At 44.2% G+C, this 105,755-nt stretch overlaps 2 protein-coding genes across 2 annotated transcripts in view; both read left to right on the top strand.

The window, feature by feature from the left end:
- The window catches only part of C1H18orf54 (chromosome 1 C18orf54 homolog), a 37,749-nt gene extending 11,482 nt beyond the window's left edge, over window positions 1-26,267 (top strand). Inside the window, exons 3-8 of the mRNA XM_040337193.1 lie at window positions 2,425-3,156; window positions 3,245-3,392; window positions 5,810-5,924; window positions 9,417-9,548; window positions 16,145-16,218; window positions 25,731-26,267. Of these exons, the coding sequence (XP_040193127.1) occupies window positions 2,425-3,156; window positions 3,245-3,392; window positions 5,810-5,924; window positions 9,417-9,548; window positions 16,145-16,218; window positions 25,731-25,794 (1,265 nt within the window). The 3' untranslated portion in view covers window positions 25,795-26,267. The remainder of the gene's footprint in view (window positions 1-2,424; window positions 3,157-3,244; window positions 3,393-5,809; window positions 5,925-9,416; window positions 9,549-16,144; window positions 16,219-25,730) is intronic.
- Window positions 26,268-52,664: 26,397 nt separating this feature from the next.
- LOC120926902 lies at window positions 52,665-103,374 on the top strand. Its single transcript, XM_040337204.1, has 9 exons — window positions 52,665-52,801; window positions 61,936-62,196; window positions 76,450-76,656; window positions 78,557-78,787; window positions 82,451-82,604; window positions 94,812-94,921; window positions 97,434-97,547; window positions 98,487-98,633; window positions 102,937-103,374. Exons 1-9 carry the CDS (start codon window positions 52,706-52,708, stop codon window positions 103,069-103,071), a joined length of 1,455 nt encoding a protein of 484 aa, XP_040193138.1. The 5' UTR covers window positions 52,665-52,705; the 3' UTR covers window positions 103,072-103,374.
- Window positions 103,375-105,755: the final 2,381 nt, after the last annotated feature.

A 105,755-nucleotide genomic window follows, 5' to 3' on the forward strand; every position in this document is an offset into this window, starting at 1 on the left:
TCAAGGGATTAAATGTGTTCCCTCAGCATGTTCTAACTGTAGGGGGGGATGGGCTGCCAGGGACATCGGAGATCACTGCTCCTGATCACTGCGAACAGTAGATCTGACATGTCATCTGGCAGAACGGGGAATTGCCTCTATTCCAACCAGCTGTCAGAGCTCTCCTCTTTCCTCCTCCTGTCCCCTTTTTTCTGAACTCTCAGGCAAACTTTATAAATTGGCACTTTAGAACAGATGTACAGAAGAGATGCAGATAAACGGGTACAACTCATGTAGGAGGATTTGCTTTATCTCTGTGTATAACCTGAGAATAGTCACTTCACTGGGTTTACAATCCCACTCTCATCCTTTCTAAACTACTGCCATAGTGCTGATCTATAAGGATATACACGTCTCCTGCATGTATCCTTACCTGTCAAATGTCTCCCCTCTGTCTGTTATAATAACTGAAAAACTGCAGATTCTGTGGGTGGATCTGTTGTCTGGAGCTCGGTGGGTGGAGTTGTGATGTCAGTAGACTCCCCGCCCACCTCTACACTCCCCTTGTCAACATGCATTTTTTCCTGTGTATTCCTTACACTAAATTCTGCTATGATCACTAACATCCATCAAAATCCAGAAAAGTAACCACATGACTTCAGAAAAGGAGTGGGGGTGGGAGTTAAAAAATAATGCCTGTCTCCAGGGTAGTGCATGAGATATGGAAATAACCTGTCACTCACAGCAAGGGGGCGGGACGGACTAAGGTTTTTTTTTATTTCACTGAACAAGAAGGCCCCATACACACGGGAGGATTTACCCGCGGATACGGTCCAGCGGACCGTTTCCACGGATAAATCCTCTTGAGGATTTGCGCGGATTTCTATGCGATGGCGTGTACACAACATCGCATTGAAATCCGCGCCGAAATCCTCTGGCGATGACGTGTCGTGCCGTCGCCACGATTATGACGCGGCGACGTGCGCGACGCTGTCATATAAGGAATTCCACGCATGCGTCGAATCATTACTAAGCATGCGGGGGATTCCTTCGGACGGATGGATCCGGTGAGTCTATACAGACCAGCGGATCCATCCGTTGGGATGGATTCCAGCGGATAGATTTGTTTAGCATGTCAGCGAATATTCGATCTGCTGGAATCCATCCCAGGGGATAAATATCCGCGGAAACAGATCCGCTGGAGTGTACACACCATAGGATCTATCCGCTGAAACCCATTTGCTGGGATTTTTCAGCGGATGGATTCTATCGTGTGTATGGGGCCTAAGAGGATTGCTCAGAGCTGGATTAACTCTTTGTGGGAAGACTGGGCACAGATGATAGGAAATCTTATACTCTACATTGTGACAAAAAAAATACAAACATTTCGGGTTTACATCCACTTTAACCACTTCCGGACCGCCGCATGTACATTTACGTCGGCAGAATGGCACGGATAGGCACATTGGCGTACCTGTACGTCCCTGCCTAGACGTGGGTCCCCTTACATGCGGCGGTTCCTGTGGCTTCAGGAGCGATCCGGGACCAGGGCGCGGCTATTCGTTTATAGCCGCCCCCTCGCGATCGCTCCCTGGAGCTGAAGAACGGGGGGAGCCGTATGTAAACACGGCTTCCCCGCGCTTCACTGTGGCGGCTGCATCGATCGTGTGATCCCTTTTATAGAGAGACTCGATCGATGATGTCAGACCTACAGCCACACCCCCCTACAGTTGTAAACACACACTAGGTGCACCCTAACTCCTACAGCGCCCCCTGTGGTTAACTCCCAAACTGCAACTGTCATTTTCACAATAAACAAAGCAATTTAAATGCATTTTTTGCTGTGAAAATGACAATGGTCCCAAAAATGTGTCAAAATTGTCCGAAGTGTCCGCCATAATGTCGCAGTCATGAAAAAAATCGCTGATCGACGCCATTAGTAGTAAAAAAATTAATAATAAAACTATCCCCTATTTTGTAAACGCTATCAATTTTGCGCAAACCAATCGATAAACGCTTATTGCGATTTTTTTTTTATACCAAAAATAGGTAGAAGAATACGTATCGGCCTAAACTGAGGAAAAAAAATGTTAGATATATTTTTGGGGGATATTTATTATAGCAAAAAGTAAAAAAAAATTGGATTTTTTTTTCAAAATTGTCGCTCTATTTTTGTTTATAGCGCAAAAAATAAAAACCGCAGAGGTGATCAAATACCACCAAAAGAAAGCTCTATTTGTGGGGAAAAAAGGACGCCAATTTTGTTTGGGAGCCACGTCGCACGACCGCGCAATTGTCTGTTAAAGCGACGCAGTGCCGAATTGTAAAAAACCCTTGGGTCATTTAGCAGCATATTGGTCCGGTCCTTAAGTGGTTAATAAATGAGCGCCACACCTGTTTTATGGGCGGAGATTAGAATTGTCCTTTTTTTCTCCTTTTCTTTAGGTGCAGCTGATAGAAATTTCCGCCCTAAGCATTTATCTAGAAGACGATCTGTTGCCCGTGATCCAGATCTATTGAGCCTCACCACTGATGATCTCTTGGGCTTCCCCTCCGATGGGTCTCTACCATTTTCTCAAGTCTCACATTGGAAACAATGTGAAAAAAGCCGGAATAATTACTACGGACCTTCCCTCCCGAGCCGCACTTCTCCTCTAAGGTCCTCGTTAAACACGCGGCCTCACCGTTACTCTTTACGTCACGATTCCCAGACTTTGGATCTTCAGAGGCTTGGAGAGGACGTCAAAGAAAACAAAACCAACGTTCTCCGTGAAATGGAGAGAGAAAACCGCCCTGCTTATTACAACAACCTGAACTCTCCATATTTGTCCAGAGGATCTGAAGTACTGAAAAGTTATCCAAGATGGCTGACTAGTCAGAAATCGGAACTAAGCGTGTCGGGAATCACCAGTATTCCAGATGTGAAGTATCCCCTCTGGATAAAAGACTACGGTCTTCTTCTAGGAGATTCCCAGAGCGCCGTCGCCAAGAACACGTATTCAAAGGCTTCCGCTAATGAGACCTTTGTACACGGCTCCTCGCCTTTAGGTTCCTTACGATCTTTGTTTCATGATCGACATGGCAAAGAAGCGGTTAATGTCACCAGCGCCAGTAGGAAATTCTATTCGGGACTTTCTGATTTGGATGTTCGAAAAAATTTGCATTCGCCTCCTAAAAGTGAGTGTCCTTCCGTCCTCCTTCCTGAGAAAGATTTGCCTTGCCGTGACATTTTCTTATGTAAACTGTCTGATTGCTTTGTTCTTAGATCACCCCGCTGATTCACCTTTGTGGAAATCACAAGCCTTTGAGTCCCCACTGAAGGGATTTCCTGACCCCCCAGAGAATAATGGAAGCCCCCGAACCGAAGATGTGCTGGAGGCGGAGAGATCCTGGGAGAAAATCCCATATTCATTGTAAGATTTTTTTTTTTTTTTCTTTTCTATTCACTAAAAAATTATATTTATATTTCTGATATGACATGATATATGACTTTATTTTTTGATTCGTTTAACCGCTTCAATACTGGCCACTTTTACCCCCTTTTTGCCCAGGCCAATTTTCAGCTTTCAGCGCTGTCATACTTTTAAAGCGGTAGTAAAGCCGCTGGTGTTTTTTTTTTTTTTTTCATACCTGTAAAGCAAAAGCCATGAAATACTTACCTTGAAACGAGGTTAGGGGAACTTACCTGGTCCACGCTGAGGGAGATGTCATCTTTCCTCAGGGTGTCTTCCGGGTTTCGCCGCTCCAGCGATGTGATTGGCTGGAGCGGCGATGACACGGCATGCGTGCGGGAGACTTCTGTCCGGCGGCTGCAGGGCCTTTAGCCGAAGATCCCCGCTGCGCATGCGCCACTGCAATCAGCGGCGCATTGCGAGGGGAATATCTCATACAGAGTATACTACCACTTCAAATCACAATATCATGCAACTGTACCCAAATTAAATTTTTATAATTTACTTTTTCACACAAATAGAGCTTCCCTTTGGTGGTATTTAATCACTGCTGGGTTTTTTATTTTTTGCTAAAAAAAAAGACAGACACTTACAAAACTTTTTTTTTTTTTTTTCTCTTGCACTGACGTGTGCCTATGAGGCGGCACTGATGTGTGCCAGGAGAGCCAACCTGCTGCAGTACAACTGTGGTGGCTGGTCCTTAAGTGGTTAAAGTGATTCTAAGGTAAAGAATAAAAAAATAAAACATTTTTTTATGCTTGCCTGCTCTCTGTAATAGTTTTGCACAGAGCAGCCCCGATCCTCCTCTCCTCGGGTCCCCCGCTGGTGGTCCTGGCTACTCCCCCCTGCCAAGTGCCCTCATAGCAAGCCTCCTTGCTATGGGGACAAAGAAGAAGGCTCACTCCCCAAGCTGCCCTATGTGTGTACATTCACACACAGAGCTCGGCTCCAACCCCCTCCTCGAAACTTACAAAACATTTTTACCTCCTGCACTGACGTGCGCTTATGAGGTGGCACTGACGGGCATCACTGCTGAGCACTGTTGGGGCTGCACTGATGACTGGGGCACTAATCAGTGTCCTGATTATCTGTACAGGTCTCCCCTCTGAGGAAATACCGCTGATTGGCTCTCCTCGCCTTGCAAACTGTCAGTGTGAGGCGAGGAGAGCCCATAACCGACATTTCCTTGTTTATATTGTGATCCCCTCTGATTGGACACAGCTGATCACATGGGTAAAGAGCCACGTCATCGGCTCTTTCCTGAGAGCAAGGGCGCGTAAGCACAGTGAGATTGGGGCGACGTCGTTCCGGAAGGAGAGGGGAATCCCGCGCACTGTCATTTGTCTATATGACGGGCGGGAGTATTTTAAAGAGATCCCAGAAGATCACAGAAGTTTAAAGTGATTCTAACATAATAATTAAAAAAAAAACATGTTATACTTGCCTACTCTGTGTAATGGTTTTGCACAGAGCAGCCCCAATCCTTCTCTTCTCGGGTCCCCTGCCGAGTGCCTCCAATAGCAAGCCTCTTGCTACAGGTGCACATGAGCAGGCTCACTCCCAAATCACCCTCTGTGTGTCCATTCACATGCAGAGCTTGGCTCCAACCCCCCCCCCCCCGCTCTTCTCATTGGCTGTGCTTTACAGTAGCAGGAGGCAATGGCTCCTGCTACTGTGTGAGCCAATGAGGAGAGAGAGAGAGACCTGGGAGTTGCTGCTGTCGTGCACATTGCTGTATCAAGCTGGGGCTCGGGTAAGTATAGCGGGGGAGCTGCACCCAGTTGTCGCCCCCACCATAAGAAAACAACTATAAAACATATTATTTTGCAGGAGTTTTATTTATTTTCGATGATGACATGGTCACTATAGGGACTTGTGCTTATAGGCCTCCTATGTTTAACACCAAAGAAATTAATCTGGTAAATATAAAGGCCCCTTTCACACGGGGTGGATCAGTAATGATCCACCCCGTGAACCTCTGCTTGCTCAGCGGGGATCGCTCCGTTGATCCCCGCTGAGCCGGCGGATGACAGGGCGGTCCCCGCACACTGTGCAGGGACCGCCCTGTCTTTTGTGTGTTTTATTATTTTTTGTACAATTGAGCCTGCAGAGCATTGCACCCACAATTGGCGGGTGAGGGAAGTGTGGGAAGGGTTAACAACACTGCAACACACGAGAGACAAAACCTAGGAAGATGCTTTTGAGAAATGTACTTCATATGTTTCTTTTATTTTGCTTTGACATGCACTTTAAGTTGTGTACATCAGTGTATAGCGACACAATAAAATAAAATGGGGCAATTCTTCTACAGCTTCTCATCTTTTGAGTTTAAACCGTGTTTGCCAGTCTAGGATAAACTGTTGTTGTTCTGATTACAGCAAATCTCCAGTCACTATACCGTGCAAGGATGAGATCAATGAGGAGTTTGCGGCTCCTCTAACATCACGTCTTGTGGAAGATTTCCTTCAGGACAAAGTGAAGGAAGAAAGTAAAGTATGTTTGAGATTTCTTTATATTGGTGAATTTTGTTTATGAAGACTGAACTCCTGATGGTTCTGCTGTGTTTTCCTTTATCAGCAATTGAACATTTTTATCATTATTATTTTTTTCTGTTTTTTTTTTTAATTTCGTTTTTCTGTGTGGAAGTCCTTGGGATATTTGTTTCAAATGGAGTAGAGTGGGGATAACATATGCCTCGTACACACAATTGGAATTTACGACAACAAAACCGTGGATTTTTTTCAGACGAATGTTGGCTCAAACTTGCCTTGCATACACACGGTCACACAAATGTTGCTCGGAAATGCCGAACGGCAAGAACGTGGCGACGTACAACACTGCGACGACCCGAGAAAAACTAAGTACAGTGATTCCGAGCATGCGTCGGAATTGGATACACGCAATCGGAATTACCGACAAGAACTTTTCCCATCGGAAAATTCGAGAACCGGCTCTCAAACATTTGTTGTCGGAAATTCGGACAGCAAGTGTCTCCGATGGAGCCTACACACGGTCGGACTATCCGACCAAAAGCTCACATCGAACATTTGTTGTCGGAAATTCGGACAGCAAGTGTCTCCGATGGAGCCTACACACGGTCGGACTATCCGACCAAAAGCTCACATCGAACATTTGTTGTCGGAAATTCGGACAGCAAGTGTCTCCGATGGAGCCTACACACGGTCGGACTATCCGACCAAAAGCTCACATCGAACATTTGTTGTCGGAAATTCCGATCGTGTGTACACGGCATAAGGCTGAATTCACACCTGTGCATTTTTAGTGCATTTTGCAGATTTGCACTACAGAACGTGTTCCATAGAAAACCATGTTAATTGGACTGTAGTGCAAATCTGCAAAGTGCAAAAAGCACTGAAAATGCATAAGTGTTCAACCAGCCTTAAAGCGGGAGTTCACCCATTTAAAAAAAAAAAAAAAAATCTCCCCTTAGCTTCCTGCTCGTTCGGTCTAGGGGAATCGGCTATTTATATTAAAATATGTGCAGTACTTACCCGTTTTCGAGCTGCATCTTCTTCCGTCGCTTCCGGGTATGGGTCTTCGGGAGCGGGCGTTCCTTCTTGATTGACATTCTTCCGAGAGGCTTCCGACGGTCGCATCCATCGCGTCACTCGTAGCCGAAAGAAGCCGAACGTCGGTGCGGCTCTATACTGCGCCTGCGCACCGACGTTCGGCTTCTTTCGGAAAATCGTGACGCGATGGATGCGACCGTCGGAAGCCTCTCGGAAACCTGTCAATCAAGAAGGAACGCCCATTCCCGAAGCCCATACCCGGAAGCGACGGAGAGGATGCGTCTCGTAAACGGGTAAGTACTGCACATATTTTAAAATAAATAGCCGATTCCCCTAGTAATAACGAGCAGGAATCTAAGGGGGAAAAGTGCCCTCTAAGGGTGAACCCCCGCTTTAAACTCTATCGGGTTTATATTCCTGTTTGGGAGCCCTTCCACTCTTTGTGGTCATCAGGATGGGAATAAGGAGATGTATGTAGTAGGGATACAGACAGTAATAAAAACTCTGAGGTTCTAATCTCTAATTTGAGTTCTAACAAAAAGTATATAAATAAACCACCCGTGCATGTAGTGGATATCAATATACACATGTGATCCAAGGTTTCTTCCCCGCATACAGTACATACTCGCCAAGAGTACTGTGCTGTCATACAGCTAATCAAGCTTAGTAAGGTAATTCTAGTAGTGAATGGGAGTCGCATATCAATCGTGATCACGGAATCTTCCCCCTCATGCAGTGCGCTCTCACCAAACATAATGTGCCGCCATTAGGAATGCAGCTACCACACTAAAGCCTCGTACACACGATCGGATTTTCCGACGGGAATTGCGTGATGACAGGCTGTTTTCGGAACCGACCACTTTTATGCTCCATTGGACAATTGTCGGATTTTCCGTGGACAAATGTTGGATATCGTCCCCTTAAGGAACGCCGCGCAACTATTTACGTCGGCAGAATGGCACGGCTGGGCATATGGACTTACAGGTACGTCCCCTTTAAGATGCCCAGCCTATCCTCAGTGACCGCGCCCATGGCACCCGCGGACCCGATCGACGCCGGTGTCCCGTGATCGGGTTACGGAGAGGTAAGTGTAAGCAAACCTCTCACCGTGCTTCTTAGTGTGGCTGTCACTGTGTTAGGGAACGACGATCAGTGATGTCACACGCACAGCCACACTCCCCCCGAAGTAAGAACACTACCTTAGGGCACACTTAACACCTACAGCGCCCCCTTCTGGTTAACCCCTTCACTGCCAGTGCTATTTTTACAGTAATCCGTGCATTTTTATAGCACTTTTCACTGTGAAAATGACAATGGTCCCAAAAATGTGTCAGATATGTCTGCCATAATGTCGCAGTCATGAAAAAAAGCATGTCGGAGAATACGTATCGGCCTAACGCAACATTGGCAGAAGTTGCCCAAAGGGTGTCACTAAAGAGCTGAAAAACCATGTAGTTTCGTGTATGTTGGCCGACAATTTATTGCCGTTTGTATGCAAGACAAGTTCATAGCCAAAAGTCCTACAATTTGTCCGCGGAAAATCCGATCATGTGTATGAGGCTTCAGGGGATCACAATTTCTGGTAAGCGCAGCATGAGGCTTGATTGGTTACACCTACGCTATCCTGCTTTCCATTACTATTCTGGCATGTGGGACTCCTCATCCTGATTATTATCTTAAATTATTTTGGAACTATATGTATAAAACAAGCTCCCTGGAATATCAACTGTATTACATGTTAGAGGTCGACCGATATGGGTTTTTTTTATCTCTGGCCGATGCTGATATTTAGAAATTGGGGCAGCCGATGGCCAATATATGATGCCGATTTTTTTTTTTTTTTTTTTTTGGCAGGTGGCAGTAATTGGCACTGGCAGGTAGCGCTAATTGGCACTGGGAGGATGTACTGGTTGGCACTGGTGGGTGGCACTGATTGGCAGATGCCAATGGTTGGCATTGGCAGGTGGCACTGGATGGCAATGACAGGTTTCACAGCCGATAGCTTTCTGCAGCACCGCGGTGTGTGAAACTGTATGGAGAGAGGAGCTGACAAATTCAGAGGTGGGCGGGTTATCCAGCCAATGATTGTGCGGTTTAAGAAAGGGGCGGGCTACATACACTTAGCGGCCCGCCCAGATACCATCCCATTGGCTGGTGTTGGATAGCTGGGTCCCACCCCTGACATCCAACCTCAATTATGACAGCTCGTCTCTCTCCATACAGTTTCACACGCCGCGGTGCTGCTCTGCTAACAGAGTGTCACGTATATTTTTTACAGTTACGGGTTGGTGTGGGGGGAAGGGGGGGTACCTGTTATTTAAAGTCGGCTGCTTAGATCCATCTAGGCAATAGAAGTTCTCTTAGCGCCCCCTACAGATTTTGTAGCTGCTGCCTTTAAATTTTTTCAAAGGTGACTGGAGAACCACCTTAAAATTGCGCATCTTTGTCTTTTTAGGCCAGCTCATTCTCGGGTGGAAATCATCATGGTCCAGTAGAGGCTTTGAAGCACATGTTGTTCAATCTTCAGACCTTCCAGCAGAACTTTACCGAGGCTCAAACCTCTAAGCAAGTGGAGGAGTTTCAGAAAGTAAGTATTCTATTTCATATTTACCAATTAAAGTGGAACTCCACCTAAAAGTTCTGCTTTAAGTCCTCCTCCCCTGCCACGTTTGGCATGTATTTTTTTGGGATGGGGCAGGTACCTAGTTTTGACAGGTACCTGTTCCCACTTCCGCTCGGTTAGCCTAGGCACCAAACCCAGACTTGTCCATCGGATTGCCAGACAGATAAGCGCAATTTGTCACTCCAGAAAACTCGTCTCCACTGCTCGAGAGTCCAGCGGCAGAGTGCTTTACACCACTGCATCCAACGCTTTGCATTGCACTTGGTGATGTAAGGCTTGGATGCTGCTGCATGGCCATAGAAACCCATTCCATGAAGCTCTCCACACACTGTTGTTGTGCTAATCTGAAGGCCAGAAGAGGTTTGAAGGTCTGTAGCTATTGACTCTGCAGGCAGTTGGGGACTACTGTGTGCTTCAGCATGCGCTGACCCCACTCTGTCATTTTATGTGGCGTTCCACTTTATGGCTGAGTTGCTGTTGTTCCTAGTTTCCACTTTGTTATAATACCGCTGACTGGAATATTTAGAGCCCTTTCCCACTGGGGCCTTGTGAGCATCAGCGGTAAAGCACTGCTATTTTTAGCAGCGTTTTGCTGTCGTTTTTAGGCCCCATGCACACGAGACGCTGGTAAACGCTGGTAAACACGTGTTCAGAGGCAGTTGGGCAGATTTTTCAACTGCCCCTGAACACATTCAATGTTATCCTATGTCTCGTTTATTGCTGTTTTTAGGCAGTTACGTTTAACCTTGTTTTTCCAGAAGCAAAAAAAATGGGTTCAGGCGCAAAAGTTCTTGAGTTTCAGACGCAAAACGCGGTACCAGCGTTTTGCCGCGATTTCGTTTTATAGGCGTTTTTAAAGGTGACCTATTTTTTTTTTTGCATTGGAAATCTTAAAAATGATGGCAAATGATGAAACATCATTAAAACATAAAAAAAAACTGTAATTGCTTGCATTGCATTGTGGACAATCCACAACTTGTGGCAGGTGACATGGCAAGTGGACAATCCGCAGCTTGTGGCAGGTGATGTGGCCAGGTGACGTGGCAAGTGGACTTTCCACAACTTGTGGCAGGTGACGCGGCAAGTGGACAATCCGCAGCTTGTGGCAGGTGATGTGGCCAGGTGACGTGGCAAGTGGACTTTCCACAACTTGTGGCAGGTGACGTGGCAAGTGGACAATCCGCAGCTTGTGGCAGGTGATGTGGCAAGTGGACTTTCCACAACTTGTGGCAGGTGATGTGGCCAGGTGACGTGGCAAGTGGACTTTCCACAGCTTGTGGCAGGTGATGTGGCAAGTGACACGCTAAATACAAGTACACTGCTGCTCTCTCAGCTGCTACTCACTCTGGTCTCACAAAATGGCTGAAATGGTTAAATAATACAGTTTTTTGAGCTTAGGGAGGGTCTTATGATGTTTCTTAAATAAACGCTTATAAGCGTAAACGCGGTAAAACGCTGCGAAACTCGCGGCAAAACGGGCGTTTTTTAACGCTGGTTTTAGCCTTTTAAAACGTGTGTTTAGCAGAGTTTGCACCGGCGTCCCGTGTGCATGGGGCCTTAGCGGCGCTTTTGCAGGTGCTATTTTTAGCACTATAGCACCTGTGAAGCGCCTCAGTGTGAAAGGGGTCTTGATATTAAGGAAATTTCACAGATGGACTTATTGCACAGGTGGCAACCTATCGCAGTACCACGCTTGAATTCACCAAGCTCCTAAAAGAGCGACCCCTTCTTTCACAAATGTTTGTAGAAGCCGTCTGCATGACTAGGTGCTTGGGGTTGTTCACCTGTGTCCATGGAGGTGATTGGCACACCTGAATCCAATGATTTGGAGAGGCGTCTCAATACTTTTGGCAATATAGCGGATCTCTAAGGTGCTGTAGGTTGCAGTACGAGATAACTGTCACTAGATGGCAACAACTTTCTATATTCTCATGCATTTGCTTACTTTGTTCACAAAGTATCTGTAAAACGATACTGCTTGAAGGATTCAAAAAAGTATCCTTTAAATTGAAATCCTATTGCTAAAAGAATTTCTGCAATGATAGTGTCACAATATTGCTTAATAGAAACATAGATAGCCAAGGGGAGAGGGGACATGGGGTGGCAATGCATGGGTTGTTTTTGTCACATTTAACCACTTAAGGACCGCCTCCTGCACATATACGTCGGCAGATAGGCACGGATGGGCAAAAGCACGTACAGGTACGTCCTCTCTAAGTGCCCAGCTGTGGGTCGTGGCCACGCGGTCCGAAGTTCCGTGACCGCGGCTGCGGGACCCGTGGACCCGATCGCTGCTGGAGTCCCGTGATCGGTCCCCGGAGCTGAAGAACGGGAAGAGCTGTGTGTAAACAGCTTCCCCGTTCTTCACTGTGGCGCCGTCATTGATCGTGTGTTCCCTTTTATAGGGAAACACAATTAATGACGTCACACCTACAGACACACCCCCCTACAGTTAAAAACACAAATGAGGTCACACTTAACCCCTTCAGCGCCCCCTTGTGGTTAACTCCCAAACTGCAATTGTCATTTTCACAGTAAACAATGCATTTTTAATGCATTTTTTGCTGTGAAAATGACAATGGTCCCAAAAATGTGTCAAAATTGTCCGAAGTGTCCGCCATAATGTCGCGGTCACGAAAAAAATCGCTGATCACCGCCATTAGTAGTAAAAAAAAAATATTAATAAAAATGCAATAAAACTATCCCCTATTTTGTAAACGCTATAAATTTTGCGCAAACCAATCGATAAACGCTTATTGCGATTTTTTTTTTTTTTTTTTTTTTTTTTTTTTTACCAAAAATAGGTAGAAGAATACGTATCGGCCTAAACTGAGGAGGAAACATTTTTTTATATATATTTTTATTTTTGGGGGATATTTATTATAGCAAAAAGGAAAAAATATTGAATTTTTTTCAAAATTGTTGCTCTATTTTTGTTTATAGCGCAAAAAATAAAAGCCGCAGAGGTGATCAAATACCACCAAAAGAAAGCTCTATTTGTGGGGAAAAAAGGACATCAATTTTGTTTGGGAGCCACGTCGCTCAATTGTCAGTTAAAGCGACGCAGTGCCGAATCGCAAAAACTGGCCAGGTACTTTAGCTGCCTAAAGGGCCCGGTCTTAGGTGGTTAAAGAGTTCAGTCCTAAATTTTGTAACTTCAATACGTTTCCTGTTTGCAATGTGCTTCTGATAGAAAAAAAAAATGACACCTTCACAGCTTTTATTGTGTATAGTGGAAAACTGACATGGCACTCTGTGGTCATCCGATCTTTTTTCTGTGTTCCGGTAATGTTTGCCAAACCTGGTACCATGGAACATAATTGTTCTCCTCACACAATAGAGGCCAAAAAGTTAAACTATATGTAATGCAGTCAGTAGAACAATGACTAGAGACCCTATTACATTGGCTTATCGTGGAAATGGTTTGTACCTTGTTTGAGACATTTGCAGGTACAGCATTTCCTTTTCTTCATTGCTATATTCTTCCGGGTGCATGTGCACATTCCCTGCCAATGTTGTGATTGGACACCACATGAGATTGGTAGCGGATTTTGGCTGAAACCTGCTGATCCGCTATGTCCAATCCCACACAGTTCTGTGTTTACAAACGCACAGAACTCTGTACAAAGAGCAGCAATCTGGCTGTTTTTTCCCCTGAAAAGCAGGGAGAAAACACAGCCAGATCTGTTAGTAAAAGTAGCACACCTTACATATTGTTGGGCACACAGTTAACCCTTTGATTGTCCCTAGATGTTAACCCGTTGCCAGCCTGTGTCATTAGTACAGTGTTCAGTATTATCACTGTATTACTGTCACTAGGGATATCAGTCAGTTAGTGACCCTCCCAATAAATACAAAAGTGCGCATCAACACAAAACAAACAAAAGTCCACAATAAAATATAAGTGGGAAAATAAATATTCAAACTCCAATAATTTGATCAGCGACTTGTTTTAGTAATGACGGGTATTTTTAAGCCACATAAGTAGCGTTGTACTGATACAATACTAGTATTGGTATAGGGACCGATACCGAGCATTTGCGCAAGTAATTGTAATCGCACAAATGCTCCCGATGCCTTAGCCGAAACCTGGAATGGGTCAGCGGAGGGCGGAGCATCGGGCAAGTCCTGAAGGAAGTGAGCTGACAGGGAGCCATCGCATTCGGTCGCGGAAGTGACGCTCTGTGCTGCCGTCAGGCACCCATCTTGGTACACCCTGCCCTCTGCCACAGTATGCCAGCAGCAGACCTCTTGTTACACCCAGCCCATATCGTTTAGGCTGGGTGTAACAAGATGGCCGCTGCTGCTTTTATGCGTCCAAATGCAAGGAGTACCAGGATGGGCGTTGCAGGCAGCCTTCCCTAATGACATTTTAGTGCCTGCCCATTAGTGCCCATAAATGTCACCTATCAGTGCCTGCCAGCTGTCAGTGCCAGCCATCTATCAGTGCTGCAGATCAGTGCCATCTAATCCTATCGGTGCTCAACAGTGCCACCTAATCTGTATTGTGCTTTGAGAAACTGTCACATGACATTTAAAAAAAAGTATCGGTATCAGCGAGTACTGGGGGGGGATGCGGAAGTATCGGTACCTGTACTCGGTCTTAAAAAAAAGTGGTATCGGGACACCCCTACACATAAGGAGAGCTGAAAAACTTGTGATGTATTAAAGCGGTTGTAGACTGCTGCAGTTAAAAAAAACTTGCGTATTGTTGGTTTTGTTTTTTTATTGTATTTGTTTGCGTATGGTTTTTTGTTTGTTTAACATTTTTTGAAAATGTAATGAAAATATATTGGAATAATAAAACACTTGCGTTAGAACAAAGCCCTCCGATGGTAGGGCATCCATCTTCCCCCTGGTCTTCCTTCCAGTTTTACGGACTCCAGCCGTGTGAGTGCCCAGGGCAACGATGACGTCCCTCCCAGGGCCGGCATGGTGTTCTGAAGGTCCAGTACGATATGCCGGACCTTCAGAGCGAATGTGCCCGTGATGTTACCTGCTGCTTTCCATGTAAATATCTCCTAAACTGTGCACTTTTAGAACAGGGTTGACAAATTTGCTTGGAATCTAGGAGCCAGCTAAAAAAGTTAGGAGCCAGAAAATGCGCCCCGTCCCGACGAGCTTGCGCGCAGAAGCAAACACATACGTGAGCAGCGACCGCATATGTAAACGGTGTTCAAACCACACATGTGAGGTATCGCCGCAATTGGTAGAGCGAGAGCAATAATTCTAGCCCTAGACCTCCTCTGTAACTCAAAACATGCAAACTGTAGAGTTTTTTAAACGTCGCCTATGGAGATTTTAAAGGGTAAAAGTTTGTCGCCATTCCACGAGCGGACGTAATTTTGAAGTGTGACATGTTGGGTATCAATTTACTCGGCGTAACATTATCTTTCATGATATTAAAAAAAAATGGGGATAACTTTACTGTTGTCTTATTTTTTAATTAAAAACAGTGTAATTTTTTCCCCAAAAAAGTTCGCTTGTAAGACCTCTGCGCAAATACGGCGTGACAGAAAGTATTTCAACGATCGCCATTTTATTCTCTAGGGTGTTAGGATAAAAATATATATAATGTTTGGGGGTTCTAATTAGAGGGAAGAAGATGGCAGTGAAAATAGTGAACAATGACATTAGAATTGCTGTTTAACTTGTAATGCTTAACTTGTAATACCAACGGCCACCACCAGATGGCGCCAGCTCACAAAAAAAAAACCTGTTTTAGAAGATATTCATTTTATCTACAGATAAGCCTTATAAGCTTGTCTGTAGGTAAAAATCACAAAGCAGACTTTACTAACACTGCTTCAAAGTGATTATAAAGTCTTGTTTAAAAAAAAAAAAACATGTTATACTTGCCTCCTCTGTTGCAGTGGATTTGCACAGAGCAACCCGGATCCTCCTCTTCTCGGGTCCCTTTTTGCGGCTCCTGGCCCCTCCCTCCAGTCGAGTTCTCCCCACAGCATGCAGCTTGCTTTGGGGACACCCAAGCCAAGTCACTGCTCCGTGTGTTAATTCAGACATGGGGCCCTGCCCCCCTCTCTTTCTCTCTCCTGATTGGTTAACTGACTTTGACAGCCGTGGGAGCCAATGGCACCACTGCTGTGGCTCAGCCAATCAAGAGGAGAGTCTCGGACGGCTAAGGCACTCATGGACATCGCTGGAGAGAGGGGGCTCAGGTAAGTAATTAGGGGGGTGCTGGGGAGGCTGCTGTACATAGAATACATGAAGATATAAAACCCTCTGCCTTTACAACTCCTTCTATTCTTTGGACTTCTTGCTGCCAGTTTGATTGTTCGTTAATAACCGAAGCTGGAATTTAATATTTTGTATTGTTCTTTTTCTAGTGGATAGCAGGTACATTTTAAAGTGCAGTCACTGCACATCTTTCTGCCAGATCACACACAGACGCAAACTAAACTCACAATCCTTCCCTCAGGGAATCCATTCAGGTCTCTTCTGTGATTCTTGCCTTTCAGACACATTTATTCTGCTGGGTACTAAATGTATTAAATTACACTTTTTTTAAAAAAAAATAAAAAACATTTTCTCTCTTGTAGGTTTATACAGAAGCAGAATCGGAAATCCAGCGTGTGGACCAAGAGGCGTTTCCTGTAAATAAGTCTCTTCAGAAGTAGGTTGTGGGTCCATAATTCTACAAAACGCAACACCATGCATAATTGTTACCCATTTTAAACATTCCAGAAAAGATTTGACTATTAGAGGATAAAGTTCACCTTTTTGAAAAAACGAAATTTGCAGGTACAATTATTATTTTTTTTTTTCTTCTGAGGAGCCTGCAGAGCATTGCACCCGCAATCTGGTCAAACTCCTGCAGACTGTCAGGATAGCTCTCTGCCTGTACCTACGACACAGGCAGGCAGTTACTTGAGAGCAGTAAGATCAGTGAACTATGAGGATGCTCACTAGCACCCTTGTAGTTCATAGAGTATTACAAGGCGTTGGACACAAAGGATGACAGTACTTGTAGTCTATTCATTCATGAGAAACTGTGAATGAATGATGCTGCACTGTTTTCAAATTGTGACCGTGCAGGGAGTGGGAGCTGTCTGCTGTCACAGGGAGGGGGGGTCGGGGGTGGGGAGAAGATGCTGTTTCATCCTAAAAACAGGTGGAACATGTAACATATTCCAAAGATCGTGTGATTAAAGTGAGGGGCGCTAAATTAAATAATGAATAATGTGTCACAATGAACTTTGGGTGATACACAGTCTGACCATATGCCCAAATCTATGTGAATACAAGACAGGTAATGGCCTTAACTCTATAAATTCAATTGTACCAAAAGATGTGAAATAATAAAAAGTCCAACAAATAGTTAAGTGCAAAAAAATCCAAAGCTGGATCGCTTCCTGATGACGGTTTAACTGAAACGTGACGTCGAGGCGGTATCCGGGCACGCACGCACAGCCACGCACTTCCAGTCCCACTGGTTGATGGACAGCTAGCGGTGGAACGCACACTAGCAGACCAGGACGCAGCCATCTCTAATCTCGTCTTACTATCCCTACAAACCCACAGCCTCAGTGCCGGGATACGGGCACCAGCAATAGTAAGAGGCCATTTGGCATTGTATTTTTATTTTTACGTTTATTAAATGGTTTTACACTATGGTGGCATCTCTTCTCCTTTTTTGGCACATCATTTGCTGCAACTGCTGACATTGGAACCTAACGAGATCCTGCTGATTCATATTACTAACAAGCCTTATTGACCATATTTTAAGTAATCTGGTCAACACCGTGTGGTAAGGAGCCATCCATTATTATTCTGGTGACCTAGAGGTGAAGGCGGATCACTCCTATCTCGCACTTTGGTTGTTTGAAGATTCACAAGCACTTCGCATTTGCACTTTATCCCTGCGATTTGGGATTGTTTTATTTGCAATCTGCACTTGGACTTGATCCAGCTTTGGATTTTTTTGCACTTAACTATTTGTTGGACTTTTTATTATTTCACATCTTTTGGTACAATTGTATTTATAGAGTTAAGGCCATTATCTGTCTTGTATTCACATAGATTTGGGCATATGGTCAGACTGTGTATCACCCAAAGTTCATTGTGACACATTATCCATTATTTAATTTAGCGCCCCTCACTTTAATCACACAACATATGTAAGTCAGTCACCTGATTTTTTTTGGGAGCAGCTTCACTCAGTTAGTCACTTGATTCAGCAAGTATATAATTAGTGTAATTTGGCGCAAGATTTTCTTTCATATTCCAAAGATCAACGTATGCTTAAAGTGTACGTTTCTTTACACCTCCAAAAAGGGAAAAATCAGTTGTATAATTGGGGGCTGATAATTGCATGTATGTTTAAATGCTAAGTTCACCCTCAAGGAAACTATAATAAATGCACATATTCTTGCAGAAAACAAATGTATTTATTTTCTCCTACAAGAGCCTGCAAAGCATTGCATCGGTTATCAGTTGATCGTGGGTGCAATGTTAGGCTCCTGTACTCCCCCCTCCCCCCCTGCTTTCTGCCTGTTCTGCCATATGGTCTTTCAGGTGGAGAAAACTGGAGGAAGACAAAATGGATTCTGAGTGCTGATCAGCGTTGGCCTGGTCCATTGAGATCTACAAATCGGTCTGCAGCAGGGGCAGACAGAAGTCATTCACCGATCCCTAAAAATGAATGATAAAGTGGTGCAGATGAAACCTTGCATGGCCATGCTGATTTTGAATGTGAAAAATGTAGAAGAACCCCTGCCCACTGTCAAAGTGGGTAGGCTCAGGGGGTGGTGGTGCTGGAACATGTTACATGATGCACCCTTAATACGAATGGAACATGAAGGTGAACTTAGACTTTAACGGCTAAGTGTAACTAAAATGAAAAGCAGAAAAATCAGTACAAGGGACATTTTTCAGTTACAAGTCGGTAGGATGTGGCCCTTGTGCTGATTTCTCTTCTGTTAGTAGAAATCCCCCTTAGTCTATGCCCTCCACTGCCATAATCTTCCGGGACGGCCGGGGCTACTACAATGAACAGGCTGTCATCAAGAGAGCCTGAATATGCCCACCCTTTCCTCCCAGCTCCTCCATTCATAGATGCCGTACTACAGATTCTATGAATGGAAAGCAATCTCTGATTAGAAGACGGGCAGATGATTAAAAGTCCCCCTCCATTCATAGATTGTTTGTTTTATTTAAGCTGTAATATGGCTTCTATGACTAGAGCAGTTGGGGGGACAGGGCGGACATTGGGGCTCTCATAGTGAGAGCCTGGACAGGCCCTTGGTTGTATTATCAACCACCACACCAGGAATGCATAGACTAAGGAGGATATCTACTGGCACAAAAGAAATTGGCACAAGAGATCTATTATATTACTGACTGTAAGTAACGTCCCTTGTGATTTTTCTGTTTATTGTAGCTACACTTAATCTTTAAAGTATATGTAAACATTTCGCGACCGATACCTGTGGTGACGTGACCAATACCTCCTGATGGATGCCGAAAGAACTCTGAAGTACTGCAGACTCCATACTTATATTTTAAAGGAAAAACGCACCTATTTTTGATTTAAGACCTACTGGTTTGCACTCCGTGCTCTGTCTGCTATACCTAAACACTGTCACACGACAGAGGGGGCGACATTACAGCTCTCTAAATGGTTGGGGAGTGCTGGTGAGGTATTTATCACATGGCATGCCAACGTATTTCATCTCTACAAAAGGCTTCATTGAGGTGTTGCAATCAAATGCCCCGGTGGTTGATGTTGGCATGCCATGTGAAGGTCTATGATGGATTGATGACCGATACCTGTGGTCGCACGACCGCTACCTGCCACGCCATATTTGTGGATGTTTTGAATGAATAGTGTTGGGTTATTACCAATCGTCTACATGTTGATACAATTTTGCATGATTGGATCAGTCCTGAACAATGAGGCAGAAATAGCTGGGAATCTGGTGATCTCTATAAGATTTTTAAAGTATATGATATGAACTGTAACAGTTAATGCATTCCTATCTAATGAGGATGATGGGTGGAGTGACCCTATGGAAGATTATTCAGTGACTGTTTTATCTAAAATGCTGTGTAGATAATACCTGCAATCATGTCATAAAATTACCTGCGTTTTTAAATGGATAAGAACTTCCTCAGAGAATGTATTTCTTGTTTATTATGGGTGAAATAATTCAGCGGACGTTTCTCCTGTGATTGAACTATGAAACCATCTGAATAAGAACAATCGATAAATTATGGGGTGAGGCCAATGCCTCCTAGTAGTATGTCGATCCACAGATGGAGAAACTTTTTGAATACAGATTCTTGGATGAGACTGTTAGAATGAAAGCACTTATTCAAATGGTACACCAACTATTCTAGGATAAGTGGGAAGACATTGAGTTTGGGAGAGAGGGGACTTTTAAGGTGCCAAAACAAATGTTATAGTTTCAAGTGTAATAAAAAGGTTTTATTATACAAAGGTTAAAAAGGTATAACAATCCTAGTGAATAAACATTAAGCTCAAACCAAATTATTCAAGGATATAATGTATTACTGTACAAAAAATGTTCTTCTCGACATGTTTCGCTAGAGTATATAACTTCTTCAGGAGATTTGTAATTGTGTACAGAGTAATCACTGCAATACATAAACAAAACAGGTCCTGCATAGAACCTAAGAGCCGGTTCACACTGGGGCGACTCGTCAGGCGACTCGGCCGCCTGACAAGTCGCGCTCCGTTCTATTCAATAGAACCGTTCTAATAAAAGCGACGCAAGTCGCTCCGACTTAGAAAAAGGTTCCTGTACGACTTTGGGGGCGACTTGCATTGACTTCTATACAGAAGTCATTTTGCAAGTCGCCTCTGAAGTTGTCTTCAGGTCGCCTTGCCGAGTCGCCCCCAAAGTCGTGCCGCCCCAGTGTGCATATAGGATAAATAGGAGTTAATTTTTCTGCGGATAACGTTGGACATAAAGATTGGAGTCCAGTTTGCTGTATAACTGATGGAAGACGGAATATAAATGCAGTTGATTGCTAAATCTTCTAAATCCAATTTTTGCAGGAGCACTGTCATGTATATGAAAGGACCCTGCATGCATAGATCCATATAATATTACAAAATGTATTGTTTACTTATTTAAATAACCTCAGATAAATCCAGTCATGTAGAGATATTGGGGCTGTTTGTCTTTGTGTGGTTCCATCTTCGGTCTGCATAATGGAGTTGGCCTCCTTGGTTTGTATGTATAATTGGGGGAGGGGGGGGGGGTGTAGATCCTTGGTCTGTGTAATTGGGGGGGGCCTTTGGTGCCTTTTTTGGTCGGTGTAATTGAGGGGGGGGGGTTAGTTCCTTGGTCTGTATAGTATTAAACACCCACTTTTTTTTTTTTTTTTTTAAATATAGGTATATTAATCATGCCGTCCAAGTGGTTTTTAGCTACTTTTATTTTCTTTGGTATAAAGGTGACGCGTATTGACACCGTTAAGGAAGGATAGAAATTGTGTAACCTTCACTTATTTGTTGAGAATTCTAGTCTTTTAAATAAACTATAATTAAAGGGGTTGTAAAGGTACAAGTTTTTTTCTCCCTAAATAGCTTCCTTTACCTTAGTGCAGTCCTCCTTCACTTACCTCATCCTTCCATTTTGCTTTTAAATGTCCTTATTTCTTCTGAGAAATCCTCACTTCCTGTTTTTCTGTCTGTAACTCCACACAGTAATGCGAGGATTTCTCCCTGGTGTGGAGTGTCGTGCTCGCCCCCTCCCTTGGACTACGGGAGAGTCGGGACACTCTCTACATTGCAGATAGAGAAAGGAGCTTTGTGTTAGTGGGCGTCCTGACTCTCCTGTAGTCCAAGGGAGGGGGTGAGCACAACATTCCACACCAGGGAGAAAGCCTTGCATTACTGTGTGGAGTTACAGACAGAAGAACAGGAAGTGAGGATTTCTCAGAAGAAATAAGGACATTTAAAAGCAATGGAAGGATGAGGTAAGTGAAGGAGGACTGCACTAAGGTAAAGGAAGCTATTTAGGGGAAAAATGTTTTGTCTTTACAACCCCTTTAAAGGGAACATTTTTATAAATGATACAGCAGTTGATAGTGGAGTCTGTATCAGATAGATCAACTTTTTAAAAAAAATTCTGATCTGACATAACACAGTACACCCTCCCCACCCCCTCCTCCTGCTGTACATCCATGGTTAAAGTGGTTAAGCCACTATAGTATATTGATGCCACCCCCTCTGTTAAAAAATATGTCTCAAGTGTCTATGCTATATAAAAAAAAATGCAGATTTTTACCTTTTTTTATCGGAGCATCTCCCAGTGCTCCCAGTCCTCGCCTCTCTCCTCTCCCAGGCTGACAGCTACAGTGGGAGGGGCCGAGAACTCCCGCTGATGTTAGCTGGGAAGGAGAGAGAGGTGAGTGCCGGGAGATGCTCTAAGGTAGAAATCTGCTTTGAAAACTTATCGGAACGGGCAAAAATCTCATGCTGGATATCTGGCACATCATTTGATGGAAATTTAAAATTATCCACCTACAGAGGGCTGAATTCAAAGACACCCAGGAAATCAAAGTGAGCAAGCTAGTCCATTTTACTGAAATTTTATTGCAACAACTCAAAATGGTCCTCAGTAGTTTGTATGGCCCATAAGTGCTTGTATGCATGCCTGACAACATCAGGGCATGCTCCAAATGAGACGACGGATGGTGTCCTGGGGTATTTTCTCCCAGATCTGAACCAGAGCATCACTAAGCTCCTAAACATACTGAGGTGCAACCTGGCGGCACCGGATGGTGTTCTTTTGGATTTAGGTCAGGTGAGCGTGGGGGCAATTCAATGGTATCAATTTCTTCATCCTCCAGGAACTGACTGCATGCTCTTGCCACATGAGGCCGGGCATTGTCGTTCACCAGGAGGAACCCAGGAGCCACTGCACCAGTGTAGGGTCTGGCAATGGGTCCAAGGATTTCATCCCGATACCTAATGGCAGTCAGGGTGCCATTGTGTAGCCTGTAGAGGTCTGTGCGTCCCGCCATGGATATGCCTCCCCAGACCATCACTGACCCACCACCAAACTGGTCATGCTAAATGATGTTACAGGCAGCATAAAGTTCTCTGCGGCTTCTCTAGACCCTTTCACGTCTGTCACATATGCTCAGGGTAAACCTGCTCTCATCTGTGAAAAGCATGGGGCCCAGTGGAGGACCTGCCAATTCTGGTGTTCAATGGAAAATGCCAATCAAGCTCCACGATGTCCGGTAGTGAACACAGAGCACACTAGAGGATGCCGGGCCCTCAGGCCACCCCCATGAAGTCTGTTTCTGATTGTTTGGTCAGAGACATTTACACCAGTGGCCTGCTGGAGGTCATTTTGTAGGGCTCTGGCAGTGCTCATCCTGTTCCTCCTTGCACAAAGGAGCAGATACCAGTCCTGCTGATGGGTTAAGGACCTTCTACGGCTCTGTCCAGCTTTCCTAGAGTAACTGCCTGTCTCCTGGAATCTCCTCCATGCTCTTGAGACTGTGCTGGGAGACACGGCAAACCTTCTGCCATCCTGGAGGAGTTTGACTGCCTGTACCTTTTATAGGTTCCAAGTATCGCCTCGTGCTACCAGTAGTGACACTGACCCTAGCCAAATGCAAAACTAGTGAAAAACAGTCAGAAAAGATAAGTAGGGAAAAAAATGTCAGACACCTCCACCTGAAAAAACATTCCTGTTTTGGAGGTCGTCTCATTGTTGCCCATCTAGTGCACCTGGTGTTAATTTCAATTAACAGCAATGCAGCTTAAACTGATTAACAACCCCCTCTGTGTACACCCCTCCCCCTCTGCTACTTAACTGACCAGATCAATATCCCAGGAGTTCTGATTCAAAAGTGTTCCTTTAATTTTTTTGAGCTGTGTGTGTATGTGTATATATGTGTATATGTGTGTGTGTGTGTGTGTGTGTATGTGTGTGTATGTGTATATATATATATATATATATATATATATATATATATATATATATATATATATATATAAAAAATTATAGCCCAGACCCAGGGACCCATCGTTATTTAACAGAGGAGATGGCATAAATATACTATAGTTATTTCAGCAGCAGGGGGGGAGCAGCACTGTCATGAGCAGACAGGCAACCAGGGAGGGGAGGACGAAGGAGAGCTGCGGAGGACTGAAGCACATAAACTGACCATGGTGTCAGGGCTCAACAGCTTTAATAAACTGTGGTCGGTTTACAAGGGGGAAGGCAGAACCAGGCAAGATCAGCCAGGTATTTTGGGTGCTAGAAGGGGCCAAATTACACAGCACAAGCAATGTGCTGTATAACATGCTTAACCACTTAAGACCCGGACCATTATGCAGGTTAAGGACCTTGCCCCTTTTTGCGATTCTGCACTGCGTTGCTTTAACTGACAATTGCCGGGTCGTGTGACGTGGCTCCCAAACAAAATTGGCATCCTTTTTTTCCCACAAATATAGCTTTCTTTTGGTGGTATTTGATCACCTCTGAATATTTTTTACTTTTTGCTATAATAAATATCCCCAAAAAAGATATAAAAAAAATCGAAATAAGCGTTTATCGATTGGTTTGCGCAAAAGTTATAGCGTTTACAAAATAGGGAATAGTTTTATGGCATTTTTATTAATATTTTTTTACTACTAATGGCGGCGATCAGCGTTTTTTCTTTTCTTTTTTGTGACTGCGACATTATGGCGGACACATTGGACACCTTTGACACATTTTTGGGGCCATTGTCATTTTCACAGCGAAAAGTGCTATAAAAATGCACGGATTACTGTGATGATTGATGTCCTTAAGAAAAAATTCCCCCCTGCGCCCGCCTATTGTGTAGGAGCGTCACAAGAGTCACCGAGTTTCCGAAAGTAGCCGATCTGCGAATCGGCTCTACACGGCGCCTGTGCACAGACTCGGAGCCGTGTAGAGCTGACTGCGCAGGCACCGTATAGAGCTGACTCGCAGTTCGGCTACTTTCGGAAACTCCGTGATTTTCGTGACGTGCCTACGCAATAGGCGGGCGAGGGGGGGGACTTTTTTCAAGGACGTCAATCATCTGGGCGAAGTCCCAGGTGACATTGCGCCTCTGCATAGAAACACCTACTCCCGCGGGAGTCAGTACCCGGAAGCTGGGTGGAAAATAGCCATAATAAGATATGTAGAGCCAAAAAAAGGGCATACTGTACATGGTGGAAGTATAAAGAATATGATCTTGTATACATGTTATTTGGGTGAACCTCCGCTTTAAGGTAAATTATTGGTATAGGGCAGGGGTCTCCAAACTTTTCAAACAAAGGGCCAGTTTATTGTCTTTCAGACTTTAGGCGGGCTGGATTGTGGGCAGCAAGGGCAATAATGTCATGGGCCCAGCATCCGTGAATATAAATATGGCCCTAGGGTTGTTGGTCAATAGGAGTAGTATCCCATCATTGGTAACGGTGGCAGATATGGTGCCCCATTGTTGGTGTCAGTGGGAGGAATATTGCCTCATCGGTGGGAGGATTAGTGCCTCAAGGGCCAGATAAAAGCTAGCAACGTGCCACATCTGGCCCTCCGGCCGGAGTTTGGAGACCCCTGGTATAGGGCATGGGTGCTCAACTTGTGGCCCTCCAGATGTTGCAGAACTGTAAGTCCAATGACGAGGCTGACAGTTGCATGCATGACTCCCAAATGCAGAGGCATGATGGGACTTGTAGTTCTGCAACAGCTGGCATGCCACAGGTTGAGCACCCATGGTATAGGGTCACATTTCAGTGCAAACTCCTGTTGCATTTGCTTACTGCTAAGTTTACTTTGCTTACTGAAGTTCAGCTTTAGTTTTGTAAAGAGGTCTTAAAAAGTAGATCCAGCAGCAGCAGCAGCAGCTACAAATACTGCAGCCGCTGACTTTTAATATATGGACACTTGCCTGTCCAGGGAGGCCGCAATGTCGGCACCCCAGCCGATCTCCAGATAAGCTGACGGCTGCAGCTGCTGCCATTTCTGGATAAGGGAGCCTGGCTGTGGGGGGGGGGGGGGGGGGGGACCGATAAGCGAAAGTTCCACTTTTGAGTGGAGCTCTGCTTTAATTTGTTGTTCATAATGACCTTTACTTGCTACTACTATTTATTTTGCATAACTTTTGTATATGTTGTTTTTATTGCAGAGCTTTGCAACATTTGTCAAGACTGAAGGAGCTGGTAGGAGACGGCACTACAAAACAGGACTAAGAAGACTGCAGAAATATAAACACAGAATTGGCTGACAGGCTAAGCGATTGCTATGAATGAATAGGGAGTGTACAGAAACCCTGACAGACATCTAATGTTGCGTATTCAGCTTTGCCCTCACAGCATGTAACTGTGTTGCTGAAGTGAACCGACTAGATTGTAAACTCAGAATAAATGGGCTTCATGTTATCTGACCCTAGATCTACTCGCTGCTGTCCCCAGTGCAATGCAGATCTGTACCCTGGCTACAGTGCATCTGTTCAGTCCTCCACTCCCATTATAGAATGTGAGCCTAATAACTGGCAGGGCACTAATGTGTGAAGCACGCATCTCTGATCATATTAATCTCTCCAATGTGTTTATTTTTTTTTATTTTTTATATATATTTATTGCAACTTAATGTTTCTTATCAGATGTTGAACATTGGTATATATTTTGTATGTATAAATCTACATATTTTAACACTTAATGCAAAGTGTGTATACAGTATTTTAAAATATTGCATGTGCCATATTAAAGTTTATTTATTTTGTTCAGTTTATGGATCCTCTGATTTATAAATCTAGATTTTCCTAGCTTGTGACGGAAAATATAAGTTATATGAGGACAGGAGGCGAGTATCTTATGCATTAATCTTTCTTTATTAATGCCCATAGCAGTACATTTTATAACTTTCTTTAATAACTTTTAATGTAAACAATTTTCTTAATAAACTACGACTCCCAGCAGTCCCTGTAACCTATAGCCACACCCAGGTCAGTGACCTCTATATAACGGACTGCCTGCCAACGATCCTCCTCTTTCTTGATGCGAAAACCCTTGCCACTGGAGCACCACAATCGTGGAGGATGTAGCGTCGTCTTGGACTTCAGGCCGGCCGGCCGACATCCGAGAAATTCAGGTCCGGAACTGGACCGCCAACTGTGTCCCAACGGGGGATTCGGGGGAACTTCATCCCAACGAGGAATCTGCAGGAGACTTCATCCCAACAGGGGACAGGAACCCAACGGGCCTTCAAACCGTTTCGATCAGGATCCAGTAATAGCACTCAGTAACCTGTGAAAGATCAGAAATATACGTAATAGGGTGGGTCGGGAGGGAAGATACTCGCCTCCTGTCCTCATATAACTTTTATTTTCCGTCACAAGCTAGGAAAATCTAGATTTATATATCAGACAGGAGGCTCATATCTTATGCAAGTTCAAAGCTAGCATTTCAGTAATACAGACAAAAACACTACTACCATCACATAGCATAATACAACCGTAGAATTAAGATAGGACCGACATGGATACATGATCTTGAGGTCTGAAATAGAAATGACGGAAGGTGGTCTCTGAAGACCAATCTGCCGCCACCAAGAGATCGGAGAGAGAGCCTCCTGACGTGACTACCTTAGTAGCCATAGCCTCTCTGGCGGAGTGGGCTCCGAAGAGGGTTACATCGATCCCCGCCATTTCCATGGCGACTCGCACCCAGCGCGCCAGAGTGGCAGACGATACAGGATGATGTGGCTTGACGTACCACACCAGGAGTTGTGAAGAGTCCGGGGAACGCAAGTCAGCGGTCCGTGATTCGTATGCCTGCAGGCAACGGACAACACAGAGGAGTGGATGTGCCGGAAAAAACGGGTAAAAGACCGATTGGATACCGGTCTTAGTCCTGCGTACCACTGAAAACTTGACTCCCTGCGGCGAAAATTGACGCCTAGAGATGTCTAGGGCCTTAACGTCTGATACTCTCTTGACAGAAACTAGGCATAGAAGGACTGTCATTTTTATGGAAAGTAATCTTAAAGGAAGATCTGGGTTGTCCTCCCATCTGGCGAACATATCAAGCACCCTGGATACATCCCAGGTTGTCTGGTATCTAGGCCGTGGGGGACGTTGAAACTTCACTCCTCTCATTAGTCTGCATACTAGAGGATGCTTGCCGACTGGCAAAGAATCCACGGGGCAATGATATGCCGAGATAGCCGACCGGTACACATTGATGGTACTGAACGATTTGCCGGATTCGAATGAATCCGCCAAGTAGTTCACCACTAGAGAGACAGGGGCCTGTACGGGATCAACCTGTCGTTGATCACACCAACGCACCCAGAGTCCCCAGGCTGATCGATATGCCGATCTAGTCCCGGGGGCCCAGGCCAGGGCGAGGAGATCCTGAGCCGACTTTGAAAGGACGCTATCCTCGTCTGTGATCCCAAAACCAACCACGCCATGAGTGGCAGGTTGTTCTCTAGGACCAGGGGGTGAAGACCCCTGCTCGGGTTGGTGAGGAGGTGGGGAAGGAGTCTGGGGAGATCCACGGTCATCCCCAGCAGTAGGGGAAACCACGGCTGGGTCGGCCACCATGGTGTGATCAGCACCACGGTCGCCTTCAGGGTGGCTATCCGAAGAAGGAGTCTGGGGATTAGCTTGAAAGGAGGGAACGCATAATGCGTGCCCTCCGGCCAGGGTTGGTGGAGAGCGTCCACCGCATATGCCTCCGGATCCGGCCTCCAGCTGAAGAAGCGGGGCAGTTGGTGGTTGAGGCGTGAGGCGAAGAGATCTATGGATAGTGGCCCCCAGAGCCGCTGCAGCTGAAGAAACACTGAACGGTTCAGCCTCCAGTCGCTGGAGTCGCGAAGATAGCGAGAGTTCCAGTCGGCTACCGAGTTGGAGACTCCCGGAATGTACTCCGCGATAGGGGTTATATTGTGGGCTAGACAGAAATGCCCAAATTCCTTCGCGATATTCGCTAGTATTTTGGACTTGGTGCCACCCAGGCGGTTGACCTATTGAACCGCCGCTACGTTGTCCATGCGGAACAGTATACAGCATGTAGAAGTACGTGGCATAAAGCTCCTGACAGCGAATAAGGCTGCCAAGAGTTCCAGCGCATTGATATGGAGCCTGGCTTCCTCGGCTGACCACGTCCCTCCAGTGGAGGACGTGCCGCACCGGGCACCCCAGCCCCGGAGACTGGCGTCTGATTCTATGACTACGTCCGGGTTGGGGTTGAAGATGGCTCTGCCGTTCCATTCGACGGCGTGACGGAGCCACCACTTCAGCTCCTCGGTGGTTTCCTGGCAGAGGGGGACCTCGTCTGCATACCTGAGTCCCTGCCTCAGGTGCATGATCTTGAGCCTCTGGAGGGCTCTGTAGTGCAGCGGAGCCGGGAAGATGGCTTGAATGGAAGCTGCTAGGAGGCCCACAAAGCGTGCTAGTGTGCGGAGGGATAGCAGACCTTTTCGTAGCGCTGCCCGGATCTCCTTGCGGATCAAGGCAAGTTTGGATTTGGGGAGGCTGAGGGTGGACTGAATGGTATCCACCGTGAAGCCCAAGAACTCCATCTGTTGAGAAGGAACCAGAACTGACTTTTCTTGATTGATAATGAAGCCCAATCCTTGTAATAGAGAGATCGTCCACAACATGTGGAGATGGGCCTGAGTTTTGGAATAAGCCATGATGAGGATGTCGTCTAGGTAAATGACCAGACGCACTCCCCGGTTTCTCAGTGCCGCCACCACAGGTTTCATGAGTTTGGTGAAACACCACGGGGCGGACGATAGGCCGAATGGGAGGCAGGTGAATTGCCACATCCTGCTCTTCCATAGGAATCGTAGGAGATGTTGCGATTCCGGTTGTATAGAGACCGTGAGGTAGGCGTCCTTTAGATCCACCTTCACGAGCCAGTCCCCTGGGTGAAGAAGGTCTCGGAGGAAGTGGATACCCTCCATTTTGAAATGTCGGTATTCTACATACTGGTTCAGGTCTCTGAGGTTTATCACTGGGCGATAACCTCCGTCTTTTTTGCGGACCAGGAACAGGTTGCTTATGAAACCCGGGGAAGAAGGGTCCACCTCTATAACTGCCTGTTTGGTCAGTAGATCTTGTAATTCGTTGTCTATGAGAACAACGTTCTGGTTTGCGAACCGAATGGGGGGGGGAACTACATTGAGTGTTGGTAAGGATTGAATTTCTACAGCAAACCCCCCAACCGTGTGTAGGATCCACGCGTCTGCCGTAATCGCAGACCAGGCGTGGGTAAAATACCTGAGGCGTCCCCCCACAGGGATGTGAATGAGTGGAGTGCAAGGCATACTCACCAGTAGGAGGTCGGGATCGTGGGTAACCGCGTCCACCGCGGCCTCGCCATGGTCTGCCTCGGGGAGAGAAGAAGGGCGCAGGTTGTGCCACTGGGGCGGCATAGGATTGAGCCTGAGGATATTGGTATTGTGCAGAGGGTCTGCTTTGTGGCCTGTAGAAAGGGGCACGGCCGGCAGAACGGCCTTTATTTCTGCCGGCCCTGTTAAAAACCTTAGGAGCACCGGTTTTTCTCAGGGAGTTTTGTGCTTTGTCCAGGCTAGTGAAAAGACCCACAAACTTGTTGATGTCCTTTATCAACGAGTCCCCAAACAACATGCCGTCAGCCGACGGTCCGGGTTCGGACTCCGCTAGGTGAGATAATTGGGGGTCTAGGCGCATAAGTATGGAGCGGCGCCTCTCCACCGAACATGCCGTGTTGGCGGTGCCTGCTAGGCATATCGCCCTCTGTGCCCAACCTCTTAGTTGTTGGAGGTCTACTGGTTGCTCGGATGCCGCAGCTTGCTCCAAGAGGTTCAGTATTTTCGTCAGGGGACCCATTAGGTCGAGGACGCGGTCCTGGATGGACCGGAACGAGCGTTCAATGCCCTTCTTTTGGAATTTGCCCGATTTCAATAGATATTTAGTCAAAACGGGATCTACCTCAGGGGTAGTTACGACCTTTTTGGGGATGAAGGGTCTGGGGCATTCTGCCCTGAGCTTATTGCGGCTAGTCCTATCCAAGGATTTTTTAGCCCATAGTTCCACATATTGGGAAACATGCGGTAATGGGGTCCATTCCCCGGAACGCGGGTGGCTGATCGCGTCGGGGTGGAAGAAGGGTTCTCCTAGGGCGTCTAGGAGGGTCTCGCCCTGCGTGGCAGGGGTGGCGGCTGTAGTAAGCGCCGTATCCCCAGCATCATCGGCATACGAATCAGACTCTGAGGCGTCCGACCCATCCGAGGGGTCGGCTGAGTCCTCCTCTGAGGAGTCCACATAAGAGTCCGGTTTGGCCCTTCTATTGGCCTTATGCCCCTTAAATTGTGTCTCCCTGGGGTCCAGGGGTCGAGATGTGTTTGCCAGATGCTGGGGTTGGTAGCCTGTGGTAGGAGCTACCTGCAGCAAATTGTTTTCTTCCCCTGCCGGGAAGTCATGTTCCCGCCAGGGCATGTTTCCTCTTGTGTGAGGCTTTCCCCTTCTTTACAGGTGGTTCGTCGCTTTGCAGCGGCGGTAACGGTGGGGCCATGGGTTGCTGAACCCTGGAAGAGGCGGCAGAGTTTAGGGCAGCCAGGATGGACTTATTAATTAACTCCTGAATCTGGGAGGCATTCAGGGTAAGAGCTGCGTCCAAAGTGGAGCTCTCCTCACTGGGGGTCACTGGGGTGGATTGTTCGGACATTGCACCCCTCAGTGTAAGGTGACACTGATATAATCAATGAGTAGGTACTAAGGGGATTCTGATACCTAAGACCCTGATGGTCAGTGTGCCTGAATAATTAGTTTTAGGAAGGAAAGCAGAATAAATTCCGTTTCCTATATCTTTAAGAAGTAACGTACAGGCTCTCTCCTTACCGCCGTCAGCGCTGGAACTGGCGCTGCGGTGGGAGGAGAGAGAAACACAAGCCTCTGCTCAGAGGGAGAAGTCACATGGGACTGAGCTCCTCGCTCTGATAGGCTGCCCCTCCCGCGTCCAAACAATGACATAAAAAGGAGAACACAGAATGATCACTTATCTTGCAGCCATGAGCAGAAAGAAAGAGGAGGATCGTCGGCAGGCAGTCCGTTATATAGAGGTCACTGACCTGGGTGTGGCTATAGGTTACAGGGACTGCTGGGAGTCGTAGTTTATTAAGAAAATTTTTTACATTAAAAGTTATTAAAGAAAGTTATAAAATGTACTGCTATGGGCATTAATAAAGAAAGATTAATGCATAAGATATGAGCCTCCTGTCTGATATATAACCACTTTACAGTCTGTGCAATTTCTTTCCACTGGTTAAAATCTGCAATTTTTTGCTGGAAAATTATAATCAACTAAACCTTTTAATAATATATATATATTTTTTTCTTGCTGGTAAGATAGCGCAGGGGGCTAATGCTCCTTTGCAGCAGTCTGTGATTGCCTGTGTCCCAAGGGTTGCAGGTTCTATTCCGGCGGGGTCCACTCAGCCTTTCATCCTTCCGAGGTCGGTAAAATGAGTACCATTGAGTTGGGTAATAATGACACCCATTATCAGCGCTTAGACACATTGGCAACGGTGTAATTGGCGCTATATAAGTGTTATTATTATATTATTTAACGGCAGAGGCCCTGTAGAATTTAAAAGCAATTTTTGTATATTGCACAATATTTATCAAAGCCATATTTTCAGGAAAAACTACACTAAATTGAATCCAGGGCTGTGGAGTCGGTAGATAAATGTTCCGACTCCGACTCCTCAGTTTTATGTACTTCCGACTCCCCGACTCCGACTCCTCTGTATTAATATGCAAATGTATTTTATACATTCCTTGAGGGAAAGAAACGCAACCTACCACAGGACTACTGGCTGGGAAGCCAACAGTCTACTGTATTGCACAGTTTAAGCAAAAGACAAACACAATGAAAACAATCAAGTGGCTGGATAGTAGCAGCAGGCATAAACATCAGGAACAGGATCTTTACCAGTTCAAAAATACAAACCACATTATTTGGTTGTTTTAGAACAAAAACAAAGCTTATCTATAATGAACCAAAAACAAAATCTGTAAAACCTAGAAATGGTTTATATTAATCTTGAAATGTAGTTATAGGCTTAGCAAATGCAAATCAATTCAATGTAGAGTTCTAAGGAAGAGAATTGCCTCTGCCAGATCCTCTTTCATAGAGGCTCTTAAGTCAGACTTTATTATTTTTAGGGCTGAAAATAATCTTTCGACACTGACTTGGGTGGGTGGCGTTGCAGTAACTATTCTGGCCACATCACTAACGATCTCTGGATAAACAAGGATGGCTTCTTCAACAGTAAGTTTTGATAAGCGATCATACTTTTCAACTTCTTTTAGTGCTTTATAAAACTCCTGTTGGAATTTTTTTATTTGGACACTTACTGGTTCTCTAACATGCGTTCCCTGTAAAAGCAGAACACAACACTATGGAAAGTATAAGTATTGCAGCTCCTAATTGTGCGTTGCGTGCCATATAGTGAAGCACATGAAAAGCATGCTTCTTCACGGTCACTTAACGTGTTCGTTTTGCGGTTACATGAGGCACTGCATGCATTGGTCTTTATTCTTACAGTAGAGAAGTCGTTTATTATAACTTTTTGTGAATTGGGACATTTAAACTTGCTTTTTTTTTTTTTATTCCAATCTAAATTTAGTCGGAGTTGGTGCATTGTTTGCCGACTCCAACTCCAGGTACCCAAAATTTCCCCCGACTCCGACTCCTCGACTCCGACTCCACAGCCCTGATTGAATCTATATTCTACACCACAAGGACACAGGAGGTAATATTCATGACTATGTGGGTCTGCCATGTTACGGGGGAATGGATACTGGTAAAAAATGCAGGAATCCTCACCCAGGCATAACCCCTCCCAGTCCAAGTTAAATGATGGATGCTCTTCCCTGGGTCTTGAGATCTTCTTCTTTTTTTTTTTTTGCTGGGCCCTGTGCCCGTTTCTCCTGGACTGTATCCAGCCGTACCCAAGTCCAAGAACAGAAACAAGATACCTGTGCTCAAATCCCAATAGCTTGTACATGTATTTAAATTGGGTGCTAAAGGGCTGTGACTACATGTTGACACTACAAATTCTGGATGAACCCTCTGCATGGGGCTATACACCCTTTTCGTCAAACTATGCAATGAAAAACAGGGTTTTAGTTCACACATTGCAATACATGTTTAAGCTGGCCAACTGTATCAAAGTAATCCCTCTTACAGCAAGTCCAGGACCAAGAACAGCCTGTGACATCTACCGGTCAGTGCTGGATCCTATGACTCAAGTGTTGGTGGAACTTCTCTGCAAGAAGCAGATAGAAATACTTTGAGGACGTGTGTTAATTTAGACCATCCTTGCATGCCTTCATCCAGAAGGTGATGGAGGGTAAAAACACACTTGCTCCTAAAGCGAAAAGGCGGAGATGACGGGTCAGAAAGTAGTGGTGCCTTCTAAATCAGGAGCTCTTTTTTTTCGAAGCAACCAACCTCCGGCTTCAAGCAGAAGCCTGTGTCTTAGTTCCATAAGAGGAGCTGAACCCCAAAGTCCTCCTTCTTCCTCACCGTGAAAGGGTTCCCGCACTCACATGGGTGGTGAAAACTTCTAGTGTTTTTTTGTGGTGACCTGGGCTAAAATCTTAGACAACTGGGTCTGCAGTATGGTGTCCAGAGGCTACAAACTGAAGTTTCACTGCTTTTCCCCTTCCACACTTTGTGCTCATGAGTATCTACTGTCTACGGATCAACAAAAAAGTCGTTTTCTTTGTGGCCCTTAAAAAAGACTGTCCTAAGGGGCATTGTACCTATACTGAGATCTCAGAGATATCTGGCCTATTCTAGACCTCAAAAGTCTCAACAAATTCCGTAAAATACAAAAATTCAGGATGTAGTCCTGAAGCGGATCGCACCATCTTCTACGGCTCCTACGAAGAGTGGTTCCCCTCATCCCTAAAGAAGACACAGCGGTAGTGGTAGGGTCAATCATTAACTTCAGATTGGATTATGCAAATGCCCTTCACCTTGGACTCCCAAAGTACCAGCTCGCCCGGCTCCAAATCATCCAAAACATGGCAGCTCGACTGGTAACAGGGAAAAAACCCTGGGAACCAATCACCCCGTCCCTGAGATCCCTCCATTGGCTGCCCATAATGGACCAAGTTGCTTTCAAGGCCTTATGCCTAATGCACAAATGTGTACACGGAAGCGCGCCCTTATATTTAAGTGAGAAAATAAAACAACAAAACCCAAATCGAGTTCTTAGATCAACTAACCAAAAATTATTACAAATTCCCAAAGCCCGATATAAAACCAAAGGAGAACGTCGTTTTTCAGTTCAAGGACCTCGACTATGAAACGCTTTACCAACTAATATCCAAATGGAAACTGATCACCTGGCCTTCAGAAAAAAACTAAAGACCCATCTATTCTGAGGGTCAAACTGAAGGAAAATGGATGCCAAGCGCCTTGAGGCGATTCAGTTCGCATTTGTAGCGCTATATAAGTAATTCACTCACTCACCTGGTCGGCGATTGCTTTGCTCGATCAAGGTGTCCCAAGAGTGTTTAATATGTTGGCTCTTGTTTCAGGGATTGTTGCGGATGCTGGTTATCTCAATTGTGGGCCATCTAAGCTTTCTGCCGTTCAGGAACTGGCATCACATGTCCAGCAGATGGTACAAATCTTGCTGGAGCTTCAGAAGGCGGCCTTGTTACCGGCCCAGCGTTTTGGAGTAGTTGGGCAAGTACTTGACACAGCACAGGTGAAGTTGCTGCTTCCATAGGAAAATGCCTGTCCAAGCCCCGGTAGAGTCCCAGAGGTTCTTGGCTTAAACTGTGGCTGATTTTCATTCAGTTCTCTAGGCCTAGTTTCACTCTGGCTCTCCTTAGGGGGCTTGTGAATGGAGCCTTAGGTGCTGATTTACTAAAGGCAAATAGACTTTGAAAAGTGCAGTTGCTCCAGAGCTTAGTAAATGAGGTAAGGCTTCACTTTGCAAAGAGTACCCAATCACATGCAAGGAAAAAAAAAACAGCATTTTTGCTTGGATGTTTTAAAGTCAGCAGAGCTTATGCTCATTTACTAAGATCTATAGCAACTGTACTTTGCAAAGTGCACAGTCTTCTTGGCTTTAGTAAATGGACCCCTTAGAACAGGGGGCTCCAAACTTTTCACTTCAATAGCCACATTGTAAATTTTACACAAATTTGCGGGGCTCCATCTGTCTCCCTGCAAATTTGTGTCCCCATCAGAGTTCAGAGTTCATCACTTATTTGTGTTTTCCCTTCATAGACCCCCCTTAACCTCCCTGGCGGTATGATTCTGTCTGGAATTACGTACCAAAAGCGGTACCATTATTTGCAAGGAAATTTGGCGTTTTATACTGTAGGCCTGCAATTCTTAGGAATAACTCATTTAAATCTGACCAAACAAGAGTCTAGTAGGCATCCCGGGTATGATTTTTTAAAAAAAACAAAATGATAAATTATAAGATAATTAATAATTATAACAAATAATTTAATTATAATAAAAATTATTCAATAATGTAATCAACTCAAAATCACTGAAATTTGCTCAGTTGCAGAATTGTCGCTGTCATTACTTTTATTTTTTTATGACGAATTTCCCCACAAATCGCTATCGCTCAATTCTGCAAGTGAATATAATTTATTATCGCTGTTTTCTAGCTGCTCTAAAACCATTTTTGACATAAAGGGACACTTTTGGTAGCTATGGACAGTCTACAGTTTGCAGGCAGAACAGTTTTTATTATATAAAAGTACATGTAAGGCACTGGGCAGACCACTAGGGACAAGGGGGGTGTGTATTTTTTACATACAGTATACTGTATGTAATGTGTTTGTTTACTTTTTTGAATTTGGCGCCATTCTCCGCCCCCGTGCGGCGTAACGTCGCAGGGAACGGAGATCGGCGGCACACGGGGACACTGTGTATCGAGCGAGGACCCGCTCGCTCGCACAGCGGGGATGCATCGCTGGATTCAGGGACAAGGTAAGTAAACCAAGCCTGTGGATTTAGCGAGAAGGTAAGCCGCGCCGCTGCACGCTCTGCACATCTACCCCGAGCGTGATTCGGGGATACCGATAGCAGCATGGAAAAACCACCCCGAGTCACGCTCGGGGATACCGCTAAGCAGGTTAAACACATTTGTCCCCATCACATGCACATTTATGCCCCCCCTTTTTTTTTTTTTATTGTCGCTCTTCTTTTGTTTATAGTGAAAAAAATAAAAAATAAAAATCGCAGAGGTGATCAAATACCATCAATAGAAAGCTCTATTTGTGGGGGAAAAAATGATTACAATTTTATTTGGGTAAAGTGAAGCATGACCGCGCAATTGTCATTCAAATTGTGACAGCCCTGAAAGCTGAAAAATGGCCTGGGCAGGAAGGGGGTGAAAGGTGCTCGGTATTGAGGTGCTTAAAGGAACCTATTTAGAAAATAAAAATTTAACCTTTACAACCCCTTTAACCTGCCTGGCGGTATTCCTGAGACTGACTCGGGGTTAGATTTTCCTGCTGCGAGCTGTAACCCCGAGTCAGACTCGGGCTTGCCTCGCTAGATCCACAGGCACTGTTTACTTACCTTGTCCCTGGATCCAGCGATGCCACCGCGCTGTGTGAGCGAGCGGGACCTCGCTCGATTCACACAGCGTCCTCCTGTGCCGCCGATCTCCGTTCCCTGCGACGTTACGACGCACGGGGACGGAGAACGGCGCCAAATTCAAAAAAGTAAACAAACACTTTACATACAGTATACAGTAATCTTATAGATTACAGTACTGTATGTAAAAAAAACACACACCCCTTGTCCCTAGTGGTCTGCCCGGTGTCCTACATGTACTTTTATATAATAAAAACGTTTCTTTCTCCCTGCAAACTGTAGATTGTCCATAGCAACCAAAAGTGTCCATTTATGTCAAAAATAGTTTTAGATCAGCTAAAAAACAGCGATAATAAATTATAATCACTTGCAGAATTGTGCGATAGCGATTTGTGGGGAAATTCGTCATAGAAAAAAAAAAATAATGACAGCGACAATTCTGCAACTGAGCAAATTTCAGTGATTTTGATTTGATTACATTATTATATAATTTTTATTATAATTATATTATTATTTGTTATAATTATTTATTATATTATAATTTATAATTTTGTTTTTAAAAAAATGTCATACCCGGGATGCCTACTAGACTCTTGTTTGGTCAGATTTAAGTGAGTTATTCCTAAAAATTACAGGCCTACAGTTTAAAACGCCAAATTTCCTTGCAAATAATGGTACCGCTTTCAGCATGTTTTTTCTGAAAGAATCATACCGCCAGGGAGGTTAAGTCTCTGTGAAGTGTAGGAAATTGAATTCTCAATACTTCAACATGAATTTTACAATGTCTTCTGTAACACATTCGTGACTTTACAACGTTAGAAGAAGAAATGTTTAGGTTGGGTATTTAGTCATTGCTATAAACCTGCCACAATTCTTTTCCTTATTATAATACTTATTGTAAAAGGTCATTACACCATATAATAGATCATTGGGACAATGAGGAAATGTTATCGACATCCAGTCACCAAATTGCCCCAGCAGGGCAGGAACATTGAACATCCACTCATCAGACATCAAGAATGTTCTTCAGATAATATTAAATGTTAAGTTGTTTCCTTGTTTTCATTAATGGCCTTTATCAAAGATATGTCACCATTGATTTTTATGTTATATTGCTATTGCAAACTTTATTTTTTTTTAAATCAATATTTAAGATATTTAAAAGACTTTACTGTAGTTTAAAAAAATATATAACATTTGTAACAGTAGGGTAAAAAGAAAGCAGTCATATCGGTATAACACAGTTTTTCCTGCAGTTTTAATCTCGTTCCATAAGTATTTGGTAACAAATGGAAAAAGAAAATATGGACAGCCGCACAACCTTGATGGTTGTCTTTATTTAAAAAAATGCACTACAAGTCACAGCACACAACACGGGAGTAAAACAGCTGACGCGTTTCGCACTATAAATTAGTGCTTAATCATAGCTGACAATTATAAAACATCACATCTAATATATAGCAAACTTTCAAAGACATGTGATCAATGCTAACCCCTGATAGGTCAAAACTAATTGACCAATGGGGTTGCCAGATCTGAATCCCTAACCACAATCATCTGTGTGTGTGTGTGAATAGGTCTCAGAGATCACTGAGATTTAACCCCGAAATGTCTAGATTATTGGAAAATATATAATGAAAGTATTTGGTAGGTGTCATTTAACCACTTCAACCCCGGAAGAATTGGCTGCCCAATGACCGGGCCATATTTTGTGATAAAGCACTGCGTTGCTTTAACTGACAATTGCGCGGTTGTGCGACGTGGTACCCAAACAAAATTTACGTCCTTTTTTTCCCACAAATAGAGCTTTCTTTTGGTGGTATTTGATCACCTCTGCGGTTTTTATTTTTTACGCTATAAACAAAAAAAGCGACAATTTTGAAAAAAAAGCAATATATTTTACTCTTTGTTATAATAAATATCCCCAAAAAATATATAAAAAAACTAATTCCTTTCTCAGTTTATCTATTGATACGCCGCGTAAGTTAAAAGATGCGCCGTTGTATCTATGCCCTGTATTCAGGAACCTAGATACGCCTGAAATATGGCTTCAGCCGACCGACGTAAGTTGCCATACGTCGTCGTATTTTAGTTGCATATTTACGCTGGCCGCTAGGGGCCCTTCCGTAGATTTACGCATAGAATATGCAAATGAGCTAGATACGCAGATTTACGAACGTACTTGCACCCGGCACATTGATATACGTCGTTTACATAAGGCGTATGACTGGTGTAAAGTTACCCCTGCTATATGAGGCGCAGGCAATGTTAAGTATGGACGTCGGAACAGCGTCAAATTTTCCGTCGTTTGCGTAAGTCGTACGCGAAAAGGGCTGTGCGTAAGTTACGTTCACGTCAAAAGCATTGAGTATTTGCGACGTGATTCTGAGCATGCGCACTGGGATACGTCCACGGACGGCGCATGCGCCGTTTGTTCGGCCCCTCATTTGCATGGGGTCATGGTTCATTATAATAAAACACGCCCACTGACAACCTACTTTGAATCACGCGGGCTTACGCCGGCCCATATAAGCTACGCCGCCGTAACTTAGGGCGCAAGTTCTTTCTGAATACGGTACTCGCCACTCTAAATTACGGCGGCGTAACCTATATGAGATGCGCTATGCCCGCATAAAGTTACGCCATTCTTTCTGAATCCGGGCCATAGTGTCTACAAAATAGGGGATAGATTTATGGTGTTTTTTTATTAATAATGGCGTCGATCAGCGATTTTTATCATGACTGCAACATTATGGCGGACAGATCGGACACTTTTGATGCTATTTTGGGACCATTGTCATTTATACAGTGATCAGTGCTATAAAAATGCACTGATTACTGCGTAAATGACACTGGCAGGGAAGGAGTTAAAAACCAGGGGGAGATGAAGGGGTTAAGTGTGTCCTAGGGAGTGATTCTAACTGTGGGGGGATGGGCTACCAGTGACATGACAGCGATCACTGCTCCCGATCACAGGAAACAGCAGATCACTGTCCTGTCACTAGGCAGAACAGGCAAATGCCTTGTTTACACAGGCATCTCCCTGTTCTGCCTCTCCGTGAGATGATCGTGGGCACCCGGCGGACGCCCGCAAGGCGGAAATTTCAAAGCAACGTATAGGTACGTTGCTTTGCGCAGCCGTGCCATTCTGCCGACGTATATGTACATGCGGAAGTCTGCACGTGGTTAAGAATTTCTGGGGTTAATTTACTAAAACTGGGGAGTACAAAATCTGGTGCAGCTGTGCACGGTAGTCAGTAAGCTTCTAACTTCAGCTTGTTCAATAAAGCTTTGACAAAACAAGCTGGAAGCTGATTGGTTTCTATGCAGAGCTGCGCCAGATTGTGCACTCTCTAGTTTTAGTAAATCAACCCCCTCTGTGTGTAGCAGTGAAGATAGTCTTTTAACCAATTCTGACATTCCTCTCCTATATGTAAAAAACAGCATTTTTGTTTGCTAGACAATTACTTAGAACCTCCAAACTTTATATACGGTAGTTTTAAGCAGAGGCCCTAGAGAATAAAATGGTGGGTGTTGCAATTTTTATTTTGTCGCACGGTATTTGCGCAGCGGTTTTTCACACACAATTTTTTTTGGGGGAGGGGAAAATCCACTCTCATGAATTTTAATGCACAAAAGCACGATATCATACCCAATTGTTGGTAAAATATAAAAGATGATGATGTTACTCAAAGTGAATAGATACCTTACACTTTAAAATTGTGTACGACCATGGAATGGCAACAAATTACGGTACTTCTATAGGCGATGCTTTAAAGCCTTTACAGATTACCAGTTTAGAGTTCCACAGGAGGTCTCGTTATAATGTTTGCGGCAATACCTCACGTGTGGTGCAATACCTTTACATATGCGTAGGCAACCTACGTAGGCATTTGCCTTTTCACTGGAGGGCGGGGTGCTTTTTATTAAATATTTTTATATAATTTTTTTATTTTATCCATTTTTTTACACTGTGGCCTGGATTCAGATACATTATCGTATCTATCGACGGGCGTAGCGTATCTCATATACACTACGCCGCCGTAACTTAGGGCGCAAGTTCCATATTCAGAAAGAACTTGCGCCCTAAGTTACGGCGGCGTAGTGTAAATGTGTCAGCGTAAGCCCGCCTAATTTAAATTTGGCTGGTAGTGGGCGTGTTAAACTATCATGACCCCACGTAATTGACGCTGTTTTCGAGCGGCGCATGCGCCGTCCGTGAAAGAATCCCAGTGCGCATGCTCCAAATTACGCCGCAAATCGTCAATGCTTTAGACGTGAACGTAACTTACGCAAAGCCCTATTCGCGAACGACTTACGCAAATGACGTAATCAACGGAAAATTTGACGCTGGCCCAACGTCCATACTTAACATTGGATACGCCTCATATAGCAGGGGTAACTTTATGCCGGAAAAAGCCGAACGTAAACGACGTAAAAAAATGCGGATGTACGCTTCTGAATCGGCGTATCTACCTAATTTGCATATTCAACGCGTAAATATACGGAAGCGCCACCTAGCGTCCAGCATAAATATGCAACTAAGATACGACAGTGTAAGAGCCTTACGCCGGCCGTATCTTAGTAAAATTCTGGCGTATCTTGCTTTCTGAATACAGAAAGAAGATACGCCGGCGCTTCCTAGAACTTACGCGGCGTATCAATCGACGTAAATTCTATCTGAATCCGGACCCTTGTCTTTATCCCTTGTGATAGCATGAATATTGAGTGATAGGTTCTCTTTACTGAGACATTTGGGTTCTATTAGACCACATACAGTATCTCTCCTCTGCCCTTGAAGCACGGAGTGGCTCACAGGAAGGTGTCCGGTGCTCCTCCATTCACTGTTTCAGGTCCGATTTCAGAGCATATTTTTGGCTGAATTAGGATCTGAAATGGGTCGGAAGATTTACAGGACTCCTGTGCAATTCGCAGCGGAGCCGCCAAGGAGATGTGTGAACCGGCTCTATAGAGAGCCAATCACAATCTCCTGAAATGCGAATTGGATGCGGAGAAACCTCTGCCATTCACAATAGTGTGAACCCAGGCTTAAAGCATCTGATCAAACCAAGGCTGGTTCTATCAGATGCTTTCACAGGTCAGTAACGGCCTGTTTACATTAGACCGCAAATCTGGAAGTGACAAAATACTCGTCGCTTCCGGTTTCATAGACCATAGAGATGATCAGGGAAGTTCTGATTCTCGGTCATCTCTATTGTAAGCTTGCAGAACCGCTGGTTTCAGTCACCGGCTCCCCAGTGGAACAGAAGAGTCCAGGAAGGTGGGAGGGAAGACCCCCTTCTGCATCTATGGTAAGCCGGCAAAACCGCTGTTTTAGCGGCGCTATTCGGCTGAGGAAAGGGTTAAATGTGCCCAAAAAGCGCCACTGTCAAAGTGCTTTGCAGGTGCTTCAGCAGTGATGCCTATTAATTTCAGTGGGCAAGGGACGGTGGAGGAGCGGTGCAGGAGTTTTTTTTATGTCCTGCCAGTGCAGCGCCCCAGTGTGAAAGCACGCAGGCTTTCACACTGGGGCTGCAGGGGAGACTTTTTACAGGCACTATTTTTAGCACTTTAGCGCCTGAAAAACGCCCCAGTGTGAAAGGGGTCTAAGAGTTCCCTTTACTGGAACTAAGGGGCCAAGTCCAACCCTTGAAAGAAACCCCACACCATAATCCCCCCTCCACCAAAATGGTTTGGACCAGTGGACAATGCAAGGTACATAAAGACATGGATGAGGGAGTTTGGGGTGGAGGAACTTGACTGTCCTGACCTCAAGCAGATAGAACACCTTTGGGATGAATTAGAGACTGCGGCCCGGATTCAGATAGGAGATACGACGGCGTATCTCCTGATACGCCATCGTATCTCTGAGTGCGGGCCGTCGTATCTCTGCGCCTGATTCATAGAATCAGTTACGCATAGATATCCCTAAGATCCGACTGGTGTAAGTGTCTTACACCGTCGTATCCTAGGCTGCATAATCACGATGGCCGCTAGGTGGCGCTTCCGTATAGTTATGCAAGGAATATGCAAATTAGGTATTTACGCCGATTCAGAAACGTACGTCCCGCCCGCACATTTTTTTACGTCGTTTACGTTCGGCTTTTTTCGGCGTATAGTTACCCCTGCTTTATGAGGCGTAGCTAATGTTAAGTATGGCCGTTGTTCCCGCGCCGAGTTTTGAAATTTTTACGTCGTTTGCGTAAGTCGTTTGCGAATACGGCTGTACGTCATTTACGTTCACGTCGAATCCAATACGTCCTTGCGACGTAATTTGGAGCAATGCACACTGTAACTAAGGGCGCAAGTTCTTTCTGGATACAGAACTTGCGCCCAAAGTTACAGCGGCGTAACGGATCGGAGATACGTTACGCCAGCAGAAAGATCCGCTGATCTTTCTGAATCTGCCCCTGTGAGCCCATCCTTCTCATCCAATATCAGTGCCTGACCTCACAAATGCGCTTCTGGAAGATGGCCAAACATTCCTATAGACACACTCCTAAACCTTGTAGACAGCTTTCCCAGAAGAGTTGAAGCTGTTATAGCTGCAAAGGGTGGGCCAACTCAAAATTGAACCCTACGGACTAAGACTGGGATTCCATTAAAGTTCATGTACATGTAAAGGCAGGCGTCCCAATACTTTTGTCAATATAGTGAATACGTGGGGAAACAAACTGTTGCTTATTAGTTCATCTCTGTTTCTGCTGCAGGAAATATGTGTAAGAAAAAATGAGGCTTTAGACGTTTCCCAATAATACACGACTTTCTCTAATTCTGGTAGTTTCCTGCAATAAATTTACACAACTGGGATTCTTCTACTGTTGAAAGAACCTTTGAACTTTATTGCATTAATGTAACTTTTTGTTTCCTCACTGTTATTGGAGTACTTATCTATTTTTTTATTGACTAGTTATATTTGTTCAGTATCTTGAGAAGAATGATAAGAAGGTGCCACTGCTCACAGATAAGAGATGGAGGACAGAAGACCCTACTGAAGAATGGATCTTCTTTAACCCCTTAACGCTGGCGTCTCGTGGATCTTTAGGGGTTTCTGATGCCGGGAGTCAGGAGGGGTTTATGATTATGTGACCGCCGTGATTGGCTGTCACAGTGGTCACATGATCAGAAAACTTCCAATCGCAAGGAGCGGTGGGGAGCTTTCCATTAGGCGCAGGTAACTGGTTTGTTTACAATTTTGTACGCAAATATGTGGCCTCTCGGTGCCAAGGCCCACCTCTTGAAAGGCGGCATATTTGCATACTCTTGGCACCAAGAGGTTTAAATAGTCATTGGATGCAGGGCTGGTGCAAGAATTTTTGACACCCTAGGCGAAACCCAATTTTTACTGGCATTTCACAAAAGTTACTAAACTACATTTTTAGGTGCAAATTTCAATATTTAGGCTACAAACAAGTACGCTAGGCATATAGCAATGTGATTTAAGGTAAATATTAAGGTAAAAAAACATATTTGTTATTTTCAATATAATAAGGGCACATTTTTTAGTCACCCCCTGCCTCCATCCCCCTCTGCCACCAACACCCCCTGCCTCCACCCCCCTCTGCAGTGCCACAATCTCCCCCTGCCTCCAATCTTTCTCTGCCTCCAATCCAATCCAATCCAATCCATCCCCTCTGGGGTGCCACCAACAACCCCTGTCTCCATCCCCACCCTCTGCGATGCCACCATCCCCCATTGCTGTCCCACCCTCTCCCCCTGCCCCCAATCACCCCCTGCCACTAACACCCCCGCCTCCAATCTCCCCCTGCCTCCATCCCCCTCTGCGGTGCCACCACAGCCATCATCACCCCCTGCCTCCAATCACCCCCTGCCGCCGATCTCCATGCGCACTTCCAAGCAGAACCGATCTCGGCTATTTTTACTGGCACATTTCCACAACCACGGACATTTACGATAGGGGGAAAAAAGTGCCAGTTTTTACGGTTGGCAACACTGTACAGTAGTAAATTTATCTTATCCCCTGAGAAATCCTTGAGTGCCTCTCACTGCAAGGATGACAGCGTGCAGCGCCGCAGCCAATCAGCACTGCCAATCACAGCACTGATGCACTGAGAGCTCTGCAGCTGTGGACTGGGAAATTACTCAGTGACTGTTATTGGCGCAGCACGCTGTCAGCTTCCCAACCGCCTTTGGAACACGCCCAGCTTATCAGTGAAAGATGCTCGGGGATTAGAGAATATATATATATATTTTTTTTAAAACCAAGCTCATCCTTACCCTGTGCGGAGCTTTGGGGACCACAAAAGTGATAAAAGCAAATTGCATGTAGGAGCCATATAAAACCGGGCCGCGGCCCGCAACTGGCCCGCGGGCCGGACTTTGGACATGCCTGATCTACTGAGACTGCATCAGGATGGGCTGTTAGAGGTAACAGTAGAGCCAATAGCCCTTTGTATAATGGATATGTATACGGTGCCATATGCAGAGCAAATTCTAAAGAAAACATCAGATCTGCGTCATCTGGGAAAGGTTGTTCAATTAATAAAGCCATGGCAATGAGAAAGGCACAAATAATAATAATGATGATATTTATGTAGCACTTTCTAAATGGGAGATCTTTCCAAATGTATCAAGACTTTCTTGGAGATGCGACTGAGAATCAGGGGCCATGCTTAATATGTGGTGGGACTGTTCCCCAATATAGGACTTTTAGTCCAAAGTCTTTCAGACTTACAATGCTGTCTTGGACATGCTTATCCAGGCATCTCGTGCCATAGCTCCACCTTCCATAATCCCAGGACCTGTCTCAGAGGCCAAAAAAGGTTTCCCGATCTTTCTTCTGGCTCAATTAATAGATTGACTAGACTAGAAGTCCACCTTTGTCCCAACCATGGCAGAGTGGTGTGCTGAACTGGCTCATTTATAACTCCTGGAAGAACTAACCGCACAACATCATGATAGGTAGCCTTGCATACAACAACCGCAAACTATTTGGATTGTCTTTTTGGGTTCATTGTGCTTCAGTCATACGTTGTATTATTTTGCGAGTGCACACATCAGAACTAAGGGAAAGGGGGCTCTTTACTTTCCTTACCTCTATTCTTTTTTATTGTTGTTGCCCCCTGTCTAGTCGATACTCTCTACTTCTGCTTCTTTTCCACAATGAGTAGCCTGACTTCTGCATTCTGTACAAGCTGCAAACAATGTAGTTCTTCCTTTGGAGACCATAATAGAGGGATTTGCAGTAACCTAATCTGGATGAAACAAACACTTGGAATAATTTTGGCATATCCTCTGCTGGGATGAGATGTGTGACGGATCTCAGATACCCCAGGTGGGCACATCCGCCAGACCTGTGCCTCCTGTCCTCCAAACGCACCCGCAGCCTGCAGATTTGCCATTACCAGCCCTTAACCCCTCAATCACGAGACAATCCACACAGGTGTTGAGGGTTAAACATGCAGAGCACAAACTGTTTATTAAATTCCAAGACATACAGTTTTACACACAGTTAGGGACACTCCCCTTAGCCTTGTCTAAGAGGGGAGAGGGACAAGGAACAACCAATGGGAACTGAACATTTGTACATTGAAACAGGCTACAGATAAACATAATGAGATTATGGTAAGCAGGCAGCCTCTCAATACACACCCCCTGCGGAGAGATGTCACCAGTCCAGACCATTGTCTATGTGACATGAATCAACACAATTAGTAGACATGTGCACAGCAAAAAATTTCGTTTATTTCTGTTTCGTTTCTGTTCGTTTATCGTGATTCGTAACGAGTCGTAATTTCGTAAGACGTTAGTTATCGTATTCGTACTCTTTAGTATTTCGTAACACTCTTTTTTCCGTTTCCGTTTATTTTTCGTTGAATCGAGATTCGTATTTTCGTTATATTTTGTATTCTGCCGCGTTCGTATTTTTAAAATGATTTTATTCGTTCCTTCGTTTTTACGTTAGTTTAATTTTCGTTGTTTTGCTATTCGTATTTACAATCTATTTTCCATCATGCCGCATTTGTATTTTCGTAAGAAATATATTTTCGTTGCTTTATGATCATTCGTATTTTCGTGTCTAATTTCCTTTGATTGTAAAAACGTACTTTTGTAGATTTTATTGCATTCGTAATTCTGTTAGAATACATTTTACGTTTATTCGACACACTACTCGTCGTAATTTTGTAATTCGTACTTTACTGTGATTGACTTGACTGTCTTAGTTAGCACACACACCATGTCTAGAATGAAGTCTGACGTAGAAAAAAACTAAAATATGTCAGATATTACAAATACAAATCTAGAAATTAGATGCACTGCAGTCTAACACAGAAAAAGACACAAGGAGCCAGGAGGTAATAATGAGAAAGAAGCTCATTGGGGGAAGGAACAAACCTCTTCAGAGGAAAGGGACAGCGCTCAGTGGCTATTGGTCAACGTCCAGAAATATTTCAGTACTAACGAAAGCTAATTTACATTATTTTGTATTTTCGTTGTTTTCATTTCCGTTTTCCGAAGATTCGTAATTTATTTTTCGTTAGTTTTGATTTTCGTTTTTTATTCTTTGTTCGGCATTTCGGTTGTTTTCTTTTCGGTCTTCGAATATTAATAAGTTTGCATTTTCGTTCATTTTGTTTTTCGTAATTATTATTTTTTTTGGCTTCGGTATTTTCGTTGTTTCTATGTTTTCGTTTCATTCATCTTTCGTATCATCTTTTTTTTTTTCATATTCGTTATTTTGAAAATATCGTTATTCGTTATTAATTGCGCTAAACCGTTCGTTCATTCGTATGTTAACGAATCAACTAAAATAACGAAAATTGACGGAAAACGTATTCATAACTTAAAAAATTGCACATGCCTAACAATTAGACACAGCATCAAGGGGGGGGGGGGGGGGAGAAGAGATGTAGCATTACATTACATTATCTCAATGCCAGCTTGTCCCGGGTCTCCAGCCTCGTCTGGGCCATAGTCTGTGGGTAAGAGGCACGCGCACAGTCCCTTCCAAAACACACAGTGACAGTGGGTTCTGTCACAAGATGTTTGATTATTTTCCTGAGATGAGATCATGCCAAGGTTGCACATATAGTCTGGGAACATGAGAGTTCTATTCCCAGGGTTTAAACCAAGAGCGAGAGATGTTTTAGGAAATGCAGTCAGCGTGGGGATGTCCTGCATATCTGTACCCACAACTGATAGGCTTTTGGTCCAGGGTTTTTGGCCTGCTACAGACATTGTTTTATGTGATGGTATGCAAGGACGCCAGGTTGGCTCTCCTACATTGACCTATACCGGGACTTTTTGGCACTTCAACAGAAGTTGGCTTCCTATTTTCCTATGGGGTCCAATAAGAGTGAGTTCTTGCTTCCTCCATTGAGGGGGTGAATTAGAGCAAGGCCTGGAAGATGGTGGTGAAATGTTCCTTCAATGCCACTACCTTTGAGGCCACTTGTAAAGTTCTCCTGCGGTGGTACTGGGTCCCAGCTTGGATTGCTCATGCCTATCCTGGCAACAGCAATAGATGTTTTAGGAATTGCGGTCACCGTGGGGACATCCTGCATATCTGCTGGTCATGCCCAGGACTGATAGGCTTTTGGTCCAGGGTTTTTGGCTTGCTGCAGACATTGTTTCATGTGATAGTACCTAAGGATGCCAGGTTGGTTCTCCTACATTGCCCTATTCCAGGCCTTTTCACACCTCAACAGAAATCGGCTTTCTATCTTTTTATCTCTGCTAAACGTACAATAGCTCAAACCTGGAAGACTTCTTTGGTTGCCTTCCAGGGTTTGAAAAACTGGATGACTGCCTGAGATGTTTGATTCTTGTAATGTTCCTGAGATTAGATCTTGCCAAGGCTGCACACATGGTCTGGGAACATAAGAGTTCTATTTCCAAGTTTTAAACCAGCTGAATGTGCTTGTTGCCACTTTGATGCTAGTCTTTGCCCTCCAATTAGAAGTTTGGCTTGTCTGGGTTCAGTTTCAGCCACTTACAGATAATCCACTCGTGTATGTCAGTAGGACACCTGTTGATCCTGGTCACAAGGTATGCAGTGTCTGGTTCGAAAGACAGCTAGAGTTGGGTGTCATCTGCATAGCAATGGTAGCCAAGGCCATGGCGTTGGATAATCTTGCCATGTGGGATCATGCATATTGCAAATAACATTGGTGACAGAATGGAGCCCTGGGGCAATCTGTGATGTAATTGAAGTGAGGAGGATGACAAAGGTCCATGTTGCTGCTCCAGCCGTGCCATTTTGGACTGACACTTCTGCAGCGTGACTTGAGTTGCAGCCTGTGCACTGCAATGCTGTTCATTGCTCAGCTCCCGAGGAACGGCACATGGTAGAAGGCCCTCTTTACCTAGCAGTAGTTTGCTGTGGCTGTCCTTGTTCTCGCTGATCCAAAACTGTCCTGCCACTAACCAATTTCTGTTTAGCTCTCATTTAGGCTGGATTCACACTTGTGCATTGCATTTTTGAGCTCCGTTTTCTTTGCCAAGTTCTCAAACAGTTGTTCAGTGGTTCCTTTGTGTTTTAGCTGCGGATTTAATGACCTGTGAGAGGGGATAGAAGTCTCGCCGCTGTTATCATAAGGGGGGAACTCCATGCCAAATTTTAAATAAAAAAATGGCATGGGTTGCACTCCATGAGCATACCAGGCCCTTAGGTCTGGTATGGATTTTAACGGGAACCCCTACAACCCTTAGCTCCTGGCGTCAGATGTGTTTCCTGAAAACATAAAATAGCCGGGTAAAATTTGACGGAAGGTCAGTTTTTGCATGAAAAAATGTCTCTGGGACTCAAGGACTCTAGCTGGAAGACAAACTGATGAAAAAAAACTGATGTAAACGGCATCTAAAGAGCTGAAAAACCACGTAGTTTCATGTTTGTTGGCCGACAATTCTTTGCCATTTGTATGCAACACAAGTTCATGGCCAACACCCTTCGGACAAAAGTCCTATGCTTTGTCCCTGGAAAAACTGATTGCGTGTATGAGGCTTTCAACTGATCGTTTTGTTATATTTATTTAATAAGTTTTATAAAAACAGTTGATCTTGGAAGAAATTGAGACCTATTCTGTGTTAGTGTGGGGGAATGGGGAAGAGGGACAACCAGAAGAGTTGGAGCTGTTATAGATGCAAAGGGAGGGCCAACTCAATATTGAACCCTACGGACTAAGATTGGAAAGCCATTAAAGTTCATGTGCCTGTGAATGCAGGCGTCCCAATACTTTTGGTAATATAGTGTATCTTTGTGTGCTAAACAAATAAAAACAACCTTCACTGGAAACATGTTAACCAAATCATTTAGAAGGTTGCCAAAATATTCTGTCCATATGGTGTACAGTGGTGATCGAACGTTTGGGCACCCCAGGTAAAAATTTGTATTAATGTGCATAACGAAGCCAAGGAAAGATGGAAAAATCTCCAAAAGGCATCAAATTACAGATTAGACATTCTTACATGTCAAAAAAAGTTAGATTTTATTTTCATCATTTACACTTTCAAAATTACAGAAAACAAAAAAATGGCGTCTGAAAAAGTTTGGGCACCCTGCAGAGTTAATATCTTGTACTGCCCCCTTTGGCAAGTATGACAGCTTGTAAACGCTTTTTGTAGCCAGCCAAGAGTCTTTCAATTTTTGCTTGAGGTATCTTTGCCCATTCTTCCTTACAAAAGTCTTCCAGTTCTTTGAGATTTCTGGGCTGTCTGTCACGCACTGCTCTTTTAAGGTCTATTCATAGATTTTCAATTATGTTGAGGTCAGGAGATTGTGAAGGCCATGGCAAAACCTTCAGATTACGCTTCTTGATGTAATCCCCTGTGAATTTTGAGGTGTGTTTAGGATCATTATCCATTTGTAGAAGCCATCCTCTCTTAAACTTCAGCTTTTTCACAGATGGCATCAAGTTACCATCCAAAATTTGCTGAAATTTTATTGAATGCATTTTTCCTTCTACTCGTGAAATGTTCCCTGTGCCACTGGCTGCAATACAACCCCAAAGCATGATTCATCCACCCCCATGCTTAACAGTTGGACCAAGGTTCTTTTCATTAAATTCTGTGCCCTTTCTTTTCCAAACGTACTTTTGCTCATTCCGGCCAAAAAGTTCTATTTTAACCTCATCGGTCCACAGAACTTGTTTCCAAAATGCATCAGACTATATGTTCATTTGCAAAGTTCAAACGCTGATTTTTGTGGTGAGGACGTAGAAGAGGTTTTCTTCTGATGACTCTTCCATGAAGACCATATTTGTACAAGTATCTCTTTATAGTGGAATAGTGTACCACAACTCCAGTGTCTGCCAGATCTTTCTGGAGGGATTGTGCAGTCAAACGTGGGTTTTTGATTGCTTTTCTCACAATCCTGCGAGCTGTTCTGTCTGATATTTTTTTTGGTCTTCCAGATCTTGCTTTAACTTCCACTGTTCCTGATGACTGCCATTTCTTAATTACATTCCGAACAGAGGATATTGACATCTGAAAACGCTTTGCTATCTTCTTATAGCCTTCTCCAGCTTTGTGAGCGTCAACTATTTTCAGTTTCAGTTTTCTAGACAACTGCTTAGAAGAAGCCATGGTGCCGATTGTTGGGGCAAGGTCAGATGAGTCTGGGCATTTAAAACCTTTGAGACTGACATCACCTGGTCTTCCCAGATGATGATTGAGAACAATCCATGACACTGGCAGGTCTCAGCTTTGCAAAGGGGGCAGTGCATGCTATAAATTCTGCAGGGTGCCCAAACTTTTGCTGACGCCATTTTTTTGTTTTCTGTCATTTTGAAAGTGTAAATAATGGAAATAAAATCTAACTTTTTTTTACATATTATAAGAATGTCTGATCTGTAATTTGATGCCTTTTGGATATTTTTCCATCTTTCCTTGGCTTTGTTATGCACATTAATACAAATTTTTATCTGGGATGCCCAAACTTTCGATCCCCACTGTAGATAGATACATTTAAATATTCGCAGGGGATGCTGTGATGCAAATTCTATAGCATTGTGTTCTCCTATCCTACTTTGCATGATAAATACTCATACTTCTGCCACATATCCTTAATATATATGCACAAACAGTGCACGTCCTTCTCTCTTCCATTTAATAATGATTCCCTCATCAATTGTGGACATTGCTGTCTTGTTGTCACACTTCGAGCATCCTCTCAATTGTCGGCCACCAGAAACATTTTTATCCGTTTTTTTTTTCTTCTTGACTCAAATTTTTCTTTTTCAGGAAAGTCAGTGAGGAGATCACCTTTCACAGTACTTAAGAAAGTTATTTTTTCTATTTTTTTTTCCCTGTTGCTCTGCTGATGTAGTGCCAGATCAGCATGAATCACAGTGCTGTTTATTGAGGAACTGCAATAATGGGCAAGTATTTCCCCACATCAGACAACTTTGATGCCATTGGCTGTTGCTCACATCTCTGTACCATGTGTGATGAACAGTTGCTTCTGGATTCCTTGTGAAAGAGGTATAAAAAGGTGCAGCAGGCTGCAGGTGGTACTAGAGTACAGCCATAGCATCCTCCAGCAGGTTTCCTGAATCCCTCTACAATGGATAACGGTGCCTTTGAGATGCAAGAAGACGGAGTTGCTAATATTTCTTCCAACAAACGTCAACCTTATGAAAACCACATCGAAAGTAGACAGGTATGTACCTTATTGGTCTATATAGAAAATATACTTATTATTACGTTCACTATTGAGTTTTTTTCCCATTTGTATAACACCAACATATTCCGAGGTGGTGTCCAGAAGAGGAGATTTACTAAAACTGGAGAGTGAAAAATCTGATGGTAGCCAATCAGCTTACATAGTTACATTGGGGGTTATTTACTAAAGGCAAATCCACTTTGCACTACAAGTGAAAACTACTAGCCAGATTCAGAGACGTTTACGCCGGCGTATCAGTAGATACGCCGTCGTAATTCTGAATCTGCGCCGTCGTACATTTAAGTGTATTCTCAAATTGAGTTACACTTAAATGTAGCTAAGATACGACTGCCTGCGCCGTCGTATCTTAGCTGTCTAGTTCCGCCGGCCGCTAGGGGCGTGAACGCTGATTTACGCCTAGAATGCATAAATCAGCGAGATACGCTGATTCAAGAACGTACGCTTCCCCGTCGCAGTAAAGATACGTAAGGCGTTTTCCGGCGTAAAGTTAGTGGAACAAATAGCTGGCCTAGCCAATGTTAAGTATGGACGTCGTTCCCGCGTCGAAATTTCAATTTTTTACGTTGTTTGCGTAAGTCGTCTGTGAATGGGGCTGGACGTAATTTACGTTCACGCCGAAACCAATACGTCCTTGCGGCGTACTTTGGAGCAATGCACACTGGGATATGTCCACGGACGGCGCATGCGCCGTTCGTTAAAAACGTCAATCACGTCGGGTCACGAGTCATTAACATAAAACACGCCCCCCCCTGTTCCTCATTTGAATTAGGCGACCTTACGCCGGCCCATTTACGCTACGCCGCCGTAACTTAGGAGGCAAGTGCTTTGTGAATACAGCACTTGCCTCTCTGACTTACGGCGGCGTAGCGTATATGCGATACGCTACATCGCCTCAAAGTTAAGCCAGTCTTTCTGAATCTGGCTACACAAGTGCAAAGTGCACTTGAAATTGCACTGAGAGTGCACTTGGAAGTGCAGTCGCTGTAGATCCGAGGGGGACATGCAAGGAAGAAAAAACTGCATTTTAGCTTGCGCATGATTGGATGATAAAATCAGCAGAGCTTCCCTTCATTTCAGATCTACCCCTCAGATCTACAGCGACTGCACTTCCAAGTGCACTTTGCGTTTGAAGTTTGCACTTGTAGTGCACAGTGGATTTGCCTTTCGTAAATAACCCCCATAGTTACATAGTAGGTGAGGCTGAAAAAGACACAAGTCTATCAAGTCCGACCTATGTGTGTGATTATATGCATGGGCGTAGCATAAGGGGTTGCAGGGGTCACAATTACAACCCCACCCCTAACTCCAGGGGGCCCCTGCAGCCTCTCTGTCATATTATCATATGCTTCACAAAGTCCAGCTCCGATCTGCCTAAGGGCCCCACAGCCACGCTCCTTTACTGGGCTTCCACATTGCCTTCCACGGTTTGGCTGGGGACAAGCTGTGAGACATTTTCTGAATGGAAAGGAGCGCAAGGTGAGAACAGCCCAACTTTTGCATCGGGGCCCACAAGCTTCAAGCTGCGCCTCTGTTTATATATCAGTATTACCTTGTATATCCCTGTATGTTGCGGTCGTTTAGGTGCTCATCTAATAGTTTCTTGAAACCATCGATGCTCCCCGCTGAGACCACCGCCTGTGGAAGGGAATTCCACATCCTTGCCGCTCTTACAGTAAAGAACCCTCTACGCAGTTTAAGGTTAAACCTCTTTTCATCTAATTTTAATGAGTGGCCATGTGTCTTGTTAAATTCCCTTCCGTAAAAAAGGTTTATCCCTATTGCGGGGTCACCAGTACGGTATTTGTAAATAGAAATCATATCCCCTCTCAAGCGTCTCTTCTCCAGAGAGAATAAGTTCAGAGCTCGCAACCTTTCCTCATAACTAATATCCTCCAGACCCTTTATTAGCTTTGTTGCCCTTCTCTGTATTCACTCTGGGCCAGATTCACAAAAGAGATACGACGGCGTATCTCCTGATACGCCGTCGTATCTCTGTTTCTATCTATGCGACTGATTCATAGAATCAGTTACGCATAGATATCCATAAGATCCGGATCTTAGGATGCAGTACCGCGGCCGCCGCTGGGGGGAGTTTGCGTCGTAAACCAGCGTCGGGTACGCAAATTAGGAGTTACGGCGATTTACGACGGATTTTCGCGTTCGCTACGTCGCCGCTAGTCTAGTTTCCCGTCGCAAAGTTAGTCGTTATTTGACCTGCCTTAACTTTACACAGCAATCGTATTGCTGTATAAAGTATGGCCGTCGTTCCCGCGTCGAAATTTAAAAAATAAGCATAAGCCATCCGGGAATAGGGAATTACGCTACGCGCGTCGCCGTTCGAAAAAATGACGTCACGGCACGCAAAGCACGGCGGGAATTTCCAAACGAAGCATGCGCAGTAGGTCCGGCGCGGGAGCGCGCCTAATTTAAATGGCACACGCCCATTTAAATTACGCGGGCTTACGCCGGAGGCCGCCGGCGTAGGTTTTCATTGCAAGTGCTCTGTGAGTCAGGCACTTGCGATGAAAACTTGCGGCGGTGTAACGTACCTACGATACGTATCTACGATACGTTACGCCGCCGCTAGTCTACGTGAATCTGGCCCTCTATTTCCAGCACATCCTTCCTGAGGACTGGTGGCAAGAACTAGACAGTATACTCCAGGTGTGGCCGGACCAGAGTCTTGTAGAGTGGGAGAATTATTGTTTTATCCCTGGAGTAAATCCCCCTTTTAATGCCAATATTCTGTTTGCTTTGTTAGCAGCAGCTTGGCTTTGCTGAGCATCTACTAGGACCCCCAGGTCCTTTTCCATCCTAGATTCCCCCAGAGGTTCTCCCCCCCAGTGTATAAATTGCATTCATATTTTTGCCACCCAAATGCATTAATTTACATTTTTCTACATTAAACCTCATTTGCCATGTAGTTGCCCACCCCATTCATTTGTTCAGATCTTTTTGCAAGGTTTCTACATTCTGCAGAGGGAGAAGTTGTTGCCCTGCTTAGCTTAGTATTGTCTGCAAATACAGAGATTGCACTGCTTACCCCATCCTCCAGGTCATTTATGAATGAATTAAATCGGATTGGTCCAAGCACAGAACCATGGGGGACCCCACTACCCACCCCTGACCATTCCGAGTACTCACCGCCCCTGTAGGCAGTTTTCAATCCATGTACTCACCCTATGGTCCATTCCAATGGACCTTATTTTGTACAGTTAACATTTATGCGGAACTGTGTCAAATGCTTTTGCAAAATCCAGATACACCACCACGTCTACGGGTCTAAGGTAATCTTTGTCAATTAACCACTTCCATACCGGGCACTTACGCACCTTCCTGCTCAAGCCAATTTTCAGCTTTCAGTGCTGTTGCACTTTGAATGACAATTGCACGGTCATGCTACACTGTACCTAAATGACATTTTTTATCATTTTGTTCCCACAAATAGAGCTTTCTTTTGGTGGTATTTGATCACCTCTGCGATTTTTATTTTTTGCGCAACAACTAAAAAAAAGACTGAAATTTTGGAAAAAAAATACGTTTTTATTTTTTTCTGTAATTTTTTTGTAAATAAGTACGTTTTAATTTTCAATTACGGGCACTGATATGGCAGCACTGATATGCACCGATGAGGTGGCACTGATGAGGTAGCACTGATGGGCACCGATGAGGCGGCACTAATAGGCGGCACTGATGGGCACTGATAAGCGGCGCTGGCATGCGGCACTGATGGGCACTCATAGGCGGCACTGATGGGCACTCATAGGCGGCACTGATGGGCACTGATAGGCAGCACTGGGCACTCAAAGGCAGCACTGATGGGCACTCATAGGCAGCACTGATGGGCACTCATGGGCGGCACTTATGGGTGGCACTGATGGGTACTTATGGGTGGCACAGATGGGCACTGATAGGTGGGCACTGGGCATAGATGGGCACTGAGAGGTGCACTGATGGACACTGAGGGGTGGCAATGATGAACACTGAGGGGTGTCACTGATGGCATTGCTGGGCATCACTCCACTAAGTGCCCATGTTGCCAGTCAGTGACCATTTGTGGGCACTGATTGGCATTTACTGTGCTCTTTTTTTTATTTTTTTATTGTTTTATTTTTATTTTTTCATTGTTTATATGGTGCCATGGTGGCTTCCCTGGTGGTCCAGTGTGGGGATCCGAGGGGGGGCTGCGCTGATAAACAATCAGCGCGAACCCCCCCTGGTCAGGAGAGCCGCCGATCATCTGTCAGACGCGAGTGAGGAAGAGCCGATCAACGGCTCTTCCTGTTTACATCGTGATCAGCTGTGATTGGACACGGCTGATCACGTGGTAAAGAGCCTCCGCCGGAGGCTCCTTACCGAGATCAGAGATGCAGGGTGTCAGACTGACACCCTGCATCACCGATCGCCGCGTTGCACGCCCCCACGGGTGCGTGGCGGCTGTTATCCTGCAGGACGTCAATAGACATTGAGTCAGGATTTCAGAACCACTTCCCGGATGTCAATATACTATTGACCGGGCGGGAAGTGGTTAAAGGGATTGTAAAGCTTATTTTTTTTCACCTTAACGCATCCTACAACCTCCCACAGTTAGAATCACTCCCTAGGACACACTTAACCCCTTCCTCGCCCCCTAGTGCTTAACCCCTTCCCTGCCAGTCACATTTATACAGTAATCAGTGCATTTTTATAGCACTGATCGCTATATAAATGTGAATGGTCCCAAAATAGCATCAAAAGTGTCCAATGTATCCGCCATAATGTCGCTGATCACCGCCATTTCTAATAAAAAAAATATATAACAATAAAAATGCCATAAAACTATCCCCTATTTTGTAATAGTAATACAATTTGTAATATGCCCTAACTCTCTGCGAAAACCAATCCATAAATGCCTATTACAATTTTTTTTTACCAAAAATATGTAGAAGAATATGCATCGGCCTAAACTGAGAAAAAAACGTTTTTTTTTATAGATTTTTTGGGGATATTTATTATAGCAAAAATTAAAAAACTATTGCATTTTTTTCAAAATTGTTGCTCTATTTTTGTTTATAGCGCAAAAAAAAAAAAAAACACAGAGGTGATCAAATACCACCAAAAGAAAGCTCTATCTATGGGAAAAAAAGGACGTCAATCTTGTTTGGGCGCCACGTCGCTCGACCGAGCAAATGTCAGTTAAAGCGACGCAGTTGCCGAATGGCAAAAAGTTTCCTGGTCTTTGACCAGCAAAATGGTCCGGGGCTTAAGTGGTTAATTCTGATTTTTAATAGTCATCCTAAAACTTATAACAGAAACTGTTTTAACTGTTGTAAAACTTATTGCAGAGCAAATCATGCTCAGAAAGAAATTGTTTATGACAGCTTAAGTTCTTTTGGATTAAAAAAATAATAATAATTAAAGTAATAATCTAAAGGAGGAAAAGACTATTTAATTGCTATTTTAATAATCAGTTTAATTACATTTCTAGATCATCTTTTCTATTGTTTATTAACTTTAGAGTGACTCTTCATAGCAGACTGGAAATTTCTGACGCCTTGTAATTGATTTAAAGGGCAGCTATTCCAAGGAGACGCTCCTGTAACAAACCTGTTATTGTATAGTCATCAATACAACGAAAATAAGACAGACCTGCATTTGGGTTCAATGCCAACAAGAAGCTGTGCCAGGCCCTCAAGTTACTTACGAGGCTAGGGTTACTGATTTTGTGAGGTGACCCTCTGCTGGATGTCCATTTGGTCCTAATGGTAATATTTCTTGATAAAAGGGGACGTCCAGAAGAGAACAGAGGCCCAGATTCAAGTAGAATTGCGCGATATTTGCGGGGGAGCAGGGCAACGATTTTGCCCTGCGCCCCCGCAAATATTTTGCGCTGCCCTCGATTCACGGAGCAGTAGCTCCGTGAATTGCAAGGGCGCGCCGGCAAATTTGCCCGGCGTAAGCGCGCGCAAGTTAAATGATCCCGCCGGGGGCGAGAATCATTTAAATTAGGCGCGATCCCGCGTCGAGCGTACAGCGCATGCTCCGTCGGGAAACTTTCCCGACGTGCATTGCGGCAAAAGTCATTTGCTTCTAAGTGAACGTGAATGGCGGATTTTAGCCTGCAGTTGGTGTAACGAGGTTCCTGAATCAGGAACACTCGTTACACCGGAGCAAGTAAGCACTTGCGCTGCGTAACCTATGGTTGCGCGGGCGCAAGTGCTTCTTGAATCTGGGCCACAGATAGCAACTGTGCACTCTGATGCCACGTACATACGACTGTCATTGAAAAAAACTAAGTTTTTCCCGATGTGATTCCTCTCAAGGAATTTGGAAATTGGAAATTGTTGCTCTTTTTTCGTTTATAGCGCAAAAATGTAAAACCGCAGAGGTGATCAAATACCACCAAAAGAAAGCTCTATTTGTGGGAACAAAAGGACGGATATTTTGTTTGGGTACCACATCGCACGCAGTTAATGCGACGCAGTGCCGAATGGCAAAAAGTGCTTTGGTCAGGAAGGGGGTAAATTCTTCCGTGGCTGAAATGGTTAAGAAGCCACTCATATCTTTCTAAGCATTAAAAGTTTTTCATGTATAGCTGGTTTGGTATATGTGGATGACTGGTACCATTTGGGATGTACATAATGGGCCAGATTCTTAAAGACTTACGACGGGCGTATCAGTAGATACGCCGTCGTAAGTCAGAATCCGCGCCGTCTCAACTTTAAGCGTATGCTCAAACTGAGATACGCTTACCGTATTTATCGGCGTATACCGCGCACTTTTTTGCCCTGGAAATCAGGGCAAAATCGTGGGTGCGCGATATACGCCGATACCTGCTTTCCCGCGTCCAATTTTGAATACTGCGCCGGCATATACCGAGCGCAGTACACTCGTGTATAGTCGGGCAGTCTCGGCTCCTCTCGCGCTCAGGTCCTGGACGTACAGGACGTGAGTGTACTGTGCTCGGTATATGCCGGCGCAGTATTCAAACTCGGCGCGGGAAAGCGGGAAACGAGCGGGGAGGACGCCGCAGAAGGACGCCGAACCCGACGAAGAGGACACCCGAAGCCGCAGACGAACGCCGGACCCAATGAGGCCGCCGATGGACGCCGCGCAAGACACCAAAACTGTAAGTACAAAAAATCTTTTTTCCACAGGAATGCGGGTCCACTTTAGGGGTGCGCGCTATACGCCGGCGCACGCAATACCCCGATAAATACGGTAAATGTTGCTAAGATACGGCCGGCGTAAGTCTCCTACGCCGTCGTATCTTAACTGCATATTTACGCTGGCCGCTAGGGGCGTGTACGCTGATTTACGCCTAGAATATGTAAATCAGCTAGATTCGCCTATTCACGAACGTACGCCCTGCCGTCGCAGTAAAGATACGCCGTTTACGTAAGGGGTTTTCAGGCGTAAAGATAAACCACCAAAAAGATGGCGCAGCCAATGTTAAGTATGGACGTCGGAACCGCGTAAAATTTTTCAAATTTTACGTCGTTTGCGTAACTCTTCCGTGAATGGGGCTGGCCGTAATTTACGTTCACGTCGAAAGCATGACGATTTGCCGACGTCATTTGGAGCATGCGCACTGGGATACGTCCACGGACGGCACATGCGCCGTTCGATTGAAACGTCATTTACGTGGGGTCACAGTTAACCGGTTAACGCCCGCCCACTGTATATATACGTCCTGTTTTTAAAGATGGATATCTCGGTAACGGCAGCAGCTGCTGCCACAACCGAGATATCCATCTCTTCAGTGGGCGGTCCTGTAAACGATAACGGCGGTCTCCGCAGCGGATTCGCTGTGAGATCACTGTTATCGGTGGCGGGAGAGGGGCCTCCCGCCGCTTACCGGAGCCGTCGGTAGCGGCGGAGGCGATCGGGTGCTGCTGCCTGTTGTGTGAGGATGCGAGTGAGGGCAAGATGGCCCCCACCCGTCCTCATAGCATTGCTGGGCGGAAGTGACGTCAAAACGTCAGTCTCGCCCAGCGTCTTAAAGACACATTTTTTTGTTGTCATTTTTTTAAATGACAAAATTTCCATTTTTTGTTATTTTTTTTTGCATTTAAGTCTAAATATGAGATCTGAGGTCTTTTTGACCCCAGATCTCATATTTAAGAGGACCTGTCATGCTTTTTTCTATTACAAGGGATGTTTACATTCCTTGTAATAGGAATAAAAGTGATACATTTTTTATTTATTTTTTATTTCAGTGTAAAAAAATATAAAATCAATAAAAATAAATAAGAAAACAAAAACATTTTTTTTTTAAAGCGCCCCATCCCGACGAGCCTGCGCGCAGAAGCGAACGCATATGCGAGTAGTGCCCGCATATGAAAACGGTGATCAAACCACACAAGTGAGGTATCTCTGCGATTGTTAGAGCGAGAGCAATAATTCTAGCCCTAGACCTACTCTGTAGCTCAAAAAATGCAACCTATAGAATGTTTTAAACGTCGCCTATCGAGATTTTTAAGGGTAAAAGTTTGACGCCATGCCACGAGCGGGCGCAATTTTTAAGCGTGACATGTTGGGTATCATTTTACTCGACGTAACATTATCTTTCAAAATATATAAAAAAAATTGGGCCAAATTTATTGTTGTCTTATTTTTTTATTCAAAAAAGTGAATTTTTTCAAAAAAAAGTGCGCTTGTAAGACCGCTGCGCAAATACGGTGTGACAAAAAGTATTGCAATGACCGTCATTTTATTCTCTAGGGTGTTAGAAAAAATATATATATAATGTTTGGGGGTTTTAAGCAATTTTCTAGCAAAAAAAATGTTTTAGTCTTGTAAACGCCGAATCTGAAAAAACAGGCTGGGGGCTTAAGTGGTTAATATACATAAAACACGCCCACAGCTTCAACTTTTGAATTAGGCGGGCTTACGCCGGCCCTAATACGCTACGCCGCCGTAACTTTGGCGGCAAAATCTTTGAAAATACCATACTCGCCTTTCAAAGTTACGGCGGCGTAGGAGATACGCTACGCCCGCCTAAAGGTATGTGAATCTACCCCAATGTCTTTGCGTCATTTTAACCATGAGATGCATGCCAAATGTTGAATTAAGTGCCTTTGTTGTTGTACTCAGTAGAGGCTAACTGCAGTGTCCTTTATGTCCTCTAGGAGAAGAAACGGCCCATGTCTTTGATGAAAATCTTTCTCGTCTGCTTCCTGGCATGCCTAATAACCACGGCAATCGGGGTTCTGATATTATCTCTGGTCTACCTGGTTCATTTTAACCCAAAAACCTCCCAACAGATGAGTAATCCAGCCCCTGAAACCGACAAAAGTCCCTCACAGTCTGGTGGAAGTGGTAGTAACATCACCATCGTCAGCCAAGTAGAGCCTCGCTACAGCTTCCTGAGCCAGCTTAGTAAATCTAAGGTAAGGTGCACCAGAAAGTAAAACTATGGTGGAAGTATCTGGGAACTCATGTAAATATGTATAGCAAACACTACTGGGTTGCTGTAAAAAATATTGCAGTCATTAGATCACATATGTCAAACACTGGCTGAATCCGGCCCGCCAGGCCTTGTCATGTGGCCCTCCATTCCACTACCTCCAGCTCTCACCCTCTGCTCCTGTTCCCCGCTGTCACTTGTAAACACAGAAGTCTTCTGCATATGGGGCACGGCAGGGACAGATCTCCCGAATCTAGAAAGAGAACGATCTTCCTGCAAGGTGAGGCAGAGCCGCCTACACAGGGAGGTACTAGAGCTAGGCTAGGCCATGTAGAAGAGAGTGATTGCAAGGAAGCCTTGGGGGGGGGGTTGGAGTGGCACACTGTCCATAGCGCACCCCCTAAACCCTGCACACTGTACACAGACCAGTGAACTCTGTATGTATGAAATACACTCCTGAACCCTAAACTCTGTACATAGTGCAGCCCTGAACGCTGCACTATGTACATAACACACCCCTGAACTCTGCACTCTGTACGTAACACACCCCTGAACTCTGCACTCTGTACGTAACACACCCCTGAACTCTGCACTCTGTACGTAACACACCCCTGAACTCTGCACTCTGTACGTAACACAGCCCTGTACTCTGCATTCTGTACGTAACACACCCCTGAACTCTGCACTCTGTACGTAACACACCCCTGAACTCTGCATTCTGTACATAAAACACCCCTGAACTCTGCACTCTGTAAATAACACACCCCTGAACTCTGCAATCTGTACGTAACACAGCCCTTAACTCTGCATTCTGTACGTAACACACCCCTGAACTCTGCACTCTGTACGTAACACACCCCTGAACTCTGCATTATGTACATAACACACCCCTGAACTCTGCACTCTGTACGTAACACACTCCCGAATACTGCCCTCTGTACATAGCGCACCCCTAAACCCTGCAACTCAGTTATAATTACTCCCAGAGGCATGGTGGGACTTGTAGTTCTGCAACAGCTGGAGGGCCCCAGGTTGCCTACCCCTGGTCTAAACAGTATGGTCACCTGCTGACTTGACACCTTCCACAGGCAGCTTAAAGGGGTTGTAAAGGTTCCATTTTTATTCTTTTAAAATAACAAAAATGTCATACTTACAGTGAGGAAAATAAGTATTTGAACACCCTGCTATTTTGCAAGTTCTCCCACTTGGAAATCATGGAGGGGTCTGAAATTGTCATCGTAGGTGCATGTCCACTGTGAGAGACATAATCAAAAAAAAAAAAATTCCAGAAATCACAATTTATGATTTTTTAACTATTTATTTGTATGATACAGCTGCAAATACGTATTTGAACACCTGTCTATCAGCTAGAATTCTGACCCTCAAAGACCTGTTAGTCTGCCTTTAAAATGTCCACCTCCACTCCATTTATTATCCTAAATTAGATGCACCTGTTTGAGGTCATTAGCTGCATAAAGACACCTGTCCACCCCATACAATCAGTAAGAATCCAACTACTAACATGGCCAAGACCAAAGAGCTGTCCAAAGACACTAGAGACAAAATTGTACACCTCCACACAGCTGGAAAGGGCTACGGGGAAATTGCCAAGCAGCTTGGTGAAAAAAGGTCCACTGTTGGAGCAATCATTAGAAAATGGAAGAAGCTAAACATGACTGTCAATCTCCCTCGGACTGGGGCTCCATGCAAAATCTCACCTCGTGGGGTCTCAATGATCCTAATAAAGGTGAGAAATCAGCCCAGGACTACACGGGAGGAGCTGGTCAATGACCTGAAAAGAGCTGGGACCACCGTTTCCAAGGTTACTGTTGGTAATACACTAAGACGTCATGGTTTGACATCATGCATGGCACGGAAGGTTCCCCTACTTAAACCAGCACATGTCAAGGCCCGTCTTAAGTTTGCCAATGACCATTTGGATGATCCAGAGGAGTCATGGGAGAAAGTCATGTGGTCAGATGAGACCAAAATAGAACTTTTTGGTCATAATTCCACTAACCGTGTTTGGAGGAAGAAGAATGATGAGTACCATCCCAAGAACACCATCCCTACTGTGAAGCATGGGGGTGGTAGCATCATGCTTTGGGGGTGTTTTTCTGCACATGGGACAGGGCGACTGCACTGTATTAAGGAGAGGATGACCGGGGCCATGTATTGCGAGATTTTGGGCAACAACCTCCTTCCCTCAGTTAGAGCTTTGAAGATTGGTCGAGACTGGGTCTTCCAACATGACAATGACCCGAAGCACACAGCCAGGATAACCAAGGAGTGGCTCTGTAAGAAGCATATCAAGGTTCTGGCGTGGCCTAGCCAGTCTCCAGACCTAAACCCAATAGAGAATCTTTGGAGGGAGCTCAAACTCCGTGTTTCTCAGCGACAGCCCAGAAACCTGACTGATCTAGAGAAGATCTGTGTGGAGGAGTGGGCCAAAATCCCTCCTCCAGTGTGTGCAAACCTGGTGAAAAACTACAAGAAACGTTTGACCTCTGTAATTGCAAACAAAGGCTACTGTACAAAATATTAACATTGATTTTCTCAGGTGTTCAAATACTTATTTGCAGCTGTATCATACAAATAAATAGTTAAAAAAATCATACATTGTGATTTCTGGATTATTTTTTTTTGATTATGTCTCTCACAGTGGACATGCACCTACGATAACAATTTCAGACCCCTCCATGATTTCCAAGTGGGAGAACTTGCAAAATAGCAGGGTGTTCAAATACTTATTTTCATCACTGTACCTCCACTGTGCAGTTCGTTTTGCACAGAGTGGCCCCGATCCACGTCTTCTGGGGTCCCTCGGCGGCTGTCTCGGCTCCTCCCCACAAGAGCTAACCCCCTTCTGGGAAGCTCTCTCCAAAGGGGGTTAGCTTGCTGGTGCGCTCCCGCGATACAGTCGGCGGCCGTAACTGCCGACTGTATCACTCGGCCCCGCCCCCCAGCGCGTCACGATTTGATTTACAGCAGCGGGAGCCAATGGCTGCGCTTCTATCAATCATCCAATGAAGAGCCGCGAAGAGCCCAGAAGCCCGGGACGAGAAGCCAGCGCGTTCACGACTCGGGACTTTCGAGGGCTCAGGTAAGTAAATTGGGGGCTGGGGGGGGGCCTGTATACATCGGATGTTTTTCCACCTTAAGGCATAAGATGCATTAAGGTGAAAAAATGCGAAGCTTTACAACCCCTTTAACTCTTCAATAAGACACCAAAGTTGAATCCAATGCAATTTGACTATAGTTAATTGCAGTTCAGATGATATTTTAACAGGCTTATGAAATGTAAGACAATGGGGTTGATTTACGAAAACTAGACAGTACAGAATCTGGTGCAGTTATACATGGTAGCCAATCAGCTTCTAACTTCAGATTTGTTCAATTAGCCTTTGACAAAAATCCTGAAAGCCTATTGGTTTCTATACAGAGCTACGTCAGATTTTGCACGCTCCAGTTTTAGTAAATTAACCACAATGACTTTCCTAAGCTCTGTCTTTGCAAAATACTAATACTGACTGAGGGAGGAAGAATGCATTAAAGCGGTAGTTCACCCCCCCCCCGACACATTTTACCATCGAGACAGGCATTGTAGCGCGAGCTACAGTATGCCTGTCCCGATTTTTTTAACCCCGTACTCACCTTGTAGTCGTCCATCGTAGATTTCGGCTCCCGCGGGGAATGGGCGTGCCTATGGAGAGGGAGGATGATTGACGGCCGGCCCTGGCACGTCACTCTCCCCGAAGACAGCCGGAGTAGGTCTCGGCTCTTCACGGCGCCTGCGCACAGGCTATGCGCACGCGTCGTGAAGACCAAGCCTATTTCGGCTATTTCCGGAGAAGCGTGACGCGCCAGAGCCGGCCGTCAATCATCCTCCGTCTCCAGAGGCACGCCCATTCCCCGGTATCTTCGATGGACGACTACAAGGTGAGTACGGGGGTAAAAAATTCGGGACAGGCATACTGTAGCTTGCGCTACAATGCCTGATTTTAGGGTGAACCCCCGCTTTAAGGTGAAAAACCTCAAGGGTTTACAAACCCGTTTAAAGTGGTACTAAACTCACAACAGTAAAATCTGTGGCCCAGATTCAGGTAGGGGCGGCGCATCGTTTTTACGCTACGCCTCCTAAAAATAATTGGAGCTACGATTCATTCACGAAGCATTTGCAGCGTAAGCGCGCGTAATTTAAATGATCCCGTAGGGGGCATTTAAATTAGGCTCGTTCCCGCGCCGAACGTACTACGCATTTTCCGTCGGGAAAATTTCCCGACGTGCATTGCGGTAAATGACGTCGCAAGGACGTCATTGGCTTTGACGGGAACGTAAATGGCGTCCAGCGCCATTCACGAACGAGTTACGCAAACGACGCAAAATTTGAAAATCGTGACGCGGGAACGACGTCCATACTTACCATTGGCTGCGCCTCCTAATAGCAGGAGCAGCCTTACGGCGAAAACGACGTACGCAAACGGCGTAAAAAACGAGCGCCGGCCGCGCGTACGTTTGTGAATCGGCGTGAGTATGCAATTTGCATACTCTACGCTGACAACTACGGTTGCGCCACCTAGCGGCCAGCGTCAGAATGCACCCTAAGATACGACGGCATAAGAGCCTTATGCCAGTGGTATCTTAGGCTACAGTCGGCGTATCGAGTTTTCTGAATACAGAAAATAGATACGCCGGCGCTACTTAGCAATTACGCTGCGTATCTATGGATACGCAGGCATAATTGCTTTCTGAATCTACCCCTGTGTGTATATGCAGTAAAGCATGTTAGTTATACTCACTGTGGAACCTAAGGGTTTAATCCTCTGCAGTATGTAAAAAAAGGCTGTTTGATCCAGTCTTCTCTGACCCCCCCTTCTTCCGCTGTCCCCAATCCATCTCCTGATAGAATAGAGCATGGGGTCGCTCTGCACATGCTCAGTTTGATGTGTATTGCTAGAGAGTTTATTTTTTTCCCTTGGGAGAGTGCATGTGATCAGCACAGGGCCAATCAGCACTGTCTGGGCTCAGGGGTCATACAGCCTCATAGAACAGTCAGAGAAGAATGAAAACTCCTCCTACAAGCTTTAACAAAACACTGACAGAAGTCACAAGACTGCTATATACTGCTGATGAGAAAGGATATTTAGCCATTTATATTTTCCTAAAATAATTGCATTTCCATGTTCTGTGTACTGTGGAAGACCAGATATAGTGAATGCAGGCTCCTGGGTTTAAAAAAAGGGTGCAGGTTACAAAACAGTGCGTCTTATTACATGCCGATGTCCATTGGCAGGCGTTGTAATGCTTTTCTATGGGGAATGCGGAAAAGATGATCCGCACTCTTTAAAAAAATCTAAATTTTTATTGACAAGCCGCAGTGAACAAACGCAAATGAGAACAGTTGACGGGTTTCAGCCTATAAGGCCTTAGTCATAACCACTGGGGACTGCATCAAAAACGCAAGTGAGAATAGGCCCTTAGTACATAGGGTGACAACATGCCGCGTTCCCTATTATCTTTCCCAGTTTATATTCTGATATGGAAAAATATACAATTTCAGTGTACAAAGTATTGCTGGTGGATAAAAACAGTTAAAAGAATTGTGAAATCCAAAAACAAGGTCAACATTTTCAGTAAAGTTTCTTCTTCTGATTCTCTCTGCTCAAACTAACATATTGGGTTTGATGTACTAAGGACAAATAGACTGTGCACTTTGCAATTTGCATCAGGGGCTTAGTAAATGAGGTAAAGCTTCACTTTGCAAAGAACACCCAATCACGTGCAAGGAAAAAATAAATAAATCATTTTTGCTTACACATGATTGGATGATAGACAGGGCCGGATTTGCTCTCCCTGCTGCCCCAAGGCCAGGTTCCGCAATGTACCCCCTCCCCGCCAACCGAACCACCCCCCCCCCAATCAACGGAGAATGCACCCGGATGGCAGGGGCGGCACGGTTAGTTTAACCAGTTCCGGACCGCCTCATGTACATATACGTCAGCAGAATGGCACGGACAGGCACATCAACGTACCTGTACGTGCCCTGCTTGACGTGGGTCGGGGGTCCAATCGGGACCCCCCCCGGTACTTGCGGCGGTCCGGTAATCTTCAGGAGCGATCCGGGATGAGGGGGCGGCGGTTCGTTTTTTTTCCGCCCCCTCCGGATCGCTCCCCAGCCAATCCGCTTCCTCCCCCGCCCTCCTCCGCCTGCATTGTAAACACAGGCAGAGGAGGAAGTGATGTCACCGCTCCTCCCGCCGGTATATTCGTCCGGAGGAGGAGCGGAGACATCACACAGTGAGTACACAAGCACTACACTGACACCTGTACACATAGGCATACAATCCCCCCCCCGATCACCCCCCCCAGCCCCACCCCTGTCACACTGTCACTAAATAGCAGTGATCATTTACTGATCACTGCATTTAGTGTCAGTGTGACAGGCAGTTAGTGTCAGGCAGTTAGTGTTAGGTCCAGGATAGCCCCCTACCCCCCCCCAATAAAGGTTTTAACCCCTTGATCACCCCCTAGTTAACCCTTTCACCCCCCTTTTGCCAGCGTCACTAAGCGATCGTTTTTCTGATCGCTGTATTAGTGTCGCTCGTGCCACTAGGTAGCTAGTTTTTTTTTGAGGTTCGCCGCCATGTTTTAATAGCGTTAGAAAATTTATGGGGGTACCCAACGCTATAAAAACATGGCGGCGAACCTAAAAAAAAAACTAGCTACCTAGTGGCACGAGCGACACTAATACAGCGATCAGAAAAATGATCACTTAGTGACGCTGGCAATAGGGGGTGAAAGGGTTAACTAGGGGGTGATCAATGGGTTAAAACCTTTATTGGGGGGGGGGGGTAGGGGGCTACCCTGGACCTAACACTTTTAACCCCTTGATCACCCCCTAGTTAACCCTTTCACCCCCCTTTTGCCAGCGTCACTAAGCGATCGTTTTTCTGATCGCTGTATTAGTGTCGCACGTGCCACTAGGTAGCTAGTTTTTTTTTTGAGGTTCGCCGCCATGTTTTAATAGCGTTAGAAAATTTATGGGGGTACCCAACGCTATAAAAACATGGCGGCGAACCTAAAAAAAAACTAGCTACCTAGTGGCACGAGCGACACTAATACAGCGATCAGAAAAATGATCACTTAGTGACGCTGGCAATAGGGGGTGAAAGGGTTAACTAGGGGGTGATCAATGGGTTAAAACCTTTATTGGGGGGGGGGGTAGGGGGCTACCCTGGACCTAACACTTTTAACCCCTTGATCACCCCCTAGTTAACCCTTTCACCCCCCTTTTGCCAGCGTCACTAAGCGATCGTTTTTCTGATCGCTGTATTAGTGTCGCTCGTGCCACTAGGTAGCTAGTTTTTTTTTGCGGGTTCGCCGCCATGTTTTTATAGCGTTAGAAAATTTATGGGGGTACCTAACGCTATAAAAACATGGCGGCGAACCTCAAAAAAAAACTAGAATGAGGGACAAATGAGCATACCCCCCAAACAAAGTTGTTGAGCGGGGGGGGGGGGTTTCGCGGATCCAAGTTGTTAAGCGGGGGGGGGTTCCGCGGATCGAAGTTGATGAGGGGGGGGGCGCGGATCAAAGTCGTTGAGTGGGGGGGGGAATCGGTGGTTCAGAGTTGTTGAGTGGGGGGGGGGTCCACGGATCAAAGGGTCACTATTTCTTCTACTATTTATTCTACTAATAACAATGATGGGATTCTATTTCTCCCACTGATAGGGGTCCTACTCCTCCTCTAAAGGACAATAAAGTGGCCCTTTGTTTGAAAAGTTTGCAGACCCCTGCAAGAAAAGCCAACAGTGCGGACGTGTCACAGGTCACTGCTGTCTGTGTGTGTGTCAGATTTGAAATATTACATCATATCAGAGGTCACACACAATATTCTCTGTATGCCGTGACCCAGCACGGTCCTGGCTTCTGTCACATAGTAGGTAACATGATTTCACACTTCTAGACCTCCCGAAATATCTGAAGGGCTTCACATTGCACAAGCTGGTTCTTGTTCTCCATCCAGGACATCTAATCCTCTCCGATCCCTGAGTTTCTTCACATTATTACTGTTCATTGGTTGTGCAAACATAGCGCAACATAACAACTGCAACCAGGTTACAAAATGAAGCCATGAATATACTGTATATATATATATATATATTTGGGAGGGTTGTAGGTAAAAAAAAAAAAAAATGGTTGGGCCTTGTGGCAGGTAATTATGAGCTCTACCCCCCCCCCCCCCTCCCATACTGTAGCTGCTGACTTATACACCTTCCCGCCCAGACCAATTTTCAGCTTTTAGCGCTGTTGCACTTTGAATGACAATTGCTACACTGTACCCAAACTACATTTTTATCATTTTGTTCCCACAAATATAGCTTTCTTTTGGTGGTATTTGATCACCTCTGGGATTTTTATTTTCTGCAAAAAAAATAAAAAAATGACTGAAAATGTAGAAAAAAATAAGTTATTTTTTTGTTTCAGTTATAAAACATTGTAAATAAGTGCGTTTTCTCCTTCACGGATGGGCACTGATGGTACTGCACTGACGGGCACTGATGGGCACCGATGAGATGGCACTGATGTGGTGGCATTGATGGGCACTGATGATGGGCACTAATATGCGGCATGGATGGGCACGGATATGCGGCATGGATGGGCACTGATAGGCGGCATGGATTGGCACTGATAGGCGGCATGGATTGGCACTGATAGGTGGAACGGATGGGCATAGATGGGTACTGATAGGTGGCACTAACGTTCTAATGTATATGTTGTACTAATGGATGCCAATCAGTGCCAAACTATAATGCCTGCCAATCAGTAATGCCCATTGTGGGCACTGATTGGCATCCAGTGTGGGCACTGATTGGCATCCATTATTTGTGATTGTCATCCCTGGTGGTCTAGGGTGGCATACCTGTGGTGGGCATCCCTGGTGGTCTAGTGGCATCCCTGGTGGTCCAGTGTGGGCATCCTCGGGGGGGCTGTGCTGATAATCGATCAGCACAAACCCCCCCTGTCAGAGGAGCAGCTGATCGGCTCTCCTCTACTCGCGTCTGACAGCCGTCGGAGACTCTTTACCTAGATCGGTGTTGCGGACACCCTCAACAACGATCGCTGCGATGCGCGCCCCCGGGGGCGCAAATCGGCTCAATATCCTGAGGACGTCATATGACGTCCACTTAGGGTGTTGAAACCACTTTGCCGACGTCTTTTTGCATAAGGCGGGCGGCAAGTGGTTAATTTAACAGCTACAAATACTGCAGCTGTTGACTTTTTAAATAAGGACACTTACCTGTCCAGGGTCACCTGAACCTGACCCGTCCCTCGGCTCCCGGGTGGAGGTGTCGGCATCTTCAGTAAGGGAATCAGGAAGTAAAGCTTTGCTTCTTCACAGCCTGGTTCCCTACTGCGCATGTGTGATTCGCACTGCGTGTTCTGAGTGGTCCCTGCTGTCTTCTGGGACCTGTGTGTCTTCCACAAGACAGCAAGGGGAATGGAGGAGGGGCCAGACATGGCGTAGATCGGCGTGGATACTGCGGCGATCTTTCGCCAAAAATGGGAGCAAATACCTAAATTAGTCATGCATCTGCTCCCCCCTCCCCCCGAAAGGTGCAAAATGTGACACCGGAGGTGGGGAGGAACCGGATCAGCGGAAGTTCCATTTCTGATTGGAACTCCACTTAAATATTAGACATTTACCTGTCCTGTATTCCAGCATTGTCAGCACCCCAGCTAATGTTTCCATCGGCTCTCGGGTGCTGCAACCACCATTCATGGTAAGGGAACCGGACAGCTGGTTCCCTACTGTGCATGTGCGAAGTGCGCTGCGCTTTCTGAATAACCCGGCAGCAGGGGGAGGGGGCCAAACTTCAGAGTGATCGTGCAACCGTACAGGTACCTGCTCCCCCCTCCCCCGAAAGGTGCCAAATGTAGCACCGGAGGGGTGGAGAAGTCAGATAAGCAGAGCTTCTACTTTTTAGTTGAAACTCCACTTTAGAGAGTTTGTAACCCTAAAAAAAAATGATCCTATTCCCTTAAAGCATTTTATACAGCACAGTGCTTGTCCTGTTTCATTTGGCCCCCCGTTTTACCTGAAATATCTGGCTGATCCTGCCTGGTTCTGCCCTCCCCCCTGTAAACTGATCACGTTTATCATGGCTGCTGAGCCCTGATGCTGTGGTCAGTTTATGTGCTTCCGTCATCAGCAGCTCTCCTCTGTCCTCTCCCCCCTCCCCTCCATGCCTGTGAGCTTCATACACTCCTCAGACCTCCCCTCCTGCCTACACAATGACAGGCGATTCAGTTCGCATGTGTTGCGCTATATAAGTTTCTCACTCACATTGCTACAATCCACTTTGCTATATTAAATACTGTCTCCAGTGTTTTTTAAAACATATGCTGCTGTGTAACTCATTTCATAGCACGATTGCCGCTCATGTGACCGGTCGCCTCTCTCCTCTCCCTCCTCTCTTCCCCCTGGCTGATGTCAGCCGCCCAGTGTAGCTGTCGGATCTGTAGAGGGAGCAGCGGCCAGTCACGTGAGTGCTAGGGTACCCATGTGTCCTGGTTTGCCCAGGACTGTCCTGCAATTGACATGTCTGTCCTGGGTCCCGGCACCTTCATTCTGGGACAATACAATGTCCTGAAATGAAATAGAGCACACAGCCACCCCTACTAACTGATAACTACATTTCTGGAACTGGTTGCTAGGACCAGCGCTGCCTGGCGTCTTGCAACCAGTTGAAATTTACTCTCAGACAGTGAGACCGGGAGTGAGGCCTGCACCTAGTGCAGCACTGCTGTCCCCGCCCACCTCGGCACCTCCTCCTTATCTGGCACCCAGCGGCAAGCAGCAGGGACTGGTGTGATCTTCACTCTCCAGATAGTGACGCCACTCCTTTCCTTCAACGCACTTGGCTCATGCAGTGGGAGTGACACATTCACCTGGCAAATAACCCGCCGCCAAATTACCCATCAACCCTGAGACTACATTACCCCCCTGCCCACCTCATCTTTTTTTGGGACCCCAGCCGGCGGAACCGTTACTTCTGGTTGGACTCCAAGCCCGCAGTCCGAACCCGGCACTACTTCTGGTTAGGCTCTCAGATAGCCTAGCAGCCAGATGTCCCCGGGATAGTCCTTAGGTTTCTGGCCTAGCAGCCTGGGGCAATACGACACACATCCACCCAGACAGCCATCCGGGTGGCACAGAACCCCGATCACCTGTCTCCACCCAAATAAATAGGTTCTCCCAGCAGGCCAAGGGTCCCAAGAAAATCGGTGCCCATTGGCTGAGACACCCCATTCATTCCTAATTGTTATTATTTAGGGCACTTATATAGCACTGTCAATTTATTAAGCACTTTACATTGTTCATTCACATCAGTCCCTACCCTCAAAGAGCTTACAATCTAAGGTCCCTAGCTCACATTCATATACTAGGGCCAATTTAGACAGAAGCCAACTAACCTACCAGCATGTCTTTGGAGTGTGGGAAGAAAACCTACACAGGCACAGGGAGAACATACAAACTCCAGGCAGGTAGTGTTATGGTTGGGATTTGAACCAGTAACCCTTTTTCCTGCTAGGTGAGAGTGTTACCCACTACACCACTGTGCCGTCCACTAATCTGTCCTTGCAGTGCCCTTGTTTTATCTAATTTCACCAGATACCCAGCCATCTAGTGACAGAAGAGAGAAGTGCAGCAATTCCAGAATTAGGGTGAAATCAATTGACGTCCTAACAATTAGCCAAGTCAACTAATACTTGGCAAATAAACTTAAAAGGGGTTGTAAAGGTACAATTTTTTTCCCTAAATAGCTTCCTTTCCCTCAGTGCAATCCTCCTTCTCTTACCTCATCGTTCCATTTTGCTTTTAAATGTCCTTATTTCTTCTGAGAATTCCTCACTTCCTGTTCTTCTGTCTGTAACTCCACACAGTAATGCGAGGCCTTCTCCCTGGTGTGGAGTGTCAAGCTCGCCCTCTCCCTTGGACTACAGGAGATTCAGGATGCCCACTAACACACAGCTCCTTTTTCTATCTGCAAAGTAGAGAGAGTCCTGACTCTCCTGTAGTCCAAAGGAGGGGGCGAGCACAACACTCCACACCAGGGAGAAAGCCTCGCATTACTGTGTGGAGTTACAGACAGAAGAACAGGAAGTGAGGATTTCTCAGAAAAAATAAGGACATTTAAAAGAAAAATGGAAGGATGAGGTAAGTGAAGGAGGACTGCACTAAGGTAAAAGGAAGCTATTTAGGAAAAATAAATTGTACCTTTACAACCACTTTAACCACTTCCAGACCTTAGGTGTTTTTCAGATTTGGTGTTTGCAAGACTAAAACAATTTTTTCTGCTAGAAAATTACTTAAAACCCCCAAACATTATATATATATTTTTTCTAACACCCTAGAGAATAAAATGGTGGTCATTCCAATACTTTTTGTCACACCGTATTTGCGCAGCGGTCTTACAAGCGCACTTTTTTGGGAAAAAATTCACTTTTTTGAATTAAAAAATAAGACCACAATAAATTTGGCCCAATTTTTTTATATATTGTGAAAGATAATGTTACGCCGAGTAAAATGATACCCAACATGTCACGCTTAAAAATTGCGCCCGCTCGTGGCATGGCGTCAAACTTTTACCCTTAAAAATCTCGATAGGCGATGTTTAAAAAATTCTAGAGGTTGCATTTTTTGAGCTACAGAGTAGGCCTAGGGCTAGAATTATTGCTCTCGCTCTAACGATCACGGCGATACCTCACTTGTGTGATTTGAACACCGTTTTCATATGCGGGCGCTACTCGCATATGCGTTCGCTTCTGCGCGCGAGCTCGTCGGGACGGGGCGCTTTAAAACATTTTTTTTTTGTTTTCTTATTTATTTTTATTTATTTTATTACTTTTTACACTGAAAAAAAAAATATCACTTTTATTCCTATTATAAGGAATGTAAACATCCCTTGTAATAGAAAAAAGCATGACAGGTCCTCTTAAATATGAGATCTGGGGTCAAAAAGACCTCACATCTCATATTTAGACTAAAATGCAAAAAAAAGAAAAAATATTTGAAACTGTCATTTTTTCAAATGACAAAAAAAAAAATCTTTAAGAGGCTGGGCGGGACTGACGTTTTGACGTCACTTCCGCCCAGCAGAGCTATGGGGACGGGTGAAGGAGATTTTTCCTTCAGTCTCGTCCCCGCTCAGCTGTCGAACAGTCCCGATCTCCTCCGCCGCTACCGACGGCTCCGGTAAGCGGCGGAGGGCGCGGGAGAGCGGCGGGAGGGGGGGCCCCTCTACCGCCACCGATAACGGCGATCTCACGCCGAATCCGCCGCGGAGACCGCCGTTATCGTGTACCAGACCGCGCACACTAAAGATCGATACCTCGGTTGTGGCAGCAGCTGCTGCCGTTACCGAGATATCAATCTTTAAAAAAAGGACGTACATCGTCGTGCGCAGGTCTGGAAGTGGTTAATAGCAAACCTGCCTAAACCTCAGGGTGCTACATAAGGACTACATGTCCCATGGTACTTTGCTTTCTGTAAGCCCTTATTCTCATACTGACTCCTCCTCTCAGCACCTTTGTTTGTCAGAAGGCAGGCTCTGTCAAATGAGTGACACAACAGTGCCAACTCATAGACATAGTGACTACATGTCACAGGATTCAAGGAGGTAAATATGTGGGAATCGTATAGGATTTTAAATTTTAATCATAGATACACCACTTTACATATACTGCTTAGAGCAGGGTTTCTCAACTCCAGTCCTCAAGGCGCCCTAACAGGTCATGTTTTCAGGATTTCCCTTAGAAGAAATGGCTGTGGTAATTACTAGGGCAGTGAAACTGATCAAATCACCTGTGCAAAATAATGGAAAGCCTGAAAACATGACCTGTTGGGGCGCCTTGAGGACTGGAGTTGAGAAACACTGGCTTAGAGTACTGATACAGGTGACCAAAAAAGTTGAAATATAGGAAAAATGTGAGCACAATGTATTGTAGTTGCCGACCCACTTTTCCATCTACACAAGGCACTATCACAAATTTACATTCAGTAATTGCCACCTTGTCTATATATTTATACAGTATATGGGGAAGTTATTGGCTATTATCATTCAGTGGGGAATCTTGTATTTTATATTTAGTCACCCATTATTGCTAAGGAACATCAAATGCAATTTTCAATGTGACGTAAATATACAAAATCCTTTTTTGCCATTTTTAGGAATTCAAATTTGAAGGTGGCGCTATACAGTGGGCCCGCTATAGAAACAACCCAAAAGAATATACAAACGATAACGAGAAGGAGTTTGGCATCAGTATTAACAGTCATGAGTCCAAAACGACTGTCGGCACACTGAGGATTGTCAGCCAAGGATTGAGAGCACCACACTGGCACTTTAATGCCAACGAGCATGGATTCCTGATACAGGTACATGACATTTACCCTAGACGCCCTAACCACTGTCCTGGAGACCCAACAGAAAGGGGGGAGAAGTTTAATGATTGACAGCTGTCACCAGAAGAGTTGTCCTAATGCTGGCCATAAATGGTTCGAATCACGGCCGGTTCAGCCAAGATTCAAACCGTGTATGGGCAGGCTGAATATACCAGGTTGATCGATCGATCAACTTGGGCACAACCAGGCTGTCGGATTTTACTTACAATTATTGTTATTGGCCCGTATAGCTGCTAGCAATAATCACTGTATTCTACTGTTATGGACAGTGGTGGCTCATCCATTAGGGGCGCCTGAGCGCCGCCCTTTCTATCCATGGCCGCCACCCCCTCCACATTCTAGCGATGTGGCGATACAATGCTTTATCCATTATCGCTACCACCCCCTATTCATGCGTCCAGCCCCTTTCATGACACCGGACGCTTGAATTACAGTTGTCCTCAAAACAGCAGATGATTGGGAAATTTCTAATGAGGATACCAGTTTTAAAAGCAACTGTCTTAACCTCCTTAGCGGTAATCCCGAGTCTGGCTCGGGGGGGGGGGAATTTTTAAACCAAAGCCAGATTTGGGGCTGCCTCGCAGCATCCACAGGCACAAGTTACTTACCTTTTCCCTGGATCCTGCGATGCATCCCCGCTTTGTGAGCGAGCGGCGTCCTCGCTCGCTTCACACAGTGCCTGTGTGCCGCTGATCTCCGTTCCCTGCGACGTTACGACGCACGGCGGCGGAGAACGGCGCCAAATTCAAAAAAGTAAAAAAACACATTACATACAGTATACTGTAATCTTATAGATTACAGTACTGTATGTAAAAAATACACACCCCCCTTGTCCCTAGTGGTCTGCCCAGTGTCCTACATGTAGTATAAAAACTGTTCTTTCTGCCTGCAAACTGTAGATTGTCCATAGCAACCAAAAGTGTCCCTTTATGTCAAAAATGGTTTTAGAGCAGCTAGAAAACAGCGATAATAAATTATTATCACTTGCAGAATTGAGCGATTTGTGGGGAAATTCATCATAAAAAATTAAAGTAATGACAGCGACAATTCTGCAACTGAGCAAATTTCAGTGATTTTGATTTGATTACATTATTGAATATTTTTTATTATAATTACATTATTATTTGTTATAATTATTTATAGTTATTTATTATATTATAATTTATAATTTTGTGTTTCAAACTTTATCATACCCGGGATGTCTACTAGACTCTTGTTTGGACAGATTTAAGTGAGTTATTCCTAAGAATTACAGCACTACAGTATAAAACGCCAAATTTCCATGCAAAATAATTGTACCGCTTTTGGTACAAAATTTCAGACATAATCATACCGCCAGGGAGGTTAAGGTGATTATATACTAGTAGATTTTCAAATGAACATTCATATGAAAATTATCATTATGTTCGATGACTTCATGAATGTTGTTTGAAAGTACTTCAAAATTGCATTGTCTTTTAACATTACATTTTGCAATAAATGTAATTCTCGGAGCGAAAATCATTCGAGAATTTTTTTTCTGCTCCTTCAAATCTTCTCGTCACTCAAATAATAATTTGACACTACTAACAATTAGAAAATCAAACAAACATTGTGAAAACAAAAACATTTCAACAAAATTCTTCTTGTTGATGACCAGCCGCAACATGGATTCCCCCTCATTTTGGAGAGATTTCCTCTCACTTCCTGTTGTGTCTCCAGGATGTGAAAGAAAATCTCCTAAACAGAACAGAGACTGAAAAAGAAAAATCTGACAACAGATCTAATCTAACCCTTCCATGTTCTAAAATTTACTTGGCATTTTGGCTTTAGATACACTTTAAATTTGCAGATAACTAAAGAATTTGAGTTTAACAAAAATGTGTTCTCCCAGGGCAAGGCATGGATTGGGGTTGTCGATGATGGGAACACAGTCACCACCTTCAATGTCACAGCTGGCCAGGTCATCTTCTTCCCAAAGAACACCTTACATTGGGTGAAAAACGTTGGAGATGAAGATTGCCTCTTCCTTCTCTTCTTTAGCACCCATGATGAGCTGAAAACCCTTGATGTGGACGATGCTTTCTTTCTGACACCAGAGGACATTGCTTCCCGATCTCTAAAGGTACACTTTAGTCAAAAATAATTCAATTAAACATTGAAATGGATCCAGGGAGTATGTACTACTGCTCAACATTTTTGATTCGTATGCAGGTATAGCCAGGGCCGCTGATAGGGGGGGACCACCAGTCCTTTTGTAGGGGGCCCGAGCACACAGGGGGGCCCACAGAGGGAGGATTAGTAATGGACGACAATTGCAAAACTCTTCCTCCAGCGGCTGAAAGCTGGTCTCTCCCCATCTCCCTGCTGTCAGCTTTTATCTGCTGAGAAAGACGGTCGTCCCTCACTAATCCCCCTCCTTGTGACTCTTTGATCCAAGATCTCCAACTTTTTTTTTATTTTATTAACTCAGTTTTCTCTTTTAGATTTAGCAGGAATTGTGTGAGTTATGTTGTATTTGTAAAGGAGGTTTTAGGCGCAGAGCCTAAAGTCTTACTGCACTTAGAGGCACTTCTCTGCTTTTGTTTTTGTCTATGTTGTATATGGGTATATGGGTATAGCTGTTGCTGATCTGTTCATTAGACATGTGCAGTGCCGAAAAATTTGTACGTTTTCATTTCATTTTGTTTGTTTTTTTTCTCCATTTTCAGGTCATTCGTTATGATCGCAATTTGTAAATTTTAAAATTTTAAAATTCATAAATTTGAAAATAAGAAAGAAAAATCTGAAAATTCTAAAGAATAACTATCTATTAAATTATAGGTTTTGGAATTTCCTTTTAGCAAGTGATTGTAGTGTGAGTGGTTTATCAATGCTCTTATTGTATATGCACTCACCAGATATTTCTTACCCCCCTGGGGTATTCAGCAATCACAGTATTTGCCACTGTGTAGCACCCTGGAAGATGACCAATCCGAGATATTTGATGATAATAGGAGCACGGATAAGCCACTCACACCACGATCACTTGTTGAAGAGGCCAAGTAAAAGCGATTTTGTTTACAAGCACTGAACACCTTTCTGAGCACCAATCACGTATATACAAATGTATCTATAGGAACAAAGACTTGTTTTAACCACTTAAGCCCCGGACCAATTTGCTAGTCAAAGACCAGGCCACTTTTTGAGATTCAGCACTGCGTCGCTTTAACTGACAATTGCGCGGTCGTGCGATGTGGCTCCCAAACAAAATTGACATCCTTTTTTCCCCACAAATAGAGCTTTCTTTTAGTGATATTTGATCAACGCTGCGGTTTTTATTTTTTGAGCTATAAACAAAAATAAAGGGCCAGATTCAGGTAGAATTCCGGCGGCGTAACGTATTGCATTTACGTTACACCGCTGCAAGTTTTATGGGCAAGTGCTTGATTCACAAAGCACTTGCCTGTAAACTTGTGGCAGCGTAGCGTAAATCCGTCCGGCGCAAGCCCGCCTAATTCAAATGGGGCGTGCATCATTTAAATTAGGTGCGTTCCCGCGCCGAACGTACTGCGCATGCTCCGTTTAGAAATTTCCCGCCGTGCTTTGCGCAAAATGACATCGCACCAACGTAATTTTTTGAACGGCGACGTGCGTTACGTCCTTTCCTATTCACGGACAACCGGAAAGACAGCTATACTTTAACATGGCAAGTCTAATTATAAGCCAAGAAATAGCAGCCTTAACTATACACGGGGAAAAGCCGACTAGCGACGACGTAAGAGAATGCGACGACCGCGCGTACCTTCGTGTATCGCCGTAAACAGCTAATTAGCATACCTGACGCAGAAAACGACGCAAACTCCACCCAGCGGGCTCTGAAGTATTACACCTACGATCCGAAGGCGTACGAAGCCTGTCGGATCGAAGCCAGAAGCCGTCGTATCTTGGTTTGAGGATTCAAACTAAAGATACGACGCGGCAAATTTGAAAGTACGCCAGAGTATCAGCAGATACTCCGGCGTACTTCTTCTGTGAATCTGGCCCAGAGTGTCAATTTTGAAAAAATTCAATATTTTTTACTTTTTGCTATAATAAATATCCCCAAAAATATAAAAAAAATACTTTTTTTTTCCTCAGCTTAGGTCGATACGTATTCTTCTACATGTTTTTGTAAAAAAAAAATCCCAATAAGCGTTTATTGATCGGTTTTCTCAAAAGTTATAGCGTCTACAAAATAGTGCATAGTTTTATGGCATTTTTATTAACATTTTTTTTTTACTACTAATGGCGGCGATCAGCGATTTTTATCGTGACTGCAACATTATGGCGGACACATCGGACACTTTTGACACATTTTTGGGACCATTGTGATTTTTACATTGATCAGTGCTATAAAAATGCACTGATTACTAGGTGTCGCTGTAGGGGTTAAGTGTGCCCTAGGGAGTAATTCTAACTGTAGGGGATGGGCTTTGTGTGACAGGACAGTGATCACCGCTTCCTATTACAGAAATCTGTGGTGACTGTCCTGTTACTAGGAAGACTGGGGAAATTCTTGTTTACATCAGCATTTCCCTCTTCTTCCTCACCGTGACACGATCGTGGGTATGCCCGGGGACATCGAGTCCGCGGGACCCGCGGTCGAAGTCGCGGAGCTTGCGGCGGGGCATGTGCAGAATGCCGGCTTCTTAAAGGGGACATATATATATGTCCTTTTGCCTGCCTGTGCCATGCTGCAGACGTATATCTGCATGCGGCAAGTGGTTAAATAATTCTGTTTGCATTTTTTGTGCATTTCTTTGTGTATTTTTTGTATACTCCAAGCATCAAAATCTGCATAAATGTCATTATATTGTTTATTATTTAATTGTTTATTATTTATTTTTTCTATATGAGACCAAGCACAGTGTTTTAACACCCAGGGCTTCAGCCCAACCACTAACGGATGATTGAGGTCACACCTGCTATAGGCATAAATCCATTAACACCACCACCATAAATCCCAGCACATTTACTAAGGGACTAGGTATAGGTCTCTTCAGACCATTCACCCAGCACAAGTCACTTTACTAAATTCACGCCAACACTTAAAGCGGAGGTCCACCCTAAAAAAAAAAGAAAATAGCCAAAAAGGCTACAAAAAATAAGAAAAAATTATTATTATTTTTTTTATACTTACCAGAAGTGGCTGTTACTAGGCAGATCTCCTAATCTGGCACCTCCTTGTTCGCGGGGGTCTTCTTTCTTCTTCTGCTCACGCTGCCTCCTGGGAAATGGGGAGCGGTGTCTTCTGGGACCTTGTGTGTGTTTGTGCCAGGAGACATTCGCCCATTTACAAAGCACCGCGCGGATCGCGCATTCGCAGTAGGGAAATCGGGCAGTGAAGCCGCAACGCTTCATTTCCTGATTCCCTCACCGAGGATGGCGGCAGGGCAGCCGAGACCCAATCAATTTCTCAGCGATTTCTTCGGCTTCTGACATCGCGGGCACCCTGGACAGGGAGGGGTGTTTTTTTTTTAAAGTCAGCAGCTAATGTGTTTGTAGCTGCTGACTTTATTTATTTTTTTAAGCCGGTCTTCCGCTTTAACAGAACAGCGCCACACCTACATCACTCCCCCATTTAGATAAATATGAAGCATTGGATGAGGGACTGTGGGTCAGGGTGAGTCAGATCATCTCAATGGGGGGCCATAAAGATAGGGAATCATTTTTTTTCCAAAGTTTCCTCACCGTTTGATAAATAAATTACCATGATAACAGACCCTTCATGTATTGTTAAACTTTACTTTTTGGTGCCACATTTCAGCCATCTGGTGGAGTGGAGTTCATCAGAACATTTAAGAAACCAAAGGAAGATCAAGCAATAAACCTCCCAGAAGATCTGGTGGAACTCATCCAAAAAGCTGACTATGTTCAGTCCAGTGACTCTGACGTCTGGAAGTACTTTTATGACCTAAAAGGTAAATATATTTGTAGTCAGAGACTTCAACTGGAAATGCTGGTCAGTATGCCTGAAAAGAAGGCATACCCTGAATGTATGAATATGAAAAAGTACGATGTGTTTAAGTATGTATGAAGGTTGGAAGAAACGAGTGGGTGGGAACCCTGAATGCGAGGCAACCAATGGATCAGACAGGGGAGGAGGGATATGTATCCCTCAGACTCCACCCACAAACACAGGCTGGCCTCCAGTCAGCCTTCTTGCGTATTGAGCGCAAGCAGCCTAAAGTGGATGTAAACCTGTTTCATGAAATTTAAGCTGGGCACATATATCTGCAGTATTTTGTTATCTCTTTTCAATGAGCCAAGTCTTATAGCTCTCTTCGGAACGGTTCCTCTGTTACCAGCATGAGAACTCCTGACATATTTTTTTGACTTTTTAGACAAAAGCAGCCTGAATCTTTTGTCAAAGGAGGTTGCTAAAATAGATTAGCAGAGAGAAGCTCCTATTACAAAACAGCTCTGAGAGTTTCTGCCTATGATGAGAGGGGGTGTGTGCCTTTCCTCAAATCAGCAATGTTAGCTATCTTGACTGTATGCCCAGACATCACACTCTGTGTTAACCAGGAATAGAAAATCTCCTAACACGATCTCAACTAGGGCCGAAACAACTAATCGATTAATCGACAACTAATCGATTAATCAGCCAGTACAAAAAAGCAAATCGCTACTGTAAATATTACTTTCACTGTCCCACAGTAAAAAAAATGAACCCCTTACAGTAGCAATTATTTGCTCTTTTTGTACTTATTTTTGTTTTTTAATCCCATTATGTTACTAAATATCTCAGGCCTGGGTTCACACCTCTGTTTTTTGGTGCTTTTTGCAGAAACACACTACAGTTCATTTACATATTTTCCTATGGGACACGTTCACATCCATGATTTATTTTCAGCTGTTGCGTATTTGGAAAGGGCAAGGACTTTTTAACGCAAAACGGCGCTATTTTTTTTTGGTTAATATACTTCAATAGAGAAGCTGCAGAAAAGCATGTAATGTGTTTTTGCGGCAATTTGTGTTTTGTAATCTGCCCAACAACAAATTGGCCTCAAAAAATGTAAAAATGCTAATTTTCTTTTTTTTTAATGCTATTATCCGATTAATCGATTAATCGAAACAATAATCGGCCAACTAATCGATTATGAAAATAATCATTAGTTGCAGCCCTAATCTCAACTTTCTAAACAGTATATAAATGTGAAGACAGCACATATACATAGAAAACCTATGTAGGGAGATTTGGTTAATCTCTGTCCAAACATTTGTGGACACCTGACCATCATACCCTTATGAGCCTGTTAGGCATCCCATTCCAGAACCATTAGTATGAAGTTGCCCTCCCTGCAGCTATAGAGGCTTCCGATGTTCTAGGAAACCCTTCCACTAAATTTAGAGACAAAAACAGAAGTTCTGATCTCAATTCTTGTCCCAGATCAGTGACACCGAATACTGATGCCAGAGGGCTGGCATGATAGTCGTTCATCCACCCCCGAGTATTTTTTTCATGACAGGTTGGTTTTAAAAAAGCTATAGCATATTGGTTACAAAAGATACTACAGCCTCATTGACATGACATATTGCACAGAACCGAGTACACTGGAGTATTTGTATCCCTGCCCCCAATGGAGCTTACAATTTAATGTCACTAACACTGGCATTCAAGTCCACACATTGCAGGACCAGTTTGGTTAGGAGCCAATTAGCCTACCCATAGGGTTGTAGAAGGAAACCCATGGGAAGAACAAAACCCACCAAGAAGTGTAGATGAAAAAGCATAAAGGTTAAGAATGGAGAAGAGGCACCTGTGGATAAATGTATTACCCAGTTGAAGGAACGGTATAATGTTAGGACAAAAAGTCCTGAAGAATGTTTCTTGATAAAGAAATATTTATTTAAACACTAATGATCCAATTTGTGACAAATAGTCACTTACTCTGATAAAAGGTGTAATACAGATTCTATAACAAGTAAAAATTACAAATAAGAACAATGTGTGATAATAAATCTTAGTTAGATCATATTGTGCATATATTATATATATATATTATAAAAAAACTAACTGTAACATTGGATATTATAAATATGATAAAAAATGTAAATAAAATAACAGGAGGATATTAAAAAGAATCCTTGAGAGTATTCATGATCAGTATTATAAAAAGTTCATAAAACCATAGTTACCGTATATACTCGAGGATAAGCCGAGTTTTTCAGCACATTTTTTGGTGCTGAAAATGCCCCCCTCGGCTAATACTCGAGTCACCTTTTTGCGCCTGATCTCCCGGACTTTGGGGACCCGGTACCGGCCGGCCTAGGTCCCCTGGACCCCAAACTTGGCACACATGTAGCACCACTCTTCCTCTACAAGTGTGCAAAGTTTGCTGTCTTCGAGACCTACGGCCGGGGAGCACTGATTTTTCAAAGCCGGGCACCCTTTCTTTATACTCCCATGTTAAACGTAAGTCTAGTCATGGACACAGTGAGGCATGGCACAGTAAAACATGGACATAGTGAGGCACAGTGAGGCATGGACACAGTGAAGCATCGACACCGTGAGGTATGGGCACCGTGAGGTATGGGCACCGTGAGGCATGGGCACAGTGAGGCATGGGCACAGTGAGGCATGCACATAGACACAGTGAGGCAAAGTGAGGCACAGTGAGGCATGCAGATGGACTCCCTAGGCTTATACTCGAGTCAATACGTTTTCCCAGTTTTTTTGTGGTAAAATTAGGTGCTTCGGCTTATATTCGGGTCAGCTTATACTCGAGTTTATACGGGTATTTATTTTTTTATAAGCATGTATATTAACAAGTTCAGATTTAATAATCTTTCAATTATAATTAATAAACTAATTATAATTGAGATAACAGAAATACAGATAAAAAGTACAAATATATAAACATCTGACAAGCATCATCAAGGGAAATTAATACAGCTATATGTTATAAAACAGACACAATTTGACTGGATACATGATTGGAATATGTAATAAATGTTATCAAATATGATCAGAGTGATTACTTACGTATTGGATGAAAATGAATATAGGGTTTTCAATGACAGAACGAGTATAAAAAAATGACATAGAGATAAAAAAATGATTCTAGATGATTAAATAGGTCTGAAAAATAAATCCAATGAACATGAATTAAAAAAAAAAAATTTTTTGTAGAATTTTAAATTGTGGTTGATGAAACAAAAATAAATAATAAATGGTTAAAAATATAATGAAATAAAAATAAATAAATAAAATGCAATGGGTGTGGTAATGGGAGTATATGATAGATACAGAGATAGTAACTAGTGTAAATTCAGGTAATCATAAGCTGAGCTGAACAACAGAATCATAAATCTAGGGCTATCATTTTTTGGAAATGAATATATTATATACTGTGGTTCGTTAGTAGGCTCATTCTATAATTTCGGAGGATATTAAAAATAATCCTTGAGAGTATTCTTGATCAGTATTATTAAAAATTCATAAAACCATAGTTTTTTTATAAGCATGCATAAATAAGTTAATATTTGAAAATCTATAAATCATAATTAATAAACTAATCATAATTGAGATAACAGAAATACAGATAAAACGTACAAAATATATAAATATCTGACAAGCATCATCAAGGGAAATTAATACAGCTGTATGTTATAAAACAGAAACAGTTTGACTGGATACATGATTGGAATATGTAAAGAAATGCTATAAAAATTATCAGAGTGATTACTTACGTATTGGATGAAAATTAAAATAGGGTTTTCGATGAAGGAATGGTAGTATATAATAAATGACATAGAGATAAAAAATAGATTCTAAATGATTAAATAGAACTAAAAAAATAAATCTAATAAACATGAATAATAATAAAAAAAAATTGTAGAATTTTAAATTGTGGTTGATGAAATGAAAATAAATAATAAATGGTTAAAAATATAATAAAATAAAAATAAATAAATAAAATGCAATAGGTGCGGTAATGGGAGTATACAATAGATACAAAGATAGTAACTAGTGTAAATTCAGGTAAACATAAGCTGAGCTGAACAACAGAATCATAAATCTAGGGCTATAATTTTTTGGAAATGAATATATTATATACCGTGGTTCGTTAGTAGGCTCATTCTATAATTTCGGAGGATATTAAAAAGAATCCTTGAGAGTATTCTTGATCAGTATTATAAAAAAATCATAAAAACCATAGTTTTTTTATAAGCATGTATATAAATAAGTTCATATTTGATAATCTATCAATTATAATTAATAAACTAATCATAATTGGGATAACAGAAATACAGATAAAAAGTACAAAATATAAAAATATCTGACAAGCACCATGAAGGGAAATTAATACAGCTATATGTTATAAAACAGACACAGTTTAACTGGATACATGATTGGAATATGTAAGAAATGCTATAGAAAAATGATCAAAGTGATTACTCACGCATTGGATGAAAACTAAAATAGGGTTTTCAATGAAGGAACTGGAGTATATAATAAATGACATAGAGATAAAATATAGATTCTAGATTATTAAATAGGACTGAAAAATAAATTAATAAACATAAATTAAACATTTTTTTTTGTAGAATTTTAAATTGTGGTTGATGAAACGAAAATAAATAATAAATGGTTAAAAATATAATAAAATAAAAATAAATAAATAAAATGCAATAGGTGCGGTAATGGGAGTATACGATAGATACAGAGATAGTAACTAGAGTCATTTCAGGTAATCATAAACTGAGCTGGACAACAGAATCATAAATCTAGGGCTATCATTTTTTGGAAATTAATATATTATATAGTTCCTTAAGAGGCTCATTCTATCTATTTCGTTAACCCATCAGGATGAAACATTTCAAAAGGAAAAATCCAAAATGCCTCTCTCGACTTAGCTTTATACAATAGATTTAGAAAATAGTTATTAGTTGGAGGTTGGAACATTCTCAATAGGGGTGGCTGGGGCTATCAATATATTTCTTATGTAAAAGAGCATACCGCTTGGGTACACTGTGATGGAGAAACCCTTTGGCGATGTTTGTTCTCTGTTGTCCAGATTTATGATCATGTTATTCAGCTCGGCTTACATTATCATTACACAAATATACGTCAGTTTCTATATCTTTATCTATAACATACTCCCTTTACCACACCTACTGTACGGTGTTTGATTTATCTATTATTGCTAATTTTATTACATTTGTAACTATTTATTATTTATTTTCATGTCATCACCATGACTTCACATTCTGAATTTCATATTTAATTTATGATCGTCATATTTATTTCCTCATCCAGATTCTATACTTCACCCCATGTCTTTTTTTTCTTTCAGTCCGTTTCGTCTTATATACTTCAATTCTGTCATTAATACTCCCATTTTTTTCATTGATCGTTCCATTTTTACGCTCAGCTAACTTATTTATATACTTTCTTATTTAATTTTTTTTTATTTTTATTATTTATCATTTTTTCATATAGTTAATATATCTAATAGTCAAGTAACATTTTCTATATTAGCTTAAGTAAAATGTACAATGTCATTAAACTAAAGTACATTTGATTCAATTAATTAATGCACATCGTTCTTGATTGTAATTTGGTTTGTTTCAGTACACTTTATAAAATTTTACAAAATGATAGAAGTATAAAATGTATTGCTGTGTGACATCATATCACCATTTTTTTTTAGGATATTGATATATATATATATATATATATATATTTTTTTCTTCTTTTGTTGGCTGAATTAGATGGACTTGTGTCTTTTTTCAACCAAACTAATTAGTATTTGCCTAATTTTGCCTTGTGAGATTGACAATTGAGTTGCACAAACAATAATTTAATACAGGAATGCAAGCATACCCAGTGCCTAATGAATCTGGGTGACTAAGTCCTCCTATCTGTATCTATGATTTCCCATCCGTACAGGATACAGGACCGATCCTGTTTGTCATTTTTACTTGTTATAGAATATGTTTTACGGAAACAACTAATCCTCTAACCGTGTAGCTTAAGGAGATATTTCTTGCACCTACAGGTAAGCCCTAATCTAGGCTTACTTGTAGGTGCAAGTTGTGTGGTTGGGTTTACAACCACCTTAATAAAATCAAGTATTTAATATCACTTTATGGAAGCCCTCATTTTCATTTGCGATAAAAAAGGGTAATTATTGTTCATTATCATGCATTGCTATTTCTCAATGTGCTGTAAAATATTAGTGGCTCACATCTATCAACTGTGCTTGCTCAGTCATGTTCATTTTTTTTAATTGTTAACCAATTCTCTACACCCCCCATTCTCTACCAAGTTCCAGTGGAACCCTAGGGTTTCTCCAGAGGTGGTTAGAGGTTCCTTGAGCTGTGGCTAACCGACCTCCTATGTGATGGTGCCTGCATAATTCCAGGTCCTATACCCTTGTCATCGCCAGAGCCACCATGACTGTAATGCCGCGTACACATGGTCGGAATTTCCGACAAGAAAAGTTCGATGTGAGCTTTTGGTTGAAAATTCGGACCGTGTGTATGCCCCATCAGACATTTTCTGTCGGAATTTCCGACAGCAAAGATTTGAGAGCTGGTTCTCAAATTTTCCGACGGAAAAAGTTCTTGTTGGGAATTCCGATCGTCCGACGCACGCACACAAAAAAAAACCATGCATGCTCTGAGTCAATTAGACGCATGCTCGGAATCATTGAACTTCATTTTTCTCGGCCCGTTGTAGTGTTGTACGTGACCGCGTTCTTGACAGTCGGAATTTCAGACATTTGTGTGACCGTGTGTATGCAACACAAGTTCGAGCCAAAATTCAGTCGGAAAAAAATCCACGGTTTTCTTGTCGGAAATTTCCGATCGTGTGTATGCGGCATAAGGGAACATTCTTCCCATTGACCACCACCAACGGAAGAGTCATTTTCCCAAAGACCACCAATGAACACATTTTAGCAGGGGTTCCCTGAGACCTGAAAATTATTACAAGGATTCCTTTGGGGTAAAAAAAGTTGAGTGAGGCCTCGTACACACGATCGAGAATCTCGTCAGAAAAAAAACGTCGTTTTCGCTGACGAGATTCTTGGCAAGAACCTCTTGCCGCCCGAGTGTACTGACTGTCATTTCAAAAGAACCGCGGTTCTCTTTAAAGGAAAGAACGCGCTGACGTCATCGCGTATGACGAGCATGCGCTCGTCACATTTGATGCCGTCGCCGCCATCTTGCTTCACCCTATGTATGCCGTGGAAGCTTCCGCGCATGCGTCAAAGTCATTTCGAGCATGCGTGAACACATATACACATGCTCGGGTTTCTCGTCGGGAAACAGGCCGACAAGAATCTCGACGAGAAAAGAGAGAGCAGGTTCTATTTTTTTCTCGGCGAGATTCTGGTATAGATTTCCTGACGAGAAACCTGAATGCCTCGTACACACGAACGGGAATCTTGGCAAGAATCAGTTTTCTTGCTGCTTTTTGCCGAGAAACCCAACCAAAGGCTGCTCTACATGATTTTTGCCAGCTTGGATCTCTGACCTACTCTCTGGATTGCTAAGCTATCTAGCAATCAGTAATATTGGATCCCACATGGTCCAAACACAGCATTATGAGCCCAGTTGAGAAACCATACTGTAGTATAACTGGGCTGCACACAATGGGCTAGATTCAGGTAGCTGCGCATATTATTACGGCGGCGCAGCGTATCGTATTTACGCTGCGCCGCCGTAAGTTATAGAGGCAAGTGCTGTATTCACAAAGCACTTGCCTCCTAACTTTCGGCAGGGTAGCGTAAATGGGGCCGGCGTAAGCGCGCCTAATTCAAATGAGGATGAGGGGGGCGTGTTTTCTTGAAATTAATGTTGACCCCACGTATTTTACGTTTTTTACAAACGACGCATGCGCCGTTCATGAAAAAATCCCAGTGCGCATGCTCGAAATTCCGCCGCAAATCGTCATTGCTTTCGACGTGAACGTAAATTACGTCCAGCCCTATTCGCAAACGACTTACGCAAACGACGTAAAAAATTCAAATTTCGAAGCGGGAACGACGTCCATACTTAACATTGGCTGCGCCTCCTAAAAGCAGGAGTAACCTTACGCCAAAAAAGCCTAACGTAAACGACGTAAAAAAAATTGCGCCGGGCGTACGTACGTTTGTGAATCGGCGTATCTAGGTCAATTGGATATTCTACGCCGAAAACAACGGAAGCGCCCCTAGCGGCCAGCGTAAAAATGCACACAATTATACGCTGCCGTATTCAAGTTACGTCGGCGGTGGAAGCCTATTTTTTCTACGTATATCTGCCTTTGAGAATCGGCGTAAAGATACGGCGGGGCAGATTTGAAATCTTCTTGCTGAATCTAGCCCAATCTGTATTTCCATGTCCTGGGCTGGCTCAGTGTCCCAAAAAAGGTCAACGCAACATGTTGTAATATTTTCCTTTCTAAGCTGAGCTATGCATTACCTGGAAACTATGAATAGACCTTTTCTTTAGCTGAGAAAGAGCAGATGTCAGCGAAGGGGGATTGTCTCACTTTTCATTGCACTTATATAGAAAAATGCTGACACACTTCTAAGTTAGCTGTAATGTTTTTCTACGTGAGAATTATTTTACTACCGATCCAAGGGCGAAGATGAGGAAATATTTTGGTGCATTTCTCCTTAGAGTGGAAACGCAGTTATTTTATTATTTAGTATGCATATGATAGTGAGTTAAAGCTGAACTCCAGGTATGGATTTTATTACTTAGTTATATTGTTAACCACTTAAGCCCCGGACCTTTAGGCAGCTAAATGCCCAGGCCAGGTTTTGCGATTCGGCACTGCGTCGCTTTAACAGACAATTGCGCGGTCGTGCGACGTGGCTCCCAAACAAAATTGGCGTCCTTTTTTCCCCACAAATAGAGCTTTCTTTTGGTGGTATTTGATCACCTCTGCAGTTTTTATTTTTTGCGCTATAAACAAAAATAGAGCGTCAATTTTGAAAAAAAATCAATATTTTTTACTTTTTCCTGTAATAAATATCCCCCAAAAACATATATAAAAAAAAAATGTTTTGCTCATAACAGACAATTGCGCGGTCGTGCGACGTGGCTCCCAAACAAAATTGGCGTCCTTTTTTCCCCACAAATAGAGCTTTCTTTTGGTGGTATTTGATCACCTCTGCAGTTTTTATTTTTTGCGCTATAAACAAAAATAGAGCGTCAATTTTGAAAAAAAATCAATATTTTTTACTTTTTGCTGTAATAAATATCCCCCAAAAACATATATATAAAAAAAAAATGTTTTGCTCAGTTTAGGCCGATACGTATTCTTCTACCTATTTTTGGTAAAAAAAATCGCAATAAGCGTTTATCGATTGGTTTGCGCAAAATTTATAGTGTTTACAAAATAGGGGATATTTTTATTGCATTTTTATAATTTTTTTTTTTTACTACTAATGGCGGCGATCAGCGATTTTTTTCATGACTGCGACATTATGGCGGACACTTCGGACAATTTTGACACATTTTTGGGACCATTGTCATTTTCACAGCAAAAAATGCATTTAAATTGCATTCTTTATTGTGAAAATGACAGTTGCAGTTTGGGAGTTAACCACAGGGGGCGCTGAACGTGTTAGGCTTCACCTAGTGTGTGTTTACAACAGTAAGGGGGTGTGGCTGTAGGTCTGATGTCATCGATTGTGTCCCCCCCTATAAAGGGGATGACACGATCGATGCGCCGCCACAGTGAAGCACAGGGAAGCCGTGTTTACATACGGCTCTCCCCGTTCTTCAGCTCCGGGGAGCGATCGCGACGGAGCGGCTATAAACGAATAGCCGCGCCGTCGTCCCGCATCGCTCCCCGAAGGAATCCGCCCGCCGCACGCAGCGGAGGGGGTCCCAATCGGACCCCCGACCCGCGCAAAGGCAAGGACATATATATATGCCCACCTGCCTGTTCGTGCCATTTTGCGGACGTAAATAGTCGTGCGGCGGGCGTTATGTGGTTAACAGCTTGGACCAGCGTATGTATGGCTATGCCATACCTGAGGGATCGCTGTGTGCACAATCACTCTAGTAGATAACCGGTACTACAGTGATCACCACAGTCTTCAGTTGGGCCATGCTGGGCAACTGCCCTGCTGTATAGTAACCACAGGATGCCAGTCACAGAATGCCTTGCATTTGCATTGCATTGCCCATAGCGTCGGCGGTAAAATAACGGTAAAACGTTGCTATTTTACTGTCGCATTTCAGCTGCTTTTAACCCCCGCTAACAGCCAAGAAAGGGTTAATATCGCCCGCAATGTGCCGCTACAGCGGCGTATTGCCGGCGGTACGGCAGCGCTGGCCATTGATTTTAATGGGCAGGAGCGCATTAGCAATGGTGAGTTCACCGCTGCTAATGCGCCCCAAAGAACCTGCTGGCAGGACTTTTTCTGACGCCCTGCCAGCGCACCGCTCCAGTGTGAAAGCCCTCGGCAGCTGTTTAACCACTTAAGACCCGGACCAAAATGCAGCTAAAGGACCTTGCCCCTTTTTGCGATTCGGCACTGCGTTGCTTTAACTGACAGATGCGCGGTCGTGTGACGTGGCTCCAAAACAAAATTGGTTTCCTTTTTTCCCCACAAATAGAGCTTTCTTTTGGTGGTATTTGATCACCTCTGCGGTTTTTATTTTTTACGCTATAAACAAAAATAGAGCGACAATTTAGAAAAAATGTAATATTTGTCAGCGTATATGTGCAGGAGGCGGTCCTTAAGTCCTTAAGCGGTTAAGGGTGGATTGCAGGCGCTATTTTTTTACGCTATACCGCCTGCAAAACGCCCTCAGTGTGAAAGGGGTCTTTACCACTTAAGGACCGAACCTCTTTCTGAAATTTGTTGTTTACAAGTTTAAAACAATTTTTTTTTTGCTCGAAAATTACCTAGAACCCCCAACATTATATATATTTTTCTAAAACTCCAGAGAATAAAATGGCAGTCATTGCAATACTTTATGTCACACTGTATTTGCACAGCGGTCTTACAAGCACACTTTTTGGAATTAAAAAATAAGACAACAGTAAAGGTACCCAATGTTTGTATATATTATGAAAGATAATGTTACGCTGAGTAAATTGATACCCAACATGTCACGCTTCAAAATTGCGCACGCTCGTGGAATGGCGACACACTTTTACCCTTAAAAATCTCCATAGAGTTGGTTGAAAACCAGACCGCCGGCTGTTGTTTAAAAAATTCTACAGGTTGCATATTTTGAGTTACAGAGGAGGTCTAGGGCTAGAATTATTGCTCTCGCTCTACTGATTGTGGCGATACCTCACATGTGTAGTTTGAACACCATTTTCATATGCAACCGCTGCTTATGTATGCATTGGCTTCTGCACACAAGCTCGGGCTTTCACACTGGAGCGGTGCGCTGGCAGAACGCTCAAAAAAGTCCTGCCAGCCGCATCTTTCAGGCGCTGTAGGAGCGGTGAATACACCGCTCCTACAGTGCCTCTGAACCACCGCTTTGCGGGCGGTTTTAACTCTTTTTCGGCCACTAGCGGTGGTTAAAAGCACCCCCGCTAGCGGCCGAAAAGCACCACAAAAATTAAGTTAAAGCGCCACTAAAATAGCAGCGCTTTACTGCCAACGCCCGCGACGCCCCAGTGTGAAAGTAGCCTAAGTGCCGGTTACCACTGGAGTGGCTTCAAAGTCCCGCAACACTGAAGCTGCCCCATACAGCGCGACTTCAGCGTGGCTTGCAAGTGACTTCTGTAATAGAAATCAATGCAAGACGCTCCGAAGTCACCCCCAAGTAGTACAGGAACCTTTTCTAAGTCGGAGCCACTTGAGTCGCCTGACAGGTCACCTTAGTGTGACCCGGGACTTAGGGGCTTAGTTATCCCACATTTTTCAATGGAAGTCCCCCCCCCCCCCCCTATTGCTTTCTTGGGGACAACCCAAAATGTGGGATCTTTGATGATAACCAGAACAAATAGAGAGGGTAAATCTCCATAACGGGGGGCACAGACTGCAATAAAAAGCTGACAGGTCTTCTAATTCTTCTCTAATCCAAAACAAAAAAAATAAAGTTTTGCCTTCAGTTATACTATAATTACCTGCAGTACTGCTTTTGGTCAGCAGATGTCACACTTAACACAAAGTGAACATATCTTCATGTAATGAATGATGTATTCTCAGGATCCAAGCAATACAAATTCCCCGGAGGAATTATTCAGTGGGCTCGTTACCGCAGGAATGGAAATGGCTTAAACGCTTCTGAGAAAATCTACAGCGAATCTGTCAATAAGGTAAGATGGTTTACTTTGTTCAATTTAAAGGAAGCCTGTTGTATAAAGCCTTGTTCATAAGAGGTGTACTTAAAGCGGATGTGCGCTGAAAAAAAAAAAATTGAAAGCCAGCAGATACAAATACTGCAGCTGCTGACTTTTAATATTAGGACACTCACCTGTCCTGGAGTCCAGCGCCATCCGCAGCAGAGGACGAGCGATCGCACGTCACTCTGCTGCCCACCCCCCGCCATCCTCGGTGAGGGAACCAGGAAGTGAAGCGCTCCAGCTTCACTGCCCGGTTCCCTAAGGCGCATGCGCGAGTGGCGATACGCCTGCCGATTGGCTCCCGCTGTGTACTGGGAGCCGAGTGTTCCCAGAACACAACGGGGGGGGGGGGGCGACGGGAGGTGACGTCATGCCCGCAGTCTGCCCGAGACTGTGTGGCCGGAAGTGGGTGCAAATACCTGTCTTTAGACAGGTATCTGCACCCCCCACCCCCCGAAAGGTGTCAAATGTGACACCGGAGGGGGGGAGGGTTCCGATCAGCAGGAGTTCCACTTTAGGGTGGAGCTCCGCTTTAAGGTCATAGCTTCCAACTGTCCCTGATTTCGAGGGACTGTCCCTGATTTGGAACAAAGTCCCTCTTTCCTCCTCATTTGTCCCTCATTTTGGTCTGATCTACAGTATATAGTTGTATATAAAATGCACTATTTATCTTTCAAAAAGTGCTAAATCTTTCATCTGATTTCTAAATTGCCGCATTTGTAAATGTCAAAAGCCAGTATAAAGGAATAGTAGTGGTAAAAAAAAGCACCTGTAGGTTTAACTAATCATTTTCTGTGTATAATTCTCCTTTAACAGGGCATGGCAGGGGGTTTGTCCTATGCCTACATACTTTTGCCAATAGGCGTCCCTCATTCTCAAAGTTGGAAGTTATGCTTATGGTTGCCACCTTTCTTCAAGCCAAACCTGAACACTTTAGCGGCCTGGGACACTTTTGGGTGCCCCAAGGAGAGAAGTAAAGCGGTGTGCATAGCGTGCCACAGTGAACAGTGCACAGCGTGCCCCCAGTGATGCCAAACCTGCCCCCAGACAGCTACCAGCAGCTCCTGGAAGGCAAGAGATTTGTGTGTGATTGTCTTGGTTACTTGGGGAGCCACAGCCCGATCTGAATAATGTGTCCGGGTTTCAGTCCTCCTGAAACCCAGACACATGATTTAAAGCACAGACTGTCCAGATGAATCCCAGACAGGTGGCAACCCTAGGCGTACTACAGTGTACATTAACATTTGTGCGGTTGCGAGTGCAATTCATGCAGCTACTATGTCCCAATAGACATTAACCACTTAAGGACTGCCTCCTGCACATATACGTCGGCAGAATGGCACGGCTGGGCACAAGCACGTACAGGTACATCCTCTTTAATTGCCCAGCCGTGGTTCGCGGGAGCGGGACCCGCAGACCCGATCGCCACTGGAGTCCCGGGATCGGTCCCCGGAGCTGAAGAACGGGGAGAGCCGTGTGTAAACACAGCTTCCCCGTTCTTCACTGTGGCGCCGCCATCGATCGTGTGTTCCCTTTTATAGGGAACCACAATCAATGACGTCACACCTACAGCCACACCCCCCTACAGTTAGAAACACAGATGAGGTCACACTTAACCCCTTCAGTGCCCCCTTGTGGTTAACTCCCAAACTGCAATTGTCATTTTCACAGTAAACAATGCATTTTTAATGCATTTTTTGCTGTGAAAATTACAATGGTCCCAAAAATGTGTAAAAATTGTCCGAAGTGTCCGCCATAATGTCGCAGTCACAAAAAAAAAATCGCTGATCGCCGCCATTAGTAGTAAAAAAATAAATAATAAAAATGCAATAAAACTATCCCCTATTTTGTAAACGCTATAAATTTTGCGCAAACCAATTGATAAACGCTTATTGTGATTTTTTTTTACCAAAAATAGGTAGAAGAATACGTATCGGCCTAAACTGAGGAAAAAAATGTTCTTTTATATATTTTTGGGGGATATTTATTATAGCAAAAAGTAAAAAATATTAAATTTTTTTCAAAATTGTCGCTCTATTTTTGTTTATAGCGCAAAAAATAAAAACCGCAGAGGTGATCAAATACCACCAAAAGAAAGGTCCATTTGTGGGGGAAAAAAGCACGCCAATTTTGTTTAGGAGCCAAGCCGCACGACCGCGCAATTGTCAGTTAAAGCGACGCAGTGCCGAATCGCAAAAACTGGCCGGGTTCTTTACCTGCCTAAAGGTCCGAGTCTTAAGTGGTTAATGGGACTTGCCTGCATGGGAATGCACATAACACCTGTGCAGAACACAGACCCAGAGCCTATATTTGAATCCAGGGTCCTCTTCATGCACCATTGACCACTTTAAGTCCCAATTTAAGTGCCATTTACTTGCTGTATGATGTTTGATGCTCCTGTGTATGGGGGTCAATCCAATATTCCCCATCACTACTCACTGCAGTGGGTATCATTGTGACTAACAGTTCTTTTCTTTGCTCTCAGCACTCTGACACACTCACTCTGGCGACATTAAACATTACCACCAATGGACTAAGACAACCACATTTCCACTTCAATGCTCATGAAATGGGATATGTTATCAGCGGCTGCGGTCAGGTAAGTGTTTCCTCATTCATATTTTGCTTATAGGAGGTTGGTGGTTTGTCTTTATCCCCTTACTGCCTGCAATCTATATACAGTAAAACCTTGGATTGTGAGCATAATTAGTTCCCGGAAACATGCTTGTAATCCAAAGCACTTGTATATCAAAGCAAATTTCCCTATCAGAAATAATGGAAACTCAAATGATTTGTTCCACAACCATTTATTTATAGGTCCTTCAGTTTATAGTTCATCATCCACAAATGGAAGCAAAATCCAGCAGGAGCTCCAGAGTATAAAAGAGAAGAGAGCAAGGCCCCTTTCACACGGGGCGGATCAGTAATGATCCACCCCGTGAACCTCCGCTTGCTCAGCAGGGATTGCTCCGTTGATCCCCGCTAAGCCGGCGTATGACAGGGTTGTCCCCGCACACTGTGCAGGGACCGCCCTGTCTTTTCTCCGCTCTCCCCTATGGGGGATCGGATGAACACGGACAGTCTGTCTGTGTTCACCCGATCTGCCAGACGAATGGAAAGTAGGTTTTTCTTCCGTCACACTTTGGCGGATCAGAGCGGGTCGGATGTCAACGGGCATGTCACCGCTGACATCCGCGGCTCCATAGAAGAGCACGGAGCGCCCATTCAGGTCCGCCAAAAAAACTGGCAGGCGGACCTGAACGGGCCTCCCGTGTGAAAGAGCCCTAAGTGTAGCAATATGTTGCTAAATGTTGTACCTTCATTAAATGTATCCATAGTTCCCAACTTTTCATGATATGTTTATATATCAGTTCCATATAATCACACACATAGGTTGGACTTGATGGACTTGTGTCTTTTTTCAACCTCACCTACTATACGGAAGGCCAAAGGACTGACATTGACCAATGTGATTGAAGTGTGTGAGTGGGGCGTATTATGGGTAAAAATATGGACTCATTATGGTTTACTTGCTCAGATTGGGATAATTGGAGAAAAGCCGGTTCCAGACTTCAGCGTTGGTATAGGAGATGTGTTTTTCTTTCCAATCGGGACTCAACATTATATCAAGAGCATCTGTGATGAGGACCTTTTCATGATTCTGGCCTTCAGTACTGGAAACCAGGTGAGATACTCTAATTGTTCCCCCAATTTTTCCTTTTCTCTGAGCTTATTGCATCCTTTATAAAAAGAATACACCGACCCCTCGTCTAGCATACAAATTTGTCTAGAGGTCCTGTTTAACCACTCAGATGTGATATATTAGATATGGAGTCTGGTGTTCCCAACAGCATTATAATTCATAGAACTTTCAGAGAATTCATGTCTCTGCTCCTGTTCATATAATGCCTTGTACACACGGTCGGACCTTTGACCATGCAAAAGTCCGCCGTGAGTCCGTCGGAAAGATAGAGAACAGGTTCGGACTTTTTTTCTTGTACAAGGCATTAGTTTTGGGTGTCCCCACCTGCCTTTGTACCTTCAGGTGCCTCCTTTTAGGCCCCTTTCACACTGACAGATGGAGATCAGTTCCCCATCCGCCTAGCGAAGATCTGCTCCCATCCGACTGTCCCATAGAGAAGAGCGGGCTGTGTCCATGTCCACACTGTATAGCAGAGCAGACACAAGCCTGTCATCCACCTGCTTAGCTGGGATCAGGGGACAGATTCCCCGCTGAGCAGACGGATCCGCTTGATGGTGTCCGCTCCGTCTCAAAGGGGCCACACCTTCTCTATAGTATAAAATAAATAATCAATATCCCATCATGGCCAAAGCAGGTGTTCAGACCCAGGAACCCATCTTCTCGCCTCTCCACTTTAGTCAGAGAAACCTTGCATTCATTTATAAAAATACAATATTCCTGTGAAATGCTGAGCAGTGTTCAGCCTGACTTTATTTTGTTCCGGGAGCGGGATGGGATCAATGGGGGATCAAATACCACCAAAAGAAAGCTCTATTTTTGTGAAAAAAATTATATCTATTTAGTTTGGGTACAGCGTTGCATGACCGCGCAATTGCCAGTTAAAGTAGCGCAGTGCTGAATAGCAAAAAAATGGCCTGGTCATGAAGGGAGTAAAATCTTCCAGAGCTGAAGTGGATACTGTATATGGACGATGCTATATAAAGTTTATACCGAGCTCCCAGTGGGCGCATTTCTTAGTGAAGGTAATAGTTTTCTTGCCCAAGCAAGCTGGAGTTAGGCTTTACAGTTAGGTTGGGGCTTAAGTTTAGGGGTTAGGTGGAGAGTTAGAATTTAAAGCGGGAGTTCACCCTATTTGATTGACAGCCTTCCGACGGTCGCATACAGTGCGTCACGAGTTGCCGAACGTCGGTGCGGCTCTATACGGGGCCTGCGCACCAACGTTCGGCTACTTTCGGAAACTGGTGACGCGCTGTATGCGACGGTCGGAAGGCTGTCAATCAAATAGGAACGCCCAGTCCCGCAGCCCATACCCGGAAGCCACGGAGAACATCTATCTCTAAAACGGTAAGTACTGCATTGATTTTAAACAAAACACCCGATTCTGCTTCCCGTAATTAGGCCCAATCTAATGTTAAAAATTGTTTTTTTTGGGTGAACCTCCACTTTAAAGGAGTATGGTCAAAGCTTTTTTGGCTATACTTCTCCTATGAATCACAGGGGTGCAGTTCGTTCTGCACTCCTGTGAACTGGTTTCAGTTGACAGTGGGCTAAAGTCTGCTGTCGGCTGACGTCACTCAGTCGGTCCAGGCACTGGATCATTTCTGACTTTACAGTCGGGACCAACAAAGAAGATTGGCCTGGAGAAATGAGCAATCAGTGTATAGGTGGCAGGGGACAGATGCAGCATCGGATCATTTCTGCGTTCACCTATGTGAGTATACATTTTTTTATTTTTCGCGGGGGGGAGGGCTAATGTAGTGCTACCCCTTTAGGGGTCACAGTAGACGTCTACAGGTTCCTTCCCAAATCAGTTCTGGCTCAATAAATAGTCTAGGGTGTGGGTTGGCAAACCATCGATTGCAGGCTTCCTTTTGACTGCGGGTAGGTGATAGGTAGACCGGGAATGGGTCTGCACCGCTGACCCCCAATTTCTTTCTCTGCCCTCAGCCTCCCTCTCCTTCGGTCCTACTCTCTCCCTCACCCCCTTCTTCTTCCGCATTTGTCATCAGTGAACAGCCGGGAGCGAGAGCCAGCACAGATCAGGAAGGAGGGCAGGGGGAGGAGCTGGCCAAGTTAACTTTTCAACTTAACCCACAGGTGATTGGTTGCTAGTTCCTAAGCAACCAATCACAATTTTGTTAATATTTGTTAATATCCCGTTAATATCCCGTCCCCTGTCCAGAATTGTGCTGCTTCTCGGTCTGTGCACAAGTAGGATTGTATAGGAGGGAATGGGGGCGGAAAAGGACACTATTGTGTGTGTGGGGGTGGGGCGATGTGAAGAGGGCAGTGGACACTGCTATGGGCAGTGCCACCCCATAGCAGTGTCCTCTACAACTCTTCACCCCATCCCTGCATTCTAAACGCAACACACTCCTGATCCCTGCATTCTGAGCAAAACGAACTCCTTGACCCTGCATTCTGAGCATAACACACTCCTGAACTCTGCATTCTGAGCGCAACAAACTTCTAAACCCTGCATTCTGAGCGTAACACACTCCTGATACCTGCATTCTGTGTGTAAACGATGCAGGAAACACACATGGAACATGCCACTCATTGCCAGGCATTGCGTTCTGGTGTGAACCGGCCCTAACAACAGGACACTGAGCCTGGTAATCTTTGACTTCATCAGTGTTGTTCAAGTAGATCTCCATCTCTCTAGGGTTGCCTATGCCTGGTCTAAGGATATATCCTTTTTTAGTACACCCCTTGGGAGGGGTGTCTAGGGTGATGTAGGATACTCCAAACAAAATATGCTAGCAAAGGACATCCCTCATTAAAGCGGTGTTTCACCCTGCAGAACAACTTTTTAGCATAAAATTCGGCATAGTAGCGCGAGCTACAGTATGCCTGTCTTAATTTTTTTATCCCCGTACTCACAGTGTAATCGTACATAGAAGATTCCGACTGCCCGCGGGGAATGGGCGTTCCTTTCAAGAGGGAGGGTGATTGACGGCCGGCTCTGGCACGTCACGCTCCCCGAAGACAGCCGGAGTAGGTCTCGGCTCTTCACGGCGCCTGCGCACAGACTATGCGCAGGCGCCGTGAAGAGCCAAGCCTATTTCGGCTATTTCCGGAGAAGCGTGACGCGCCAGAGCCGGCCGTCAATCACCTTCCGTCTGGATTGGAACGCCCATTCCCCGTGGGCAGTCGGAATCTTCTATGTACGATTACACTGTGAGTACGGGGATAAAAAAATTAAGACAGGCATACTGTAGCTCGCGCTACTATGCCGAATTTTATGCTAGAAGAAATTTTTTTTTTTTTTTTTTATAGGGTGAACCCCCGCTTTAAGCAGCAGTAGCACTAGTATAGGTTATATAGTTCACAGTTCATGGCTGGAGACAATGGAGCAGAATAAAGATGAATGTAGGCTTGGGAAGAATACTGTTCACAGGTGTGGAGTGGGGACCACGAATAGGCTTTAGTGCAGATAGAGAGGCTCTACTCCAGCAAGGTAGTCCAGCCTCCAGTCTGGAAAAGGGGAGGCCAAAGACAAGCAGTCCCCCTTCCTTAAGCATGCAGATCCATCGATACGGGTGGCGGGGGGTGGGAAGGCAAACTTCTCAGGGCTCCAGACTATTTAACAGAAACCCCTGCCCGAAGATTGGCAAGGCCCTACTGGATATGTGAAGCTTCTTCTAGAGGCAGGGGGAAGCAATCAAACTTCCAGCCTGTAAAGCCCTGTGCAGACCAAACTAAACAAGCCCTACTCCTGTGATTAAAGCAGAAGCACAAAAACTAAGCTTACCTAACAGCATAACTGGGAGGGTGCTACACTAATGATTGGGTTGGCAGGGTTAGAAATTAAAGCTTAGGTTTAAAGCAAAACTTCAACCAAAAAGTACAAGATGCTAATTTTCACCTTATTCAGAGAACTCCCACATAGTACTTTTTTCAACCACTAGATGTCCTAAGTGTGATACAAAGCATCCAATTTCCCACTTACTCTTAGCCCAGGTTGTCCAGGTTCATCTTGGACCCACCTCAGCTTGTGACTGAACAATGAAGCAGCATAGTGATGAGCTAATCGACCTGTCACTTTGATCTCCTATCAGCACGCTTTATGTAAGCACATGAACTGATTGGCTCCTTGCGCTGTTTTTTCCACTCACAGTCCAACCTTGCTGTTTTTGGACTGCAAGAGGCTGATATCAGATAAAATGTAGGTAATTACACTGCATACATTAGTCTAGCTTGTGTATCCTAGGTTAATGAAACACATGCATACAGCTTGGTATTGTCTTTTTTTTCTCTAAATGTCCTTATGTGATTTTGGCAGCTGGAGACACTCGACATGGATGACTATTTTCATGCAACAGCAGATCATGTCCTGGCCCAGCTCTTCCTTAAGAAACAGAATGAATTTAAGAAGATTCCAAAGTTTGATGAGGACCAAGCCATCAATGTACCATAAAAGACATGACAAATCACATGCTTACACTGTATCAGTGCACAGAGGGGCAATCACTGGCACAAGCTGACTTCGAGGACTCTGTTGAACATGGAGCATAAGTACTGTACCAGTGTCTTGTGATATGACCAGTGGCACATTGAGCCAAGAACTTTGTGAAAGAAGAAGTTGAACATTCCGCAGTGTCAGCCGAAGATTTAGAAGAGTACCCCTCATAGACACCTCAGTGTGACTTGCAGAGGTCCTCAAATCCAATCATTCAACCTTGTCACTTTATTTTTTTATTTAAAATGTATTTATGCTGTATATATTGTGGTTTGTTGTTTTCACAGTGGTAAATAACATGATATATATTAAAGCAGGGGTTCACCCGAAAAACACATTTTTAACATTAGATTGAGGCTAATTGTGGGAAGCACAATTGGGTGTTTTTTTTTAAATCAATGCAGTACTTACCGTTTTAGAGATAGATGTTCTCCGCGGCTTCGGGTATGGGCTGAGGGACTGGGCGTTCCTATTTGATTGACAGCTCTTCCGACCGTCGCATACAGCGCGTCACGAGTTCCCGAAAGTAGCCGAACGTCGGTGCGCAGGCGCCGTATAGAGCCGCACCGGCGTTCGGCTTCTTTCGGCAACTGGTGACGCGCTGTATGCGACCGTCGGAAGCCTGTCAATCAAATAGGAACGCCCAGTCCCGAAGATCATACCCGGAAGCGGCGGAGAACATCTATCTCTAAAACGGTATGTACTGCATTGATTTAAAAAAAAAACACCCGATTGTGCTTCCCACAATTAGCCTCAATCTAATGTTAAAAATTTTTTTCCGTGTGAACCCCCGCTTTATTGAGGATTTATACTGAGAGATTAAATGCTGGGTTATGTCTGTAGCGCTACGCCCGCAGGAGCAGCTGGTTACGATTGGTCCTCTGTTCTTTGCCTTGACCTCCTTAAGAACTTCAGCCCCTCTGGCACACTGGGTTGAATGTACAAATCATGCAATATCACAGAACAGCAAAGAAAGTAATATTTACTACCCAGTAGTATTACTACAGTATGTCAAAGAAAACAGCCACTGAACCAGTTAGTAAAGGCACACCTAATATAATCTTCCCTGATATGGTTAGTAACAAAGTAAGCATTAAAATGAATTACCAATGATAATAACAGAATTTGGCATACTGGGTGATTAGTGATAAGGACTAGGCATTAGATCACACTTGGCGTCCAGATCAGCATAAACGGTAGCAAGGTTCAGCAGTGAGCAGTAATAAACCTTGATTTACTGAACACAAGAACTTTACTGCCTACTTAAGTGCAATAATGACAACTATGCTAGGCCTAGACTGACTAGATGTGCACTGTTCATAGAAATGAAGGAAAGGGGAGAAGGGAACAAAGAATACTTGTAGGATATTTTTAGGAGAGGGGCAGTCCTTTAAGTTGTTTTTCTGCTGGCTAGTGTTGGGGCCCTTTAAGGAGCGTTAGTGTACTTAACAACAGTTTTGATAAGCCAACATGCAGTATAGGTGCAAGAAAAATGCAGCAAAGGTGTGGTATAGGTGGAGTATACTTAATGTCATGTCTTTAGTAACTCACTCCCTGCTAGCAGTGTGAACAATGGGCAAGGGGACCCCCTCAGTCCTCCATAGAATGCCTCTGGAGATTCAGCAATGAGAAGTAGAGGGGAAAGGATGCTCTGGTCTCCCTGCAGCAACAGTGCAGGGAGACCAGGGAGAACAAAAGGTGCAGTGCTGCATCAGGTGTCTTCTCTGGTCTGGCTTCTCAGCAGTCTGGTCAGTATGCAGAAGCTGTGATCTCATCGGTTCCCTCTGCGCCAAGAGAAAAAGTCTAGTTGAACAGTCTCAGAAAAGCAGCTCTACTCCAACATTCATTAACATTATTTTACTCATCCTTAACCACAAAGGGCCACCAACAAGACCTCCCATTCTTCCAAAAATGGGTCTATGGGGTTAATTTACCAAAGGCAAAAAGGCAGTTGCATTCTGCAAGGGCATTTGCTCCAGAGCTTAGTAAATGAGATAAAGATTCACTTTGCCCGATCAAATGCAAGGAAAATAAAAAAAAACTGAATTTTTGCTTGCACATGATTGGATGATGGAAATCAGTAGAGTTTCCCCTCATTTACTAAGCTCTGGAGCAACTGTTCCTGCAGAGTACAACTGCAAATAGATCAAATAGATCACACACAAAGCTTACCTAACCAATACCAAGAGAGTGGGTACAATTTTGCTGACTTGATGGTATAGAACCCCTCAGAAACTACCACAGATATACCCCCAGGTCTCCCTAATATGCTAAAGGAATGTTCTTCCATATATTCGGGGACTTCCCCTAATTTTAAGAATCCTGTAATATAGTTAAAAACTTCATAGTGATCCAGAGGGGTGTTTCTCATTTTTAATGAAAGGCCTCTATCTATAAAGAATTACCGTATTTTCCGGCGTATAAGACGACTCGGCGTATAAGACGACCCCCTAATTTTCCAGGAATTTTTTTTCAAGCCTCACTATGCCATTACATGCCCCACTATGCCATTACATGCCCCACTGTGCCATTACATGCCCCCACTGTGCCATTACATGCCCCCACTGTGCCATTACATGCCCCCACTGTGCCATCACATTACATGCCCCCACTGTGCCATCACATTACATGCCCCCACAGTG

The sequence above is a fragment of the Rana temporaria genome, chromosome 1, assembly GCF_905171775.1.
Source record: "Rana temporaria chromosome 1, aRanTem1.1, whole genome shotgun sequence".
In the NCBI taxonomy this organism is placed as follows: domain Eukaryota; kingdom Metazoa; phylum Chordata; class Amphibia; order Anura; family Ranidae; genus Rana; species Rana temporaria.

Excerpts from the sequence above, each read along its gene's own strand:
- LOC120926902 (XM_040337204.1), top strand. The coding sequence starts at position 52,706 with ATGGATAACGGTGCCTTTGAGATGCAAGAAGACGGAGTTGCTAATATT. Across the intron at positions 62,197-76,449 it reads GCCAGCTTAGTAAATCTAAG|GAATTCAAATTTGAAGGTGG; the intron begins GTAAGGTGCACC and ends TGCCATTTTTAG. Across the intron at positions 78,788-82,450 it reads TTGCTTCCCGATCTCTAAAG|CCATCTGGTGGAGTGGAGTT; the intron begins GTACACTTTAGT and ends GCCACATTTCAG.